At 36.5% G+C, this 144,179-nt stretch overlaps 4 protein-coding genes across 9 annotated transcripts; 2 read left to right on the top strand and 2 right to left on the bottom strand.

Annotated features, from left to right (window-relative positions):
- Positions 1-5,858: 5,858 nt before the first annotated feature.
- Positions 5,859-7,258, bottom strand: LOC131144825 (SKP1-like protein 1B). The gene is made up of 2 exons (XM_058093710.1): positions 6,386-7,258; positions 5,859-6,249 (listed from the first exon to the last, which is right to left on the bottom strand). Exons 1-2 carry the CDS (start codon positions 6,677-6,679, stop codon positions 6,076-6,078), a joined length of 468 nt encoding a protein of 155 aa, XP_057949693.1. The 5' UTR covers positions 6,680-7,258; the 3' UTR covers positions 5,859-6,075.
- A 40,085-nt stretch (positions 7,259-47,343) lies between these two features.
- LOC131144807 (protein POLLEN DEFECTIVE IN GUIDANCE 1) lies at positions 47,344-80,456 on the top strand. Of its 4 annotated transcripts, XR_009133914.1 has the most exons (13): positions 47,344-48,314; positions 48,799-48,894; positions 51,952-52,103; positions 52,487-52,590; positions 62,152-62,240; positions 63,396-63,469; positions 65,325-65,475; positions 65,570-65,737; positions 70,084-70,181; positions 70,305-70,427; positions 78,894-78,959; positions 79,470-79,907; positions 80,095-80,456. XR_009133914.1 is itself a non-coding variant. In XM_058093680.1 (12 exons), the coding sequence occupies exons 2-12, from the start codon at positions 48,876-48,878 to the stop codon at positions 79,674-79,676; spliced, it is 1,251 nt and encodes a 416-aa protein (XP_057949663.1). In that variant the 5' UTR covers positions 47,344-48,314; positions 48,799-48,875; the 3' UTR covers positions 79,677-80,065. The 4 variants fall into 4 exon arrangements, 2 of the variants coding, with proteins under 2 accessions (XP_057949663.1, XP_057949662.1); XR_009133912.1 differs by having other exon boundaries at positions 47,344-48,894; XM_058093680.1 differs by lacking the exon at positions 80,095-80,456 and having other exon boundaries at positions 79,470-80,065.
- Positions 80,457-84,821: 4,365 nt separating this feature from the next.
- Positions 84,822-87,501, top strand: LOC131144824 (leucine-rich repeat protein 1-like). The gene is made up of 7 exons (XM_058093709.1): positions 84,822-84,947; positions 85,022-85,154; positions 85,232-85,303; positions 86,628-86,771; positions 86,868-86,939; positions 87,209-87,280; positions 87,417-87,501. Exons 1-7 carry the CDS (start codon positions 84,869-84,871, stop codon positions 87,499-87,501), a joined length of 657 nt encoding a protein of 218 aa, XP_057949692.1. The 5' UTR covers positions 84,822-84,868.
- A 1,168-nt stretch (positions 87,502-88,669) lies between these two features.
- Positions 88,670-108,256, bottom strand: LOC131144801 (uncharacterized protein At2g33490-like). Of its 3 annotated transcripts, XR_009133911.1 has the most exons (11): positions 107,960-108,246; positions 106,427-106,499; positions 103,440-103,514; positions 102,417-102,478; positions 102,260-102,328; positions 94,548-94,576; positions 94,232-94,439; positions 93,826-94,065; positions 90,450-91,410; positions 89,215-89,318; positions 88,670-88,938 (listed from the first exon to the last, which is right to left on the bottom strand). XR_009133911.1 is itself a non-coding variant. In XM_058093671.1 (10 exons), the coding sequence occupies exons 1-10, from the start codon at positions 108,083-108,085 to the stop codon at positions 89,308-89,310; spliced, it is 1,854 nt and encodes a 617-aa protein (XP_057949654.1). In that variant the 5' UTR covers positions 108,086-108,256; the 3' UTR covers positions 88,670-89,307. The 3 variants fall into 3 exon arrangements, 2 of the variants coding, with proteins under 2 accessions (XP_057949654.1, XP_057949653.1); XM_058093671.1 differs by having other exon boundaries at positions 88,670-89,318; positions 107,960-108,256; XM_058093670.1 differs by lacking the exons at positions 88,670-88,938; positions 89,215-89,318 and having other exon boundaries at positions 90,284-91,410; positions 107,960-108,256.
- Positions 108,257-144,179: the final 35,923 nt, after the last annotated feature.

The raw sequence follows: 144,179 nt of genomic DNA, 5'->3' as shown, positions 1-144,179 counted from the left end.
TAACTTACAAAAACTACCCCGCCCTGGAGCTATCTAAGCTCGGTCACCTGGATAACCTGAAAAGATTTAGCATATAACGGGGTGAGACAACTCTCAGTGAGGAAGAAATAATTTATAATAGTGTGTGGTTGAAGTGTTTATAATACAATTTAAAATATCCATCTCAAGTGTACACACAGTCCACAAGTAACCCAAGTTTCATGCCCATAATCACACAATAGTCAACGTCATTATCATTCATTCACATAATCATAACCATTAGTATTTTATTGTTAATCTCAGAGAATAGGGAAATCTACCTGCCTATACAAGTAGGTTCTCTCTGTTCTAGTGCTAACACCAGGGCACTCACCTTTCTCAGTAAGTCCTCGGGTTATGTATCCAGGTAAAGCTACCGAAAATAGGGAAGATCACCCACCCATACAAGTGGCTTTCCTCTACTCTGGTACCCACAATTAATTACCAACGTACTCGCCTTTCTCAGCAAGCCCTCGGGTGGAGTAATCTACTTTACCCAAAATACTTAATTAATTAAAAGTTGTACACTGCTAACACAATCACTTCATGAAATTTCACAAATACACCCACATCATAATTAATCCACACAAGATCCATACAACACATATGTCCACACAGGATTGGTCCACATAGGACTAATCAAACCATAACATAAATGTCCACACAGGATTGGTCCACACAAGACTAATCAAGCACAGTATAAATGTCCACACAGGACTGCTCAACTACAACATCAACGTCCACACAGGATTGGTCCACACAGGACTAATCAAGCACAGTATAAATGTCCACACGGGACTCCTCAAACCACACAAATTACAAAACAAACAGCCCGTTCATGATAAATAGGTAAACAACCTCCTCATTCCACTGTCAATGTTTACCTCCCAGTATAAATGTCCATATAATGACCTCCTCATACCACTGCCAACATTATATGACGGTTATATTAGGTACGATATAAAGACCTCCTCATACCACTGCCAACGTTATACCGTCATTTATATAAATCACACTACAGATCAATCACAAACCTGACCAATAAACCATGTCCACGCAAATACCACAGTATACTCGATCATCCAGTATTTTCAACCAAACAATGTTCACAATCCAATCAGTGTATTCAACCAGACAAGAATTTCAGTCAAATGACATTCACAATCTCAACAATTTCCTCATTCCACTAAGCTCAACAATCATTTAATTATCAAAATGGTTTCAACCACACAATTTTTCCCAATTTAATACTTATATAATTAAAACAGTATTTTCAATATCAGTTTGGTTTAGAAAATTATGCCTATATATATAGGATTTTTACCCAAAATTAATCATTTTAATAATTACTAAAAACTATTATAAAATATTTTCCCTTACCTAATTCCTGAAAAGCCTCCTAAAATAACCAGTCCTGCACCCGCAAGATTCACCGTTCAATGCCCTGAAAACCACATCTCCTAGAACTAAACTTCAATATTTCTTCGTATATAATATTTCCTACAACTAGGGTAAAGCCAAACTTTACATAGAAAGCTTTACCTTAAATTTGGGATGAATTCCTAACTAGTCCCACCGACGATCTACTCCAGCAGATTTGTAGAGAACTTTTTCAGGAGTGTCATGGTGGCCTCAGATTGTCGAACCGGCGGAAATCCGGCCCGAAATCGAAGAAAGAAGGTGGTAGTGCCGAATTTTAGTGAGAGAGAGAGAGAGAGAAAGAAAACATGCAGAGAATTCCCGTAGAAATGAAAGAAATCCACTATTTATTCGCAAGGACTCGTCGACAAGTCCTAGTGTACAGTTTGTCGACGAGACAGCCAACTCTTCGACGAATTTCAGTCATGCGAAAAACACCTCTCGATACTTCCTCGTTGACGAGACACGTACCCTCGTTGACGAGTTAAGAAGAACATTCGTCGACAAAACCAGTCTATTCATTGACGAATGATTGCTGCCACCTTTCAAATTTATTCCTTCTTCCCCTTCCATCTTCCTTATTATTTTAAATTGTTTAAAATTTCCCGGGTTGTTACAAGCGGGACCTCCATCACTTCTTTAGTGAATGGTAGCTCCAAGGATCTTAGAAAGGCTTCCTCGTAGAAGGGGTTGGTCTGGCCTTCTTTCATCATCTTCTCAATTTGGTGTATCTTTTTTGTCACGACCTGCTCATTTTTCACATATATTTTTTTTTTATAACGTCATCACATCCTAAAATCAATACTACATATCCTATAATCCAGTTCAGCAGGTCATCATCCACCAAGACCCGTGGGTACCAGGGATATAACAAAACATACAGCAGAAGCCTACGCAGCAGAAAGTATAAAATCATATACATCTCATCATAATGTGCATAACACATACCAGAGTACTGCAAACACTATCTCTCAGTATATACATCCCAAAAAATGAATCTAGGGACAATTCTCACAAAAATCCAACTGTCCCTACCAAAAACTGACCCTTCCAAAAAAGGGCTAATAATCCACACTGTGTCAATGGGACTTTTCCTACTCTCCTATCCGGGACTCCTGAAAAATTATAAAGTTTAGAGGTGAGACACCTCTCAGTAAGGGAAATAAACTAATACTAGTGTGTGGCAACATGAATATCATACATAACATATTCAGTACTGTTTATCAATTCTAGGAAAATATAAGTATATCAAACATGGCAGAACATACTACATTCTCATAACCATTTCTCATCTCATATAATAATAATAATAACATAAAACAATCCTGGTAGGTTAGCTGGCTATTGTCATGTATTACCTTTACATAACTGGGTTGTGTGGTACAAAGGCGGGACCTGACAATGGTTGGCCGACCACTGCCAAGTCAATAGTCTAGTTTGTAGGTCCGATGGGTCTACCCAGACTGGTCAGTACACCAGGGGTGATAACAGCACACTTCTTGAAAATAACCACATCGACCATCCAATCTCACACCACTCCGTACAGCGGCATTAACACAGATATCATGATCACGAGGAACATGAACACATAGCAACGGTACTGTGCAAGTGCTAGCCTAAACCAAGCCAACCAAGTTCTGATATCATATACATATACTAAAGTTGTGATACATAAATATCTCATATCATTCATTTTCTCATCATTCATATCATTTGCATATATATACATGTATCATGAAAATCATCGGCCCGTACGCCGGTATTACACATTTTAGCACAGCTCGTACGCTAGCAAATCACATCACATAGCACATCCCATACGTTGGCAAATCTCACCCATATAGCACGGCTCGTACGCCGGCAAATCACATCACATAGAATGACCCATACGCCGGCAAATTACAGTCACATAGCACAGCCCGTATGCCGGTAAATTACATAAAAATATCGGCCCGTACGCCCGTTTTCCATCATAAAAATCCATATCATCCATATTCCCAGAAAACAGTATATCACAACATTTTTACTCATGCCACACAACAGATTTTCCACATATTCAACATACGATCATTTTCATAGTATTTTGCAAATATAAAACATATATATGTAAACATATACGTTTTCCATAAATCAAATGATAAGTATATATATAAGCATTTTCTCAAAAAAAGAAACTAACTTAGTTTATCCCCTTACCTGATTCCTCAACAGCCCCTAAGAACTCTTCCCTACACCTGTAGGGTTTCTAACTCAATATCTTGAAAATGAAATTCACCAGAACTAAAGTTCAGTATTTTCGTTCGTATAACATTTTCTATAACTATCACTAAGTCAAATTAGGCTTAAAAGCCTTACCTCAACTTATGGAGGATTCCCAACGTTCCAATCAACACCCCTGGAAACGAAAACTCTCAGTATTAAACTTTAATATTATAACGCCTACAACACTTCTCTCAACTATCACAAATTCAAAAATTGAGTAAAAAGTCTTGCCCTGGATTTGGAATGGAATCCAATTTCATTTCCCTGACAATCCGCCCCGGAAGATTTGTAAAGAACTCCACCAAGATCGTTGTAGTAGCTTCGGATCGTTGATCCGACGACTGGTGGGGCCGAAAACGAAGAGAGAAGGGAGAGAGAGTTGTAGAGAGAGAGAGAGAGAGAGAGAGAGAGAGAGAGAGAGGAAAGAGAGAGAGATTTCTTAAAAATGAAGAAATTCCTGGATTTTCGTATATATAAAACAGGGGATTTCGTCGACGAGCCCATTCTTCATTGATGAGTTCTTCACAAATTTCATTAACGAGACCCTGTATTCGTCGACGAAATTCAGGTTGCCTTATAACCCCTATCGGTATTTTCTCATCGACGAAGCTCTGTGTTCATTGACGAATTCTCTTAAGCCTTCGTCGACGAACCCCCTGTATTCATCGACGAAGTCCTGCTGAGCCCTTTTTCCGTTTTCCCTCCCAAAGTTCAATGTCATCGACAAAGTCGACGACCTCCTTCTGTTTCCGAGTTCCATATCCCTTTTCTTTTATTATTTAACTACCATTTTATTCGAGTCGTTACATTTTTAATCTTTTCCTCTAACTCCGACGATCTTTGCTCATTGACTCCTATGCTATTTGCATTTTCCACCTTCTTAGTGTGATTAATTTTTTCATGACTCTCCTTTAGTTCCTCTGCTTTCTTAAGTGGGTTAGGGCTAACCTATTGTTGGTAGGGGACATGTTCTTCATGACTCTTTTGCTGCAAGAGTAGGTTGAACATATTCACCATCTTCTTTTGGAAGGCAAGAAATTCCTTTCTAGTGACTCCTAAATGTTCTGCGGGTGTGGAGTGGATGGACTAAGGTGATTTTTTTCCAGCAACAGGGCTAGAGTTAGAGCCGTGAGTGGTTGACATTATTTGAATGTCGGAGGTCGAGTGTAAGATGAGTACCTCTCATAAGCAAGTTCCCACAAACGGCGCCAACTGTTGTGGGATAAAATTGGTGATGACTAGTGACGTCACTCTTCGACTTTCGATGACCTGAAAATGATGGAAACATAGCAGGCTTGGAGGACGTGGGGTGTACTCCGGAGGATCACTCTAATGCCTAAGGGAACGCTTCAAAGAAGTTGAATGCAACAGTATCTTGGCTTGTTTGCATCACCCTTATTTATAGTGGCAAGGTTTTACCCTTGGAGTGATTTGTCATTATGACGCGAGGGCGTGGATCACTCCGGAGGTTTAAAGCGCCAGCGTGCATCACTCTAGGCGTTTAAGGAGCCAGTGTGGATCTCTTCCTCAATTATTGGATTAGAGCTAATTGCTCTTATTAGAGAATTTAACTTAGTTAGTGATTGCTGGATTTTGACTTCCTTTTATAAGTTGATATATTTAGAAGTCATATTAAATTGTAATTGTTGGATGAATGATTGTCTAATCATTTAAAATGAGAGAAATTTTTAATAGCAGTACAAGAAAGTTGATTATAGAGATATTTCAAAATATGTAAACTCATTTAGTGTAATTGTAAGATATTTTTTTCAGAAAGCACATAATGAAAAATTAACATTTTTTTTTCTTTTGTTTTCATTAATACTTTTATTTTTTAAAATTAATAATATAATAATTTAAAATTAAGAATGAATAATTGCGCTTAATTTTAAATAAAAATAATTAGTTAATTTAAAGTTTATTATGCATAAGAACTTCAACCCTCACTCTAGCTAGTGGTCGGCCTCGATGGCAACAACAATAACATATTGAGTAGAATAATTTTCTTGATTACAAATTGAACTAAATTTCAAGCCATAATAAATGAACAGCAATTTTAAAATTACTCCAAATTTTAAAACCCATTAAGAAAGAGAATTAAATTGAACAGCAATTTATATATTTATATACTTAAATAATAAATAAAGAGCTAAAGAAGGTTTAAAAAAAATAATGATAAATAAATCCACTTAAATGAATTTCTCAGCAAAAACAATTTTATAAAGTTTTACCGATCACCAAATATCTAAATCGTAATATGCTACCTACACAAAAATTTTCTCCAAAAAAAAAAAATTGGCTACTAATAAAATTACTGCCCTAATATCAGCCACTATGAAATTATTAAACTATGCCGTCGCGTGTTCAAAATTTCATTCACTCGAGTGCCCACTGGTTCTCCTGCCGAACCTCCTCCTCTTCCTCCGGCGTGAAATCTTTCTCAATATTAAATATCTTCCTTATCTCCTCCGGCTTCTTCCCCTTTATCATATCCGCCACCGCTCGGCACGTCAGTTCCAGCAGCCCCTTTACATCCAAGTAATTCGCAGCCTAACAAAAAACACAAATTAACAAGAAGAAAAAAATCTCAGATTAGGATTTCTAATTTTTAATAACAAAGGAACAATCTTTACGCAACAGAAGAACATTTTGAATCTCGAGAAAGATGATAATTAGAGATACTGACCATGATGAGATCGTATAGGGCGTTTTGATCGACTTTCAAGAAGTCGGCATCCCAGGACTCCAGAGCGCCGGCGGCGGAACCAGCGACGGATGTGCTTGCGGAAGCATCGGCGTCAGCGTGCCTCTTGCAGTACTGAAGGACCTTGGAGAGGGTGGCGCCGGTGACGTTGGGGATGGGGATGATGTCGCCGGCGCAGCCGTCTTCCATCATGAGCTTGATCACCCCCGCTTGCGTCGCCGCCGCCTCCCCTGCCTCGAATATTTGACCGTCGGAGGTCTTCAAGGCTATCGTCATTGTCCGCCGAAGAATGAATGAACTGGTCGAACCTTGAAGAGTTAAGCAGGGAGGAAAAGCTTGAAGGAATTAGGCTGATACACGGACAAGGAGGGAAGGAGTGGGGAACTTATAAAAGGAGCCGGCCCCTCCACGTGCCCAGCACTTCCATATTATGACACGAGTCACGAGGTATGTAGCGTCCAGTTGAATGACTCTCTCCCGCCGAAAACGGCGTTAATACTATCTGTTATGTTTGTGTGAAGAAAAAAATAATAATTAAAAAAGAATATTTTAGAAACGAACTCACAAAATGATGTCCATGTGCTGCGACGGGATTAAGGTCGCCGTCATTGTCGCTGCTAAGAGCACAGATGTTCTAGTGCTTCGCCTGCCACTGCATCAAATCGTTGACCGATGGCATCCCCTCCCTCAACAACATGTTAATAGCGGAGCTTCCTCGCATATGCCGGGTCCAAAAGTTTTTCAACGCCCTCTCCAATTTTCGGGATCTCAGGCGAAGAACAGAGAAAGAGGGGAGATACGTGAGAGTGCAGCAGCAAAGAACACAACGGGAGTTTTTTTCTTTTCTAAAACATTATTTTTAATTTTTTTTTTCACACAAACATAGCAGACAACATTGACTGGGCCACACATACCACGTGTCATCATTTAAAATGCTGGGCGCTGCTACACGTGTAGGGGCCGATCCCTCTTATAATTTCCCGAAGTGGGGCGGCAATTTCCTTCCCGTCGTGATTCTGATATTTGAGTTTCCTTTGTGTTTTTAGTCTCCAGTTTGATTTACAATTTCACCTAGGGGCAATAAATAAATAAAATAAAATATTTATTTTCATACAGTCATTTAATTTTTATTTTTTTTTTATTTTTTTCCCAGCATTATAAATTATTTAACTTTTTATATTTCCTAATTGTTGATATAAATATGATTTTTAATGAAAAAATATATTTTAAAAAATAATGTGAAATCTAGATTTAGCAAAAATGCAAGAGGAAAATTTAAAAAATAAAATAATGATGTCACCGTATGATCACCTCTTTTTTGAAAATTGTAGCTCTATCAATTTTTATCAAAAACTAGAGAAAAATCCTAATATAATCTTATTTTTAAAAATTATTATTTTTTAAATAGTAATTGAGCCAATGAGTCTTTATATATCTTTTAAAGATTTTAAAAGAATATCATTTTCTTATCTATATCTCTAAAATAAAAAAAGTAAATAAAATTCTTTTTTTTTTGCCCTTTTGGATAACAAATTCTAGTGGATAAGGATCTTACTATGTTAAAAAATACGAAGGAATTAAATATCATATTTCAAAATTAAGGTTGAGTTTGGGAAATGAATTTCACATCTTAAATTTGAACTTTGATAATTATGAACAAATTTCAATACAATCTTATATTACATTTTATCCAATTTCAATATAAATCAAATCTAAAATCTTTCCAAAGATAAAAACCAAAAAATAAAAAGATATCAAGGAATCAATAAAAAAGTAGGTAATATCTATTAATTAACGTAAAGAGTTAGCACACCAATCTTTATTCTCTAGTAACATATTTATAGTCAAAGTGTAACCCTCGATCCAAATAAATATCCATTAGCAGGGAAATCAATAAGAAGATATCCTAAATGTCTATAAAAAAAAAAAATCTTCTATGGAATGTAAGACATTTACCTCATTTTCGCTTACTCATTTACTATTGTGATAATATAATTCTTCCAGATTCCTCCACTTATCATTAGAGTGATCCCTTGGATTACACTTGTCCTTAAAGTTGATTTTCTCTCATTCTTAGTAGTGATCAAACTCGTGATTAATTTAAATCATCCAGAACAAATTTTGGTAGTAACAGCTGGCATCATGTATGGGAACTTGGAAAGATTTCTTTCTAAAACTCAATCATGGCTAAAATCATGCAATTCCAAATTTGAACACGTTGTTGGGGATCAATTGCCTCAATCGGTTCTCCCCCCACTAGACAATTCACCGTAAATTGTACCTTTAGACGAATTTCTAGCATTTCAAATAAGGGCGAAACACATGTTTAGCATGATCTTATACTAGGTAGGGAAAAAGATTTTGTAGAACTTGACCCAAGCTATTTAAGTAGAAACGACATCTAAGGGTGGCACCATATGAAGCTGCCTTGAAAAATTCAAATCCAATAAAAGAAAGTAAAAGAAGCTAACAATGTAAGCATTAACAAGCAACAGTCCCAAAAATTTGAAGAAAAACTCAATAAAATTGACCAATTGGAGAAGCTGATAAAAAAAGTTTGCAACCAACCCTCAATAAGGGAAACTCAAGTAGGTCTTCTAATCCCCCCTTTACCGAGGGAATCAGTTTAAAAGTTGCAAATGCTACCTTCTGCTCATCCGTACATGGAAGCACCACCAACATCTCCTTGATATCCTGGACCCAATTCTCAACTACAGTCGGGTCATCTCCTCCAACAAAGGATGGGGGCTTCATACGCGTAAACTGCTCAATCAAACAGCCACGCTCCCTAGAACTCCTGGCCATATCAGCCATCACCTTCTGAGTGACATTGCGCAGAACAGCATCTGTGTCTCCTCCACCCATGCTGGAAGGACCTGCTCCATCCCTCCCAGCGTTCGTACCGCTACTTCCTGGATCCATCCTGAAAACAAGAAACACACTTAAGCATCTTAGCCCCTATAAGGACCTATCCTATACCAACTCACAGTTAACTATCTTCCCTGTCTCTACCCAATATTTAGTTCTGTCACCTAGACACACGACCCGACAATAGTTTACTATGGTTTTCCTGAAATCGTCACCCCAGGAAAAACACAAAAACCACTACGATAATCCTGTACCCAGACACAGAACAAACCTCAAATCCTTTTTCCCTATACTCTGGTATTGCTTCTGCTGCACTCTAAAGTCTACAGAACTAAGCAAACCTAGGCTCTGATACCAAACTGTAACGACCTGCTTAATTAATTGATTTTTTTTTCCGTAATAGAAATTAACATGCTCTGATACCAAACTGTAACGACCTGCTTAATTAATTGATTTTTTTTTCTATAATAGAAATTAACATACTCTGATACCATCGTGTTAACCAAAGCAGCGAGAAGCAGAATCATATAAACATAATCTAAACCATTACATTCAATACCAGAGTTCTGAAATATTTTGTAATATATACAACATAACTATATCCCCAAAAATGCCCTCAACTAGCTAGGGTTACACAAAATCATTCCCAAAAGTGATACTCACTCTCTGATGGGGCACTATAGACGCCCTCTATTTGCGAGCCTGATCTGCTCGCCTACCCGGATCACCTGAAAAATATTTCAACACCGGGATGAGCCAACGCTCAGTAAGAGAAAATATGCTATTACTAGTGTGTGGCAAATGAGCTACTACATATCATGAAATCTGTTTCACGTAAACATGAATAACTGAGTACAAAAGTACAATACAAATAATAAAACACACCACCCCTTTTCCCTATTGCTTAACATATCAGTATTATAGTTATAATTCAAAATACTTCTAGTGTATATAGTAAGATCCCTATTTTTGTAAATCAATACATAAGTAGTAGTAACTGAAACTGTTCCTTATGACTATTTGTGTCATGACATGCCCCTCATGACGAGGTTGTGCGGCCCGTAGGCTGGATTTACCCTAACTGGCCAACCAGGAATAAATCACTGAACTCCGTTAGTCGACCTGCCCTCCTCAACCCATATCTGGATGGGGAGCCTAACCTCTTCAAGGGCCTAGGTGGTCGACCGTACCACGTATATCTGAATAGGTGGTTGCACTCATAAAGTAACATAGTATCTATAGCAACGGTACCATGCTCTGTAGCTGCAAGTCCAATAGGGTCTGATATCGTATAATATATTTCTATATACATGTCTATCTGATTTACCATGATTCTGAAGTACTGAAATAACCATGATACTGCATAACATACTGAAATCTGAATAATCATAACATGGAACTGCATATTCGTAATACTGGAATTCGTGTTATCATGGTACTGAAATTCACAAGATCATGGTACTGAAATATTGTAAAATCATGGTATTGAAATTCATATAATCATGGTACTGAAATGCGTATAATCATAATACTGAAATTCATAAAATCATGAAACTAAATTCATAAATATATCCCCGTACCATATACATAATCATAAGCCACACCATACTAAAATACATAATTTTCGTAAATAAATAAACTACATGATATTCAGAACTTTCATAGCATAGCATATTTCTCTTACCTTATCTCTGAAAAATCCCTACTGTACTCTAGCCTGATACCTGCAGGACCTCCTACAAAACACTCTGAAACCAATATTTGTCAGAACTAAACATTAGTATTTTTCTATCTGTATCATTTCGTATAACTACCCCAAGGCCAAAAGGAGACTAAAAGGCCTTATCCTGAATTTGGGATGATTTCTAACTCTGATTTCCTGATGATCCGCTCTGATAGATGTGTAGAGAACTCCGCCAGGAGGGTCGTGGTAGCTTCGGATCGTCAATCCGACGACTGGTGGGGCCGAAAATGAAGAGAGAAGGGAGAGAGAGTTGTAGAAGAGAGAGAGCGGGAAGAGAAATGAAATTATCCCGATTTTTCCTCCTTATATACTGCCAGATTCGTCGACGACATGCGTCACCTCGTCAACGAGTCCTTCACAAAATTTGTCGACGAAGCCCTGTATTCGGCGACAAAATTTAGATCGCCCCAGACCCTCTCTTGGTATTTTCTCGTCGACGAAGCCCTGCGTTCGTTGACGAAATTTTGAAGACCTTTGTCGACGAAACCCTGTGTTCGTCGATGACATTTGGCGAATTTCTAAAATTTTGATTATTTAATATTATCTCCAAAATGCAATGTCGTTAACGAATGCTCCTACGACCTCCTTTTGTTTCTGTATCTATTTTCTCTCCCTCTTATTATTAAAAAGCTATTATTCTTCGGGTCACTACATTCTCCCCTCCTTATAAAATTTCGTCCTCGAAATTTAATATCTGAATTTCTATCTATACTTCCATCATTCTGTAAATAAAAAGGGGCTACTTATTTTATTACCTGCCCTCACTTATGGCGGAGGAATACTGTGGTTACATGGGTGGTTCTGGGAGAATACAACCATAAAAGAAAATCTCTCCCAAAACAAAATACTATCTACTTACCATAATCAATACATGTACCTGTAAAAGAAACTCATCTAACTACCATACTTTATCTAAGTACCTCTATACCTCTTGGAATAACTGTGGGTATCTCTATCTAATCTGCTCCTCAAGCTCCCAATAAGCTTCCTCTATGCCGTGATTCCTCCACAAAACTTTAACTAACTGTATCTCTTTAGTACATAAAATCTGAACCTTTCTGTCTAAAATCTGTATTGGAGCTTCTTCATATGCCAATGAATCCTTAAGCTCTATCTCTGCATAGCTAATGACGTGGGATGGGTCTGGGACGTATTTTCGTAACATGGCAACATGAAACACGTCATGAATACGAGCCAAAGCTAGCGGCAAAGCTAGCTTGTAGGCAACTGACCCTATTCTCTCATGTATCTCAAAAAGGCCAATATACCTAGGGCTCAACTTGCCCTTCTTCCCAAACCTCATAACTCCTTTCAGAGGAGCTATCTTCAGAAAAACATGATCACCTACTCCAAATTCCAGTTCCCGGCGGCGAGTACCCGCATAACTTTTCTGCCGACTCTGCGCTGCACTGATCCTGTCACTAATAAATCGGACTTTATCACATGCCTCCTGAATTATCTCTGGACCCAAGACTCGCCTTTCGCCCACTTCATCCCAGAAAATAGGAGATTTACATCTCCTACCATATAATGCCTCATAGGGTGCCATGCCGATGCTAGCCTGATAACTATTATTATAAGCAAATTCAACTAGCGACAAGAACTAAATCCAGCTACCTCCAAAGTCTAGCACACAAGCACGAAGCATATCTTCTAATGCCTGGATGGTTATCTCAATCTGACCATCGGTCTGAGGGTGGAAAGTTGTGCTAAATGCTAGCTGAGTCCCTAGTGCCTCCTACAAACTCCTCCAGAACCGTGATGTAAACTGTGGATCATGGTCCGAGACTATAGATACCGGCACTCCATGGGACTGAACAATCTCTTGTATATATATCTCTGCTAACTTGCTCATAGGGTAGCTGACCTTAATAGGCAGAAAATGACCTGTCTTCATCAATCTATCAACTATCACCCATATGGCATTCCGACCATGCAACGCTAGCCGCAGCCTAGTAACAAAATCCATGGACACGTAGTCCCACTTCCACTTAGGGATGAAAAGTGGCTGCAATTGACCAGCCAACCTCTGGTGCTTAGCCTTAACCTGCTGGCACGTCAAACACTGCTGCACAAACTCTGCTATCTCCCTCTTCATGCCACTCCACCAGAAAGAATCTCACAAATCCCTATACATTTTCATACTGCCAGGATGAACAGTGTATAGGGATCTGTGTGCCTCCTATAAAATCGTCCTCCTGAGGCCATCATCTGCAGGCACACACAATCTGGTGCGAAATCTCAAAGCCCCATCATCAGAAATATTGAACTCCTCCCCCTGACCATCCTGAACTCTGGCTATCACCTCCACTAACTCTGGATCATCTCTCTGAGAAACTTTAATCTTCTCATATAACATGGGATGTACCACCAAACTAGCAATAAGTGCCTGAGGATCATCCTCCACTAGCTCCAAACTGAGTCTCTCTAAGTCCATCTGAATCTAATGCTGAACTACTACCGCTAACTGTGCTGTGTCTCCCGATTTATGACTCAGTGCATCGGCTACCACATTTGCTTTACCTAGGTGGTAACTAATGGTGCAGTCGTAATCCTTGATGAGTTCCAACCACCTCCTCTGTCGCATGTTCAGCTCCTTCTGCGTAAATATGTATTTCAAGCTCTTATGATCAGAAAATATTTCACACCTCTCACCATATAAATAATGCCTCTAGATCTTCAATGCATGTACCACCGCAGCCAATTTTAGATCGTGAGTAGGATAGTTCTTCTCATATTTCTTCAACTGTCGGGACGCATATGCTACCACCCTACCATGCTGCATCAGCACACAACCGAGTCCTTTCAAGGATGCGTCACTGTAGATAACATAACCATCGCCACCCGATGGAATTATAAGAACTGGTGCAGTGATGAGCCGCTGCTTTAATTCTTGGAAGCTCTGCTCGCACTCTTCATCCCACACAAATCTGGCATTTTTCCTAGTCAACCGTGTGAGAGGACCTGACAAGGCTGAAAACCTCTCAACAAAGCGACGGTAATAACCTGCCAGTCCTAAGAAACTCCTGACTTCCTGCACATTTCTCGGCCTAGCCCAATTTACCACTGCGTCAATCTTGCTAGGATCTACTGCAATACCGTCCCTTGAGATCACATGGCCTAAAAATGCCACCTTTTCTAGTCAGAATTCACATTTGCTAAACTTAGCATAAAGCTTCTCCTCCCTGAGAGTCTGCAATACTTGCCTTAAATGCACCTCATGATCCTTAAAACTCCTCAAGTACACCAGTATATCATCAATGAAAACTACTACAAACTGATCTAGATACTGGTGGAAAACTCTATTCATCAAATCCATAAACACGGTTAGGGCATTCGTCAAACCAAATGGCATAACGAGAAATTCATAGTGCTCGTACCTGGTCCTGAAGGCTGTCTTCGTGATGTCCTCCGCTTTTACTCTCCCTTGATGATACCCAGATTTGAGGTCAATCTTGGAGTATACCCGTGTACCCTAGAGCTGATCAAACAAATCGTTTATACAGGGTAGAGGATATTTATTCTTGATAGTAACTTTATTTATCTCCTTGTAATCAATGCATATCCTCATGGACCCGTCTTTCTTCTTTACAAACAACACTGGAGCTCCCCATGGCGATACACTGGGTTGTATAAACCCCTTGTTCAACAAATCCTGCAATTGCTCCTTTAATTCTCCCAATTCAGTTGGAGCCATATGATACGGGACCTTAGAAATCGGCGCAGTCCCTAGAGGTAAATCTATAGGAAAATCTACCTCGCGCACCGAAGGCAACCTTAATAGCTCCTCTGGAAAAACATCTAAGAATTCCCGTACCACTGGGGTGCTGTCAATCTTCAATTCATTTTCAGATGCTTCTTTCACAAATGCTATAAATCCCTGACCTCCTTCTAGGAGTAATCTGTGCGCCTGCACGGCGGACACCAGCTGTGTTGGAGCACGTACCCGTGAACCAATGAATCTGAATTCCTGCTCTCCAGGTGGTCTGAAAACTACTTCTTTCTGAAAGCAATCAATGCTGGCGTGATTGGCAGCCAACCAGTCCATACCCAGTATTATATCGAAACCACATATATCAAATACAATAAGATCTGCTGGCAGCACTTTCCCCTGAATTTCTATTGGATAGCCTATAAGTACCCTCTAACATCTGATCACTGACCCTGATGGTGTAGCTACCGACAGTGCTATATCTAATGACTAGGTTTCACTCTCAGATAATTTAACATAAGATGCAGAAATGAAAGAATGAGTAGCGCCCGAGTCAAAAAGAACAATAATTGGGTATGATAAAACGGTAAATGTACCTGTCACCACATCCATAGCAGCCTCTGCATCACCTTGCGTCAGGGCATATACTCGTGCTGGGGCCACATTCCTTTGCTGGCCACCCCGAGGGGCCTGATGTCCTCCCCTATTTGCCTGGTGTCCTCCCTGATAAGGCTTGGGTACTGGGACCTGGTCCTGTTGACCTGGGCAATCACGCATCACGTGACCTGGTCTTCCACAATGATAACATACACCCTTGCCTGCCCAGCTCACCCAAATGATGTCTCCCACATGTCTGACACACCGGGTAAATCTGTGCACCTTGGTTCCCATGAGGTCTTGCCATCTGCCTCTGGTCACCCCTATTGCGACCACCTCTCCATGGACCCCTACTGGAGCCAGCCTGAAAACCCTGAGGCGCAGGCCTCTTCCTCTGACTCTGAGCTATTACACCCCTCTGAATGCCACTCTCAATAATCACAGCTCTGTCTACAACTTCTTTGAATGTCTGAGCCCTGAAACCTATCACCTGCTCAAACAGATTTTGCCTCAACCCTTCTTTAAACTTTCTAGCCTTCTTCTCTTCATCAGGCGCTAGATGTGGAGCAAAATGTGACAACTCGACAAACCGAGTCACGTACTGAGATACAGTCATCTGCCCCTGTACCAGATGCAAAAACTCTGCTGCCTTCGCACTCCGAACAATAGCAGGAAAATACCGCTCGAAGAACATATCCTTGAATCGATCCCACGTCACTGGAACTGGAACCAAACTCTACTCCTCTATCAGACGCGCTGCTCTCCACCAGCGCTTCGCCTCCCCTGTCAGTTTAAAAGTTGCAAATGCTACCTTCTGCTCATCCGTACACGGAAGCACCACCAACATCTCCTTGATATCCTGGACCCAATTCTCAACTACAGTCGGGTCATCTCCTCCAACAAAGGATGGGGGCTTCATACGCGTAAACTGCTCAATCAAACAGCCACGCTCCCTAGAACTCCTGGCCATATCAGCCATCACCTGCTGAGTGACATTGCGCAGAACAGCATCTGTGTCTCCTCCACCCATGCTGGAAGGACCTGCTCCATCCCTACCGCTACTTCCTGGATCCATCCTGAAAACAAGAAACACACTTAAGCATCTTAGCCCCTATAAGGACCTATCCTATACCAACTCACAGTTAACTATCTTCCCTGTCTCTACCCAATATTTAGTTCTGTCACCTAGACACACGACCCGACAATAGTTTACTATGGTTTTCCTGAAATCGTCACCCCAGGAAAAACACAAAAACCACTACGATAATCCTGTACCCAGACACAGAACAAACCTCAAATCCTTTTTCCCTATACTCTGGTATTGCTTCTGCTGCACTCTAAAGTCTACAGAACTAAGCAAACCTAGGCTCTGATACCAAACTGTAACGACCTGCTTAATTAATTGATTTTTTTTTCCGTAATAGAAATTAACATGCTCTGATACCAAACTGTAACGACCTGCTTAATTAATTGATTTTTTTTTCTATAATAGAAATTAACATACTCTGATACCATCGTGTTAACCAAAGCAGCGAGAAGCAGAATCATATAAACATAATCTAAACCATTACATTCAATACCAGAGTTCTGAAATATTTTGTAATATATACAACATAACTATATCCCCAAAAATGCCCTCAACTAGCTAGGGTTACACAAAATCATTCCCAAAAGTGATACTCACTCTCTGATGGGGCACTATAGACGCCCTCTATTTGCGAGCCTGATCTGCTCGCCTACCCGGATCACCTGAAAAATATTTCAACACCGGGATGAGCCAACGCTCAGTAAGAGAAAATATGCTATTACTAGTGTGTGGCAAATGAGCTACTACATATCATGAAATCTGTTTCACGTAAACATGAATAACTGAGTACAAAAGTACAGTACAAATAATAAAACACACCACCCCTTTTCCCTATTGCTTAACATATCAGTATTATAGTTATAATTCAAAATACTTCTAGTGTATATAGTAAGATCCCTATTTTTGTAAATCAATACATAAGTAGTAGTAACTGAAACTGTTCCTTATGACTATCTGTGTCATGACATGCCCCTCATGACGAGGTTGTGCGGCCCGTAGGCTGGATTTACCCTAACTGGCCAACTAGGAATAAATCACTGAACTCCATTAGTCGACCTGCCCTCCTCAACCCATATCTGGATGGGGAGCCTAACCTCTTCAAGGGCCTAGGTGGTCGATCGTACCACGTATATCTGAATAGGTGGTTGCACTCATAAAGTAACATAGTATCTGTAGCAACGGTACCATGCTCTATAGCTGCAAGTCCAACAGGGTCTAATATCGTATAATATATTTCTATATATATGTCTATCTGATTTACCATGATTTTGAAGTACTGAAATAACCATAATACTGCATAACGTACTGAAATCTGAATAACCATAACATGGAACTACATATTCGTAATACTGGAATTCGTGTTATCATGGTACTGAAATTCACAAGATCATGGTACTGAAATATCGTAAAATCATGGTATTGAAATTCGTATAATCATGGTACTGAAATGCGTATAATCATAATACTGAAATTCATAAAATCATGAAACTAAATTCATAAACATATTCCCGTATCATATACATAATCATAAGGCACACCATACTAAAATACATAATTTTTGTAAATAAATAAACTGCATGATATTCAGAACTTTCCTAGCATAGCATATTTCCCTTACCTTATCTCTGAAAAGCCAATAATGTACTCTAGCCTGATACCCGCAGGGCCTCCTATAAAATACCCTGAAACCAATATTTGTCAAAACTAAACATCAGTATTTTTCTGCCTGTATCATTTCCTATAACTACCACAAGGCCAAAAGGAGACTAAAAGGCCTTACCCTGAATTTGGGATGATATCCAATTCTGATTTCCCGACGATTTGCTCCGATAGATGAGTAGAGAACTCCGCTAGGTCGTGGTAGCTTCAGATCGTCGATCCGGCGACTGGTGGGGCCGAAAATGAAGAGAGAAGGGAGAGAGAGTCGTAGGAGAAAGAGAGAGAGGAGAGAGAGAGCGGCGAGAAAAATGAAATTTTCCCAGTTTTTCCTCCTTATATACTGCCGGATTCGTCGACGAGATATGTCACCTCGTTGACGAGTCCTTCACAAAATTCGTTGACGAAGCCCTGTATTCGTCGACGAAATTCAGATCGCCCCAGACCCTCTCTCAGTATTTTCTCATCGACGAAGCCCTGTGTTCATCAACGAAATTCTGAAGACTTTCGTCAACGAAACTTGGCGAATTTCTAAAATTTTGATTATTTAATGTTATCTCTAAACTGCAATGTCGTCGACGAACGCTCCTATGGCCTCCTTCTGTTTCTGTATCTATTTTCTCTCCATCTTATTATTAAAAAGCTATTATTCTTTGGGTCACTACAACTTCTGCTTTATGTTTTGATATATCCCTGGTGCCTACGGGCCCAGGTGGATTGTGACCTGTTGAGCTGGAATATGGGATATGTGATATTGATATTATATAAAAAAAAAATATGTGGAAAAATGAGCAGGTCGTGACACCGAGGCCTTATCAAGTAGTTTTGAAAAATTCTGGACCTGAAACCCAACTACCAGCTCATAGATTCTGCGCCATCAGACCTTTTTCAAATTTTCTGACCTTCTTTACTTCATTCGGGATCAGAAACAAAGCAAAACGCGACAATTCAACAAACTTGGCCGCATATTCGTCGACCGTCATATTCTCCTGTGTCAAATTGGTGAACTCTTCAATCTTTTCCTTTCTGACAGATGAAGGAAAATACCTGTCAAAGAACAGCTCCTTGAATTTCTCCTAGGTAAAGGCTATCTTTACGGCCCTCTGATGTTCTAGCAGCTTCACAGAACACCATCGGCGCTTTGCCTCTCCTGTCATTCTGAATGTAGCAAATCGGACTTTTTACTCGTCCGTGCAATCAAGTACCTCCAATATCTCTTTTGTCTACTGAACCCAGTTCTCTGCAATCACTGGATCAAGTCCCCCCTCAAAAGTAGGAGGGTTCAACCTCATAAATTCCTTGATGCTACTGCCCTTATCTGCAGGTGGACAGTTATGTTCTTTAGGTTCCTTTTTCATCTCTGCCCTAACCTGACGAACTATACCCCACAACACCTTGGAGGTATCAATGTCCTCTTCTTCACTAGAAGTCAATGAATCCCCTCTTCCTTTAGCTTCTACATTCTCATCTCCATAATCCATCCTAAAAATAGGGCAGAGAAGTGATAAGAATTTCATATCATAACTTCAAAAAACATAATCATTAAATTAAATCCAATAAAATCCAAAATCCCCACATAAGAACCAATCTCATGGCTAGGAAACATCACCGTCAATGGATTTACCGTGGTTTTCTGAAACCGTCGACTGAACCGCCAAGGGATTTCTGCCTTCAAGCTATAAGATAAAATCCTATACTTCCCTACACCATACCTACTTCTCAATGCCGAACCTACCGATCTCCTCTTTTTTATCATAACTCATTCCTATACTCTAGTATAAATCCTTTTCTAAATTCTCAAAATCCCAAAACCATTGCTCTGATACCATAATGTAATGTCCCCCTTTCGGGCGTTGTCACTTTCCCTTAGGGGCCTTGCGCCCGTGGCAACAACGGGTACCTATTAGAGTACTCACTAAGATTGAGGCGATACATATTGGCGTCCCTCGATTCAGCAAGCCCCCGGGCGGAGAGTCTTACTTCGCCACAATCATTCATAAGCGAGAGTTCCCGAGGATCCGGGGTAACTACCCCTTTGCTTTGATGCCATAATGTAACGCCCCAACCCCCTAAGTGGGCCCAGAGTGCTACTAATCAATTCATTTACCTAATAATACACATTATAATATCATTTATGCAGCTGAAAACATAACTAAAATCTTTCAACAAATACAACACCATAGTTTTCTACATCCATCTACGTTCTAACATACAACATACATCCACCTGTATTCACATAAATACATATCTCCAAAACAAAGTCCCCAAATTTCAGTATGTTTCACAACCATCTATCACTCAGAAGACATAAACATAATACATAAAATATTTACATTCCCAAAACATCACAATTATACCCTTTTCCTCAAAGGTGCTATAATAGCTTGAGCTCTCTAAGCTCGATCTCGTGGAAGTCCTGAAAGAGATTAGTTCATATTCGAGTGAGACACATCTCAATAAGGGAAGAAACAATATATTAAAACAGTGTGTGGCCAACATAAGTTTATATATGACATATTATTTAACATTTGAAAATCGTTAACATAATTTCTGAAATCATTCCCTGAACCTAATCAAACACATGCAAATGTTTAACCCACGAGATTACCCGAGGATAGGGGTGATTACCCGCCCATACAAGTAGCACCCCTCTGCTATGATATTTAGGCAACCCAAAGGTTGCAGTTAAAGCATACCAGGGCACTCACCTTACTCAGTAAGCCCTCAAGTGATAAATTGATCTCGTACTCACACAGTTCATACAAAAGTTTATCGGCAAAGGCCCTAAGGATAGGGAAATCTACCCGCCCATACAAATAGGTTCCCTCTGCCTTAATACGTTATGCGGCTACTGCCACATCTGTGACTACTAGTGCACTCGCTTTACTCAACAAACCCTCAAGCGAAAGGTACGCCTCGCCCAATTGTAATATGTTCTACGTACATACATACTTCTAATATCATAATACATCATTCTTTCTATCATTATTCAATCATACACATCTGTTCATATTTATGGCTTAACATTGCATTGCATTTCACTTTAAGTGACTCTTTTCCATTTTACATTGTCCACATTTCACATTTCATTCCCATTTTATTCATTTCATTTTTCATTTCATTTCATTTCATCACAAGCATCTTTCAGCCGTTTTACCTAACATTTTTCAACTGTCATACATTTATCTAGCCACTTTCAACTGTTTTATCCAACATATGTCAGCCGTTACACATTTACCCAGCCACTTTTAGCTGTTTTACCCAGCATATTTCAACTGTTACACATTTACCCAGCCACTTTTAACTGTTTTACCCAGCATATTTCAATTGTTACACATTTACCTAGCCACTTTTAGTTGTTTTACCCAGCATATTTCAGCTGTTTACATGATTGTATTAACACACACAAGCAACATAGTCCATGTCATGTTTTATTCACAATGCATTACTTACTTAACCTGCATCTGACACATTTAACATATATTTCCACACAACATTCTATTTACTCATGCCACACAATTTTAGTAATAAAATTCATACACTGCTTGTAAAATAAGTCAACCAACATTTAATGTTTATATACTAAAAATACCTTTCATTTCTTACATAAACACTCTAAAAATATTTTTCCACTTTCATCAGTTCATTTTCACATATACATATATAATAAACAGCCCTAAACTCAAAAAAAATATAATTTAAACAGTTGACATTTTATCCATACTAAAACATATACACGTACATATAATATAGTTTATTTTTCCATTAAATTCATAAAAATTCTGATTTAATATATATTTTTTCCCTTACCTGAATTCTCGAATTACACCAACAGGGACTCCAAAAAAATACCTACGGTGCTCACTCAGATCCTGAATCAAAAATTCTAGTTCCATGTAATTAATCTTTAATAAAATATTATTTTAATATTTTATAGGCCCATAAATTTTAAATAAATAAATATATCCTTAAATATAGCTAAATTACTAATTTTTCCAAATTAATTAATTCATTTCCACAAAATACTACCCATCTAACCTTCCTTAGACTCCACACACCTCAAATTAACATTTAAACTAATATTTAACCCTCCCACTTAATTTTCTAAATTATGTCTATGGGACCCAAAATTACACCTGCGACGCTCACCCGAACCCTGAATCAAAAACCCTAATTCATATAAATTATTCATAAATTAAATACTATTTAAATATTTTCTAGGGTCATAATTTTCAATTAACAGTTATACCCGAAAATTTCACTAATTTGCCAAATTTCACAAATCTCACTCTCGCTTTGGAGTAGAGCCTAGAAAATTTCAATTGCAAAATTACCTACGTCAAAATGACGACAACGATGACTAGAACCACGTGGTGGTACCTGATCGTCGATTTAACCGCATATTAATAGCGAAATTGAGAAAAAATTATCTTTTCCCATGAGCAGTGCCTAAGTTGTTCCCACGACCAATCTGCTCCAGTAAAAATGTTGACAGCGGAATCAGGAATCCAACGACACCTTCCGTTTCCTGATCCGCTGCAAATTTGCCGAGAAATTGAGAGAATGAGAGAGACGAAGATGAAGTGGTTGGCGCTGCGCAGGAACTTGCAGAGAGGGGGGGGGGGCGCAGCTCTGCTTCTTCTTTCTTCTTCTCATCTTCTTTTACTTTATATATATATATAAATATTACTTTAACTTATATATATTTCTTATTTTAAATAGTTTTTTTTAAATCCAATGCAATAATATTTAATTTAACAACTAGTTATTTAATTATTTAATTTATCTTAATTTAATTTCTTCAATTTTATCTTTTTTAATTAAACTTTTTTTTTCACGCCATTTCTTTTATTTATTTGTTTGTTATTTTATCCATTTTATCTTTATTATTTCAATCATTTTAATTTTTCGGGGCTTTACAATTGAAATACGTGAAACGCGATATTTACTATTTAGGGGTGAGACACCTCTCAGTAAGGGAAATAAACTAATACTAGTGTGTGACATAATGAGTATTCTGTATTGTACATATACCATACATAACATATTCAATAACTGTTTTGTCAAATATGGAAAAATATATATATATATATATATATATATATATATATATATATATATAAATGATGGCAGAACATATTGCATTTTCATGAACATATCTTATCTCATATAATAATAATAACATAAAACATTTCTAGTAGGTTAGCAGGTTGTTGTCATGTATTACTCTCACATGACTGGGTTGTGTGGCCCGAAGGCGGGACCTGACAATGGTTGGCCGACCACTGCCAAGTCAATCATACAATCTGTAAGTCCAATGGGTCTGCCTAACCTGGTTCGTACACCAGGGGTGATCACACACACTTCTTAATAACCACATCGACCATCCAATCTCACACCACTCCGTACAGCGGCGTTAACACAAATATCATGATCATGAAGACCATGGGCACATAGCAACCATATCGTGCAAGTGTTAGCCTAGACCAAGCCAACCAGGCTCTGATACCATATAGCATATACTGAAACTATGATACATGGATATTTCATATCATAAATTTTCACTTAATCATATCATTTCGCATATATACGTATATTATGAAAATCATCGGCCCGTATGCCGGTATTACACATTTTATCATAGCACGGCCCGTATACCGGCAAATCACATCATAGCATGGCCCGTATGCCGGCAAGCATATCATAGCACAGCCCGTGCGTTGGCAAATCACATCATAGCACTGCTCGTATGCCGGCAAACATATCATAGCACAGCCCGTACGCTGGCAAATCACATCATATATAAAAATCTCGGCCCGTACGCCAGTTTTCCCATTATAAAAATCCATATCACCATCCCATTCCAGAAAACAGTAATTCATAACATTTTATACTCATGCCACACTGAACAGATTTTCCATATTCAACATATCATCATTTTAACAATAATTTCCCAAATAAAATCATATATATATATATATATATGCACATATTTACTTTTCCCGAAACCAGATCTTATAGCAGTATACATATTTTCAACAAATATTAGCTTAGTTTATCCCCTTACCTGACTACTGAGAAAGCTCCCAAAATGATCTAGTCTAACTCCCGTAGGATTTCCTAACCAATACCCTAAAAATGAAAACTCTCAGTATTAAACTTCAGTATTTTCATGCGTACATCATTTTCTACAACTACCATAAGAACAAATTTGTCTTAAAAAGCCTTACCCCAACTTAGAGATGATTTCCTACTTCGTTTCACTAATGATCCGCTCCGACAGACTTGCAGAGAACTTCGCCAGGAGCGTCATGGTGACTTCGGATCTTCGATCCGGTGACTATCAGGGCTGGAATCGAAGAGAGAAGGGAGAGAGAGATGTAAAGAGAGATGTAGAGAGAGAGTGGAGAGAGAGAGGGGCGCTAAAAGTGATAAAAATCCCGAATTTCCACTATTTATAGGGCTAGATTTGTCGACGAGACACGTCACTTCGTCGACGAATCCTTCAGTAAATTCGTCGACGAAGCCTTGTGTTCGTCGACGAAATTTAGAGCAGCCCAAACTGCTTCGCGGTATTTTCTCATTGATGAAGCCCTGTGTTCGTCAACGAAATCCTTAAAGCCTTCGTCAACAAAACCCTATGTTCGTCAACGAAGCTTGGCAGCTTACCTTCTGTTCTTGTTTCCATTTTCCTTCCTATTTATTATCTAAATTCCACCTTTTATTTGGGTCGTTACGTTCTCCTCTCCTTATAAAATTTCGTCCTCGAAATTTACTGTTCACGTAACTCGTCATCCCTTAATAAGAAAAAGGAATCTACTTATCTTATTACTTACCCTCACTTATGACGGAGGAATATCGTGGTTACATTCCGAGTTATAAGATATTACATATACAAAAGAAAACCATTCTCTCAAAACTAAAATACTACACTAGTTATACCATTACATGTACCAGCAAAAGAAAACTACCTACCTACTTACATTTTATTCAATCAAACTTCTTGAAATAAATGCGGATACCTCTGCTTCATCTACTCCACGGACTCCCAAGAAGCTTCTTCTACCGCATGATTCCTCCACAAAACTTTTACCTGATGAATCTTCTTGTTACGTAACTCCTGCACTTTCCTATCTAGAATATGTACTGGTACCTCCTCATATACTAGTGAATCACCAAACTCCAATTCATCATAACTGATGACATGAGAAGGGTCTGGGACGTATTTCCTCAACATCGTAACATGGAATACATCGTGGATCGTGGATCACACAGGTGGCAAAGCTAGCCTGTAGGCTACCAGTCCCACTTTATCTAAAATTTCAAATGGACCGATAAACCTAGGACTAAGTTTACCCTTCTTTCCAAATCGCATAACCCCTTTCATCGGAACTATCTTCAAAAATACGTGATCACCCACGTCAAACTCTAAATTCCTGCGGTGATGGTCGGCATAACTCTTTTATCGGCTTTGAGCTGCACTGATCCTGTCTTTGATATGCTGAACCTTATCACGCGCTTGCTGTACTAGTTCTGGCCCCACAACTCGCCGCTCACCCATTTCATCCCAAAACAAAGGAAATCGACATCTCCTACCGTATAAAGCCTCAAATGGTGCCATGCCAATGCTGGACTGGTAACTATTATTATATGCGAACTCTACCAGCGACATAAACTAAGTCCAACTACCCCCAAAGTCTAATACGCATGCACGGAGCATATCCTCTAGTATCTGTATCATCATCTTAGTCTGCCCGTCTAACTACGGATGGAATGTCGTACTAAACGATAACTGAGACCCCAGAGTCTTCTGCGAACTCTTCAAAAAATGTGATGTAAAACACGGGTCTCTATCTGACACAATCGATACTGGCACTCCATGAGAATGAACTATCTCCTGAATGTAGATCTCTGATAAACGGCTGAGGGGATAATTGATCTTGATAGGTATAAAGTGGGCGGTCTTAGTCAAACGATCAACAATCACCTAGATGGCATTCTAGCCATGTAATGTCGTCAGTAGTCCTGACACGAAGTCCATAGATTAGACCTGGAAAAATGGATAAAAATCCGTTAATCCGACCCGCATCCGATCCGTTTTAACCGAGTTATCATCAACCACTTGCTAAATGAGTCGAATATGATTTTTAATTTTCATATCCGCCTCCTTAGTAGGTCGGGTCGATTTTATCCGACGGATATCCGCCAAACCGTTTAAAATTTCATAACTAATTAACCTATAAAAGCTTTAGGCCTCAAGCCCAGCAGCCCATAAAAGCAGTGCCCACTAGCCACTGCCCACACGGCCCACGCTCACCACATATTGACACACACGGAGAAGCGGCAGAAGCCCACACCACACGGCCACAAGCAGCCCTTGCGGCCTGCCCCCCTCTTAAGTCTCAAATCCTCACCTGATTAGGGTTTCATTTTCATCCTTTCCAGCTACGCAGCCACATCCCAGTGATCGGTGATCCCATGACGTCGAGTCGACGGTGATTCCCATTGCCGTCGCTAACTGCTACCCACAGCCATGGCCACGACTCACGAGCCACCATTCCCTCGTGGCCTCACCGACGCCCAGTCTACCTTTGCGGCTTACAGTTTCGCCCAGTCATCTTCGTCTCTTGCCAGCCACTCGGTCTCGGCCCTGCCCCTCGCCCAGTCTTCCTTTGCACTTGCAGGCCTCGCCCAGTCATCCCCTTTGCGGCTTGCAGGTTCTTAGCATTTTTTATTAAAAGTTATGGTACTAGAGATTAATATCTTTCTTGATATGATCCAATAAAAAAAAATTTTTTAATTCTTTGATGCACTCACTAATAAATGCACAAATATGTATGAATTGCATTTATACGTCATATAGGCAATTATCAATTAGTGACCTCTAGATGGAAAAATATACTTATTTGAATTTTAGCAGGTAAGGGTGAAATAAAAAACAAGTGCCTTATAAGAGTTTTTGAGATCAAGTTAATGAGTTAAAAATCATGTTTTCTTTTCTTTCTTAAAAACAAATCCAAGTTAAAATGTGTTAATAATAAACCCCAAGGGTTGAATAAGTGAATATAATTTTAGATGTCAATAGTTTTTGGGAGCATATATTTCTAGGTTTGAATTTGAATTTGTGTTGATTTGCAAGAAATTTAATACAATTTTGCATTATATTTTGTCTAAGTTTACACAAATTCATATGTAAGACCCGAAACTCATAGTCTTAAACGTAAGATAAATTCTTGGGAATTTAATTGGCACATTTTTTTAAAGATTTATTAAAGCCTAATCTTTTCTTTTTAAAAAAAAAAAATTGATTGTTGGATAGTTGACATATATCTACGAAGATTTGAGTTTGTTAGAAACTTAATTTATATATTTATGAAAGGGCAAGCTTACCAACTTTGATTAATTGACATCTAAAGGTAATTTTGTCCAAAAATTTTTGTACCATGTGCATGGTTAATTTCATTAAAAGTTTAGCATTATTTCTTAACTGAAAAGTTTTAGTGTCAACTAAAACATTTAATCCCATTTCATAATTTTTTGCAGTGCATTACAAGGATTTGGGAAAAAAATGTCTCAGTCAATAGCGAATTCAATTGATCAAAATGATGAAATGAGTGAAGAAGAAGTTCAGTTGCCAGATTCATCAAATACAGAACCTACAAAAGAAACAACTCCACAGGTAAAAAGAGCTAGGAAAAAAACATCTAGTATTTGGACAGATTTTAAGTTGATTGAAAGTGGAGATAAACAATATGCCCAATGTAAGTATTGTCCTAAGAAATATTTCTACCATAGTAAGAACTCTGGGACATCAAACTTACATTGTCATACAAAAAAATGCATGGGAAAGAAAAATAATGATCTGAAACAAATGCTAATGAGTCAAGGTGATGGAAAGTTGTCTCTGCATACACGAAAACTTGATCAAGTTGTACAACGTAGGAAGTTGGCAATGGCAATTGTGAGACACAATTTGCCATTTTCTTTTGTTGAGTATGAAGGAATTCATGAATGGGCTTTAGAATTAAATCCAAAGACAAAATTTGTGACACGAAATACTTCAAAAGCTGATGTTATGAGGGTTTTTTTCAAGGAAAAAGAGCACATTCGTAAGCTTTTATTGAATAATTCTAGTAGAATTTCTCTTACTTCGGACTTATGGACTTCGTTAAATACTGATGGCTATTTATGTTTAACTGCACATTTTGTGGATAAAAATTGAGAGCTTCAGAAGAAAGTATTGAGTTTTTCAAGCATGCCTCCTCCACACACTAGTCTAGCACTTAGTAACAAAGTCATGGACTTATTGGTGAATTGGGGTATAGACAAGAAGTTATTTTCCATAACATTGGACAATGCTACATCCAATGATTGTTTTGTAGAGTATTTGAAGTCTAATCTGAACTTGAAAAATGCTTTGGTAAGGGAAGGAAAATTTTTTCATGTTCGCTGTTGCACTCACATATTGAATCTCATTGTCCAAGATGGCCTAAAATTATCTCATTTCGCTGTGGACAAAATACGAGATTATGTCAAATATGTGAAGCATTCACAACATCAAAAGTTTAGATTTCATGAATGTTGTGAAAAGGTGAGAGTGCCACGTGTGAGAGGATTTCGCCAAGATTGTCCTACTAGGTGGAATTCTACTTATATGATGCTTGAAAGTGCTTTATACTATAGAGATGCTATTTGCCAATTCAGGTTTAGTGAGGAGAATTTCAAGTTTTGCCCAAACGATGATGAATGGAAGGAAATTGAGAAAATTGCTAGTTTCTTGAAGGTTTTTTATGACTTGACAAATCTTTTTTCAGGGACGTCTTATCCAACTACAAATTTATACTTTCAAGGAATATGGAAGGTACAAGTAACTTTACTTAATGCGCCATTGGGTGATGATGTCTTTTTAAGGAATGTGGCTACTCAAATGTAAGGGAAATTTGACAAGTACTGGTCAGATTATAGTAAAATTTTGGCAATGGCTGTTATTTTGGATCCTCGTTTCAAGACACAATTTGTATCTTTTTGTTTAAAAGAAGTGCAACCAATGTCTTGGAAAGATCGAGTAAACGACATTCAGCGTGAGATGCATTCACTTTTTGATGAGTATGTGAAGCACCACTCCCCTTCAACTTCTAAGAAAATGCCTTCCTTTGAAGCAACTATTAGTCATGATCGTGGTCATATGACACCTATTGCAACATCAGTTGATATGACACTAAAAGTAAGATTTTTTTTAAGTACAAATTTTATTTTACTTTTATTATACATCTATAGAATTTTTATATTTCTATTGTTATATACTTGTTTTTAGGGTTTTAAAGCTTTTGCTAAAGAAGATGAAGAAGCTCCAATGTCAGAACTAGAAATGTTTTTTAGAGAGAGGATTGTAGATTGTGATAAAGAATTGGATATTTTGGACTTTTGGAGGAGTCATGAATATAGGTATCCAATTCTTTCTCGAATGGCAAGAGATATCTTATCAATTCCAATATCAACTGTTGCATCGGAATCAGCATTTAGTATTGGAGGAAAAGTGATAAATATGTCACGTAGTTCTCTTACGCCTGATAATGCTGAAACTATCATTTTAACTAGTGATTGGTTGTATAGTCGAGGAGGTATGCTTATTTAATTATATTATAATTACTATGTATTATGCAATATTTATTTATTTATTTATATTTTGAATTTTGAATGTAGTTGAAGATTTTGTAGATAAGGAAGAACTTACTGAAGATATTGCTCAAGCTGAAAGAGTAGGTCGTACCTCATCTAGTGTATCATCTTACTCTATTTGACTTTATTTGAATATTACTACACTAGCACAGGCTGTGCAGCTAGTGCTTCTATTTATCTTTGAAAATTATGTAGTCAATAAATTATTGTTTGTTTGTTGTTTTAACTTGTAGTGTTGAATAAATTATTTGTAAATTTTTTTTCCCAGTTTGATAACTTGTAACTTTTGAGATGCTAATTAATAAGTTCAATTTATGTTATTCGATTTATAACTTAAATTATATTTTGAATTCTTTCATGATAGGCACACGAGGAGAAGAAGATGAAAGCTTTGATGTCACAAATGAAAGCATTTCAATTAATTCAAGGCATTCAAATGATTTTGAAGTTATTTGAAGGATGGATTGAGATTTTTTTTTAGTTTGTTGATTGTTTTATTTTAGGAGATTCACACGATTTGACAATAGTTGTATTTAAAGAAACTCACATGCTGTAAGAACAATTATAATGTTTAGATTTTAGACTCACACGAGTCACACAGTTTGAGTTTTTATTTTGAGTTGGATTGAGATTAATTTATTATGTTTTATTGCTTATAGTTTTATTTGCATGAATTAGGAGTTGTTAATTAGTATAAATGATTGAAGGATTGATATAGTTACTAAAAAAGTTAATACACAAACTAATTGCAAGTTATCATGTACAATTTAAATGATTATAACAAAAATAAATTATTAATAAAATTATATTTGAGAATGGCGGATTATCCGCCAATCCGCCATGAATTATCCAACCCGAAACCGCCTAATCTGCCACTTAAACGAGTCGAATATGGATTATGATTTTTTCACCCGATAATCCGCCTTATCTGTCACGGATAAACCGACCCGATTCGCTTTGCCAGGTCTACCATGGATATATGATCCTACTTCCACTCTGGGATAAATAACGGCTGCAACTGCCCGGCAGGCCTCTGGTGCTCAGCCTTTACCTGCTGGCACGTCAAACAATGGGCTACATATTCGACAATCTCACTCTTCATGCCACTCCACCAATATGACCCTCGCAGATCTCTGTACATCTTCGTACTATCGGGATGAACTGTATACAAAGATCTATGAGCTTCCTCTAAAATAGTCCTCCTGATCTCAGTATCAGTAGGAACACATAATCTGGAACGGAATCGCAAAGCTTCGTCATCTGCAATATTGAACTCCTCTCCCTGTCCACTTTGTATTCTGTCTATCACCTCTGCTAATTCTGGATCTTCCTTTTGAGTGGCTTTAATTCTTTCTTGCAGAGTAGGTTGTACTGCTAGGCTGACAATACACACTGGAAGATCACTCTCTACCAACTCTATGCCAAGTCTCTCTAGATCCATCATGATCGGATACTGAATCTCCATAGCTGCTAACACTGATACCCCAGACTTCCTGCTCAGTGCATCAGCTACCACGTTTGCTTTCCCGGGGTGGTAACTGATGGTACAATCAAAATCTTTAATCAACTCCAACCACCTTCTCTGCCTCATATTCAGTTCTTTCTGCGTGAAGAAATACTTTAAACTCTTGTGGTCGGAGAAAATCTCACACTATTCGCCCACAAGTAATGCCTCCAAATTTTCAATGCGTGTACCACTGTAGCCAATTCAAGATCATGTGTTGGGTAGTTCTTTTTATTTTCTTTTAACTGCCTGGACACATACGCCACTACCCTATTATGCTGCATCAACACACAGCCAAGTCCTTTCAAGGACGCATCACTGTAAATGACATACCCCTCACCCCCAAACGGGATGATCAATACAGGCGTTGTGACTAACCTCTACTTCAGCTCCTGAAAACTCTACTCACAGCTATCATCCCACTCAAACCTGACATTCTTCCTTGTTAGTCGTGTTAAAGGTCCTAACAAAGCTGAGAATCCCTCAACAAAATGACGATAATAGCCAGCTAGCCCCAAGAAACTCCTGATCTCCTGGACATTTCTCTGTCTAGCCCAATTCACTACCGCCTTAATCTTGCTAGGATCCACAGAAATACCATCTCCAGATATAACATGCCCCAAAAACACGACCTTCTCCAGCCAAAATTCACATTTACTAAACTTGGCGTACAACTTCTTTTCCCGAAGTGTCTGCAAAACCTGCTTCAGGTGCGTCTCATCTCGAATAAACCAGTACATCATCAATAAACACAACAACAAACTGGTCTAGGTATTGGTGAAAGACTCTGTTTATCAAGTCCATAAATACCGCAGGAGCATTCGTCAAACCAAACGGCATAACAAGAAACTCGTAATACCCGTACCTGGTCCTGAAGGCCGTCTTCGAGATGTCTTCTACTTTCACTTTTACCTGATGATAGCCGGATCTGAAGTCAATCTTCGAATACACCCGTGTACTCTGGAGCTAATTAAACAAATCGTCGATACGGGGTAGAGGATACTTGTTATTGATTGTCACTTTATTAATCTCCCTACAGTCTATATACATCCTCATGGTCCCGTCCTTCTTCTTCACAAATAGAACAGGAGCTCCCCACGAAGATACACTGGGTTGTATGAAGCTCTTATCAAGTAGGTCTTGCAACTAATTCTTCAATTCTGCCAATTCTACGGGCGCCATCCGATATGGTACTTTAGAAATCGGCGCTGTACCTGGAAGTAGATCAATAGGGAAATCTACCTCACGATCGGGTGGCAAGCCTGGTAACTCATCGGGGAAAACATCAGTAAACTCCTTTACTACAGGCGTGCTAGAAAGTTTCAATTCACTCTCTGACATCTCCTTCACAACTGCCACAAATCCCTGACAACCACTCAACAGTAATCTCCTGGCCTGAATAGCCGAAACTAGTTGAGGCGAGGATTGCACTCGCGACCCTATGAACTTGAATTCTGCTTCCCCCGGAGATCTAAATATCACTTCTCGCGCTCGGCAATCTATGCTGGCAAAATTAGCTGCTAGCCAATCCATGCCAAATATAACATCAAACCTGTGCATGTCTAACACTATCAGATTAACAAACAAAGTCTTTCCTTAAATATCAACTGGACAACCTCAGAGCACCCTACTACACCTCACTACCGACCTAGTTGGTGTAGATACCAACAATTCAATATCTAGTGATTGTGTTTCAGTCCCACATAATTTAACACATCTCGAAGACACGAACGAGTGTGTAGCTCCTGAATCAAATAATGCAATAACTTTAAAAGAAAACATAGTAACCATACCTGTCACCACGTCACCTGTCGTCTCAATCTCACCCGGCGTCAGAGTAAACACCTTGGCTGGAGTTGTATTTCTCTACTGGCCCCCACGTGGCGCTTGATAACCTCCCCGGTATGGTCTGAAAGCTGGAACTGTGTCTGGTGGGGTAGGGCAGTCCTGCACCATATGCCCCAATTTACTGTAGTGATAGCACAGCACACCACCATCTGGTGGAATAGGACAGTCTCGCACCATGTGCCCTGATCTAACGCAGCGATAGCACATCACACCACCAGCTCGACACTCCCCCCAGTGCCTCCTACCACAAGTCTGGCAGACTGGAGGACCCTACCCTTCCTGCACCTCGCGTCCTCCCGTCTCCTGTTTCTGTCCTCTGCCATGATTACCTCTCCTCCACTGGCCCAGTCTAAGACCCTGTTGGTAGCCGGTAGATGCAGATCCCTTCTTCTGTCCCTGCTCCTCTGCATCAAGACGCTCACCAATCTCTGCCAAGGCCGCCCTGTCGACTAATTTAGCAAAGTCCTGGATCCATAGCACTACCACCTGCTTGAATATGCTTCGTCTCAAACCTATCTCAAATTGCCTGACTTTCTTCACCTTATCAGGAACAATGTATGGGGCGAAACGAGAGAGCTCAATGAAACGTGCTGCATACTGCTGGACCGATAGCTGTCCCTACTTCAGACTCAGGAACTCTTATACTTTAGCCTCCCTAACAGTAGCTGAAAAATATCTATCGAAGAACAATTCTTTAAACCGGTCCCATGTCATGGCTATCGGAGTCACCCTCTACTGCTCCAACAGTCTCATCACAATCCACCACCTCTTGCCCTCTCCTGTCAGTCTATAGGTGGCAAAGAGGACTTTTTGTTCCTCTATACACTGCAACACGGACAAGACCTTCTCGGTCTCTTGCGTCCAATTCTCAGCGGCTGCAGGATCAACTCCACCCAAGAATGTCGGATAATTCATCTTCGTAAACTTCTTTATAGTGCACCTATAACCTGCAGATAGACCACTCTACTCCCTCGAGCTCCTAGCGATCTCAGCCATGACCTGCTGAGCCACGCTACGCAATACCGCATCAAAGTCGGTCCCAGCTGCACCTGATGGTCCTGCTCCATCACTGCCACTCGCATAGGCACTATTTCCTTCTGGATCCATTCTGAAAACAACAACCACATTTTAGGAATTCTATCCTCATAATTTACCCACCTATCCTCACCACTTATTTCAACATTTCTAGCTCATTTCTAATCCCCAGTCCTACATTTTAAGAACTTAATCCGACAATAGCTTACTATGGTTTTTCTGAAATCGTCATCCTAGGAAAAACACAGAAACTACCATGGAAGTCCTGCCACTAGACTGTAGAACAACCTTAAATCATTTCTTAGACTCTAGTTGTCACAACCCCCTCATTTTTCACATATTTTTTTTATATATATAAAATTAATCATTATACATTCTAGCTCAGCAGGTCACAATCCACCTGTACCCGTGGGTACCAAGGATACATCAGAAAATTCAACGGAAGCCTACGCAGCAGGAAACATGCAATCATATACATCATATATCGTATATCACAATAACCATAGTTACTACAATCATTATATTTCTGTATATACAAACCCAAAAAGGTAATTTAGGGACAATCCCCACAAAAACCCAACTATCCCTACCAAAAACTTACCCTTCAAAAAGGGCAACAACTGTTCTAGATCAGCAGGGCTTTTCTCGCTTTCCTATCAGGGGCTCCTGAAAAAGTTTTAAAATTTAGGGGTGAGACACCTCTCAGTAAGGGAAATAAACTAATACCAGTGTGTGGCAATATGAGTATATCGTGTTCTACATATACCACACATAACATATCTAGTAATAGTTTATCAAATCTGGGAAAACATATATATATCAAAACATGGCAGAACATACTGCATTTTTATAACATATCTCATCTCATACAATAATAATATCATAAAAACATTCCTGGTAGGTTAGCTAGCTGTTGTCATGTATTACCCCCATATGACTGGGTTGTGTGACCCGAAGGTGGGACCAGACAATGGTTGGTCGACCACTACCAAGTCAAATATCTAGTCTATAAGTTTGATGGGTCTGCCAGACCTGGTCCGTACACCAGGGGCGATCACAGCACACTTCTTTAATAACCACATCGACCATCCAATCTCACACCACTTCGTACAGCGGCGTTAACACAAATATCATGATCACGAAGACCATGGACACATAGCAACGGTACCATGCAAGTGCTAGCTTAGACTAAGCCAACCAGGTTCTGATATCATATAATATATATTGAAACTGTGATACATGGATATCTCATATCATTAATTTTCACATCAATCATATCATTTTGCATATTTACGTGTATCATAAAAATCATCGGCCCGTACGCCAGTATTACACATTTTTCATAGCTCGGCCCGTACACCAACAATTCACATAGCACAACCCGTACGCTAGCAAAACACATAGCTCGGCCCATACGCCGGGAAATCACATAGCACAGGCCGTATGCTGGAAAATCACATAGCACATCCCGTACGCTGATAAATCACATCCACATAGCACGACCCATACGCCGACAAACATATCCACATAGCACGGCCCGTACGCCTACAAATCACAGGTATATAAAAATATCTCAGCCCGTACGCTGATTTTCTATCATAAAAACCTATATTATAATCACATTCCAAGAAAACAGTTTCTCATACATTTTATACTCATGCCACACTAGCGGATTTTCACATATTCATCATATGATCATTTTCACAGTATTTTTCAAATATAAATCATAATAATACATATAATTATTTTTCCTAAAACCCGATGTTATATATATATATATATATATATACATGCATTTTCTCAAAACAAAACTAGCTTAATTTATCCCCTTACTTGATTCCTGAAAAGCCCCTAAGAAAATCTTCCCCACACCCACAAGGTTCTTAACTCAACACCCCTGAAAATGAAAACTCTCAGTATTAAAGTTCAGTATTTCTAACTGTATAACACTTTTCTCAACTATCACAAATCCAAATATTGAGTAAAAAGTCTTACCCTGGATTTGGGATGGTCTCCAACTAACTTCCACCGACGATCTGTTCCAGAAAATTTGGAGAGAACTTCCCCAGGAGCATCGTGGTGACTTCGGATTTTCGATCCGAAGAGGAGAGAGATAAAAGAGAGTTAGCTTCTTTGGACAGCTTAAAATTTGGATTTTCGTATTTATAGAACAGGGGATTTCGTCGACGAGCCTATCCTTCGTCGACGAATTCTTATTAATTTCGTCAACGGAATTCAGTCCTTCGTCGACAAAATTCAGGCGGCTCATACCCCCCTCTTGGTATTTCTTCGTAAACGAAATTCAGTCTTCGTAGACGAATTTTCTTAAGCCTTCGTTGACGAATCCCTTATATGCGTCGACGAAGCCCTATCGATCCCCTTTCCGTTATTCCTTCCAAAGTTCAATGTCATCAACGAACACTTCGTCGACTGCTTTCTTCTGTTTTCGATTTCTATTTCCCCTTTTTTTATTATTTAAATACCATTTTTATTCGGGTCGTTACACTAGTATCATTTCCGCTGCATTCTAGAGTCTATAGAACCTAGCAACCTAGAATCTGATACCAAACTGTCACGACCTGCTTATTTTCCACATATTTTTTTTATACATAATAATAAAATCAACATCATACATTCCAGCTCAGCATATCACAATCCACCTGGACCCGTGGTTCCCAGGGATACGACAAAACACAAAACGGAAGTCTAGGCAACAGAAAATATACAATCATATACATACCATCATGTCATATATCACAATACCAGAGTTACTACAATTACTGTATCTCAGTATATACATCCCAAAAATCAGATCTAGGGACATTCCCCACAAAATCTAACTGTCCCTACAAAAACTTATCCTTTAAAAAAGGCAGATAAACAGCACTATATCAGCAGGGCTTTTCCCGCTCTCCTATCTGGGGCTCCTGAAAAGTTTATAAGATTTAGGGGTGAGACACCTCTCAACAAGGGAAATAAACTAATACTAGTATGTGGCATCATGAGTATTCTGTGTTGTACATATACCATACATAACATATTCAATAACTGTTTAGTCAAATATGGGACAACATATATATATATATATATATATATATATATATATATCAAATCATGGCAGAACATATTGCATTTTCATAAACATATCATATCTCATATAATAATAATAACATAAAACATTCCTGGTAGGTTAGCTGACTGTTGTCATGTATTACCCCCATATGACTGGGTTGTGTGGCCCGAAGGCGGGACCTGACAATGGTTGGCGACCACTGCCAAGTCAATCATACAGTCTGTAAGTCCGATGGGTCTGTCTGACCTGGTTTATACACCAGGGGCGATAACACACACTTCTTAATAACCACATCGACCATCCAATCTCACACCACTCCGTACAGCAGCGTTAACACAAATATCATGATCACGAAGACAATGGACACATAGCAATGGTACCGTGCAAGTGCTAGCCTAGATCAAGCCAACCAGGTTCTGATACCATATATCATATACTGAAGTTGTGATACATGGATATTTCATAACATAAATTTTCACTTAATCATATCATTTTGCATATATACGTATATCATGAAAATCATCGGCCCGTATGCCGATATTACACATTTTATCATAGCACGACCCGTATACCGGCAAACCATATCATAGCACGGCTCGTACGCCGGTAAGCATATTATAGCACAGCCCGTGTGTTGGCAAATCACATCATAGCACTGCTCGTATGCCGGCAAACATATCATAGCACAGCCCGTACGCTGGCAAATCACATCATATATAAAAATCTCGGCCCATACGCCAGTTTTCCCATTATAAAAATCCATATCACCATCCCATTCCAGAAAACAGTAATTCATAACATTTTATACTCATGCCACACTGAACAGATTTTTCATATTCAACATATCGTCATTTTAACAATAATTTTCCAAATAAAATCATATATACATATGCACATATTTACTTTTCCCGAAACCAGATCTTATAGTAGTATACATATTTTCAACAAATATTAGTTTAGTTTATCCCCTTACTTGGTTACTGAGAAAGCCCCCAAAATGATCTAGTCTAACTCCCGTAGGATTTCTTGACCAATACCCTAAAAATGAAAACTCTCAGTATTAAACTTCAGTATTTTCATGTGTACATCATTTTCTACAACTACCATAAGATCAAATTTGGCTTAAAAGTCTTACCTCAACTTAGGGATGATTTCCTACTTCGTTTCTCCAACGATCCGCTCTGGCAGACTTGCAGAGAACTTCGCCTGGAGCGTCGTGGTGATTTCGGATCGTCGATCCGGCGACTATCGGGGCTGGAATTGAAAAGAGAAGGGAGAGAGAGACGTAAAGAGAGAGAGAGGGGCGCTGAAAGTGATAAAAATCCTGATTTTTCACTATTTATAGGGTCAGATTCATCGACGAGACACGTCACTTCGTCGACCAATCTTTCAGTAAATTCATTGACGAAGCCCTGTGTTCATCGACGAAATTCAGAGCAACCCAAACCGCCTCTCAGTATTTTCTCGTCGACCAAACCCTATGTTCGACGACGAAACTTGGCAGCTTTGCTTCTGTTCCTGTTTCCATTTTCCTCCCTCTTTATTTTCTAAGTTCCACCTTTTATTTGGGTCGTTACACTTTTAGTCCGTTTTTGGCCTTATGTCAGTTATAGGAAATGATACAGGCAGAAAAATACTGATATTTTGTTCTGGCATATGTTGGTTTCAGGGTGTTGTGTAGGAGGCCTTGCGGGTGTTAGGCTAGTATTCCATAGGGGCTTTCCAATAGTCAAGTAAGGAAAATATGTTATCTTAGGTCTTTTTTTTTTTAAATATTATACACTTTATTAAATGATGAAAATTATGTATTACAGTATCGTGTGGCTTGTGAATATGAATATAGTACGAAAATATGTTTTACGATATTTCAGTACCATGATTTCATGAACCTCAATACCATGATAATATGAATATCAGTATTATGATAATGCAGTTTCAGTACTATGATTATGCAGATGTCAGTGTTATGATTATACAGTTCTCAGTATTACTTATGAACTACATTTACAGTTTATGCAGCATCATGGTTATTTCAGTATTTCAGAATCATGGTAAATTAGATAGATATATATATAGAAATATATTATATGGTATCAGACCCTGTTGGACTATGCAGCTACAGAGCACGGTACCGTTACTACAAATATTATGTTACTTTATGAGTGCAACCACCTATTTAGATAATACATGGTAAGGTTGATCACCTAGGCCCTTGAAAAGGTTAGGCTCCCCATCCAGATATGGGTTGAGGTGGGCAAATTGACCGATGGAGTATAGTGATTTATTCCTGGTTGGCCAGCCAGGGTAAATCTCGCCTACGGGCCGCACAACCCTGTTATGAGGGGGTAAGTCATGACACACAGATATCCATTGGGAACAGTTTCAGTTATTATTACGTATGTATAGATTTGCAGAAACAGGGAACATACTTACTTATACTAGAAGTATTTTGAATAATATTCTCCAATACTGACATGTTAAACATTAGGGACAGGGGTGGTGGATTTTATCACGTATACTTTATTTATATATTCAGTTATACATGTTCATTTGAAAATATATTTTCATGATATAGTAGCTCATTTGCTACACACTAGTAATAGCATATTTCTTCTTACTGAGCGTTGGCTCATCCCAGTATTGATTCATTTTTTAGGTGATCCAGGTAGGCTTGCAGATCAGGCTCGCAGATAGAGGGGCTTCGGTAGAGCCCTATCAGAGAGTGAGTATGTTTTGTGAGTGTTTTTGAATATCCCGTCATGTTAGGGGTATTTTTGGGAACAGTGATATGTGTACATTTTGAAAACAGTTAGTACTCTGGTATTGGTATTGTATAGTATGGTATTGTATATATTTACATATGGATGTGTTTATTCAGTTTCTACTTCTTGCTGCTTAGGTTTATGGTTGGGTTACCCCAGTATGGTATCAGAGCATGTAGATTATCATAGTATAAAAAAAAAAATTCATTTATTAAGTAGCTCGTTACAAATACCGCATAATGATTGCGGGTATGTGGTAGTGAACTCTGATGGATGGTTGTGGAAACCCTAATGATGGGTTGTGATATTGAACACGGTACCGTTGCTAGTGGTGTAGTGCAACCACACGGACTCTTGGAGCGTGTGGCGTGACAGTCGACTGAACTGTTTTGTAAAGTTGTTGTGCCCCCTGAGTCCAGATCAGGACTATAGGTTGGCCAGTCGTACTACAGACGCGAGATATGTGATATGATATTTTGATCTAACTAGGTCGGCCAACTGTGATTAGATCCAGCCTTCGGACCGCACAACCTTGACCATGAGGGGAAGCATGACATGTAAAGAAAGATCCTCAAGATAGTCATAAGTTACAAACGCGATGTTGTTACTAGGTACCAAGGATACTCATGAGCTGGATAGTGAAATGGAAATGGAAATGGAAAGTGAAAGAATGATAAAATTGGCTAAAATTTGAAATGGAAGAAATAATGGTAATTGAGAAATAGATAATGATAAATTGGGAAATGGATCCGTGTAAGTTAATAACATAAATAATTGAGGCGAAGTGAATCTCTCCACTTGAGGGCTTACTGAGTAAGGTGAGTGCCCTAATAGGTATCTAATATGGTCATACCTGACTGCATAATATGTTAGGGCAGAGGGAAGCTACCTGTATTGGCGGGTAATCTTCCCTTATTTTAGGAACTGCGCGGGTTGGAAATCATTGAATTTGAGAAATGATTTTAAAGCTTATAAAAGCTTGTGTTGTATATCTATATAATTATGATAATATGTTTTTTAGTGTATTTTTCTCAAATGAAATGTTGATTTGAAAAGTAAAGTGTGTTATAACTAAATTTATATGACCACACACTGTAAATAATTTATTCCTACTTACTGAGATGTGTCTCACCCAAATTATTTAAATTTTTCATGGAACAGGGATAGATCAAGTGATAGAGCTTCGGGATCATAAAGAGTTGGGACCCTGACACACAATGTGAGTTTTGGACTAGGGAGGTGTAATTCCCCTAAAGTTGAGTTATTTTTGGGTATGTGATAGGTATGTACATATATGTATGTTGATACTCTGGGTATTGTATTTTAGTTGATAAGTATATACTATCTTCTGCTATTAGGTTATATAAATAAAATGACTTTTTACCCGGTATCCAATGTGGGTCGGGTTGTATGAATGGTAGTAGGGTTGTTGACGTGACTGATTTGTGAATGTTGTGGATGATGAGTGAATATTTATTTTTTATTGTTTAAAAAAAATTTGCACGAAAATCGGGGCGTCACAGCTCTCACCTAAACTCATATTTTTTGAAAATCATTTTGAGAGTAAATCTTTGAGTTTCTCTCATTTATTTGGTTGATAAATACTTTTGGAGAAAATGTTTTCTAGAATTTAAATCTTTATGTGCTTTTCATATACATCTTGTTCATAGATTGAAAATATTATTTTGAGTAAAACATTTTTACTCCCTGAGCATTATTTCATGTCATTGGAGTGTGTATTTTTTATGAGCTTAAGTGTGTACATTTCTGCTTGTATTTAGAAGCATCGTATTATGTACAAAAATGGTTTTTATTGTACTGGTTGGGTTCAGCTCATTAATTGAACTCGAGAGTCTTAGGCCCGTAAGTGAGACCGGTTCGGTTCAGCCTGAAAATTGAACTAGGGAGTCTTAGCCTTGTAAGTGAGACTAGTTCCGCTCAGCCTAGAAATTGAGCTGAAGTTTTCCTCGCCTTGTAAGGAGAGGATGTAAACGACTTATGTTTCATTCGGTTAAGTAAGCAGATTTAGTGGAATCCTTGGGGGGTATGCTCAAGGCGAGGACGTAGGCTGGTTTGGCCAAACCTCAATAACAAACCTTGTGTTTCTCTCTCCCTATCTCATTTAAATTACTACACTTTAAATTCAGTATGTGTTAACTTTTTGAGTTTGATCCCTATTTTGATGCTGACAAAGCACCAGTATCTTATGTGTGCATTTAGTGTGTGAACAAGTTTTCATTTCAACACGAATATAAGATACCAAAAAATGGATGCCAGTAAGAACATAAAGCTCACACTCTCCTAACATTTTCCATGAAGATTTAAGAGTAAAGAAGATAAAGACGACATTTTTTTTTACTTCTATATGCATTTATTTTTATATTTGGTCTGTAATAATGCATTCATCTTGCATGATATGTTTTAAATGCTCAGATGACCATAAACTGATATGTTTTAAATATTTGGTCGATCGACGCCAAATTTTTTAGGGCATATGCTCACAAGACTTAGACTCACTTTAGGACTTCCTATACTTCATAAAAATATGCCCTATAGTTTTAACATCAATCATCGTATAATTAGAAACAACACTATAAAGAGAAAAAGACCGAAAATGCCCAAATTGGCATGTTCGGTCGACCAAACTCAATTACACTAAGATCTTCGGTCAACCAAACTCCCACCGGGTCAACAAGTTGACCTCTCGGTCGACCGACCATATATATGCAGGCAATACCTGGTTAACCGAACCTCCTCTGGTCAATAAGTTGACCTCCCGATTGACGGACCAAAATTATATAGGCAATGCCCTGGTCGATCGAACCCCCACATGGGAAATGTTAACCGCCCAGTCAACCGTACATCGTAGTTCAAATTGACCCAGTCGACCAAACCGCTCGGAATTGAAAAATCGCCCTTGAAACCTTCAAGTCCGATCGACCATCCTTCTAGTTCAAATTTCTCCCGATTGACCGAACCTAGCCACTTGGTTAACCGAACATTAAGTTCGGTCGACTGGTGCTCTCGGGTTAGCGGGAATTACCGAGGTTAAAACGTAGTTAAAATTTATTAACCTCAGTTAAACTTTTTAAAAAATGACTAATATGTTCCTAACGGTCAGATTTTCTAAAAAATCTATAAATACCCCCTCCATAACTCAGATTAGTAACTTTAATTAACTCCAAAACTCTCTTTAATCATTTGTTAATCAAAATTCTCTCAAATCATTTTTATTGCAAAAAATCATTTCATTGGGGTAAATGTTTTAAACAAAACTCTCTAACTTTCTTTCCATTTACTTATTTCAAAATCATTTTGGAAGAGAGCATATTCAGTTTGAGCATTTATTTTTATATATACGTGCTTACACTCTCACATATTATTCATCTTTGAAAATCATTTTCTTGAGAGTATAACTTTAGTTTTTTTAAAGATTATTTCTTTGATAAACATTTTTAGGAGAAAATTATTTATTGCACAAATATTTCCTTGAACATAAACTTCAGATTCTCCAAATACCTTTATTTGAAAAAATCTTTGTTGGAGAACATAATAATCATTTTTATATCCACGTATTTTATTTGTGCAAATTATTTAGATAAACACCCTTACTCCCTGAGTATTATTTCATATCATTAGAGTGTTTATTTTTATGAGTTTAATGTGTAAATCTTTGTTTGTATTTAGAAGCTTTTTCATGTGTACAAAAATATTTTTATTGAAATGGTTGGGTTCAGCCCGGAGTTGAACTGGGGAGTCTCAGCCCCATAAGTGAGACCGGTTGGGTTCAGCCTGAAAATTGAACTAGAGAGTCTCAGCCCCGTAAGTGAGACTAGTTCGATTCAGCCTAGTAATTGAGTTGGGGTTTTCCTCGCTCCGTAAGGAGAGGATGTAAAAAGCTTATGTTCCACCCATTTAAGTGAGTAGGATTAGTGGAATCCTTTAGGGATATGCCCAAGGCGGGGACGTAGGCGGTATTGGCTGAACCTCACTAACAAATCTGTGTGTCATTTTCTCTCTCTATCTTATTTAAATTCCTACACTTAAATTTCAATATGTGTATGAATGTTTGTTTAATGTCATAATTATTTGCATACATGTATTTGATTTAAATAAGATATATTGCGCACGTGTATGTTTACGCTCACTGTTAAAATTGTTTTATATACACACGTGTACATTGAATGGGACATGATTTGTGGTGAATTGGCGTAAATGTTTAATTTAGTCTAAAAGTTTTTAAAACCCAATTCACCCCCTGTAGTTATCTAAAAAAAAAATGAAAATGAAAATGAATTTTTTAAAAATAAAATTAATTTAAATTAATTAAAAATAAATTAAAAAATTAAATTAAATTAATTAAATAATGATTATGAAATAAATTATATAATAAAATATATTAATATAATATTTTATATTATAAAGTAAGATAAGTATACAAGTTCTCAGGAAATCTTCTTGAGAACATAACTGAAGCTGAAGCTGCGCAGTCCTCACGTCCCCTCTGTCGTCTCTCTCCCACTCTCCTCAATCTCGTCTCCAATATTCGGCCGATCGAAAATCCAAAGATATCGTTGGGTTTCTATCACCGCCACCGACAATCCTATTGGAGCGGATTTGTCGTAGGAGTGGCGTAGGCATTTCTCCTAGGGTAAGGCCAATTTTCACTCTTACCTTAGTTTTTCTTAAACCATAAGCCCAATTAACGAATATAAATTACCAGGAGATTCGTGGGGAGATTCTCTACAATCTAGCTAGAGCGGATTTTCGAATTGGAACTCTGGGGCACCAATCATAAATCGGGGTAAGTTTAATAATTTAGGTTTTTATTAGACTATTTAAGGTATTCAGAACCTAGGGAAATTTTAAGGAAAGTTACTTGGGGGATTGTGACGAATAATTTATTCAGAACCATATATATATATTTTATTTATTTAATAATTTGAAGGTTATTTTGAAAACCAACCGTTCGAAAAAGATTTTACAAACTTAAGATATATGGTATGGTATTTTGAATAGAAACGAATGGTGGAAACCTTGGTTGTTTATATCGTCATATTTAAATGTTAAAACCATGTGACCGATGATTATTTGGTAGGATTTATTGTTTAACTGGATTTGAGATTGTTTGCAAAATACTGGAATTGTTTGTGAAATATTAGAAATGTTGTGAAAAATATTGGAACTGCTTGTGAATAATGCTGGAATTTGGTATGACGGCCGAGGGTCGAGTTTTAATTAACAACTATACACCGGATTGTATTTTGTGGTCGGGGGCCATATTTTTTGAATAATAGGAAATATATGTGAATTGATGTTTTAAATGGTATTTGCTATTATCTAAATTGCATGATATGCTTTAGAAACCCTAAGGACCAATGTATTATGAGTACGGTACCGTTGCTAGAGATTTGTTATGTGGCCGTATGCGCCCACACCTGTACTGAGAGGTGTAGAGCGGCCTTGTCCGACTTGCCTACGTGAGGTGAATGCATCCCCTGGGTGAGGACAATCAGACTAGCAGTTGGAGTTGCATATACCCACGGAGTATGTTAGTGGAGAGTATAGATGACTACTGTTTGGGTGGATCCCCCAAGACATTGGTCCACCTTTTGGGTCGCACAACCCGTGCCATGGGGGAAGTAAATGACGCGTTTGTCACAAAAAGTGTCTTATATGCATATTTGTTAATTTATGTGAATACGAATAATTAATAAGATAATTTCAAGGGCTTGCTAAGAAAGGTGAGTGCCCTAGTAGTAATAATGATATTAGAGCAGAGGAAAACTACTTGTATGAGCGAGTAATCTTTCCTATCATCGGCTAATCATGCATATGAGTGTAAAATAATAATGTTTTCATAAATGTGTTTATTTACTTAGTGAACTAGTTATTTTTTGTACACCAAACGCATGCTGGTCATACACTGACATTAACTTAGTTTTCCCTTACTGAGTTGTGCCTCACCCCTGCTTAACAAACTATTTTTTCAGGAAATCCTAGAAATTGGGTCTAGGTGATTTATATGTGTGCGTGTGTTGTGTGAACATATATTGTTTAATATACTTATGTATAAGCATGTATGATATTTATATGTGAGTGTGCGCATTAGCATGTTTAGTATGTATATATAGATATATTTATGTTGGTAAACGTATGTGGACAGGCAGAAATGTTCATATGTAAATCTATTTCTAACTAATGATAAAATAAAGGGAAGAATGCTATTGTATAATGTTTTTTCCTCCTTATTTATAGGTATGTTAGGAGTTTGAATGTTCAAGATTCGTATGTTTTTTGAGAAAGGCTAGCGCTTCAATCAACACAATTAGGTTGAACGAACCATGTCTTGTTCACTTAGTGTTAGTTTTTTTTTTTCTCAAATTTAAAAGGTCGACGATAAAGTCCTAAATTTCTAAAACTTATGCATCTCACTATTATGTTATTCCACATCGGTTGTAGAAGGGGTTGGTGATCAGTTATTAAGTGTGAGGAAAAACCTCACCCCCTTGAGTTAGCTTTTGGGGTTGAGAAGACCTAAGACCACCTAATACTAGTATTAGAACTTGGTTCACCAACTTTCTCCCTAGTGTGTCATGCCGGGGAAAACCCTAATGGTTGCCTTACTGGGAGAGACCCCGATGTGTGAGGGGGAGATTGTTGGGTTATCCCACATCGGTTGTGGAAGGGACTGGTGGTTAGTTATTAAGTATGGTGAAAGTCCCACTCCTTGAGTTAACTTAGACCACCTAGCACTTTAACAACCGATATGGGATAACCCAACAATCTCCCCATCACTTGTGAGTTTCAACTACTCCCCCACATTTACTATTGTTACCACATTTTCAACTTCAAACTTCCTTTTTCAAATTTACTCTTTTCACCCATCATTTTCAAATGCCGGTAATACAAGCACGATTTTCTCTTTTAAACCTTTGGTTTTCCATGTTAGTAATACAAGCCCAAAGCTTTTAAAATCAACTATTTTTTTGTCTTCACTTATCATTTATCCCCATCACCATCATTGCATTTTCATTAAACTTTGGTTTTCCAAGTTAGTAATACAAGCCCAAAGTTTTCAAAATCAACTATTTTTTCATCTTCACTTATCATTTATCCCCATCACCATCATCGCATTTTCATTAAACTTAGGATGTTGAGGTTAGTACCTTTTAGAACAATACTCTTAACTTTTCTGATAACTATTCTACGAACAAATGCCATTACGAGTGTTGAATTGACTAATTACCTTTGTTATGCACAAATATACACCTGAACTCTAAATCTTATTTTTGCATATCTTTTTTAAAATTTTTCTTGTATTTACAAAAACAATAAAGTAGCAACTTCGTGTTTTAACTATTTTGAACTTTTTTTTTTTCAACTCTTTCATTCCCTGATAGTGATCTCCAATCCATCAATTTAAACTGGATTTGGATTTAATACATAAGGATCCATTTATAAATGTACCAACCCGAACCTAATAAATAAATGGGTTAAGTGGGTTCGGGTACTCTAGGTGACCCGTTTAACTTATTTTATATATATATATATATATATATATATATGCACAAAAATCAATAAAATGAGTCCAATAACCCCAAATCCCCGATTCTCCCCATCTCCCTAAACCTCACTGCCTCAGCCGGTCAGCCCTCAGGACCCTCACCGCCTCACGCACCGGCACGGCCTCACAGGTGAGTCAGGTGACCGGGAAGTGGCGCTGCGGCAGTCGGAAGCTTCGCTCCCTGCTACGGTGCAGACTAGAAGCAGGCACGCCCGTTGCGTGCCGTCCGAAGAACTGAAGAAGCAGCCGTCGCAGGCACGCAGCACGCAGGCACGCCCGTTGCAGCCTCGCCCTCGCAGCTTCACAGCCTCGCCGGCAGCCCACGCCACTCTCCACGGCTCCACGCAGCCACGCCCCATGCCAGATCTGAGATGAGATCCGAGTCCTGACTGGGCCGACTCCAATCCCCCTACGGCAGGGCTGAGGGCACCCACTCCAGTTCCAGATCTGAGTTCTAATTTTGTATTATTTTTTTAATTGTTTTTTGAACTCAAAGTCTTCTCCTTAAATGTTTAAATTTTTTTAAATAAATAAATAAATTATATTTTAAACTAGTGACCGTTTATGATCCGTTTATTAAACGGACGGGTCTGAGTCTGCCACCCATTAATAAACGGGTTAATTCGAATCCGAACCCGTCTTGTCCGAACTCGGCCGGTTAACTCAAAACCAATGCTGATACATGTTTCGGTTGAGAAAATCAGATCTGCTGTAAACGCGGATTAGGGCTCGCATCTCAGGGAGGTTTACGTCTCGCATCTGGCAATCTCGGTTTTCAGGTGTTTATAATGGACACTGGCGTGTCTGCAGTTTCTGGAACAATCTGATCGTGGTCTTTCGTTTAAATAATTTTCTTGCTTGCAAGTAGTTAATGGCGTGTGGGGCTGATAGAGTCTATGTTGTTGTTTAAGATGAATTTTGGTCTGAGAAAGAGAGAGAGCTTGGGTGGTTGCACACCAACATTCAAAGCGAAACTTGCATTTTCAAATTGTTTTTTTTAATATTTAGTTTATTGTTGTACATAATCTTAAGTTTTTTGCATCATTTTCTTTTTTTTGGCCAATATTGATCTGCTTCAGTACTCCTTTCGTTTGCGATAGATGGTTGAGGGCAATGCATTGTTTGACTCTGCGTATGACATTATTGCGGCAATTATGCCCATATTTCCTCTTATGCTATGTAGTTTTGCAATTTGCAACACTACAACTTTATGGCTTCCCTTCTTATACTAGATTGTTATGAACCAAGCTTCTCACTTTGCAGTATATTACCAATTCAAAACAAAGGAGCGGAGTCCATGTTGTACTCATCGTAATATCAGTTGCAGAGGCAATAGCACAATGGTGGCAAAAAATTCAGGTGAAATTTCTAACTAGAATGTATTTGTTTCAGATCAAAAAGTTTGTTGGATTTTTTTAGTTTGCTGGTTGGTCCTTGTTTCAATAATGACGCAACAGATTCTGCAAATGTCACCAAATTTCTCTTTGTTGCTGAATTTTATGCTGTTGGATCATTTATTTTCTGAAATCTATGCGCTGTTTTCAGATAATTTGTTGCTGTAATTTTACATTAGCTGCTATTTTCTGCTAATTTGATGCTGTTGGCTGAATTGTTGGTTGTTGCCATATGTTTTGCTGAAATATTTGTGCGGTTGGATAATATGCATGTTTTGCTTTAACCACTGACCATTTTTAGGTCCACTAAATTATAAAAGAAGTGAAGGCTCATAGTTGACATGGAAAATCAAGCAACTAATAAACAGTGACCATTATCTTTTGGGCTACTCTGGAGGATACCATCACATACAGAATTTGAGTGGTTGTCTCCACTCCCTATCTGGCTATAGCAAAGCGTATTGCTTTTCAAGCTACTTGTATTTGTATATATTTTTGGTGATGGTGGAGGAAATTATCTCATGCAATTATGTTCTTTAGTAGAAAATCTGGAATGAAAATGATTGTGCTAAAGGAATATGGATGGATGATACATAAAGAAGAGATGCAGCCCATTTTGATAACAATATAAGTAAATATAACCTACATAATTGCATGGACCAAAGGGAGTAGCCCCAGTGCATAAAGCTCCCGCATATATGAGATTAGGGGAAGGGGTGGACCTCGAGGGGTCTATAGTATGCAATCGTACTTGCATTTTTGCAAGAGGCTGTTTATACGCCTTGAACTCATGATGTCCAAGTCACATGGTGACAACTCTACCGTTGCACCAAAGCTCCCCTTCAATTGCATGAATGGACACGAAAAAAATTGAAAAGTGAACAAGTTATTGGGATTCTCATGATAGATGACTTTCTGCCAGTGAAAGGATCCCTGTTCATTGAATTCAAATTAACAAACTCCCAGACTTTCCATTTTTTTATTTTGTATTGTGTAGCAGTACTGCGAACACAGTCTTGTTCTTTGTTGTCCCAAGGATCTCCAGTGAACTGCAGTAGTTTGTGTTCCTCAATAAACTAACAAACATTTTGCATTATCCAATCGTAGGTCAATCTCTAATTTCCAGCTTTTTGTCCTAACTAAGGAATGCAAATAGGAGATCTTTGGGCAAAATGATTTCAGCAAAATTATATTTGACAATTTTGTGATTAGAAGTTCTTCCCTCCCCCCCCCCCCTCTTTATTTTTTGTTGTTTTCCTCTAGGGGGAGTTGGGGCTGGGGGAGGGTTTGTCTTTAAGAGTCCTAAAGCAAGATCAGCCCCTTCTAACTGTCCTAGTCTTCCATAAGCTTTTTTAGGCAGCATGTCATCGTCATATTTGTTCTCCATGTGAGTATCGGTGCTAAGCTTTCAAACCTCCATTTCATCATTGAAATAAAATGTATCCAAGTTGATTTTCTACCTTGCACACCATCCAAATGGAGTTTGAATTGGCATTTTAAAACTCTTGAAGAAGAAGCCTAATATTTTTGTGCTTGGAATGCATAAAGAATTATTTGAAAGCGTGCTTCATTGTAGATAGAGTAGAAATTGATGATGCAGAGAACCTCTAATGCATAGAATGAAGCATTGATTTGCTAAAATGTTAGTCTATTGTTTTGTTTTTTAATTTTAAAATGAGTTCTTCCGATGAGATAGCAGTTAGATTGATGTTGTTTTTATCATGGAGGTAATAAGGGGCCTTTGAGTGAACGGAGTAGGTTTGTTGTAAGGCTGTGCAAAGCCTAATCAACTAAATCACTTTGGTTTCAGTTCAATTTTTGGAACCAAATTTGGTTTGGTTCGGTTTCAGTTTTGTTGGTAAAAAAACCGAACCAATTAAAATATATGCAGAAAACCAGTAAAAAATCTAATTAGAAGGATTATGGGACCAAATTTTGTTCGGATGAGTTTCAATTTTGGTGGTAAAAAAATCTAACTGATTGAAAATCAAAATTTTTGCAAAGAAAGCAGTGAAAAAAATCTAATTAGCAAGGATTATACATGACTAATTTTCATACTAATTCTAGCATGTATACTTTTATAATTTTATCAATTCTCATATTGATAGCATCTTAAGTTGTAATTGTTGTACTAACAGGAAAATTTTGAAAGACAAAATGATGAACAACGTAGAATTGTTTGATTTCACTGCCAATTTGACTAGTTCAGTTCATTCAGGTGGTCGGTTTCCACGGTGTTTGAATTGGTTCGGTTTTATTTCCTACTAGACAGAAAAATTTTGGTTCTGTACTTTCACCCTGAGCCGATCAAACTAACTGCATAACCCTCCCTCTTTGTTTGTATGTGAAAATACTCTGTGAAACTCTCAGGAAACCTCAAATTTGGTTGGATTTGCAAGAATTGATTAGTGAATTAAGTATGTCTGCTTTATTGTCACTAAAAAGCAAATGACACTGCAATATTTTTATTAATCCATAACATTGAAGAGTCAAGGAATGACTATTCTGAAATTTCATTGTCATTACAAAGAAAATGACACTGTACAAATTTTTATTAATCCATAATATTGAAAAGACGAGGAATGACTATCCCCAAATTTCACCATGTAATTTCTAATCCTATCCAATTCCATGTTGGATGGAATGACACAAACTTTTGCATGTGGGTCTTTTTCCTAAATTAATATAGCCCTACAGAATTTTTATTGCGTTCCCGTCTTTCTAACAAGAATTTGTATGGTCGTTCCATGTGTCCCTACACAAGTGACTTGAGAAGCACAAGTCTTATGTTCTAACCTCTTAAAGAACTCATCTTCTCAACATGAATTCTAAGGACTTATTTATGTGATGTTAAAAATACAAAATATTCTAACCATAAGATTGATCTTGTGGGCATAAATATAACAGTTTGTCAAGTAAGTTCTAGTTCATCCCTGTTTTATAGGTTGTACATAGAAAATGTCAAATTTCTCCTTGGTTTTATTTGACCCTGCGTTCTTATTGGGTTATATCTTGTTGTCAGATCTCTCTTATGTGGAGAAGTCACCAGTAAAATACTTTATGGAAGAGATTTATGGTGGAAATTCATTGCGAGGCACGACAACTCTTGGCGACGAGAAAGAACGGGAGAGAGTATATGATACCATCTTCCGCTTGCCATGGAGATGTGAACTGGTAATCTTGGCTTTCCTTTTGTGGTCTTCGTATAAATGTGAAATTCCTATATTTGGAGGTTGTGCATAATTGACTTTAAGCTACTTTTCCAAATAATGCATGAATTCTTCATTATTCTTGGGTTTAGTTGCTATTTGTGCTTCATTAGGTTGTTTATTGGAGCTATCATGGTGTTCATTGTGATTTGAGTTTCCCATACATTGTATTTATTTGAATAGTGCAAGGAGAGTTGTCCATATTGCTATAATTTTTTGTCAAATATTTTAAATTATTGGCTGCCTAGGATCCTTTTTTGTGGTCAAGTAGTATATAGATATAAATTAATTTATCACAGTCTTATTACTGTATGTTAGAGGGACTCAAAGATTACAATATTGATGCAGCTTATAGATGTTGGCTTCCTTGTCTGCTTGGATTCATTTCTGTCATTGTTAACTATAATGCCAGCTAGGATTCTGATGACCCTTTGGAGATTTGTAAACACAAGGTTAGTTTCTTCTTTATTAAAGGTCCTTTTTAAAAAAAAAAAAAAATTCAATTTTGTTGGTTGGCTAACCTTAAAACATTTGCGTTTTCACATCATGTTTTAGGGAGTCTATTTTAGCCATTTATTCATGCATGTCTTTAACTTATTTAGATGTAATTTTTTTGATAAGGTACTGACTATATAAAAGTAGAGAAAGCGTGTATCATTTTGTGGACAAAAAGCATTCCTAAAACTGATTAAGTTCAAATTATAGCATCATTTAAGTAAGTAATAAACATGACTTGTCAAAAATATAAAATCATAGATTTAGAAGTTTTTTAGATGAAAAAAGTCAGATTTATATGTAATTGTGAATAAGTCACTAACTGGTGATAAAATCCTTAGTTAATGAATCAAAATTTACAGATGTTTAACTAATTATGCATAAAGAATTCTGTATCAAAATTATGAATTATATTCATAGGTCCAACTTCAGGTGGTCAGCTGTGATGCATCCACTCACTGGCAGATGTGCTGGTGGGTTTTCTTATTGTTCCCCTCCTGTGTTTGCATATAAATTAAATAATATTTTAGTATTCTATGAATTAAAAACATAATTCACAAGTATGCAATACAAATAATTAATGTTATTCCTATAAAATTTCATATTCAAAATCAAATTCTTTATAAAAAAGGTTAACGTTTACTTTTCAAATATTGAAAATTCCACAAGCAACAGGTGTGCATCTTATAAAAATTGAATATCTAAAAAATCTCTATAAAAATACAATTTAATATAAATGTTGTTTTGTTAAAAAAGATATTCTTTTAGAGAATGTTATTTTTGACATTTAAAAAAAAAAAATTATACATGTCTCTCACATAACAACTTATTATGCCTATACATGTCTTTTAAAACATTGTATCTATGTACCTATATTCTAATAGCTTAATATATTTATAAATCTTTTGTTATAATAGCTTGATACGTAATTTGTTAAATTATTTCACTTCGATGATAATTTTCTTGTACATCATATTTGTTAAAATTTTAAATTTAAGAACAAGATGATGTATCAGTTAATATATTAGAAGTATTAAATATTAAATCAAAATAAGATAATTATAAAAAACTATTATTAATTTGTTTAAAATGCATGTAGACTAGGGCAATATAACTATATTGCTAGGTTATAAGAAAAAGAATTTAAAATTTTCTATAAGTATATCACATCTATGCCCTTCTTGTATTTTTAGCACATACTCTCTTTGGACTCTTCTCTAACATGCATTTGGCACTTCATTAACATAATCCCAAATTTGAAAATATATTTTGAATACATGACACTTCTTTGTCTCTGGACATTTCCTAGACACTCCTTTAGTGCTTGTTTTAATTATGTTTAAGACATATGATGATGTATAACTCTGCCTGTGATGCACTTAATGTCCTAATTTTATCACACACAGTCGGTCCCAAGCCCAGGTAAAGGAGTAGGGTTGCGTTAGGTAGCTGACAGCCAGCGTAAAATTTATTAGATCACTATGATATGAATCCTTACCGAATATTTGTTGGGGTGTCTCCTACGAGCGACGCTTTGCACTTGTACCGCCTAGGTGTAGCAAAAAATGGGCGAGGGTGGGCTAGGTTGTCGCCCTGAAGCGACGTGCCGTGTCGGCACCCAGGCACGGTGTCAAATATGCGAGGGTTCCTGCATCATTCTAGACGTGGGTAGGTATGTTAGTTGAGGAAATTAGGATTAGATTGACAACTTGGAATATAGGGACACTTACGAGTAAAAGTATGGAAATATTGGATTCAATGATCAGAAGAAGAATTAATATAATTTGCGTTAAAGAAACTAAGTGGGTGGGGGAGAAAGTTAGAGAAATTGATAAATCAGGATTCAAACTTCGGTACACTGGAAAATAAAAATATAAGAATGGAGTAGGAATTATTATGGACAAAAACTTAAAAGATAGTATTGTTGATGTAAATAGAGTAGGGGATAGAATTATAAAAATCAAGATGGTATTAGGACAAGAGGTAATAAATATCATTAGTGCTTATGCTCCTCAAGTTAGCTTAGGAAAAAATCTTAAGAGACAAATTTGGGAAGATATGGATAGTATTATACAAGGCATACTAGGAATTGAAAATATTTATAGGAGGAGATCTGAATGGACACGTTGGAAGGAATAATAAAGATTGTGAGAGGATACATAGAGGATATGGATATGGAGACAAAAATGAGCCTGGGAAGATGATCTTAGACTTTGCCATGTCATATGATTTTAGTATAATGAATACTTTCTTGAAGAAGAAAGAAGAACACTTAAATAACTTTTAAAAGTGGACAAAATAGAAGTCAAATGGATTTTTTTTTTAACTAGGAAAGTATATTGTTTATCGTGCAAGGATTGTAAAGTTATTCCAGGTGAAAGCCTAACCACACAACATAGAGTATTAGTGTAAGATATATGTATTAAAAAATGGAAGAAAAGAGATAAAATAAATCAGTGTAAGAGAACTGGGTGTTGGAACGTAAAAGGAAAAAATATAATAAAATTTAAAGATAAAATGATCAAAGATGGGGATTGGACTATAGAGGATGAGATAGATACAAATACTCTTTGGAGTAGATTAGCTACCTCTACTAAAAAGATAGCAAAAGAGATTTTAGGTGAATCCAGGGGAAGATTCTCGAATAACAAAGAAAGTTGGTGGTGGGATAAAGATGCATAAAAGGCCATGAAGACAAAAAGAATTTGGTATAAAACGTAGCAAAAATGTAAAAATAGGGATAACTTTGAAATGTATAAGGAGGCAAGAAAATATGCAAAAAAGGTCGTTAGTGAAGCTAAATACAGATCATTTAATAGTTTGTATGATAGATTAGATACAAAAAAAGTGAAAGATATATATGTAAACTTGCTAAAGTTAGAGAAAGGAAGAGTAAGGACTTAGGAAATGTAAAATGTATAAAAAGTGAGGATGATATTGTCTTGGTTAAGGACGAAGATATTAAAGAAAGATGATGAAGTTACGTTAGTAAGTTGTTTAATGAAAACCAAATAGAAGGCTTAAACTTAGAATTGTCAAATGAGGAAAAGACTACAAATATGAGATTTATTCGCAAAATTAGAGTTAACAAAGTTAAGTTTGCACTAAAAAAGATGAAAAATGGGAAAGTTATGGGACCAAATAACATCTCAATTGAAGTTTGGAAATGCTTAGGTGATAACAGAATTATATGGTTAACTAATTTACTTAATACAATTATAAAAACTAAGAAAATGCCAAATGAATGGAGGAAAATCACTTTAATTATATAAAAAAATAAAGGAGATATTCAAAATTGTAATAACTATCATGGAATCAAACTTATGAGTGATATGATGAAACTATGGGAAAGGGTAGTTGAACAAAGATTAAGGTTAGAAACGAAGGTCTCAGAAAATCAATTTGGTTTTATGCCTGAGAGATCTACCACAGAAGCTATAAATCTTTTAAGAAGATTAATGGAAAAATTTAGGGAAAAGAAGAGGGATTTGCATATTATATTTATTGACCTTGAGAAAGCATATGATAGGATACCTAGGAAAGTTCTATGGTGGGTTTTAGAAAAAAAAAGTGTATGTAGTGTAGGTTATACTGATGTCCTTAAGGATATGTACGATGGAGTAATGACTAGTGTAAGGACTATAGATGGAGAAACTAAAGAATTTCCAATCACTATAGTTGTACATCAAGGATTTGCTTTGAGCCCTTATCTTTTTGCTTTAGTGATGGACCAATTGACTAAGAGTATTCAAAAGGAGGTTCCATGGTGTATGTTGTTTGTAGATGATATTGTAGTAGTTGATGAAATAAGGGATGGAATCGAGGTCGAGTTAGAATTATGCAGAGACGTTTTGGAATCTAGAAGCTTTAGGATAAGTAAAAATAAGACAAAATATATGAAATGTAATTTTAGTAATGATAGGAGCAATATTGGAGATAAAGTTAAACTTGATGATGAAGAAATAAATAGCACTTGTAGATTTCGATACCTTGGATCTATTATGCAAACTGAAGGAGAAATTGAAGATGATGTAATGCATAGAGTTAAAGCAGGTTGGGTAAAATGGAGAAGTGATTCAAGTGTGCTCTGTGATCATAGAATATGCTTAAAATTGAAAGGAAGTTTTATAGGATAGCTATAACACTAGCTATGTTATATGGATTGGAATGTTGGGTGACGAAGAAACATAATATCCAAAAAGTAAAAGTTGTTGAGATGAGAATGCTTAGGTGGTTGAGTGGTATTACATTGAAAGATAAATTGAGGAATGAACATATTCGCGGTAAGTTAGGTGTAGCACCTATAAAAGATAAGATAAGGGAGGGACGACTCAGATGGTATGGACACTTGTAATGTAGGTCACATAGTTCACCAGTGAGGAAGAGTGAGTTGGTTACTGTGGGGGGTAGTAGAAAGGGTAGGGGTAAACCTAAAATAACTTGGGAGGAGATAGTGAGTAAAGATTTAATATTTCTGAATCTGTCAAAAGAAATGGTTCATGATCCCATAAATTGGCGGAAAAGGATTCATATAGCTGACCCCACCTTGTGGGACTTAAGGCTTGGTTTTATTGTTGTTGTTGTTTTACGTATGATGATGTATCGTAATGTGAATAGAACATGATAATTACAAAAGAAAAATTAACTACAACTTTTAAAATAACTGGCATTTAACATTTTCAATGGAAGAAGTCATATGTTGAGAATTTTTGCAAAATTAATAAGAATGAAGAAGATGCAGTTATTTATTTTAATGTGGTGTCATATACATATTAGAGACTATAATATTGTACAAATTTTTAATTAGCATGTTCTTGCCTAGTCACATCCTTTATTTTAAGATATGTTGTGTTCTTGTATATGTTAGTGTTCCATATCAGTATCCATACCCATTTAACAATTGGAAAGAAAACAAAATTTCTTATAAATAATTTTAGTACTCGTACTTTTTAAACTCAATTATGATAACTTATTATCAATTTATTTTAAAAAACATCTAAAGTCTGTAATTTATTTAGATATATTGCTCGAGATTACTTGTAATCATGTGCAACACATGTTAATATTTACTTGGTGGCATATTTTTCTATATGTGCGAGTGTGTGTATATATATATATATATATCATATGGAAGCATGAACAATGTAAATCATTCGATGGACAAAATATACTGATCTTTTAAAAGTAAGATGACACATTTCTTAAAAAATTAATTTTAACTAACACTAGATAAAATTCTAACATAATATTAAAATTAGGTGTTTTGATAGGGAGTCATAATTGAGTATTAACTAATTAAAAAAATATTAGTTATATAGATTTTAGTTAACAGATCACAATTTACATAAATATTTATCTACTAATAAATATAGGAATAATTTTTTCTACTCATGGATTCCTTTATAGCACCTAGTATATAAATTAAAATTTATTTCAATATTTTATAAAATAAAAGCAAAATTCATAGACATGCGCTATTAGTACAAGGAGTTAATAAAAGGGGTTTCCTTGGGCCACATGGTTCCCTGCTTTATGAGGGTAGGGGGAGGGTCATCATAGTGTATGCAATCTTACCCCTGCTTTTATGTAGAGAGGTTGTTTTCTTTGACTTGAACCTGTGACCAACCAGTCATGAAGGATCAACCTTACTGTTGATCCTAGCGGAATGCACAATTCAATGCAAACAAATAAACCGACTGAATCGAACTGTTTCGATTCATTTCCAAACTTAATTCGGTTTGGTTTAGATTTCTATAACAAAAAAATATCGGTTTGGTTGTTGGTTTTTATATAAAATTTCGTTTTGGAATAAAAAACCGAACTTTTTCCCCAAATAGGCCATGTGGACGTAGTCTAGTTGTGCCCAGGGGCCAGAGCCCAAGTCTCTTCACTCTCTTGTACTGAATGTCCCACTGTCCCAGTGCCCTGACCCGGTGCCCCAGTCCAAGATTTCCATAGGCCATAGTGCCATTCGCCATTCGACAACTTCCCATTCGCATCACATTTGCATCAAGGAGAAGAGGACACGGGCTGCGTATGGTTTTGCAGCTTAGGGTTTTCAAATGAAAACCAGCAAGGAGAATGAGAACTGGATATAATCTTAAGAAATTTCAAATGAAAATGTGAAAAAAAGAGTCTGAAATACATGACGTAGTCTCAGTTTCACAAATTGGAGGACCGAGAGCGCAAATGTTTGTTCCCATGAATCGTGTGGTTTGTGAATCATGTGAATTGTGTTCCATGTTTCCTGCATCAAGGAGCTCTGAGCTCCTGCAAGGCTGCAACCTACTGTTCGTGGCATTGTGCGAATCATTTACGAGGCTGCAACCTGCATTTGGGAGCTCCTCCTCCTCCTCCTCCTCGTTTGTGAAGTAGTCTCAGATTCTTAGTCAAGACCTCCTTCAGCTCACTTCTAATGTTTTATTAATCTATTATTCTATTCTTCTATCAACAATATGCTTTCAACTTTTGAGTGTAAAATGGGGGTAGTGAGCAGAAAAATTGTCTTCTTCAAAATGCATGATAATGATGTGCAAACTTTGCACTGTCCATACTTGGGTTACAGGAAATTCGGCTTTTTTCCTTGGAAAATCGGTTTTGAGGAAGTTCGGTTACTTTAAGGAAGCTCAAGTTCAGTACTTTGGTTCGGTTGGATTCCAATACGTTCGAACCGAACCAAACCAATATGAACTTGTTGGTTTGGTTTCTGTTGTTCCACTGTTTCGGTTTATAATCCCACAAAACCCAAACGAGTTGGTTCTTGATTTTCACCTCTGAACTGATCGATTGCACGCCCCGTAGTTGATCCAAGGTCTGCTCTCACAACGAGTTAAATAGTATTCCTATAATAAAAAACATAAACATTATTTCAACATTTAGTAAATTAAAAGCCTAACTCATAAACTTGCTATCAATACAAAAAGTTAATAGTATTCCTATAATAAAAAATGAATTTTTACACAAAAATTAAATTTCATCGTACCTAGACAAATAAGTTATTAAGCTTGATTATCATATATTGAAAATTTCACAAGTTGCATGTGTATCATAAATTAAAAACTACAAAATCTCTACTAAAATACTCAAATGTTAAGAGGCTATTCATTTCTAGAAAATAGTTTATTTTCCATTTTCAATTTTCTAAAGAATTACAAAAAGTTGCTTTATTTTCCAATTTTTCAAAACATTCTTTATTGTCTTTAAGCTTTTCTATATGAAAGCTGTAAAATTAGAAGAGGTGGCATTCTTTGTAATTATTTGAATTTTGAAATGCTTCTGAAAATGGAAAATAAAAATTATTTCCTGCAAATGAATAAATGTTATGTTCAAAAAACATAATTTTTAACAATAGTCTTTTTATACGTTACACATGCATATCACGTAACAAACAACCTATTATGTTTACGCGTATCTTTTAAAATATTGTATCCATGCACCTATTCTAATAGTTTACTGTATTTATACATAATATCACATAATAACTTGATGGTAATTTTTTTTTTCAACTCAATACATAATGTTATATGTAACTTTTTTTTTTGCATACCTATTCTAATAGTTTAGCATATTTATACATAATAACTTAATTGCTTTTAATATTGATTTTTAAAATTTATATAAGCAATTTTGTGGTTTTTTGTATTACAAAGTATTATTATTTTTTAAAAATAATCTAGAATATATTATATATCTTCTATATATATTATTCAAAACTATTCATTTGCCATCACTTGCAATGCACATCACATATTTACTGGCATCAATTTTTTTGCTAGTATTAAAGGTGGCACCAAGGGTTTGCTGCCCAATTTCAACATCTTGATTAAACAGAATGTGGGAAGAGAAACAAGGAAGAGAGGTTGAGAAACATAGGCATGAATCTATGCAAGAAAGTAAACCCAAAAATTCCAATTTCAATTCCAAAATTGGAACAATTTGACTTATTAGATTTGTTATGCCACTGTTTCTTAATAGTGTCATAACTCATAACAATATTTTGTGTGTATGTTTGTTTTTTATAGTTAAAAAATATAAATTTATATAACAATTTTGAGGTTTTTTGCTCCTTAATTTATAAACATAACATAGACATCTATGCAAGGGGGTAAACCAAAATTCCAATTTCAATTCCAATAGAATCTTCTAATCAATTACGTAAATGGTTATTTAAAGACTTATTTTTCAATTAAAAAGAAGAGCTATAATGCTTGTGGTACTAGGAAACAAAAACTGAAAAATGTAATAATACTAGGGTACTACTGACCTATTGGAGAAAATTGTAGAATCTACTAATATATGACCTTAATAATAAATTATCAAAAAATACCATGAAAATAGTGAAATAAAATTATGCAAAATTTCAAAAAGGCATCAAAAGTTCCCATGGCTTCTGAATTTGAATCTTTGACATTTTCTCGTATTCCAATAGATGAATTGATTGGCTTCCAATTAATCCTGTTGTATGCTTGGACCATATTTGTTAGGTGGCTATGCCATTAATGCAGTGGTCTAACTGGAGAGGCTGATCAAAGTATGATATTGGTGATGGTGCCGATATGGTTCCCAAGCAGTAATTTATAGTTTGATACCCAAGAATCCCTTTTATATTTCTATAACCCTTTGATTGCTTTCTGGTTGGCTGGCCCTAAAACTATACATGTGGTGTGAGATAGACATCAGAGCAATCCATATCCTGAGGTTGCATAGGATTGAATGGCGGTGTTTGGAATGGTTGAAACTGGCTACACCTCCCAATAAAGAACTTTCTGTGCCTTGTGGTTGCAGCATCAGTTTCTAAGGATTCTTGAGACTCAAGTAATTTTCCAAACACAAGGGGGAAAAACCTGAAACCTGTCTTGGTCATAAATGAGTACGATACAAAAAAGTTCCAATGAGCTGATGGATTACATTTTCACTCTTGATATTTTAATGTCAGTCGTTGACTATGCATTTTGCATGCATATAAAAACAGGACAAAATCATGTCACCATCACTCTGAGCAATATAATATTTTTTTGGGTCCCCACAATGCATTTTTTTTTTTTATGTAAAAATTCTTGTAAATTGATTTTTGCAACGACTTTGTAGTCTGATGTGTCTCTTCTAACACCCGACGTATTATATTATTATTATTTTTAAAAGCTAATTAAATTCCTGTCCTTGGCATGACTTTATGAAAAATTTTGCTTTGTCCTCTACTTCCATATATATATATATATATATATATATATGTATATCAAGGCCTCAAGGGAGTAATTTATTACCACTCTGGGTGCTGGGACTTGTGACCCAAGCCGTCTTACATGTTTTGTGTTTGTCTGTCTTCTGGTTGTCACTTGAGCATGTATAGGATACTGGCATCTGATTGGCAGTTAATATTTTCTTTGATTATGTTCTCTCCCTCTGTTGGTAATTAATTTTTAGGTAACTTGTAATATTTGTGAAATAACAATGATTATTATTTTTTATTTTTTAGTAACGTGTAATGTTTGCTGAATAACCTAACCATATCTCTGCAGGCAGTTCATGAGGCCTTCAGCGGTGGAGCTGTGTGATTTTGGCTGTTTTGTGGTGCTGGTATGTGGAGTCACACTATTAGAGCAAACAGGTGTAGTAAGGATATTTTCATTGTTGGTTTGTTAAAGTATTTTCCTTCTTGTGCTGCCTTATGACGGGATTTCTGTTTGCTAATGTCTTGGTCTGTTATAGATGCATAAATGCATGCATGAATGCATGTTCACATATGCACACACATAAGCACACACGTACACGAGGGCCGGCCTTGGCCCAGTGGTAACGATGTTGCAAATGTGAAGGTCACAGGTGCAGTTTAAGACACAGTCTCTAGAAATGTGGAGGTAAGGCTGTGATCATGCTGTCCCCAGACACTGATTTGGCATGGGAGCCTTTTGCATTAGGCATTGCATTATATATATGGCATTTTTTATTCCCTTATCAGTGCATTGTTATGCCCTATGGTTTCTAGTGTACCATCGCAATATTGAAGGGCCAATATAGAAATATTTCATCTAATCTTAAAAATGCTCTTCATTTTGATTACATTTTTCTCTTCTTCCCTTTCACACCCATGGAAAATCAATCTGAAAGGCTTCTAAACTGTTCAAGACCTCTTCTTCCTAGACAACTGCAATCTTATCAATTATTTCCTAACCTCTTAACCATGAGGTAGAAGCATTATCGAAGTTTCATCCACAATGTTGTCCTGTAGGACACCTGAAAAATCCTTCTTCAATAAAATACCTCCAGTTGTTCGACCTCAATGTCCTGAGCTGTAGAAAGGATCATCATCAATGTCATTGAGTGTCTTGTGTAGAATATATGAACTCAATTTTCCTTAAAAATGTTGCTCTAATTCAGCCTCTCACTTTTGAGGTGGGGGAATTGACATGTTAGCTGGTGTTGAAGATGCCTTTTCTCTGCTTTCTTCTGAGCAGCAAGCTGATAGGCATGGCCAGAATTTCACTATGCTGGCAAAACTATGCTATGTGTTGCCAAATTTCAAGTATATATATATATATATACATATATATATAACATAGGCATGCACATGAACTTTTCTTGTTTTGTTCTCCTTTTTCTTGAGGATTGCTTGTGCGTTTTTTGGTTGTATCATCCTTTTCCTCGCTTAGTATATCTTCTTTAAAAAAGAATGATATGTGGTCATTAAATTGGTAGCAAATTTATTGTATACTAATGAGTTCTTATGTTTTATTCTCTCTCATTTTTTTTTTCCTTGCCATAGATATCAGCCTAATATATCACATGATTCGTGGTCAAGGAACTATCAAACTCTATGTGGTTTACAATGTCTTGGAGGTGAGAAGAAAACCATATGACCCTGTGATATTGTGTAAACTTAGAAACTTTCTTAATGACTGACATAATTTCTAGGCCAGCAACTTTGATGTTAGAACCAAGTCAAATTTTCAAAATGCTGTCTTACAAAAAAGAAAAATATCCAAAGCGCAGCCCTTTCTTCTTCCCTTGATAAAACCAATGTCTTAAATTTTGATTTTGATGGAAATTTTGAGGATTCAAAAACACAGAAATTTCGATGGAAAATTCGATATCAATGTCAATTCCAATTTCTATTTAAAAAAACGATGAAGATTAGCAGTGAAGCATGGAATCCTTTTATGGAACTTTTGAAACAACTAATAGGCAAAATAATGCAAGATTCAAAGCTGAATAATATTATAACAAAGTACATCAAGGACAGGCATGTGGTTTAGAAGTTGCAATTACTGTAATATGATAATCAGATTAAACATATTTAGTTAATATGATTGAAATTTATCAAATGAGTTAAATATTACTTATCATGCGAGTAAAGACAATTTAGACGCAAATGGTCAAATAAAATATTGTAGCTAATATTTAAGTTTAATTTTTCATACAATTTCACATCTGAAAATTATTCGTATCATTTTTCATAATAATCTTTAGTTTCAACAGAAAAAGGAGATAAATTAAGAGAGAAATTTCAATCCGGGTTTTGAAACTCAAATTTGAATTTCAAAGAAATTTCATTCTATATTTAAAATTTTGACAAATTTTGATGAAAATTTAAGATTTACATAAATTTTGGGTGATTTGTGGAAATTTTGCCAAAAAAATTGCAAAATAATAATTGATAGCCATTTCAATTTTGATGGTGGTAGAAAGTGGAACTAATGATGGAAATGGGAATTTGAGACCATGCATAAACTCAATTCCATGCTTGTGCTGATATTTAGTATTTATATAGCATCCCATTGAAGGGGAGCTTAGGCACAACGGTAAGGTTGTAGCCAGGTGACCTGGAGGTCACGGGTTCGAGGCGTGGAAACAGCCTATTGCAAAAATGCAAGGTAAGGCTGCGTACTATAGACCCATTGTGGTCCGTCCCTTCCCCGGACCCCGCATACGCGGGAGCTTTGTGCACCGGGCTGCCCTGTTTATAGCATCCCATTCATCATATCCAAAAGCCATGGTCTGGGTTTGTCTGGGCTAACTATTGAGGATGGTCTAGGCACAGTGGTCTGACTAGGCAAGTTTCTTTAACATGTTTACTTATTGTGCTGGGCCTGAGCCCTAGTATTATGAATTGAAACTCCTCATATTTTAAAAACCAAATAAACCCAGCAATTTCTATACAGAGACAAAATCAATTTGGCTTTCTTGTAGGCACGATTTCTGTAGCATAATCGCAATCTTGTGATTGATGGGCTGATAAACTGTCATTACCTTTTATAGAACCTAGTTCACCAATGATGAACATGTGTGGCTTATTTATTTATTTTGGTTTTTATGCATGGGATGAGATTGTTCTAAAATCCTCTCAACTTTGTTGCCAGAAATATATATATATATATATATATGTATGTATGTATGTATATATTATTGTTATGGCTGAAAATTTTATATGAACTCATCCTTGCACCTTGGTTACAGATATTTGATACACTCTTCCAAAGTTTTGGTGGAGATGAACCTATTTCACCGATGATGAACTTGTGTAGCTTGTTTATTTATTTTGGTTCTTATCCATGGGATGGGATTGTTCTAATATCCTCTCAACTTTGTTGCCAGAAATATGTGTATATATATATATATATATATATGTATGTATGTATATATTATTGTTATAGCTGAAAATTTATATGAACTGATCCTTGCACCTTCGTTACAGATATTTGATAAACTCTTCCAAAGTTTTGGTGGAGATGTATTGCAGACTCTATTCAATTCTGCAGGGGGATTTGCAAATTCTTCACAAGAAAGTGCAGCATTTTATTTATGGAGATTCCTTTCAGATCAAGCATTAGCTGTGGCTACCTCAAATATCCTTTTTGTGCTGATGATCTATTTCATTATCAGTGCTGCAGACACTACGCATTTTCCCATTTCATATTTTTTTTCCTTAACTTTCCGTACTTGTTCATTCATTCATCCTATTAGCTCAGGCAATCACTTTATCAACATGTATAGTTGCTCACAATAATGCTTTGTTGGCTCTACTGGTTTCTAATAATTTTTCCGAGATAAAAAGCAATGTCTTCAAACGCTTTAATAAGGACAATATCCACATGCTTGTATATTATGGTGAGTTGGCTTCTTTGTGCTCTCTTTATTAACAGAAATTGCCTCTCTTCCCCATATTTTCTCCCTTGAATTGAAAAGACTCTTGATGATGTTCTTCTCATCGTTTCTTATCTATTAGATGCCATGAAAAAAAAATTGAATATTTTAGGAATTACTAAATTTTTAATATATGTCCTCTTAGTCTGGATAAAGCAGCTGGTTGGCATGCTCTGAATAAGCCAGCAACTATCAGTGAATATCTTATGCTTTATAATATTTATGTTCTCCACTTCTCATTTGTTTATCCTGGTGATGCAGCTTGACAACTGAGCTGGCTGTCATTAGAGGAGCTGGCTAACAAGCCACATTGTTTTCTTTCAGGAAATTTATGAAGTTCCAATTATTATTATTATTATTTTATTTTATTAGGGTACTAATCCTTTAGGATGTTTCCAGATAGGAATTTATTCCTGGGCAATAAGTCAATGAGCTTTCTGTGTTGATGAACTTTGAGGACTAAAAAATCTAGAGTTCCTTCTTCTACATTGAATGCTTTGCTAGCATTACGTGATTGACTGAGCTGAGTCTTGTAAGAAAATACCTTAGGTTTCTAGCTCTAATGCTTTAGAAATGCGGAGGCTTTGCCAGTTCTATCTACCAGTCAAATATTGCTGAGAAGTTCGTCTGTTTTGACAATGGTGCTTTTTGGAACAGTAATTTTGCAAAGGTGTTGCTAGTGTTTGAAAATTTTCTTGTGGAAGATGATGTATATTTGTTGTGAAGTGCTTTTTAATTATTTTTTTGTCTTCTGTATATGATGAAGTGACACCATAAATTTACCATAAGCTTCACTGAAAAATATGTAGCACTGGGGCACCAATTTGGTTCTTTTTTTGGCTTGTCTCTATTTTTCATGTTAAGAGATAGGCTGGTTATGTATTCCCATGAATGGTAATCATAGATGTAATACTTATAGCTAACTAATGTGTTTTATGTTCGTGCACCTCAGCACCTAGGTGTTTTTCCAAGGGGAGTTGTTGCGATTTATTCCCATCAAGGAGCTTCTTATAGAAAGTTTTAACAGTGAAAACATAATTTTTGTCCAAATCACATTTTGGTTCATTGGGGATGATTTGGTAACAAAATATGTGGAGAATTCTGTAAAAGTTTGAGAGTGCATAAAGTTCCCAATCTGACATGTCCCTAGTAAAAGGAATATTTCAGAAAATTTCCTGATCAATGATTTGGAGATATAATTGATAAGGTTATTTTTGTCACAATTTTTTCTTAACTAATAGGGTGGATGTTTATCATGTAAGGGTTGTAAAGTTATCCCCGGTGAAAGCTTAGCTACACAACATAGAGTTTTTGTGTTAGATATATGCATTAAAAAATGAAAGAGAAAGAATAATATAAATGAGTGCTGGAGAACTAGTGGAACCAAAAGGGAGAAAATATAATAAAATTTAAAGATAAAATGATCAAAGATGGTGATTGGACAATAGAGGATGGTGTAGACACAAACACTATTTGGTGTAGGATAACTAACTCTGTTAAAAAGATAGCAAAAGAGATTTTAGGTGAAATCAAAAGGAAGGTTCTCAAATAATAAAGAATGTTGGTGGTGGGATCAAGATGTCCAAAAGCTGTAAAGACAAAAAGAATTTGGTATAAAGCATGGCAATGTAGAAACATGGAAAACTTTGTAAAGTATAAAAAGGTGAGAAAAGATGCAGAAAAGGCCGTTAGTGAAGTTAAACATAAATTATGTAATAATTTATATACTAGATTAGATACAATAGAAGGTGAAATAGACTTTTGAACTTGCTACAACTAGAGGAGGAAAGAGCAATGACTTAGGTAATGTAATGTATAAAAAAGTGAGGATGATATTGTCTTGGTTAAGGAAGTAGGCATAAAAGAAAGATGATGAGGCTACTTTAGTAAGCTATTTAATGAAAAACAAGTAGAAGGCTTAAACTTAGAATTAACAAATGAGAAAAAAGGCTAAAAATATGAGATTTATTTGCAAAATTAAAACTTAGAATTGACAAATGAGGAAAAGGCTGACAAAATAAGATTTATTTGCAAAACTAGAGTTAATAAAGTAGAGTTTGCATTAAAAAGATGAGAAGTGGAAAAGTTATAGGACTGGATAATATCCCAATTGAACTTTGGAAATGTCTAGGTAATGGAATTATATAGTTAACTAATTTATAAAACACAATTATAAAAATTAAGAAAATGTCAGATGAATAGAGGAAAAACACTTTAATACCTATATACAAAAATAAAGGAGATATTCAAATTTGTAATAACTATCGTGGAATTAAACTTGTGGGTCATACAATCAAACTGTGGGAAGGGTAGTTGAATAAAGATTAAGGTTAGAAACGAGAGTCTTAGAAAATCAATTTAGTATTATGCCTTGGAGATCTACTATAAAAGCTATATAATTTTTAAGAAGATTAATGGAAAATTTCAAAGAAAGGAATAGAGACTTGCATATAGTTTTTATTGATAGGGTACTTATGAAAGTTGTATGTTAGGTTTTAGAAAAAAAAAAAAAAAGGGTTTGCATGGTAGGTATATTGATGTCATTAAGGTCATGTATGATGGAGTAGTGATGAGTGTTAGGACTACAAGCGGAGAGGCTAGGGAATTGTAAGTCACAATAGATGTGCATCAAAGATTTGCTTTGAGCCCTTATCTTTTTGCTCTAATGATGGATGAACGTACTAGTAGTATCCAAAATGAGGTTCTATGGTGTATGTTATTTGCAGATGATATTGTCTTGATTGATGAAACTAGTGTTGGAGTAGCCTCTAAAGTGGAGAGAAGCTTTAGAATCTAGAGGTTTTAGGATAAGTAGAATCAAGACAGAATATATGAAATGTAATTTCAATCATAATAGGAGGAATATTAGAGAAAATGTTAAACTTGATAGTCCAGAATTCAATAAAAATTGTAGATTTCAATATCTTAGATCTATTATACAAGCTAAAGAAGAAATTGAAAAAGATGTAATGCATAGAGTTAAAGTAGGTTGGGTAAAATGGAAATTCTTTGAGCGTGTTACGTGATTGTAGAATGCCTTTAAAATTAAAAGGGAATTTCTATAGGATGGCTGTATGACCAATTATGCTCTTTGGATCATAGTGTTGAGTAGAAGCAACATATCCAAAAAGTAGAAGTTGCGGAGATGAGAATACTAAGGTGGATGAGTGGTATAACATTGAAAGATAAATTAAGAAACAAAACATATTTGCAATAAGTTAGGCATAGCTTTTGTAGAAGACAAGAGAGGGATGACTCAAGATGGTTTAGGCACTTGCTACATAGGCTAAATAGTACGCTAATGAGGAGGAATGAGCTAGTTACTGTGAGGGGTAGTAGAAGTAATAGGGGTAGATCTAAAATAATTTGAAATGAGGTAGTGAATAGGGATTTAATAGCCATGCATTTGTCAGAGGAATTGCCTATGATCATGTAAAATGGCAGAAAATTATTCATGTAGCCGATCCCATCTAGTAGAACTTAAGGCTTAGTTTGTTGTTGTATCTAATTGAAGTGCATTACAGCGTGTTCAATACAACTGAAAATTGTTAGTTATTTATTACGTTATTATGTTATATACATGCTGGCACATGGATATGTTATTTGAAAAATACGATGGTATGTAATTTTAACTTTGACTCAGTGGCTTAGTCATTTGAAGGGTTTTGAACTTACCCATATGCCATCATGCATGCTCCGTGTTACCTCAATCTGTCAATGATAGTTCATAGCTTGTCCGCATTAGTGATAGCTTTGGAAAGAGCTTTTTGAGTTGCGCAGCTTGCGCTACCATTTTCAGGCTTCAGATGATGGCCTCAGGAATTCAAATGTTAAAAAGATGATCATAAGACTCATAAAAACAAAAAATAAAAAATTAAATTAAATAAAATAAAAATGAAAAAAACACATCATAGTCCTACTTCAGTGATGGGATATTTTACTTTTCATCAACTACAGATGAGCATACTGCAGCTTTAGAGATTGTGTTTTAGGTGTTTGGATGAATCACATTGGCATTTTATGCTTACTTCAGTGGCATGACATAAATGCTTATCTAAAACTATACTTAAAATTGAGTTAAGACTGTTGTTCACCTTATGCAAGAAATTGGAAAGAGCAAAATATACATGTGCTCATTGGCACATTTTTTTTTATACGAAGTGCTCATAGACATATTATTTAAATGCACACTAAATTTCCATTATTTTTTGTTATGCAACTTTTGCTTTGAATTGCTCTAATTACCTCGTCATTTATTTTTGTCGCCTCTTTTGATCTCATTATTTCTGTTATGCTATTGTTGCTATCAGATTCAGTGGAGCGGTTTCATATATCAGCATTTCTCTTATTCGTTTTAGCTCAAAATATTCTGGAGGCTGAGGGTCCCTGGTTTAAAAGTTTCTTTCTTGTAAGTTCATTTGAAAATCTTTGAGGACAGATTTGCTTTTGGAGTGGGGAAAAATTGAGACATTAAGCTACTGTTTCTCTTGCTCAAATTGGGTTGCTTATATGTTTTATGCGGATACTGCAGAATGCTCTCCTGGTGTACATCTGTGAAATGGCTATTGATATCATTAAACATTCATTCCTTGCCAAATTCAACAACATAAAGCCCATTACATACTCGGAGTTTCTGGAGGACCTTTGCAAGCAGGTATATTCTTCTCCATGTGTGTTATACTATTATGTCTACTACTGGTATTTATCACTGGGCCTTACCCTCTTGTTTGAATGTAGTTCTGCTGATCCATTCACTTGAAAAGCTTTTGTTTTCTCATTCTCTTATTTCTGTTATAATCATTTTCTAAATGTAAGTGAATTGACACTAGTAAATGGAAGGTACTCAAGAAATGTGTTCCAACTGTTTTCCTCAAGCAGTTATCTTATGCTTATCAAATTTATTTACCTAAAAATAATTGGGAAATGGCCAAAAGAAAATAGTGAGCAGAAAACCTTCTGCATGTATTCTAGTAGGAATGGCAATAGGGTGGGTTTCGTAGTTACATCTAGGGACTCCTTGCTCTTGTCAATGCACAACCTAGAGGCTTAAATGGCCAAGGTCGTGCCTCACGTGTGAGGCTTTAATTGGATTCTGACCTTGCGCTTTGATTTTCAATCAACATATCTGGATTCAATGTTTCATATGCTATCCAAATATGATCCAAGATATTTGACTATTTAATTTTATTTGACTGTGATTTCACTGCAAATAATAATTTACTTATCGAACATTCATTATTCACCCATAGTCTAAGATTAATGCAGTTGCTAATAAGGTAGATAATCATTCTTCTAAAATTGGCATCTAGCCCTGTTTCCCTTTTAATAATTTTGTGCATTAAGTTCAGTAGTTTTGTTTTGTTTTGTTTTGTTTTTCCATTAGGTAAACTCCTGTTTCTAAATATAATTTAATGCATTTTGGTACTCACATGGTGTATGCTCTCAATTGATTGATCACTTATTCTCTACCCTCTTGCTTTTCAAGCTAGAATGCATACTGGCTTTAGTACTAAGGTTACGTTTGGTTTGCAGAATGCCTATTCTGACGAATAGATTAGTTTTAGTAGGTTAGTTACAATTAGTTATACAAGAAATTATGTTGTCACTATAAAACAAATAATAATGTGAAATAGTTTAGAGTCCATAATAAGGAATAGACGAGGAATAACTCTTCTCAAATTTCATCATGGGGATTTCTAATTAGGAATATACAAGGAATAACTATTCTCTTGATTCCCAAAATTTAAACTATACTCCATCTTATTCCAAGGAATAGCTATTTTGCCGAACTAAACAAGCCGTAAGGGTGGGGTGGGCATGTCCAAGCTACCTCTTTTCAGTACTATTGCTATCACACAAATGATATATACGGCCCTTTAATACTAGTAGAGGATTGAGCAACTACCCTTCTTGTATTAAAATCCCGATCACATAAATGTTAGTGGATTTCAGCAATAAAATTAATAAATTTTATGCATCTCTGCTGTTCTGTATAAAGATCCCTCTTGTAGGGCAAATAGATGTTAATAGCTTGACATATTCCTATGTTGGAATGCATGCAATTTCAAAGAAACATTTGACTGTGTTGGTCTTACAAATAAGTGATTAAGCTTTGAGGATTACTTTTATAATGTCTTTGTTCTCCTTGATAAATGTGTGAAACGAATCACATAGTTTAGGCTTCTGTTTCGTCATCTTTCTTGTGATCCTCTCTCTTTCTTCCCACCCAACACCCCCACCCCCCCTAGTTGAAACTTGCAACATGGTATTGGAGCATCGATTTCTTAATTAGCATTTCTTCTCCTCCTCCTCCTCCTCCTCCTCCTCCTCCTCTCTCAATATATATAATTGCTGAAGAAATATATTAAGGAAGAGGACAGAAAAAATTACTCTCTAGGTGAAAACAAGAGATCCTCTTGGCAAGGAAAATAAACAACAAACAACAACAAACCAAGCCTTTAGTCACACTAGGTGGGGTTGACTACATGAATATTTTTTTGCCAATTTACATAGTCATGGGAAATTTCTTCTGACAATTTAAGGGCTATTAAATCCTTTCTATCTTATTCCAAATTATTTTAGGTTTATCACTACCCCTTTTTACTGCCACTAACTAGCTCACTCCTTCTAACCAGTGCATTATTTGGCCCTTTATGATACTATACAATTTGTGCGACTAGACGTGCATACAATATGCATGGGGTTAGCCGTTTCAATGGGATCTTTTATCCTAGTCGGGGAAGAAATTACCAAACTATTGTAGGTGCTTCATCTAACCCCTCCCTTATCTTGTGCTATGCCTAACTTACCACAAATATATTCATTCCTTAATTTATCTTTTAATATTATACCACTTAGCGTTCTCATTTTGACAACTTTTATTTTAGGATATGTTGTTTCTTAGTTGTTTGACATTCTAATCTATATAGCATAGCTGGTCTTATAGCCGTGCTATAAAACTCACATTTTAATTTTAAGGGTATTCTATGATCATAAACATATTCAAAGAACTTCACCATTTTACCCACTCTACATTAACTCTGTGTAACGTCTTCTCTAATTTCTCCTTCAATTTGCATAATGTATCAAAAGTATTAAAAACTAATAATGCCATTAATTTCTTGACCATCAAGTTTAATCTTTTCTCCAATATTTCTCTTACCATGAATGAATTTGCATTTCATATATTTTGTGTTATTTCTAATTATCTTAAAACTTCTAGATTCTAAAGCTCCTATCCATAATTCTAACTTAGATGGTACTCCATAGCTAGTTTCATCAATCAATATAATATCATTTGCAAACAAAAACCTCATTTTGGATTCTCCGAGTAAGTTCATGCCTTACTAGTGCAAAAAGGTAAGGGCTTAAAGCAAATCCTTAATGTATTCTTATTAAAATTGGAAATTCCCTACACTCTCGTAGTCCTAATACTAGTCATTACTCTATCATACATATCTTTAATGACATTAGTATAACTATTACATAATCCCTTTTCTTTTCTTCTAAAACCCACAAACTTCTCTAGGTACACTATTGTAGGCTTTTTCTAAATTAATAAAAACCATATGAAAGTCCCCCTCTTCTTTTCCCTAAACTTTTTCCATTAATTTTCGTAAAAGATATATAGCTTTTGTAGTCAATCTTCCAAACATAAAATCAAATTGATTTTTAGAGACTTGTTTCTAAAATGACTCACAACTTTAATTCTATGATTGTTATTACAATTTTGAATATCTCAATTTTGATTCTCTCCTTTATTTTTGTATATAGGTATTGAAGTGTGTTAAGATTTTGATTAAAATGAATGGCCTAACTTGAAGATAGGTCTCTCCCTATTCTAATGACAATAATACCCTTACTAACTCTCACTAATTAACATACTAACACACTTAATAATAATAACACTAGAAGACATAAATAACCTCTAACAAAGTGCCTTTCCTCTACTCTTCTAACATTTTCCAAGTTTTATAATTGTGTTGAATAAATTAGGGCCTATTTGATATCGTTGCTATTTTCTGGTTTTGTTTCTCCACAATGAAAAAATAGATTATAAAAAGGCGTTTGTTTCTATTGTCAGTTTTCTGTTTTTGTTGCTGGTTTTTAGTTATTTGCCAAAAAACTAAAAACTAGATTTATGGTTTCCAGTTGTTTTGGCAACTTGTTGCTAGAAATTTAATATTTAAAAATTATTTTTTATATTAAATTATTCATTTTATACACTTTTAAATTAAAATCAAAATTAATTGATCATATAAATGTAAATATAATTAGAATAAAAATATACATAAATTTTAAAAAATAATAATAAAGCCAATTACAAAATACTTTTACTATTTTTCATTTGTCATGTCTAATAAAATTTTTATTGTAAAGTAAATTTTTAAAGTAAAACAATTAAGTAAAATAATTGTAATAAATTTTTTTTTATTATAGTAATTTTTTAATGTGTATTATTTGTAATTTTATTATTTTAGTCATGTTTTTATAATATTTTGATTTAAAGATGAAAATGAGCATTTTTTTGAATTAAGTTTTTAATTTTATTAGTTTTATAAATGTTAACCAAACAGTTGCTGGTTTCTAGTTTTTAGTTTCTGTTTTTGGTTTTTGGTTTTCATTTTTGGTTTTTGTTTCTTTAATTTTTGACAGTGATGCCAAACACCATTATCATGTAGACATTTCCAAACTTCAATTGGAATGTCATCTAGGCCTATAGTTTTTCCGTTTCTCATTTTTTTTATTTTCAAATTCAAATATTGTGAAGAAATCTCAAATTTTTATCTTTTTCCTTATTTGTCGAAGTCTTAGTTAAAGCCTTATACTTGGTTTTCATTATTTAGCTTATTAAAGTAACTTTGCATCTTTCTTTTATGTCTTCTTCTTTAACTAAGACACTATGATGTAGGACGAGAAGCGGCTATTTGGATGGATCATTTCGACCCAATTAGGAGGCTTATGTCAAAGAATAGGGTGAATGGTTTATTGGGTTGGAAACCCAAATGTGCTTAGTTATTTAGTTGTTTAGTATATGTGTGTAGTTGCTTATATTATATTTACGTTGGGGGCTTATTTGTAGTAATTGTGTATTTTAGGGGTATGTTTGTAATGTAATGTAGTTTTAGGGTATGTGCGTAATTTCATATGTTTAGAGGCTTTCTAAATAGTGTGTGAAAGCTATGATGTAGGCAATTGTTGATAAATTTGAATTGAATTGAATGTGAGTCCCCGTCTCCCCCCCCCCCCCCCCCCCCCCGGGGGGCTGGTATCTCCTCTCTCCTCCCTTCCCCTTCAGCTCTTCTAATTTCTCCATGGTTGCAGAACCTTGATGCTGCCCCTGCATCGTTTGGTATCAGAGCCCAACCCCTATCTTCTTCTTCTTTCTTCTCTGTTTCTGATCTCTTTTTCTGTCCATAATTCCCTGCTGCCCAGTAGCAGTCTGCCCTCTTCTTCTTGTCTGTTTCTCTTCTCCTTCTCTTCTTCTTCTTCTTCTTCTTCTTCTCTTAATTCTCTCCCATAATTTTCTCAACTCTCTGATTTCTAAATTATGTTGCTGTCTCTTCTACTTGCAGCAGTCTCTGTCCAACAATTAATCTCTCTGTTTCTTACATCTTCTTCTTCTTTTCTTCTTCTTCATCTTCCAATCTCTCCATTAATTTCTTCTTCTCTGTTACTCTCTCATCTCATCATTTCCTTTCTGAAATTTCAGTTATTAAAAAAAAAAAAAATCGAAAGCATTAATGCAGTTCAGAACTTTTCAGAAAATTCCATCCATGTCCCCATTTCTTCAAACATCACTTTCCAGCCACCATCCTGCAACACCACCCATACCATCAAACACAGAACCCCCCAAAACCTTTTCCCTCAAAGTTTCATCACCAACTGACCAGCTGTGAAGCCCCACGCACCACCTAAAGTTCCTCAGCTGCCGCCCCCTTCAAAATCTCATTGCTGGAGAAGTGCTTGAAGTGTAATCTGTGATCGTAGAATGCCCTTAAAAATGAAAGAGAAGTTTTATAGGACATCTATAATACCAACTATGCTATATGGATCGGAATGTTGGGCGACGAAGAAACATAATATCCAAAAAGTAAAAGTTGCCAAGATGAGAATGTTTAGATGGATGAGTAGTATAACATTGAAAGATAAATTAAGGAATGAACGTATTCGCGGTAAGTTAGGTGTAGCTCCTATAGAAGATAAGATAAAGGAGGGATGACTTAAAATGGTATGGAACTTGCAACGTAGGCCACATAAGTGCACCAGTGAGGAAGAGTGAGTTAGTTACTTTGGGGGACAGTAGAAGGGGTAGGGGTAGACTCAAAATAACTTGGGAGGAGATAGTGAGTAAGGATTTAATATTCTGGAATCTATCAAAAGAATGGGTCCATGATCGCATAAATTGGCAGAAAAAGATTCATATAGCCGACCCCACCTAGTGGGACCTAAGGCTTGGTTTTTTTGTTGTTGTTTTTAGGGGTATGTGTGTAATTTCATATATTTAAAGGCTTTCTTATAAATAGTGTGTGAAAGCCATGATGTAGGCAATTGTTGATAAATTTGAATTGAATTGAACGTGAGTTTCCCACCTGGTATCTTCTCTCTCCTCCATATCCTTTCCTTCATCTCTTCTAATTTCTCCATGACTGCAGAACCTTGACGCTGCCCCTACATCACACTATCATCCTCAACTTTTTTATATACTTTACACTACGTAACTCGTTGATCTATGTCTCTCTAGCTCTTAACAAATTTAGATATGTCTCTTTCCCCTTCTTTTGAATCTGTTATAGCTTATAAGTTATTATATGCTCTATGTTTAGCTTCAATAACAACCTTTTTTGCATCTTTTTTTGCTTCTTTATACTTTTCAAAGTTTTCTATGTTTTTATATTTTGCCATGTTTTATACCAAATTTTTTTTTTGTCTTTATGAATTTTTTAGCTTCTTGATCCCACTCCCAACTTTCTTTACTAATCAAGAATCTTCTTCTAGATTCACTTAAAATCTCTTTTGTTGCCTCCAAAGAGTGTTTGCATCAACATCGTCCCCTAGACAATCACCCTCTTTGATAATTTTATCTTTAAATTTTATTATATTATCTTTCTTTAGGTTCCACCTCCTAGTTATTTTGCATTGATTTATGTTACCCTTTTTCTTCCTTTTTTGATACATATATGATATATCCAACACTGGAACTCATATATTGTGTTGTTAACTTTCACTTGGGATAACTTTACAATCTAACGATTTACCCTCCTAGTTAAGAAAAAAATTATTTGGCTTTTATTTTGTCTACTCTTGAAGGTTATTAAGTATTCTTCTCTCTTCTTAAAGCATGTATTCACTGTAATACGATCATATGACATGACAAAGTCTAAAATCGGATTCATTTTTGTCTCCATATTCATGTCCTCTATGTATCCTCTCATAACCTTTATTGTCCTTTCGAATTTGTCCATTCATATATGCTCCTATGAATATTTTCTCAGTCTAATACATCCATTCAAATATGCTCCTATCCATAGTATCCCTTGTATGATACTATCCATATTTTCTCAAAATTGTCTCTTACATTTTTTTACTAAGCCTATTTGAGGAGCATAAGCACTAGTGATGTTTGCTCTCTCTTAGCCTAAAACCATCTTGATTTTTATGATGATGTCCTCTACACTTTTAATTCTTACCCTCATTCTTATGTTTTTTTCTTTTTTAGTGTACCAAATCCTAAATCCTAGTTTTTCAATTTTTCTAGCTTTCTCCCCTATCCACTTAATTTTCAATTTCTGTAGCTTTCTTCCTTGAATAGTATTCATATCTTCCCAAAATTGTCTTTTAAGATATTTTGCTTAGCCTATTTGAGGAGTATAAGCACTAATGACATATATTATCTCTTGACTTGAGACCTTGATTTTTATGATTTTATCCCCTATTCTTGATATCTACAATACTATCTTTCAAGTCTTTGTCCGTAAGATTCCTGCCCATTCTTATGTTTTCCTTTTCCACTAGCATACCAAAGTTTAAATCCTTATTTTTCTTTTAATTTTGTAAGTATCCCTATATTCCATGTTGCTAATCTAGCCTAGACTCTTGAACTAGCTTTTTTACACACCCACGTCTAGAATCATGTGGGAACCTACATGCATATTTGATACTGTACTCGGGTGCCAACATGGCGCATCATTTCAGGGTAACGATCTAGCCCACTCTTACCATTTTTTGCTACACATGGGTGGTATAAGTGCAACACGTTGCTTGTTGGTGACATCCCAATGCATAATCAGTTGGAATTCAAGTCATAGAGACTTGACAAGTTTTACGCTGTCTTTCAACTATCAAACCCTGCCCTCTTCCTTTACCCAGACTTGGGACCGACTGTGTGAGAAAGGAATCAGGACATTGAGTGCATCATAGGCAGAGTTATGATGGGAAAAAAATACTGCTATATAGTGCTGCGAAAGTAGGAAAAAAATTCTGTACAATTAAGTACAAGAGTGCCCACAAAATATTTAAAATGCCAAATGTGATGAATTTGCTTTGTGGGCCTGGAAGCTCAGATTCCATCATTGCATCGCAAATTCAGCTTCTAGTTTTGCAAGAGGGTTTGAAGAAGGAAGCAGCGCTGCCTCATCTGAATCCTACCATATTTTGATAGTGACCAACTTTGGGTACATTTTCATTTTATGAGCGAAGCAATAAATTTTTATTTTTTATTTTTATAAATGACCATAACATCAAGGAGAGTAAAATACTGTCATCCAAAGTTCTAAAATTTGAATGTGAATGTGTGGGAAGAAGGTAGGCTTCAACTTTGATATTATTGCCAGCTTGGATGATGTATTTTTTTCGTTGTCCTAGATATTTCCGCATTGTGGCATTTTGGGACTATCAATCTTCTTGAGATCTTGAAGTTGACATCTTTAAATACTTAATTTTGATGGATGTGGAGGTATGAATACTCTCAAATTGCTAAGTGAAATTGACAATGATTTGAGTTGGAGGCTGTGTTACCAGATTATGGTTTTATTCAGGATTCCTTGAACATTTAAGTAAGAATATATTTTATTCTGGATGTTCGTACATTTAAGAAGGCTAATTTCTGTTTCCCTGACAGACGCTGAATATACAAGAGGATGACAAGAAAAACCTCACTTTTGTTCCTTTGGCACCAGCTTGTGTGGTAAGCCATAACTACTACTTGCCATTATTATTATTATTATTATTGTTGTTGTTGTTGTTGTTGTTGTTGTAGACTATAGTCATAGGCTGCTGACATAGACACCCATTTTCTGTGTTAGATCCAGCCTAAATGAAGTCACCAAAAAAAAAAAAAGGATGAGGGCAGGTTTTGAATCAACGATAAGGTTGTTCTCCTTTGTGACTGGTCATGGTCACAAGTTCAAGTCCTAGGAAGCAGCTTTAATGTGAAAAGTCAAAATACCTTTACCCTATGTATGGGGGAGGTTTTGGATTTAGAATATTAGGATTTGAAAAATATGTTATACAAAATTGTATTAAATTTTGTTCAAATTCAAATCCAAGACCCAAAATCAATGCTCCCAAGTGCAGCATCAATGTGTAAAATAAAGTAGTATTATACTATAGAAAGGACTTTTCTTGCAGTTACAAAGGGGGTTGCTGTTATAAAAATAAGTTAAATATTCATAATCTTTTTCCCATATTTTATCAGGTCATTCGAGTGCTGACTCCAATATATGGTTCTCGTCTCCCTTATGGTCCTCTCCCATGGAGGCTATTCTGGATTTGCATATTGTCTACTGTTACTTTTGTCATGCTTGCTAGCCTAAAGGTGATGATAGGCATGGGCCTAAGAAAACATGCCTCTTGGTATATCGATAGGTGCCAAAAGAGAAGACACCATCTCCACACCGACTAAAATTTTGAACAAGAAGAATATATACGCATACAACTATCAAACTCCCAATCTTGAATTATTGGAACAATAGCCCAAAGTGGTTGGTGCATTAAGAAGTTCCATCTCACAAGTGCTTTTGTGGTTCCTTCCCACTTTTGCCGGGCTCGTCAGTTTCAGAACAGCCTGCATACAAAGAAGGTTTCAGGGTGAAATTTGCTTATGATTCCCGAACAATGCTCTCTTTGTACAAAGGTTAGTTTTTATAAAATTCCCTGCCATATACTTGTAATGTAGTTTGCTTTTCATCAGTTTTGTGCACGAAAAAAAAAGGGAAATTATGACTGAGGAAACAAATTTTGAGACTACTTGATTAAAATTAAATTATAACAGCTATGTTGGTTGATGATAAACCTTTTTAAATTTAAATTTTCTACTTTAGGTTTATTCCCTTCAGGAATGGAATGAGGAGACCACCAAAGAACAACCAGAATACCTACAAAGAAAATTTATTTATAGTTTCGCTTTCTATTCTGTTTTCAACCATGTTAAACATAATGTTGAATTTCTTGGATAGGGAATCAGAATGTATTTGTTTTCTTAAATTGGAGAAAGGAAATTTGGGATAGCTTTGAGTCCCATAGTAGTAGGTTGGAATCATGATTAATGGCATGGAAAACAAAATATTACATTAGGGATGGACCAAAGGATTTTGTTTGGGAAATGAAAAGGAAAAGAGAGTTAGTACTTTTCATTATACTATCTTTTTCTATCAAATTCTATAAAAATAAAAATTTGTTTGAATTTGATCCCAAATTAAAAAAACTAAATGTTAATGATGTGCGAAATAAAATTTCTTCATTTGTTTTGGTGTGCGTGTTTGTATTCTTTCTCCCTTCAAAATCAAACATGAGAAAGGCCAATATCTTTCTATTTTCTTTAATAATTTTCATGCTTCAACAACTAGGGCAGAGCAGCTTCTTTAATATTTCTAGAGATAGCATTAACGTATAGGTCAACATATTGGATTGATTGGGAAACAATATGTAATTTTAGATAAAAACTTAAAAGCAGATCAACTTTAAGGTTTTAGGGGTCTTTATGTATTAACCCTTCGCTGAATTGACGTTGATGTATTCAGTGACAAGTTGACAGTACAGTGTTTCTCATTCTCGTTAAAGGAATTGGGTGGAATTGCAAATATTCATCGACTTGACAGCTTTATGAATGGAATCTGTGGTTTTCTTTTTTCCTAAAGTCTTCCTTTTTGCTTGTTCTACAGCTCAAAAGGTTACAGAAATAATTTTAGCTTTAATTTTAATCTTTAAAATAATTTAAAAAAAAATATTATTTATAAGAAATTTTAAAAAGGTTTTTTTAATTGCGTTTCAATTTTTTTTACAAATATATTTCAACCCTAATTTCATATATTCCCTTCATAAGAATTAAACCCCCGTTCTCAAATGAATCACTAATCCCAATTTTCATTCTAAAACATATAATTAATAGAAGTAAAAAAAATTTCAAATTTTATTATTTAATTTTTTCATTCTCTCCATTTAAATTTTCATTTCACTCCATTTCTATTAAATTATATTTCTTAAACTACATATGCAGTAAGATGTGACTAATTCAAGTATATAAATAACTTTCAAACATTTACGAAAATTTCCATACAATTTATATATATCATATTAAAGCTGTGTTTTTGGACTATAAAATTCCAATATTAAATTTAAACAAAAATCAAATAAAAAAACTACACAGTAACATTGTATTCAAATATAAACAAATTTAAAGTGAAGGGAAGGTTTGAAATGCCCTAGATGCGGTAGGGCGTGATGATTTGAATCTAGGTTAAAGCTTTTTAAGGAGTGGGATCCAGATATGGAATTTTTGAGAGGAGAGGAATCAAGTCAATGGTCAATGGGCACAGCTGCCCGCTCAATGCTCCCTGACAGAAATTCGTGTGTTAGTGATTGTGCACTCGATGGTGATCCCATCCTCGCGGAAAGCTTTTGTCTTTGAAGAAGAAGAAGCAGAAGAAGAATGGAAGATTTTTATTGTTAATATTATTATTTAAACAGCTTCTCACCCTTTTCCACTTTCTGATTTTATGTCTGTGTGCGCATTTGTCCAGTGGGCAGATGGGGTGGCTTTAACAGCTTAGTCAAGTGTCACTTCTTTTAAGGCATTTTTTTTTTTTTAGAAAGAAGGTCATCATGATGACACCATTGACTCGTTCATGTTCATACCCACAACCCCCACAACATGCTCTATGCTTATCCAATCAAATTCTCTCCCGCCCAACAAAGCATTTATGTATGTAAGCTAAGAAATGAATATGTGCACGATGATTTAAGTGTAATTTTCTTTTTAATAAAGACGAAATAAGAAATGGGCGACTCAAAGTTGTTTGGATTAGTAGAGTATACTGGTTATTGCATAAGATAAAAGGAGAGGTAGAGATAGACTTGAAATAACTTAGAATGTGACAAGAAAAATAAATATTTAATAGTCCTAAATTTGTTAAAACCACTTCATCACGATCCAGTAAAAGGGATTTGAATAACCGAATCCATTTAGTGAGAATAAATACATAATTTGTTGTTTTCTTCTGTTTATGGGTATGTGTGTATTTGTGTGTGCATCTGCATGTAAGTTTTAACTTAATAAAAGGTAAATCTTTTAAAAATTAAAAATTTTGAAATATCAGTTTGTGGATTTGGTAATTCGACCTCCTTGATCCATCTAAGAATCCATAATGGTGTCATGTTAATTGCATGTGCTCATGTAAAATAGAATAAATAAAAATTTTTTTATTTTCTTAACTATAAAAAGCACAAATAATATATATTCTATACGTATTTTGAATGAAAATAAAATATTAAAAATATTTTTTTGAGCAAAATTTATGTGCAAATCATTGAATTTGGTCTAATTCTTATGAATTTAATCAATATTAGTCATTAGTTACTATCACATTACTAAAATCTCAATTGATAAAATATATATATATATATATATATATATATATATATATATATATAAAATTTAAAGAGATAATTCGCAATAAATTTTTTTTTTGGTGCCAAAAATTCAAATGATAAAGGGTACTTTTTGGCTAGCGTCGTATGAGGTCAAAACTTAGGATGAATGGAGTCCCAACATTTGCGCCAAACATCAAAAGACGAGTCCCTCACATGCCACATGCCAAGAGCGTAATGGGCCTGCAAGTCCAAATGGGCCCCATATCTCCCCTTGAATAGCCCTCGCTCCGTCCATCCGTGAAAAACCTATAATGCACTCCGGCCCACCTTTTGGCCCACTTGAGTCACCCATGGCCCATCCATCAAATGTCCATTTTGCACACGATCAAAATTAGCTAATATAGGTTAAATGATGCCGTGGGATAAGATAATTGGGTCCTCGGTTTGACCATGCATGATTTTCATATGAATGGTCAAAAAAGTGAGAAAAATGCTTCTCTTGCCCAGAAGAGTTATGCAAGGGCGTGGGGCTAAGTTGGGCCCAAGTCCAGTGGACCTTGAGGCCCAGCCCAGAATTTGAGCCCAAAGTCACTCCGTTCATATTTTATTTTGGTCTATAAGCGGGTTTTGTGGCAAAAGTAATCTGGAAGATAATATGTTGCTGATTTATTGCAGTAACATTTTAATAATCAAAGTTAATTTTTTTTAAAAATAAATCATTCATTTTATTCATAATTTTTAATTAAAATAAAAATAATAATAAAATGAATTTAAATATAATTAAATTGAAAAATTCCCATTAAATTTTCATAAAAAAAATAAAAAGTGATAAAAGCCATTTACAAAAAAATATTTTTATTATATTCCAATTTCATAGCCAATAAGATTATTCTTGTAAAAGTGAATTTAAAATATAATAACAACTAAAATAAATATAATAAATTTATTTTTATTGTGGCATTTTAAATTTATATTACTTTGTACTCTTGTTATTTTAATCATATTTTGAATTGTTATTTGATTGAAGGACAAAATGAGCATTTGTCTAATCAAGATATAAATTTATTTTAATTTAGAAAAACTAATTAAACATGTTGCTGATATTTGATTTTTAGTTTATATTTTTCATTTTGAGTTTTTTGTTTTTGATTTTTTGATTTTTCGGATAATAATACCAAAGGACTTGTAAATGACTTTTAGTTGATAATACTATTATCCTAATTAATGTGACCCCCACTTATAAAATCCAATTCAAGTAGTTTGAAAGAGATTTATATTGTGTCAATTGTGACATTGATTACATTTTGAGATTTCAAGTGATTATGATTCTTCTTTTTTTTTTTTTCTTTTTTAACGAAAACCTCAATTTTATTGATAATACTCACTTATGATAGAGGAATACCGTGATTACAAATAGGACATGAAATTTACAAATAAACTATCGAAACTATCCCAAGCATCAAAATCAATACAAGCCTATCAAAATCCATACCATTATCCAACTAAAACAATTTAAACATGTCTATGTAACGAAATATTTTTTCTTACATAATAAGTTTATGAATTAAAGTGTGAGGAACGAAACGAATAAAACCAAGTTATATGAAAAATTGATAATTACAAGATATAATAATGAGATTAATTTAATTGATACATATCTTGTGCAAGTATCTTTTTGCAACAATATATTCTTGTTTATAATGTTTTGGCTCCTTGCACGCAGTTTAAAAAATTTAGGGTTGGTTTGTGGACCATCACTCCTTTCCAAGTATATATATATATATGCTCTATCCTACACATGTTTTTCAAAAAGAACAAAGGAAAAAGAAAAAGAAGAAAAAAGGAACAGATAAAGTTAGATTGCATTAGTTTGACATAATTGACCAGCTTGGTAGCTAGCTACGTTAATTGTCTGTGTGGATAACCATTAAACATTACTTAATTAATTCATTACTTAAGCATGCTACAATGCACATTACACAACACAATGAGCAGTCCTATACGTACATAAGTAGCTTTTTTTCCCTTCTCAATTTTAAATCTTCTGACCTCTGCCCTCTATAAATTCCTTTGCCTCCCTCCTTCGAAACAAACAGCGCGCACACACACACACACACACACGCCTCTCTCTCTCTCTCTCTCTCTCTCTCTCTCTCTCTCTCTCTCTCTCTCTCTCTCTTTGAAGTATATATTCATCAGCTGCTAATTAGGGAGGTTTGGGCATTAATGGCGACCTGGGTTTCGTTTTCTGTCGTCGTCCTCCTAGCATTAATCTCCTCACGACCCGCGAACGCAAACCTAGAAGGCACTCGTCTCTCTCTCTCTCTCTCTCTCTCTCTCTCTCTCTCTCTCTCTAATATACATAATATGGAAATGCAGGAGATGCGCTGTACGCACTGAGAAGGGCAGTGAAGGACCCGGGGAATGTTCTGCAGAGCTGGGATCCGACGTTGGTGGATCCTTGTACTTGGTTTCATGTCACCTGCGACCGTGATAATCGGGTCACCCGACTGTAAGTACTGAAGACTTGTTTGGCTTCACGGAATACCCATTCTAGGAAATAATTTAGGATACGCGTTGTATGTGCAGAGACCTTGGAAATGCGAAGCTGTCGGGCAGGCTAGTTCCCCACTTGGGAAAGCTTGAGCGTCTTCAATATCTGTGAGTTCAAATTTTATTTCCCACCCAATATTTATTTATTTGCATCCAAGTTCATCTCATAAATTTATAATCCCCACGTTCGAGAGTTGATTACTTTATATCTCTGTTTGAAATTTCATTATATTTTTTTTCTCCTATTTTAATTTTCAGTTAATGCTAGTAAGTATGTAAATTAATTTAATCAATCAAATATAACTAATCTTTTTTTTAAAAAAATAATAATAATAACAAAAGCAAAAGTTCATGAAATGTAAAATAAAAATAAAATTTTGCTCTTTGATTTATTATATAATTTTGAAATTTTTTGGTAATTTGGTATAGTAGTAAAACATAGTGAATACGAAGATTAGCTAAAAAGAACAGTTTGATAATATAATAAAAAGCAAAAGATTCTAACTTTTTCTGAGATTTGATAAAAAAGATAATGATCTCTTCTAAGATTTCGAAAATTTTAAAAATCTTTGTTAAGATTTTAAAAATCTTAGAATGTCTACCTTGATTTTTCAAGGAGACCCAAACTTTTTCTTGTATTTTACAAAAAAGATAAGTTTATTTATTTATTTATTTTTATGAGATGTCTGCCTTTCTAACAAAGTATGGCATTTTTGAAACCTCAAGGCTTAAGGGGAGGTCTTTGTCTTTTTCCCAAACTTTAAGGAAGGTGAATGTAGTAATAAAAATTTTAATCAAAATTATTTTACTTAATTGTTATATTTTCAAATCTATTCTTTTATTATTATAAGAATAGTCATATTGTTGTGAAATCATGCCCTAAGTTTATGTGTGTACACGCACACAATAAATACGAAAAAATTGAGAAAATTAAAAGATAAAAAAATAACCACGAATTTACATGGTTTGATAATGCACCTATGTCTATAGAGTTCTTGCACACTTTTCACTATTAATAAATGAAAACCGCCTTATGATTTTAACTCTCGACTACAATAATTATATCGCACTTCTATATAAAATTCCAAAATACCCTCATGATAATAAAATTATGTTGCACTCTAACTCAAAATTATAGCGTGGGAAGGGAGGGATTTGTCATACCTTACTACGCTTAATTAAGTAGACAGGAAGGTTTCGTACATAGAGACTTAGAGGTTTGAGCTCTCTCATTTGTAATAATTTTCAAGTGGATAATTCCTCTTTTTATCTATAAAGTTTGGTTGAAAATTGGTAAAAATACTTTTTGTATAATTCTCGAGAGAGATATCATTGTATTTAACATTTTTAAATAAAAATAAAATTACATGGCAATATTCTGGTGCTTTAAAAATTTTAATTGGGATTGAAATAGATGGGCTTTTTTATGCAGGGAATTGTACATGAACGACTTGGTTGGGCCGATACCGGAAGAACTTGGTGGGCTTAAAAGCCTCATAAGCTTGGACTTGTACCAAAATAACCTCAGTGGGCCCATTCCTTCCTCCCTCTCCTCCCTCTCCCATCTCAAATTTCTGTAAGCAATCACCCTCTCACTCTTCATAATTTTGTTATCTAATGATTTTTGTATTATTGGTATTATTAACAATTAGTAATAATATTATTATTGTAGGCGATTGAACAAAAACAGGCTGACAGGTAGAATACCCAGGGAACTTACCAAGCTTGAAAACCTCAAGATGCTGTGAGTATTCCATCTTAATTATTTTCCACTCTTTTCAGTCACCTTTCTTATTACATGTTTGGAAGCTTGAAGTTGTAATTTTTTAAATTGTATTAAAATATTATGCAAAATTTCATCTACATCGATTCACATAAATTAAAATTTCAAAAGTAAAATTCATACTTCTTCTAATAATTTCCTCTTTTATTCCTCTCTATATAAATGCATGCCTTTCAAAAATAAATAAAAATAATTAAAACTGCGTTCTGTGCGCATATGCATGCATGCAGAGATGTGTCCAACAACGATTTATGCGGCACAATTCCAACCTCTGGTTCCTTCTCGAAGTTTTCAGAAAGAAGGTACGTGCTGAGATCATCAGTACTTATCATATATATAGAACAATGATTTATTTTTTTAAATTTCCTATATTTAATTATTAATTAATTAATGGAGCAATAATTAGGTTGGTTGCATGGCTTGAATTAATGAATGCAGTTTTATGAACAACTCGAGACAGGATGGACCGGAACTGATGGGGTTTGTGAGATACGACATGAGAAGAGATCGAGGCTGCCATTGATGCATGCATGCACCTCCCTCACTCCCCCTCCCCCCCCCCCCCCCCCCCCCCCCCAAAAAAAAAAATTAATGTCTTCAATTTCAAATTTAATCTTCTGTCCTATATATATATATATATATATATATATAGAGAGAGAGAGAGAGAGAGAGAGAGAGAGAGAGGTGAAAGATCTTTGTATTCTCCGCACGAGTGTGATTTCGAATTACTCTTATTTTGACAAATGAATATAGTTATTGAGTTTTTTTTTTTTTTCTCAGTTATGTTTTTCATATTATGTATTTCAAGAAAAGAGAGGTTTGCGACCCTCTCTCATGCTGTTAGTGGATGTACTCCGGGCCATGCGCCACTCAATTTTTCTCATGTGTGTTTGTATATGCATGGGAAGGGCATTAATTAGTTGTACTAATTAATATTTAGTGGTTAGATTAGTTATTGTATAGTTTAAAAGGAGAAATATGTGTACTATAGACTACACTTATGGAGATTCTCTTCTCCATATATATATATATATATATGTTTGGGGCTTGTACTGATCATGTTTCTCTCAATAAAGGTTTAGCCATTTGAATATTTTCTTTTTCTTGTTTGATGAGTTTAAATGCACATCATTTGCTTGTACCTTGAGCTGATTCCAACTTATGATTTTATTTTACTAAAAATTTACAACTTGCATTTTACTCCAGACATTCCCATATGGCATGAAATAAGAGATGAGGGTATCTCATGTAACCTTATTATTTAAAATTTGTCATTAATAATTTTTCAGGAACTCCCGTGATGTGGAATTCATTGAACATATTACTATGCTAGGGCTTTCGAAATTTCCTTTGCTACATATATATGCTGTGGGACATGGTGCTTGAAACTCCTGGGGAAACATTGCTAAGCGTATAGCTGAATGCATGAGTGCCGCATGGCCTTGCCTTCATTGATTCCACTCCTTTCTCTGTTCTGGTTTTTAAGCCCTCTATTGCACCCCCAATGCCCCTCAAGAACAACAACAATAAGAATTTAAAACTTAATTTGGATGACCATGACAGACATTGGGTGGATCGTGGATGGACTGTAATTTTGTGCGTGTTTGTGTGTGTATGAGAGAGAGAGAGAGAGAGAGTGGAGAATTGAGCTGGGCTCCTCTGCTCCCTCCTTTTTTAGCTGTCATGCGTCCTAGACATCGAAATGGATTTGAATTGAAGTGCATGGTGAAGAAATTGTACATATGCTGGAAGCATGAAAAAATTAAATTCATGATAGGCAACCCCTAATTTTAACTTTAAAAACACAGTATTATTAGAAAAGCAAGCAAACATTCTACACAACCAAAAAACCACCAGCAGCAGCAGCAGCAGCAGCAAGCATTAATTAAGTCGCACTGTTGAGATGAACTGCATTCAAGGCTCAAGCAAGCAACACAATACGTTGCTATAAATCCTTCACCTATAGAATTGAACATAGGAATAATCAAAGATTCTAAGTTTTAAAAGGCAGGAAAAGAACTAAAAAAATAATTTTTTAAAAATATAAAAATTAAAAGACAGACTGAAAATTGATTGATAATTTCTCGGAAAGATTACAAAATTCCTCAAATGATGGATTGCGCACATTATTTACTGCACTTATGGTGCGTGCTCGTCATCATAAATAACTCAGGAGGATAAAGTCAATATGATGGCATAAAAATAATTGAGGATGACTTTATATACAGATCCGCACCTGTACACAATTAGGGAAATCAAATCTTGTCCTACAAGTAATAAGATTTGGTTCCCAGTATGTAAGGGAAAAATTATCCAAAAGTGCGTCGAATCAGTTTTCATCTGCATCCAGTGAAAATAGCAGCATTTAGAAACAGAAACACTACAGAATTTTTTTTAAAAAAATTCTCAAAAAATAAGGAAAGAAAAACAACCACACAGGACTCCTAGACCAATTTTGTGGTATTTAGTGAACACGGGTAATACTTATCAATGCCTCATTATATCATTTCTATCCAGTAAAACAACCAAACATTTAAGATTGACCATATCCTATTGGCCTGATATGTGAGTCAACATGAATGTCGTCACATCTCTACATTAACACTGGGTGCCAGGTAAAGCACATAACAAAATCTAGATTCAGGGACAACGAGTTTATATACACGAGTGTTTAAGTTTTCAATTTGCAGTCACATATTTTTTTCCTGCCACTGCATAGAGGAATTAGGAAATAACCTTAATAATGGAGGAAATTAGCGAAAGGTGGATTTATCTTAGTAGCTAATATGCTAAATTGATGTTAGATGATAGAGCATATACATGTCACAGAAAGATTTGGAGTTTCATCAAAATCATAGCATCTCCTATCAGAACTACTCATGTGATCATCTGCTAAAATTGTTCTCTAGAAGCTAGTAGGTTGCAATTAATTGAGTCTTGAATACTTGATTCAAACCGGTCAGACATGTTTGATGGAAATCCAGGTGGTGGGATTTGTGTGTCTATGCTGGTGGCAAAGGGCTTAAGCCTCTGCAGAACTCTTTCATGTCTTGTTTCTAATCCAGTGTATCCTTCTTTCGCCTCTAGTCAGAAAGTGATCACTAAAAATGGATGTACAGGACTACAGGAGATTGGGTCCCTGAGAACCAACTATTTTTTTTTTTTTCATCTGCCTTTACTATGTTGTACTCTAGTCTACCTTTTGTTGTGTCCTAACGACAGTTTACCTTGGAATCACCATAACAGTTACCAATGCAATCAGTTCAAATTCAAGAAGTCTGATTTTGCATGATTTTGCTGCATCTGTCAAAAGCCTCATATTTTGGTTTGATTTTTGGATGCTGCAATTCTGAGGTGAAAACCATAACTCATTTTTTGAATTCTAGAACAATCTCTAGCAACTCTAAAACAAAGAGTTCTTTGAAACCAAAAAAAAGGGGGGGGGGGGGTAAAGTTTAAATTTTTGATTACCTTTAATTTGACAAGCAGAAATGACAGTCACAGAGGCAGTTGATGCTAGCTGGATATTTGATAAGGAAAGTGGTGTCAAAGGAGGCGAAGCAATGTCTTCAGCCCCTGCTAAATTCTGAGAACCTATCAACTGCTGGGGCACCTGCAACACTGTCATTCTTTGACTACCAGAGGGTATGGAGAAACAACGAGGGAGGATCTGAGGAGGTGTTGGCAGTGGTGATGCTGCATTTGACACCACAAATTCATTTGCAGTAGAAAGCACTTGATGCCTGTGGACCAATGGAGCAGAATGACCAACAAAACCTGAAGATCTTTCAGACTTGTTAAAATTGGCAGGAGGCCTAGGAAGCTCATGAAGCTCACTTATTCTTGGTGACGACACAAAAGAAGGGGAGGCAGGGTTCCGCAAAATAGGTCCAGAAAACAGTTGGTGTTGTTCAATTGAGCCCAGTGGACTATCAGCAGGTGAAAAAGACTTGGTTGACCTCATCAATGGACCAGAAAAAGCTTGTCGTTTGAATTTTTCAGAATAAGAAGTCACACATGGATTGAGCTGTGGTAATGAGAACCCATCAACTGAAGGAGGTGGTAGTTGAGTAGATGGAATATTATTGTTGCTCTCTCTGAGTATTGATGATGCATTTGCAATCGGTGATCCTGACAATTTCTTTTCTCCAAAAATCTTCTCGAGTTTCTTTGGTTCCAAGGGGGACGAGTGCGACAAATTGTGTCCACTTTTTCGAGGCACAGAATTACCAGACCCTGAAGGAACTGAATTCTTTGGATCAATTGGTGTCGGTAGCACGTATGTGTGAAATTTCCTCGATGATGACCGCATTTGTCCCATCCTTTCAGCAAGATCCAATTTCTTCTCAGCAATAAGTGGGGCTGATTGGCTGCCTACCTTAAGTTCTTTACTAAATAAAAAAACATCACCTTGGCTTTTAACTAACTTTTCCTGCAAATATATAGGTAAAAAGAGGCACATAAATCTCAGGACCTGAATATTGTTGGTCTCATTGAAAGAACAGAATATTATCAATTGGACAACACCACAAAAAAAGAGGAAGAAAAATCTGATGCAAGTTTTATATATATATATATATATATATATCCTATTTCCATCAATTTCTCCAGGTGTTTAAATTGGTACAGATAACAAAATAGTGTAAATCAAATCATTGTTAAATGTCATATTGTTAAAAATAATATATCAAATCAAAGTTAGTCTATCAGAAATAAAATTTATCTTGGGCAATTAATATGAAGTCCAAGACTCTAAATCAAACCAAACCTTTTCCATCACCAAATTTATCAACTTATATTCGAGTTGCAGCACAATTCTCTTGAAATGTGAGACTCAAATTTATAATATAACAAATCAAACTAACCTAAAGTATGAGTAACTATCCTCAGTTGATCATGGTTCAAGTAAATATTTAACCTCAATCTCATAAAACAAACAAAATAAAAAATAAAAAAATGAAGACCTTCAAACATATTAGACGAAATTAGAACCATATAAAAATTATTTTTGTTTGCATTTATACTATTAATGAAGAAAAGCATTATCGAATATTATTATAATAGGATTTTAGAAATTGCAATTTACTTTGTCATAAACAAACTCTACAAACAATGACAACTTTCTAAGGCATGCTATAAAGCAAACTTGAACTAGATCTTGAAAACCTAAATATAGTTATAACTTGTATCATTTAATCTTCATAGGCATATCTTCTGAAGCTTTGAAGACATTCCCAACACCTGAACTTCAATACAAATTTCTTTCCTCATCTTCATCTATGTTATATATAGAAGTACATATATGAAATCATTTTGCAGATAAAAAATAATTTTTAAAATATGAAAAAATATTCTACAAAAATTTAAGTTTAACTAGTATTATATAAATTACATTTAAAATATTTCTTATAGACGGATTAGAATTTGACCCTGAATTTTTTTTGTTACATGGCTTTGATTTACTAATATCTTCATTTGCCCACTCATGTGGCAACACATGTGTGCAAAAATGACAAGTATTCAGTACACACACATGCATAATCCCGTGCAGCCCGACAGCACGTGGAGAGATAAACAATCTTACCTCCCACATTTTGACCCGCACGTGCAGCCCAACAGCACGTGGAGAGATAAACAAATGATAAATAACACCACAGAATAAACGTGGGCGACAAGACTAGAACCCACGACCTCCTGGTAACCAGAGCTCTGAAACCATGTCAAAGTATTCTGTGAATGGTCGAATGGTTTGGCCTTGAGTTCTGTATATTATATAGACTTTACAAGAATGCTATACATGGAAACCAAATAAGTTCCCGTATGATTCTAGCCCTCTACATGTAAACTATAATCTGACAAAAATATGTGCTAATAGTACTAAATAATGAATGGAGAATTAAGGAAATAATTGTGGGCTGAAAGAAGGAAAGAAGTAATTGTTGTTCCGTTGACACATAAGGCGTGGGGGCAAGGCTCACTTGAGCAACTTTTGGAGAATTGAGCTTACTCCCATGAGGAAGGTAGTTTCTGTTCAAGGGGGAGCAACTGAAACTCACAAGTAAGGGGGAGATTGTTGAGAAATTCCACTTGTGAGTTTGTCCCACATTGGAAAAAATAGAGTGGATAATGGGTGCTTACATACATGGTTGGGCCAAAGACCCAATAAGCGTAAGCTTTTGGATCAAATTGGTGCTGACCCATATGCATCAAGCCGACCCATGAAGACTCCCCCAATGCTAACAAATAGCCCATCAACCCCAACCACCCCCCACCCCGAACTTTTGGCATATAAGAGCATGGCATAAGATTCTCGGTTTCATTATATTACTTATTTAGTATAAAAGCACTTTCACTATAACATGCATGGTGATGCAGGCATCAATCCGACATCTAGGAGCTTTCTTTAAGAAGTAATCTAGCAGCATGACAACCCATCATTTTTATATTGACTGATCAACCAAGATCAAAACCCAAATAAATAGGCCAGTATAATAATTGAAAAGGTTTAAATAAATGTTACCTCGATGTGTGAAATTTCCTCGATAATTGAAAACGTTTAAATAAATGCTACCTGTATGTGGAACATTCTGGTACAAGGAACGGGAGTGCAATGGTGGTATGGCACAAGCTCTAAAATGTGGAATGTTAGGGGTATACTTTTATATATATATATTGGTGACAAAAGTGTAGTGTCACACGTATATTTTGGAAAAAGTTCATTGAGGTGTTTCTAATGAGAAGACATTTTCTATGGTGGAATAGATTAATAATGATAGAAATAGACTTACGATTCCCCAATAAAAAAGTTCTATTATGTGAAAGACATTGAATTAAAATAACTCCTTACCTCCCTCAAGTTTCTTGATGCCGAAACATTTTGTCCTTGGTCAATCAGTCCATAATTGAAACTCAATTCCCCATCATCAAGTGCATCATAGCTATCTTCGTCATCATTGCTGTCATCACCATCTTCCCCGTCATCTTCAAGTCCAGTGAAATTATAATCAATATGCTCCCGTTCAGTGACCATTCTTACATGCGGCTCAACTGCCTCAAGAGACTTGAGTCCCTTCCTGAAGAAACACAACTGCACTCAAGCATGAAAGTAAACATATAAACAACAATATAATACCAAAAAAATCTTCATACAGCTTTCAAGCGTGAAAGCAGGCATATAAACAACCACATAAGGTGAAAAATAATCTTCAGACAGTAGATTGAAGAAGAATATGATGACAATGATGATTGGAAACCTGAGCAGCATGGTGCCTAGCAGCCTGCGTAAGAAGACTACGAGATTGTCCCTCCTTTAGTGATTTCAAACGAAAAACAAACAAGGTTGCTTCCTCATCATATTCATCTTGAGCTGCTTGTAGCTGCTCTGAAAAAAACATCTCTCCTTTTGCACATCTTGACCTCCCTCTGTCTCTGTGCCTTGTAACCATGTCTTCATACACATTTCTGAACATTGTGCATTCAACATGAGGGCATATTAATTTCATGTAGTGGTAACGACTGTAATAATAAAAATAATTAATGAATAAATTAACAGAAAAGAAATATTTTAACCTTTTTTCATCACATTGCCGCTTCATCTCCTGCATCCAAATAAATAAGTCTTATAAGCTTTTTACGGCAGTATAATGCTTGCCTGTTACTGAACTACATGCTTAGACAGCTATATAATACATGAATAAAATGTTCACAAAGATCTGATAACATCCAAAATCCCCCTGAAAAATATGCATGTTGTGAAATGTGATAGATGCTCATGTTTTAGCAAGAAATTATAAAAAAAAAAAATGTAACGATTAAAGCTATGAAGGAAAAATGAACTAAACAAAGTACAAAGTTGTTACTTCCTTGGCCTTGACAACTCTCTATTAAATTTAAAAAGCATCAGAAGCAGTTTTAGGCACATGAATGGGAATTAAAATATTTTAAGAGCAGAAGTATAAAGGTGATATTTCCTCAGCCTTGAAAACTCTATTAAATTTAAAAAGTATAAGAAGCAGTTTAATACATTTAAATGGGAATTAAAATATTCTTAAGAGCAGAAGAATTGCCTGAACATTCCTGGCTTTTCTTGCCCTTCTAAAATCCTTTTAAGGTTCTCACAATGGAGGGACAACCCTCAACACAGAAAGGAAGGGATATGCACAGACAATGCCTTCTCTAGTAATGAACTAAGCTTGTTTGTGTCTATAGGGGCCTATTTGAATCTCTCTTAACAAGAACCCAACAAAATGTTCAGACCATTAGGTGGAATTTTTGGTTATTAAATTCATTTAAACAAGAGTTAGCATATAACCTATTGGTATTTTGTGTAAAGGTGTTTCAAAATCCTTTACTACTCTCTTCTGACGGTCGTTTAAATTATTTATTAATTTTATTAACAGTTATAAAAATGGTTATGACCATTTATTGACAGTAATTATTAAACATTTTTTACTATTTGTATGTGCGTACATTAAGCAAGTCGTGTTGTTACTATCTCTTGATAGATGAGTGTATGCCAATCTGAAGGATTGTTTTATCGTATGGGTAGACACCAATGGGCCTTCTGCACCATATTGGAGGGGCAAAATCTTCCCTAAGGATAGCCTACACACGCCTCAACTGATAAGTTTTCTCAATTTTATTTATCGCATCATATTTTCATATTCATTTTTCCAACAATCTTAGGGAAGAATTATCATTATTTTTTTCCCTGATTGTCATGGATGGCAGTTCTCACTACCAGACATACAAAATTGAGACATGTGTTGACTACTTTGTTGTTATTTCAACCTACAAATCATAGCCTGTGTCATCATTTTCATTTGATCTAGTTTTCATTTCTTGATAATTTAAAGACAGGACTTAGGATGAGAATATTGTTATTATTTTCTTACTTGCTTAACAACTAGGAAGTAAGATAAATGGCTATATTGATCGGGATTTCAATTTCAGTATTTATTAATTCCAAAGTTAAAAGTTCTTAGGATTTGAAAGCTTAATGCATACAACTTTCTTGGAGACTGCTGTAAATTTTTGCAAACATAATATTGTAGACGATCAATGTATATTTAAGCACATGAAATGTGTGTGTGTGTGTATATATATATATGTACATCTTGAGGTAAAGATTTAGAAGTTCCAAAATGCTATGGTTTCCTTATTAATTACAAAGTGTTCTATCTAAAAATTTTTTTAATATAGTCCATTCAGTGGTTTCTTTCTTGTGATCGTTTATGTGTCAAGATTAACCAAGTCATGCTGTTAAAATCTTCTGATTGGTGAGTGCATGCCAGTCGGAAGGGTTGTTATATCTTGAGGGTAGATACCAACAAGCCTTGGCATCGTATTGGAGGGGTGAAATCTTCCCTAAGGAAAGTGCTACACATGCATCAACTGATACGTTTTCTCAATTTTATTTATTGCATCCTATTTTCAGATTCATTTTTCCAACATAACCAACTCACAGCCTCATCATGTTTGCTCTTTTTTGGGCCCAGCAGGAGACACTAAGGGAGTGAGTTGGATGGTTGTGATCACTACTAGCTCTTCAATTACCACGAGCTTTTTTTTCTTCATATTCTTTTCTTTTGGTGGGTGATTATTTTTTTTAATCCCTGTCAACTTTCCCTTTGCTAGACACTTTGTCCCAATTACTATTCTCAACAGAAACACATGGTCAAATGGTTGCCAAGTTGCCAAGTCATTAAAAGAAAAAAATGCCACTGTGACTAGCTATCCAACCTCAAGGAGTTTGATGCCTGCCACATATCTGGTTAGAAACAGCAGCTTCTTGGCCCATTTTGGAGTCCTTGTACTAAGGCACCCTGGACATAATTTGAATGCCTCTGTTTTGCAACTTCCCTCAATCCCAACAAAGGCTTCCTTGCATCATAATGCTATACCTGCATTTCTGTGATTAAGTTAAATCACCGAGCATCTTCTAGGCTGAGGAAATGGACCAGTCCCATCATATAAACCAATCTGACCAAGAGAAATTATTGAACTTGGAAGTGTGCTCTAAGTCTCTAGCAGCTATTCTTAGTGTTTTAAACAACTGCATACAACTACATCATGTAAATGTAATCAACTGAAGAGAATTTTTTACATAATTTTAATTTCTTCTGTCCCCACGGGCTAACTTTGGCATTCCTTGTTGAGCACTTCGTTTTTCAACTGTGTTCCACAATTGAAGCACAGCATTCATCAATTTCAGCATAAAAAATAGCACTTTTCAATCTTTAGGGACAGTTTTCACTTGAATAATTTTCTAAGCCAACATCACAATCCAAATAATCTTCTGGATGCATTTTACAACAGAAATTTGCAACTTTGACCTTGATTGAGTTGATTACTCCATTTAAATCAAGTGCAAAAACTAAAATCTCCTTCTACCACCTCATATCACTTGATCAGAAAGTCAAGCATCACAGGAAGTTTCCCCCACCCCAAAGAAAGGAATATATATATATATATATATATATATATTCATATATTCATCCCCAGTAGCCTGGCAGTTTCCTTATGATACATGTGGTAAGAGAAGGGTTCAGACTCACATTTGTGAGTCTCTATTTGTGCTAACGAATGTTCCTGTTCTGAAGGGCTTGCACATACTGAGCCATCTCTACTTGCTATTTTTTATTTCCTTTTCCACCATGACTTTCTCCATACCCAGCAATCATGAGTCCAAGACTCATTCACTATAATACTAGTTGATTCAGAAGTAACTCGAATAATGAAGTTATGGAGTTTGTAACCCCAATAAAGACCACAAATCTCAAGAGTTTGTAAGCTCAATATGGCTTTTACTAAGCTATAGAAACCGAAATGTCGTGGGATGACCCCTCCAAAGCTCCAGCCACACATTAGCATACTTGATATTATGCTTGTTAAAAGAAAAATAATAAGACCTCTTGACATATGTAACAACTCAAGCAAAGACAATTGATGTAATTTTTTGGCTTAGGCCAGCTTTTTCTACACCTCAAATAGAATTTCTCCGATATATCTCTTTCTTAGTATTCACTCCCCCCCCCCCCCCAAGCTTATGTCCCTATCTTAAAAGCTTTTATACCCAAACCTCCATTTATTTAAAATATCACATGATCTGACAGCTTAAAAATTGTTAGAACAATAGTAATCTCAATAAAAGGTCTCAAAAGACATAAAATCCCTAAAATAAGTAAATTGCAATAGTAATATGGAGAATAATTTTTTCCCTCCTTTTAAGACTCTTAGCTCCTACAACAATTCCTAAGATACTATCATGTTAATTTTGATTTCCTCCTCTACTCTTTTTTTTTTTTTGGTTGGGGGGTGTCGTACTCATTATTAGCTTCCCCTTTAATACAAGAATCCTTGTTGTTTTTCCTTTTTTTTCTTTTTTGGAAGGAGGTATAATTACTATCAGCTATCCTTTTGATATGCATAAATTCAAATGCAAGGAATGTTTGCCATCCTCCTATCACTTGTAATAGATTATGCTCTCTCATTGCTAATCAGTATATAAACAACCTGCCCTTCAACTCATAACACACTTGACAATAAGTAAGATAACCACGACAATGCAAGAGAGCATTAAGGAGAACCTTGTCATAAAACTAATTGCCCAAAACCTCATGAAGTTGGTTGAAGAGGGCAAAGCACATCATTTCTAGTTAGAAGATAGCTTATTGTTAAAACATAATAATTGGCTCTTTGCTCCTGGAAGACACTGTTGCATTTGCTGGAGTATCATGACATCATAAGGATGGCACCGAAAATTGGAATTACTAAAGTAGAGGTATTACAAGCTAAACATGAAGATGAGGTGGTTGAATAAACTTTGACTTGTCTCACATTCCAGCAACACAAGGTCACATAAAAAGACTGTAGGGTTGTTGGAGCCTCTTCAAGTACCAACAAGATTGTGGGGGAGTGTCTCACTTGACTCCATAACCAACCTTCCCAAAGTCGTGGACATGGGGTTTATACATTGACAGATGTTCAAACTACTATACTCCGATATCAACACCCTGAAGTACTGCTCTGCATAGAAGATAGCATAACACTTTTTCGACCACATTGTGAAGTATTGGGATGTTCCTAAGATATCACCAATTACCAAGACACAAGATTCAAGAAACTTCTAGTTTTGTCAGAATCCTTGGCCAATAGCTTGACATCTCCTCGAGTTATCACCTGCAGATTAATGGTCATACAAAGAGACTCAACATGCTACCAGAGGAGTACTTACACCAGTTCATCATCACCACCCAAAAGAATTGGGCGCAAGCCGCGCAACTACACGATGTGGCTCAATTCGGCTTCAATGTTCGAAAGATCTCAACAACCAAAAGAGTCCTTTTGAGCTTGTTACATATAGCAATTATTGGATGAGTTGTATTCACCTATTCCTAAGAAAACTAACAAGCATGCAAAGAAGTGGGCACATCAAGGGACAAAACAATTGCACTTTGTAAATGCATAAAATTACCACTTTGTCCTAGATTGTCGAACTGATCAATATCAAACGTGCAAGTACATATTAATTAAATTAATTAATAATTATATCATGTTTGCATTCTTGCAAAAGGTCAATATCATTGGCTTGCGCCGTGATTGGCCATAGAGACACATGGTGAGGTCTCTATAAATCTCAGTCTTGGGATGTTCTAGAGAGTTTTGGCTTGCTGGGTTTGAGTTAGGATTTGCTAAGTGGGTTCCTACACCTTGGCCATTTCTTAGGTTGCTCACGCGTCTGCACGCCATTCATGACACGTGTCTCTTTTCTTTCTTCTCATTCGAACCATGTGTCATTGCCAAATTTGCTCAAATATTATATCTTTTTCATTAATTGAGAAACATGTCAATTTAATATTGGAAGATGACACCTTGCAACATTTTCTCTCCTCTATAAACACCCCCTAATTATTCTTCATGAGGAAAGGTTCTTTTTTGGAGACTTGAACCATCAAGCTTTTTCCCACTCTCTCTCACCCTCCACTTTGGATTCCCACTAGTTCAGAGAATCCCTACAACCATTAGAATACCTTCACCCGCCACAGTCCAAGCTTGAACGTCTCAGGATTGCTCAACTCTCCTCTCTAGGCCCTCTCTAGAGCATCCATTACTTGTGAACAACAAAACTCCCTTCTCTTACATTTTGGCCAAAAACAAAAACAAAATGTGAGCGCCCCCACAAGCAAACATGCACAACCCACAGACTTCTCCCTATGTGTGCAACTTCTATGAGAGTCCTAGACCTCTCCACATGCACAAAACTCATTTAGGACTTTTAAATCCCCCAACATGCATGATTCTCACAAAATTCTCAAACCTCCCCGCATTCGCGCAACTCCCATGGGACTCCTAAATCTCTCCGCATGCGCAATGCCCATGAGACTCTTAGATCTCTTGGCGCACATGCAACACCTGTGGAATCCCAAACCTCTCCATGCGTGTGCAACTCCAGTGGAACTTATAGATCTCTTTGCACGCACAACAATCGTGGGAGTCCCAGACCTCTCCTTCCGCACACAACTCATGTGGAACTCCTAATCCCTACGTGCAAGCAACACCTGAAGGATTCTTAGATCTCTCCAGGTGTGTGCGCATGTGCAACTCCCATTAGATCTCTCCATGCGTGTGCGACACCTACAAGAATCTCATACCTCCTGGCACAAGCACAACTCTTGCAGGACTCATAGATCTCTCTGCGTGCACAAGACACCCCCGTGAGTCCTAGACTTCCCCTTGTGCACACAAATCCCGCAGAACCTCCAAACCTCCCCATGCACACATAACTCTGCATAACTCTTAAATCTCTTGGAACACATGCAACACCTGCAGGAATCCCAAACCTCCCCTCGCGCACACGACTCTTGCAGAATTAGTAGACTTTCCTCCATGCACAACTAGCATGAGCGACTTTCATGACACTCCTAGACCTCCCCACGCGCGCACAACACCCGTGGGAGTCCCAGACCTTCCTGCACACGCGACTCCTGCAAGACTCTCAGACCTACTTGCACGCACGACTCTGTGGAACTTACAGACCCCCCCCCCCCACGCACACACACACACACACACACAACCCACATAAGACTCACCTCTAAAAAAGAAAAACAATATATTTTCAAAGTATATTTTTTTACCTTGGTTTGGAATTTAATGGTAATCAATTTTCTATATGTTCCTCACTCCTTTCGCTCGACTTTCCTGCACTCTTATCTCCTTCAAAGTGAAATTCTTGGGGGGGAGGGGGGGGGAGAGAAAGTGTGGGAAACCTCGCCTGCAAAGACTTGGATTGGGATTTATATTCCTACTAGAAATATGATTCCTCACCTCATTTTATAAAATCCTAAGACCTCATCATCTCTTTTTCTTTTCTTTTTTTTTAAATTCAAACTTTATCCCACTTTTACTTTAAAAAAAATAACTTTACATTATTTACATAATCGCATTTAACAAATTTCAATACATAATCGCAAAAGATGTTGCCTCTAGAAAAGCTATTGAAGCTTCCCTGTAAAGTGATATACCACTTGACCTATAAGCTTGAGCTGTTAGGTTGTGGGTCAAAAATGTATATCAAGCCTTAACACTCCCTACATGTGCAGCTCAACAGCACTTGGAGAGATAAACAATGTTTACAAGGAATAAGATAATTCTTAACAAATAATAAACTAGGGCAACAAGACTAGAACCCAGGAGCTCATGGCAACCAGTTCTAATACCATGTTACAATACCACTTTACCTAAAATCTTAAGCTAAGGTAGGCTGTTAGGTGTGGTCCCACAATGCATATCAAGCCGTAACACTGGAATCACTTTTGCATCTGGTTTGCTGCTGGGTACATTATACCTTCAAACAGACCCAACTGCCACCCGATGCTATGTTATACCAACCGCTGTAAGCCTATTAAGACTTTCTGCCAGTTTATCTCTGCTCACTTCCATTTATCACAAATTTCAAAGTGATGTTAAGACTTAAAAGTAATGCTAACTAGGTTGCCACTTAATCATTAAAGAATAAGCCTTCGCCCACACTTGGTTCCCATTTCTTTTCTCAGACCAGGAAAAATAGATCATAGCAGAATGTGCAGCAGGTGTCTAGAACTACTAGTGAAACCATTAACTAACCCCTCAAGAAAGTTATTTACTGCATAAATCAATCATGATTATAGACCAGAGAGAGAGATGCACAGCTACATATTCAAAATCTAGTATGAGAATTAGAAAAGTAACAGAAAATTCACTTGCAGATGCCGAATTATGTTAAAGAATCAATATGAACAAACCTCTACTGTTCGAAGCTCATTGAGAAGCGATTCTGATGGGATTGTGATAGTCTGCACAATATGGGATCTCTGGAAAATGCAAAGCAATAACTCACTAGCGGGCCAAAATCCAGGTAAGATCTGAAACCATGTACAAGATCAAACAATAAGAACTCACATAACTATCAATAAGTCTTTGGAGTTGAAATTGCACTTTTCCCAGCATTAGCAAAACTTTACCTGCAAAAGACCAAAAATAACTAATGCCTTTATTTGTTGATTTGAGGATTGAGTGAAACAGTTACAAACAATGCGTTACCAAGGCACAAACATAACTAGTGTGTGCAAGTGGGAGTTTACCTCAGACATGATATATTATGACAACAAGAACAACAAACAGCTTTCTTTAATGAATTTATTTTTCTATCAAAGGGAAAAAATAAAAAAGGAACTACAAACAGCTTTGTAATCGTAGGATACTGAGCCAAATAAAAGATGAGACACAAAATAGGAACAATAAGTAGCCCAACTGAGGCACCGTGTGTGAGTAAAAATAGTAAAATCCATCATCTTAGAAGTTTGACAGATTTGGGACAACTACAGGGAGATTTAGTGGCAAAGAGAGATTCTTTCATGCAGAAACACAGGAGTAGAGGCTATAGAAGGTGCTACTGGGCACTGGATGAATCCTATCCAAGTTTTCAGGAAAATTCTTTACAGATCAGAATTCATAACCAAAACAGAAAGGGAAAATTCTGTACTGCCTATTCATGATTAGTGCCAACATAAATATAAGTAGATTAAATGTGCCTAGGGAAATGACCATTCTTGATTGCAGCTGTTTCTAACTTCTGTTTCTAACTTCTGTGTCAGAAAACCTTATTAGTACATATGGACTTAGGAAATGTGTCAAATGACACACTTTGACTTGACAAATAGCGATACCCAGATAACAACAGCTAGTAAGTATCATAGTGACTAACAATATTAACTATGCTTCACTGGTGCAGCAGCACTAAATCACCGGCACCCCAAAAACAGATAATATAAGTAACATATGCATCTTTCAGACATGCATGCAATGCAAACTAAAAACTGGGGAAAATGAGAAGAGAAAAGGCCAAACATAGAAAAGATAATATTAAATTATTATAGAGCACACAGAAAATGAGAATACATTGTAAAAACAAATTTCACTTACCACTTTCTTCATCATCATTCAATGCAGTTTTCTCAAGAAGACAAGTACCCATTTCCCGCAATGACTCTGAGAATTCTGAAAATAGATGGAACACAATCTGATGCCACATAACAGGAGCCTTCATAACGAAAGATTGGGAAAAAAAAATGACATTTAAACCACTACAACTCAGATTTCAAGAAATTACAAAGTGCTAGGGTTGACGTGAACCAGACATGCGATCACTATACATCTTGATGCTGTTGTATTTTCCAATATAACTTATTGTCTAAATATTCTTTTCTTTTTTGTTGTTCTTTTTTTTTTTTTTTTTTTTTGTGGAATTTTAACGCTAGAAACATCTCATATCTCAGTCTGCACTTGAATGCATAAAATCCACTATATTCAATGAAGAAGAATGGAACCATGCTACATGAATTCAACACTGATAAGCATGCAGGCCCTGCAGTATTAACAACCTTGATGTGCACTGATAATTTGCAATAGGCTCTGATGCATTGCCAACTTTTTAAAACACAGTACCAATGGACAGCGAACTTCACAATTTAATTTTATTCTTTCATACGCAACAGTTTCTAATGGCTTAGCAAACAAGTATCAATAGTCAGCATTAGAATCAGATTCACACTGAGCATTAATGAAATAGTAATAAAACCAAATAAAAAATTTCAACAAGCCTCGACTTCAGGGGAACAATATATGAGCAGATTTTCAACAGTCTCCTGTTTTTTATTGGACTTTTTTTCTCAAAAATCTTTATCTTCCCGTTATGTTTGTACTTGGTAAAAGCATCTTTTTTATTGGGGGAAGCTGATTATCTCAAGGGAGTCAACATAGTTAACATGTCAGTTTCAACTAAAATTTCCTAAGCTTCTTAAGCTATTTAACTGGTAAAAAGGTTAAGGCTTCTCAAAAATTCAATTCCCAGTGATGCAATCAGGGAAAAGAAGCAATCATTAATTTTTCTAGCCTAAGTTCACCTCTTGCCCCAATTTCTTGCACACACACTACCCTAATTCAGTTTCCTAGTTTTCCCTACTTGTCCAACAGTGTCACCTTCGTTTGGAAGGTGTTGCAGACCTATCCATTGTGATAGGAGGGTTTTAAGATTCCAAAAGAGCTGGAAGGTTTCATGGCTAGGATTTAATGGATTAGGTTGCAACATTTGGGCACAAGAAGATGAAGATGTGTCATCCAGAAAGCAGAAATAGTGGCCCTCTCGTTAAGCTAAAATATTAAGAAAAACATTTTAAAATGTTTAGGGTGTCTTTTGGTATCATTTCCATTTTCTATTTTCTGTTTACATTTCTGTAAAGTGAAAAAACAGATTATAAAAGCATGTTTGTTTGTGTTTCCAGTTTTCTCGGTTTTCAGCTGTTTTGGAAATAGTTGAATGTGGTTTTCAATAGTTTGGCTCTTGCTAGAATGCTTTAATATCCAGAATTAAATTTTTTGGACTAAATCATTCACTTTATATGTAATTTTTAATTAAAAATAAAATTAAATGATCATGTGTATTTAAAATATAATTAAAATAAAAATATCCATAAATTTTCAAAAAATAAAAAATAATAAAAACCATTTAAAAAATATTTTTACTATTTTTCAATTATCGTGTACAATAAGATTATTCTTGTAAAGTGAATTCTGAAATATAAAAACTAAGAAAAATGATTTCAATAATTTTTATTTTATTATAATATTTTTAATTTGCATTATTTTGTAATTTTATTATTTTATCATATTTTATAATGGCCATTTGACTTAAGGACAAAAATAAGCATTTGTTCAATTAATTTTTTTAATTTTTTTTAGTTTTAGAAATATTTAATTGCAATCAGGTTACTGGTTTTCGGCTTCCAGTTTCTGTTTCTGAGGTTTAATTTTTGTTTTGGTTTTTTCATTTTCATAATATTTGACAATGATACCAAACGGCCCCTTGGTTATGAATATGATTTCCTCAATATCTCTAAGAAAAAGGGTAGCCCATTGCACAAAGCTCCTGCATATGCAAGGTCCAAGGAAGGGGCAGACCACGATAGGTCTATAATATGCAGCCTTTACAAGATGCTGTTTCCACGCCTCAAATCCATGACCTCCAAGTCACACGGCAACAACTTTACTGTAGCACCTAAGCTCTTATTTTTCCTCAATATCTCTGATAATGGAAACCCGATGTACTAGTAAGTAGTAATTCATACAAAGAAAACAAATTCAGTGTTTAAATGATGGTAATATCACCAAGAGAAAATTTAGAACACAAGACAGAATACCAGGACATATTTGATTACTACACTGACAGTATACTGCTAAGTGCTAACACCGTCATTGATGAAGGTATTTTTCACCTTCCTCCTCCTATTTATAATGTACCCAGTATTAGCACAACAAAAACTGCGAGTGACATCTAATATGATGTAGTATACACATCACATCATCAAGGCAATCAGTGATTCAGCCGGTTATTGCCCAGCCACTCTCATGTGCAATAAAAAACAAGAGGAGGAATCAATCTCAGATAGGATATAAAGAATTCACATCGACACAAAGCTTGTTAGATTCTCAAACACATTGCTGATTACCAAAGAAATAAAAACCATAACACAGATGGTGCACATAATTGTTGCCCTTTGATGCTATATGCAAGTAAAGTGTGAACAGTGAGCACAGATATGATGATTAGAAATCTAGAATAGACTCTCAAGCACATGATTAGCAACTAAAATGATAAAAAAAAAAAAAAACACAACGGACACTTCTGCAGCACACAATGCTCGTATTTTTACGCTAATTGCATATGAAGGTAAATACAAGATTAATTCGGAGCTGAGACAAAACAATAAATACAAATTTATAGTGTTTCGGAAATTTAAAAATTAGCCTTCCTCCAGACAAGAAAGCAAAGGTCAATTTTTAGCACATGTCTTTTGGTAGTTGATATTAAGAGAGAATAACATTCTAAATGAAATATTAAATCAGTCTAGTACCATATGCACAGTTTACTGTTGCTGCAGCAGCGGAAAGTAGGCTATCATAGCAGCCTCTCATGTCATACATGTCCTGCAAAAAAAAATTTGGCGTTCAAACAGACACAGGAGACACAAACAAGAAAGAATGGGGTCAAAAACTCTTAAGAAATGAGCATACTATTTTGAAAAAGATAAAGTTTCATAACAGATAATAATATAGTTAAAAATAAGAGGATTTATAAATATCTAACTCTAAACCTGATCATCTGCAGTTTAACCAAAAGCAAACAAGATAATTTTCTTTGCTTCCACCAAAAAGGAAAAAGGCACGTTTTCACAACTTAGGAAAACAGGCAAACAGTAAGTAACTGAGAAGTTTCACATAATCATATTTAGGGAGCAAGTCCAAGGCTACAAGTTTTAGGTGTATAGTATTTCTGCTTTTGTTTCAGAAGCCACTTTATTTTTTTAATGATAAAAATAAGAGCAAATAAATGCCACTCACTATTTTTATTATAAAATAAATATTGATCTTCTTTTTAGTAATTTTCTTGACATACTGACAGTCTGTATGGCGTAGATTCCATTGACAACTCCTCTAAAACAATAAAAACGATGAATGCTTGTTCATTTTCCAAGATGTATAAAGAAATGAGAGTGTTCAAGCTAAAGCTAAAAAGACATCAACCCAATACTGCCATACAAACCCAACATGCACTAGAAGTTGAGCTCACTAGCATCTTCAACAAGATTTTAAACTGGTGCATTTGGGAATCTATTCATTTGTGCTGTTTATGATTCTGTTTCCACTTCTCAAAAATCTGGCCATATAGGAAGGTGTGGTTTAATCCCAGTATGTGAACTCGTTTTTCCTAGACATCACAACAATATGTCAACTATTTTGACGATGAAAACAATCGTGTTAAAGAAAAATCTAAACGTGAAATCAGAAGCAAACCAAACTAATTCATTTCCAAGCACACCAGTGCACTATAAAGAAAGAAGCTGAATCATGATTAAGCCGCAATCATAAACAGAAGTAACAAGATAGCACAATATTTGTCAAAAACGATAAGAAAATTATTACTTAAAAAAAAAAAAGTATCTCGAAAGCAGATGCACGAACACAAAACATAGAACAGTTAGCATCAACTACCACAGCTTCAATTAAAGAACCTATTAGCTTCAATCACAGGTATCCGATTAGAATAACGATCAGAAGTCGGAAAATCTAACAACTACATTCATTTAAAATTGTTCAATACCTAACTAGAGCTGTGAAATTAACAAAAACATTAATCGATTTGAAAAGCCTTCGGTACTTGGAGATTTAAATTAAAAAAAAGAAAAAGGTACGCAGGAAAATTTGAGCACCGTGGGCGAAGAAAACACCAAAATTCCGATAAATCATAAGGAAAAGAAAATAGAAAGGAAGAAAACTCCGAATCTCAGGGACGCGAAACCTGCAGCCTCAAAATCTACACAGAAATGCAATTCGAAGGACATGCAAAAAAAAAATAGAGAGAGGGAGAGCAAGAAAAATGGAGGAACCTGCGAAGCCTCCGCAAGCTCGTCGCATTGAGCTTGACCCGAAGGATGTACGTCTTGCCTGTACTTGGAGTCGTCGTGCCTGTGGTGAAGTGCGAACCCTCGCAGCTTTTTCAGAGAAGTCCTCATGGCCCTGCCTTGATTTCTATCCAGCGAATGCCAGATGCAGGCAGAGAGAGAATCGAAGGTACTTTCTCCAGCGAAGATGAAGAAGAAAAAAAGAAGAAGAACTAAACGACCTGGAAATGGTTCGCGCTCTGGGCCTCCGTTGGAGGACGCTTCCCTCTCTAAATCGTACGTCAAAGCGGGTTGAAGACGAGGGAAAGAGGCAAAAGTGGGGGAGGAAGGGGGCTGGGGCCCGCATCCACATTAAAATAACCAATTAGATATTGCGAGTACCATGACGAAATAAACTGGTCATTCTCTTTTTTCTTTTTTTTATCCATAAAATTTCAATCATGTTGCTACGGCTACGTTGGTGAATAAATATATATTTTTTATAAATAATAATTATTATTTTAAAGTGGTGTTTGGTACTTCAATTAAAATAATAAAAAAAATTTCAATAAATTTTACATTCTATTTTACCTTACACACACACATATTTAATTCAATGTCTCATGTTTCAAAATAACATAACCCTAAATTCTACATATCATTGTTATCTAATAATTTAGTAACTAAATTTTTAATTTTATAATTCACAAAAATTATAACTTTTCATTATTTTCACAATTCTTGTTGTCATTTAAATAATTAAATAAGAATATGTGTTAGTCTAATAAATACATCCATATTATTAATTAAGAAAATATATGTTATTAAGCAGGAGAAAATGAATCAACCTTCAACTTATATATCATTTTCCATATTCTTGCTAAAATACTTTAATTTGCACAAATTATCTTTTAATTGCGACATTATAAATCATGCACAAATAATTTTAATGTTTAACATTTTAAGAAATAGAAATTCAGGATACCAAAAAAATTAAGAAAAGACAATGTTTTTCTTAGTTTTTTTCTTCTAAAATGTCATTAATTTTATTAGATATCTTACAATTACAGTATTTACAAATCATGAATATATATATATAAGTATTTAATAAATTTATTTTGATTTTTAGATATTTTTTTTTAAAAAAATTATAACTTATCCTCATCTTCTCGACTTCCAATATTCCATAAGAAATAGTAAGTATGGGACGCATTTTAGGCACAGTAATAATTTAAAATAATTAAATAAAAATTTAAACTACTCAAATAAATATAAAATAATAATATTGTCAAGCAAAAAATTATAGAATAATATTGAATAATATAATTTTTTATACGGCTGTTTATCCTAAAATCACAAATTCTTTTCTTTTTTGTTAATCCATATATATAGTTATTTAAATCACACAGTTTTTTGACCAGTGAATTTTTTGTAAAATAGTTCTTTGAAAAAAATACTTTTATCACTATTTAAAAAAGAAACTTATTTACGACTCATTGGAAATGATGAACAAAAACTTATTTAGGTTGTAAAAATAATTTAAAAAAATTAAATATGGTAAAAAAAATATGTAAAAAAAAAGAAACAAATGTAATATTCTTTTTAAAATATATTTTTTTTATATTTTAACAAATTTAAAATTTTCTAGAAAACAAAAATTAAATTTTAAAAAATTTAAATTAATTAACAAATGTATTGTATCTAACTTTTTTATTTGAAAAAAAAAACAAAAAAAAAAACCCAATAAAAGTGATAGACCTAAATGTTTTGCATCTCTTCTAGTATCTTAAAAGCTTAATTGGTCATTTCTTATTTTGTTCTTCAATCATAGTGATCATTAAAATTAGAGTAAAAGATTATTTTGTAATTTATATTATTTTTTTCCTCTAAAATCAGATAGCCAATATATTTAAATAACTCGTATTCTAACCCAAAAAAAAAATGTGATACATATGTATGATGTTTGTATTGATTGATGAACCCAAGTCAAAGGAGGAATGTATGTATTTTAGATTGGGACAGGGAGGGCCATTCCAAATTGAAGAATTTGGATATAATTTTTTAAATAATTTTAAATTAAAAGGATAATAAGAAATAATGAAAGTCAACCATTTTGAACATTATTATGAAAATTAAAAATAAAAATGATTCTACTGTTCACTGAAATTTTCTTGAAATATCAAAGGAAGATTTTCTTTTAATTTTCCATGGTCAGCCGTACATTAAAAAAACTAGAAGAAGTCAAATCCGTGGCAAGCACTAATCTCTCTTCCTTTTATTTAAAAATAAATAAACAAAACAAAAATTTCTAAATCCAAGATTGAAAATTTTGGTATAAGTAAATAATACAGTATAAATCGGATACCATGCTCTCGTTTACTTTTGTGAAAAGGGTCAAGGATGGAGAATTTTTTATCCAGACACTTAAATGAAAAGTAATAAATTAATAAGTAGAAATATTACCATTTTGCATAGCTCATGCTTTATGGGCCTTCCAATAGATTAAAAAAAGAAATCATGTTTTGTAACTATGAATTTACTTAACATGTTTAAAATCGATTAATTCGGAAATGGTTACCCTTCCACATTTTCATTAATTAATTAATCAAGGCGACAAGAATAGGAAAAGGTTAGCTTCAAGCTTCAACTAATTATTATGAAGATTTAAAAAATGCTTGAAAGAAGTGATTCTTCTTAATTTAGAGCTCACTCCTTAAAAGATATTGCGATGATACTTGGACTCGTACACTAAAAAATATATTTTTGTATAAATCCACATTTTCATTATTTAATCCAGGTGACAAGAAAAGGAGAAAACCAGCTTCAAGCTCCACCTGGATCATTATGAGGGCTTGAGAAAGATTTGAAAAAATGATTCTAATTAATTTGGAGCCCAAACAATATAAAAATATCGTGTTAGCTATTGGACCCATACAGATAAGAAGTATACATAAGGGCGAAACCACATTTTCATTAATTAATCGATAGAAAAAAATGTGGAAAGAACAGTTCTTCTTAATCTAGAGCCGAAACATTATAAAATACCGCGTTAGCACTTGGACCCATACTACTAAAAAGTAAAGATATGTGCAAACCCACATTTTCATTAATTAATTGAGACGATAAGAACAAGAGAAAGCCAACTCCAAGCTTTAGCTAGGTCATTATAAAGATTCGATAAAGACTTAAAAAGAACGGTTCTTTGTAATTTGGAGCCCACACATTATAAAATATCGCGATAATACTTGGACTTGTATACTAAAAAATATATTTTCATATAAAATCACATTTTCATTATTTAATCGAGATGACAAGAATAGGAGAAGACCAACTCCAAGCTCTAGCTGGATCATTATGAGGGCTTGAGAAAGATTTGAAAAAATGACTCTTCTGAATTTGGAGCCCAATCAATATAAAAATATCGTGTCAGCTACTGGAATCATACAGATAAAAAGTATACTTTAGGGCGAAACCACATTTTCATTAATTAATCGATAAAACAAGGACATGAGAATACCAACTCTAGGCACCAATTGGATCATTATGAAGATTCGAGAAAGACGTGGAAAGAACGAATCATCTTAATCTAGAGCCCACACATTATAAAATACCATGTTAGCACTTGGACCCATACGACTAAAAAGTGAAGATAGGTGCAAACCCACATTTTCATTAATTAATTGAGACGATAAGAACAAGAGAAGGCCAGCTCCATGCTCTAGTTAGGTCATTATAGAGATTCGAAAAAGACTTTAAAAAAAACGGTTCTTTTTAATTTGGAGCCCATACATTATAAAATATCGCTTATACATGGACTCACACACTTAAAAATATATTTTCGTATAAACCCACATTTTCATTATTTAATTGAGATGACAAGAATAGGAGTCGACCAACTCCAAGCTCCAGTTGGATCATTATGAGGGTTTGAGAAAGTTTCGAAAAAATGACTCTTATTAATTTGGAGCCCAATCAATATAAAAATATCGTATTAGCTATTGGACCCATACAAATAAAAAGTAAACTTTAGAGCGAAACCACATTTTCATTAATTAATCGATAGGACAAGGACTGAGAATACCAACTCTAGGCTCCAACTGGATCATTATGAAGATTCGAGAAAGACGTGGAAAGAACGGTTCTTCTTAATCTAGAGCCCACACATTATAAAATACCGCGTTAGCACTTGGAACCATATGACTAAAAAGTAAAGATAGGTGCAAACCCACATTTTCATTAATTAATTGAGACGATAAGAACAAGAGAAGGCCAGCATCCAAGCTCTAGCTAGGTCATTATAAAAATTCGAGAAAGACTTAAAAAGAACGGTTCTTTTTAATTTGGAGCCCACACATTATAAAATATCGCGATAATACTTGGACTCGTACACTAAAAAATATATTTTCGTATAAACCCACATTTTCATTATTTAATCGAGATGACAAGAATAGGAGAAGACCTGGGATCATTATGAGGGCTTGAGAAAGATTAGAAAAAATGACTCTAATTAATTTGGAGCCCAATCAATATTATATTGTGTTAGCTATTGGACCCAAACAGATAAAAAGTATACTTTAGGGCGAAACCACATTTTCATTCATTAATTGATAGGACAAGGACTGAGAATACCAACTCTAGGCTCTAACTGGATCATTGTGAAGATTCGAGAAAGACGTGGAAAGAACGGTTCTTCTTGATCTAGAGCCCACACATTATAAAATACCATGTTAGCACTTGGACCCATACGACTAAAAAGTAAACATAGGCGCAAACCCACATTTTCTTTAATTAATTGAGACCACAAGAATAGGAAAAGGCTAGCTTCAAGCTTCAACTAAATTATTATGAAAATTTAAGAAATGCTTGAAAGAAATTATTCTTCTTAATTTAGAACTCACTCATTAAAAGATGTCGTGATAATACTTCGACTCGTACACTAAAAAATATATTTTTGTATAAACCCACATTTTCATTATTTAATTGAGGTGACAATGATAGGAGAAGACCAACTCCAAGCTCTAGCTGGATCATTATGAGGGTTTGAGAAAGATTTGAAAAAATGACTTTTCTTAATTGGGAGCCTAATCAATATTAGAATATCGTGTTAGCTATTGGATCCATACAGATTAAAAGTAAACTTTAGGGCAAAACCACATTTTCATTAATTAATCGATAGGACAAGGACTAAGAATACCAACTCTAGGCTCCAATTGGATCATTATGAAGATTCAAGAAAGACGTGGAAAGAACGGTTCTTCTTAATCTAGAGCCCACACATTATAAAATACCATGTTAGCACTTGGAACCATACGACTAAAAAGTAAAGATAGGTGCAAACCCACATTTTCATTAATTAATTGAGACGATAAGAACAAGAGAAGGCCAGCTCCAGACTCTAGCTAGGTCATTATAAAGATTCAAGAAATACTTAAAAAAAATGGTTCTTTTTAATTTAGAGCCCACACATCATAAAATATTGCAATAATACTTGGACTCGTACACTAAAAAATATATTTTTGTATAAACCCACATTTTCATTATTTAATCGAGATGGCAAGAATAGGAGAATACCAACTCCAAGCTCCAGCTGGATCATTATGAGGGCTTGAGAAAGATTTGAAAAAATGACTCTTATTAATTTGGAGCCCAATCAATATAAAAATATCGTGTTAGCTATTGGACCCATAGAGACAAAATGTATACTTTAGGGTGAAACCACATTTTCATTAATTAATCGATAGGACAAGGACTGAGAATACCAACTCTCGACTTCAATTGGATAATTATGAAGATTCGAGAAAGACGTGGAAAGAACGGTTCTTCTTAATCTAGAGCCCACACATTATAAAATACCGCGTTATCACTTGGACCCATACTACTAAAAAGTAAAGATAGGTGCAAACCAACATTTTCATTAATTAATTGAGACGATGAGAACAAGAGAAGGCCAGCTCTAGGCTCTAACTAGGTCATTATAAAGATTCGAGAAAGACTTAAAAAGAACGATTCTTTGTAATTTGGAGCCCACACATTATAAAATATCGCGATAATACTTGGACTCGTACACTAAAAAATATATTTTTGTATAAACCCACATTTTCATTATTTAATCGAGATGACAAGAATAGGAGAAGACCAACTCCAAGCTCCAGCTGGATCATTATGAGGGCTTGAGAAAGATTTGAAACAATGACTCTTATTAATTTGGAGCCCAATCAATATAAAAATATCGTGTTAGCTATTGGACCCATAGAGACAAAATGTATACTTTAGGGTGAAACCACATTTTCATTAATTAATCGATAGGACAAGGACTGAGAATACCAACTCTCGACTTCAATTGGATAATTATGAAGATTCGAGAAAGACGTGGAAAGAACGGTTCTTCTTAATCTAGAGCCCACACATTATAAAATACCGCGTTAGCACTTGGACCCATACTACTAAAAAGTAAAGATAGGTGCAAACCAACATTTTCATTAATTAATTGAGACAATGAGAACAAGAGAAGGCCAGCTCTAGGCTCCAGCTAGGTCATTATAAAGATTCGAGAAAGACTTGAAAAGAACAGTTCTTTTTAATTTGGAGCCAACTCATTTTAGAAAACCATGTTGACTTTTATATCAATACAAATAAAAGGTATACCTTAGAGCGAACCCAATGATGTAGGTTGTGAGTATCACAACACTTCAATAGGTCCAAACATTAATATAACATTCAATGACTAGTGGGTTCCGACTCATACGTGAATAGGGTTCTCAATCTCGCTACACATCTTTTTGTTTTCTTATTATTTTTAAAATTTTGAATACATTTTGGAGGGGGGGGGGGTGGGAGACAAGTCTCACAAGAAGCAATGAAGCTTCAATATATTTGTTAAATTTGGAGAAAGACATTTTTCTATTATTCAACATTCAACATTACAAGGGTGTATTTACATACATGAGTCAAGGAATAATATCCCAAATTACTCCTAAATATCTGCTCTATAATGATTACACAATGATTGGAAAATGGAAAGTGTAGATATTTCTATAATACTCCCGCTCAAGTTGGAGCATGGAGATCCGTAATGCCTAACTTGCGTGATAAGTGTTGGAAATATTCACAACCCAAAGCTTTGGTCAAGATATCAGCAAGCTGACTGTGGGTAGGAATATGCTTATTGAAGAAGAGGCTGACCCGTAACTTTTCATGAATAATATGACAATCGATTACTATATGTTTTGTACATTCATGGAAAACAGAATTTTGGGAAATGTGAAGAGCCGCTTGGTTGTCACAATATAAGAGCATAAGCTGGGAATGCGGTACACCAAGATCATTTAAAAGAGTTTTGAGCCACGTAAGTTCACAAGCAATGGAAGCAAGTGCCCTGTACTCATCTTTGGCGGAGGAGCGAGACATTGTAGTTTGTTTCTTAGTGCACTAGGAAATTGGACTAGTATCCAACTGAATGAAAAAACCAGTGGTGGAGCGGCGAGTGAGGGGACTACTAGTCAAATTCGAATCAGAATAGGTTGAAACTTGAAGAGTGTTCGCAGTAGGAAAAAATAAGTCTTGGCATGGAGATGCCTTAATGTATCAAAAAACACGTACAACAACATCATAATGTGGTTGTCTGGGCTAGTGCATAAATTGATTAAGAATGTTGATTGGAAATACAATGTCGAGACGAGTGATGGTGAGATATATCAAACGTCTAACAAGTCACCGAAATGAGCTTGGATCGGAGAGAAGATCACCATCAGTATTATTGAGCTTGAGATTTTGTTCCATGGGAAAGTTGGCAGGACGAGCACTAAGATGACCGCTATCGGTGAGGATTTCAAGAGCATATTTTCGTTGATTAAGAAATATGCCAGTAGGAGAGTGAACAACTCTCAGCCCAAGGAAATATTTTAGTTTGCCAAAACCTTTAGTTTGAATTTTTGAGCAAGCATGGCTTTGAAAGTGCTATTATTGGAGGGATCATTGTTTGTCATGAGAATGTCATCAACATAAACAAGTATGAGAGTAAAAGACTGACACCGAGAGCAAGTGAAAAGAGAGTGATCGGCCTGAGATTGAGTGAACCCCTCATCAAGTAAAACAAAATATAATTTAAAGAACCAACTGTGAAAGGTTTGCTTAAGGCCGTAAAAGGATTTCTAAAGACGACAAACACGAGTCTCCCCTTATTTGCAATAACCTGGTGGAGGGGTCATATAAACCTCCTCATCGAGGTCACCATAGAGAAAAACGTTGTTGACGTCCAATTGAAGGAGATTCCAATTCCGAGCTATAGCCACTACAAGAACACACCTAACAGTAACATATTTAGCAACATGAGCAAAAGTGTCATGATAATTCAATCCTTCTACGTGAGTGTAGCCCTTGACCACCAAGCGAGCTTTGTGTCGCTCTATGGATCTATCGGCCTAAATTTTTGTTTTAAACACCCATTTACAGCCAATTGGTTTTTTTCCAGGTCGAAGGTGTTGAAAAACCCATGTATGATTGACTTCTAATGCTTGGATTTTAGAAGCCATGGCATCACGCCAATGCAGGTGTAGCACAGCTTAAGAATATGAGGTGGGTTCGGGATGTTGGGACATAAAAGAAAGAAAAGTCAAATGTTGATTAGAAAAACAATGATAAGATAAAAAAAGAGGAAAGACAATGAACCGTACCTGAGGAAGATCTTGAAACTTGTAAAGCTGTGGAAGAATTTGGTAAAATAGGACAAATATAATCATCCAAGTAAGAGGGATGTGTGACAGCTCGTTTAGGCCATGAAGAGATGGGTGGAGGGGGTGGCGGGGAAGGGGAGGAGGGTGAGGGTGTCGGTGAGGATACCAAGGGAGAATGAGGGAGAGGTGAAGGGTTAGGGGTAGGTGTGGTTGACTGGGTAGGTAAAGTGTAGGAAGGGTGTATATTAGGAATAGGAAGGGGAAGGACAGGAGAAGATGTAGGAGTTGGAGGTATGAGATGATAGGGAAAAACATTTTATTCAAAAGTGACATCACGGGAGATGATTTTTTTTTTTTCAAGATCATATACACGATAAGCATTATGATGAGTAAGATAACCAAAGAAAACACCTCGAAGAGCATGAGGATAGAATTTATCGCGATGTTGACAAGCGGTTTTGGCATAGCACAAGCACCCAAACACTCGTAAGTGTGTATACAATGGTGGTTTCTGAAAAAAATAAGTTCATAAGGAGACTTATAATTAAGGCTGGGTGAAGGAGTGCGATTAATTAAATAGGTGGCTGTGAGAATGCATTCGCCCCAAAAAGATATGGGAAGATTAGCTTGAAAATGTAAACATCGAGCAACATTAAGAAGATGGTGATGTTTACACTTGGCAACACTATTCTGTTGAAGTGTATCCACACATGTGCGCTCGTGAAAAATGTCTTGATCATGGAAAAAAGTTTGAAGCAGAGTGGATAGAAATTATCTACCATTATCAGTGTGTACGTGCTTAATAGTGCAATTGAAATGATTTTGAACCATGGCGCAAAAAATTTTAAGGCAAGTGAAAGTATCAAATTTCATGCACATAAGATAGACCCATGTAGCACGGGAGTAGTCATCCACGATGGTTAAAAAATAATGTGCACCAGAAAGTGAAGTTATAGGATAACCACCCCATCTATTATAATAAATTCAATTAAAAAAAAATGTGCTCTTAGTTGTAGTAAATGAAAAAGATAAACAAGTGTGTTTTGCTCTAGCACAAACATCACAAGACAAATGAGAACAAGAAATATTTAAAGTTTTCGGAATACATGAAATAGAAGGGTGACCAAGATGTTGATGCCAAAGAGTAGTGTCATAAACACGTTGAGAATGGAAAACTGAGGTGGAGGGAGGTGTATAATGGTAAAGTCCATCCCGTACTTCACATATTCCAATCAGCTTCCTCGTTGATAGGTCCTAAAAAAGACAAAAGGTAGGAAAAAATATAGCAACACAATTGAGATCAATGGTAAGTTTGCTGATGGACAATAAATTAAATTTAAATGAAGGCACATAAAGAACATTAGAAAGAGAGAAATTAGGAGAAAAACGCATAGTACCGGTATAAGTTACAAGAACAATGTCACCATTTGGAAGCTTAATAGGGCATGGCGGATTAAGAAGTTTAATATTATCAAGAGAAGACAAATTGGAAGTCATATGATCGGATGCACCTGAATCAACAATCCATTCAGTATTATAAAAATAAATAGAATGACAAAAGGCAAGGTTACCAGCAAAATTGGCAGAGTTGGTGTTCAAGGGCGATAAAAGATCCAAGAGTTGACGGTATTGTTCGCTGATGAGACCAGAGATAGCAATCCCATAAGAAGTTAAAGAACCTGTGACAATATTTCTAGCCATTGAAGAACCAGATGTGATGTTGGTCGTAATGTCATATCAGTTCAGATGAATCAAACTGCTAAATCGGGTCAAATTCGATCTCTATGACGGCCAAAAAAAATATAAATCTTTGAGTTGATAATCTCGCCGTAAAAATTGAAAATCAAATGTAGCAATTTGTCTAATCAGAGAAGTCAAAGGTGCCGTCGGAGTGCCGCGTGGGAGCCTTTTCAGGTGGAGATGTGGAGAAACAGAGAGGCTGTGAGCTTGAGGATCTGCCGCGAAAAAACTATCCGAAGACAAGAATGATGTCGGAGTCGGAGCAACAAGTAGAGATGCCACTGGAGAAGGCAACCCTTGTAGTGACCCGAAGAATAATAGCATTTTAAGTATTAAAAAGGGAGAGAAAATAGAAACAGAAACAGAAGGAGGCCTCCGCGTTCGTCGACGACATTGCAATTTGGAGAAATATTAAATAATCATAATTTCAGAATTTTGCCAGGGTCTCGTTGACGAAGGTCTTCAGAATTTCGTCAACGAACACAAGGCTTCATCGACGAGAAAATACCGAGAGACGGTTCGGGGTGCTCTGAATTTCGTTGATGAACACAGGGTCTCGTTGACGAATTTTGTGAAGGGCTCGTCGATGAACCTGGCCTTATTAAAGGCGGGAAACCGAGATATTTCTCATTCTCTCTCGCCGCTCTCTCTCTCCTACAACTCTCTCTCCCTTCTCTCTTCATTTTCGGCCCCACTAGTTGCCGGATCGACGATCTGAAACTACCACGACGCTCCTAGCGGAGTTCTCTACGCATCTACTAGAGCGGATCGTCGGGGAATCGGAGTTAAAAATCATCCCAAATTCAGGATAAGGCCTTTTAGTCTCCTTTTGGCCTTGTGGTAGTTATAGGAAATGATACAGGCTGAAAAATATTGATGTTTAGTTCTGACAAATATTGGTTTCAGGATATTTTGTAGGAGGCCCTGCGGGTATCAGGCTAGAGTACAGTAAGGGCTTTTCAGAGATAAGGTAAGGGATATATGCTATGTTAGGAAATTTCTAAATATTATGCAGTGTATTTATTTATGAAAATTATGTGTTACAATATGGTGTGGATTGAGTATATGTATGTAATATGGGAGTATGTTTTATGAACTGTAGTTTCATGATTTTATGTATTTCAGTACTATGATTATGTGAATTACAGTACCATGATTTTACGGATTTTATTACCATGATTATACGAATTACGGATACAGTATTATGATTATGTAATTCCAGTACTATGATTTATAGAATTTAAAGCATGTCATGTTTTCTATCACTATAACATATAGAGTATACAGACAGAGCATTTACAGAGTATATATATAGACAGTTATACAGAGGTAGCACCGAGATGCTACAGTTACAGTATTTACAGTACAGAAAGAAAGTGTTATGGTAATTTTGAAAACATGATGAAAACAATGAAAGAGTATATATGAATATGTATATAGTATCAGAACCTGTTGGACCATACAGTTTACAGAGCATGGTACCGTAGCTACATGCAGGATACAGTTTACAGAGTGCAACTGCCTATTCAGATAATAGGCTGTAGGTCGATCGTATAGTGCCCTTGACGTGGACAGGCTCCCCATCAGATATGGGTAGAGGTGGGCAGATCGACCGAGGGAGTATAGTGATTTACCTGGTCGGCCAGCCAGTGTAGATCCCGCCTACGGGCCGCACAACCCTGTCATGAAGGGTTAAATCATGACATACAAATATCCACAGGGGAAGTTTTACAATTATTATTATGTATATTATGATTTACAGAGACCAGGGAGTTACTTATATATGTTAGAAGTATTTTGAATAGTAACTTAAATGCAGATGTGTTAAATGACATGAAAATGGTAATGAATATTATGATTTGTACTGTATTTATAGATCCAGTTATATATGATTATATGAAAATGGATTTTTATGATATGATGACTCATTTGCCACACACTAGTAATAGCATATATCGCCTTACTGAGCGTTGGCTCATCCCAGTTGATTTAACATTTTTCAGGTGATCCAGGTAGGCGAGCAGATCAGGCTCGCAGGTAGAGGGGCGTCTGTAGTGCCCTGACAGCAAAGTGAGTACAGTGGAGGGTTTTTGTTTTTGCCCTAACTAGCTGAGGGCAATTTTGGGGATTTAGTAACTCATGTACATATTCTTTTGGGTAATATGATAGCACTCTGGTATTGTACAGTATGGTATATCATTATGTATGAAAATGTTTATTGTATTATGCTTCTTGCTACTTAGGATAATATTATGGTATCAGAGTATGATAATTATTACAGTGGAAAAAAAAATCATGTTAATTAAACAGGTCGTTACAACCCTAGATTGCTGCAAGCACCAAAGACGACGATGGCTGAAACACTGCCTTAAAAATACAAGTAACACCGAATTGTGATGGTTGGATTGCCGAAAAAACCAGAGCACGAACAAAGATCATCAGAGACGATGAGAGGAGCTGGAGATACTGGAGAGATGCTGGAAGAGAGAGGAACAAGAGAACTGCTGCTGCTGCTCTTTGATAGAGAAGACAACCCGAAGGCAGTAGCCTAAAAAAAAAAAAAGAGTTTAGCATGTCGAAAAATTAGGGAAGGTTGGGATGTCGCTGGAGGAACGAGAGAACTGCTGGTGCTGCTCTTCGCCGGAGAAGACAACCAGGGTCCAGGGATGGAGGAGTGCTGGAGAACCTGTAATTGAGAGATAAGAGAGAGCTAGAGGCCGGAGAGATGGAAGGAGAACATAGAGCAGTTCACAAGACTGAGATATTCCCAGACGAAGAAAACAACGCAATAGCACACCAAAGCAGAGACGTCGGAGAAGAGAGAAGCACCAAAGAGATAAGGTGTAATGACCTGCTAAATAATTGAGATTTTTTTTTCTTTATAATAATGAATACTATGAAATTTTACTGCTCTGATACCTTCACATTTAAAACTAACCATCTACCTAAGCAGCAGGAAGCTAAAATCATATAACCACAACCATATATATATATATATGTACAATACCAGAGTGCTAGAATATTCCCAAAATACACATATACAACTGAACTAGAGCTACACAAAAATACTCCTTTCCTCAAAACACTCACCCTACTAACAAGGCAGCACAATAGCTCCCTCTATCTGCGAGCCTGATCTGCTTGCCTAACTGGATCACCTGAAAAATATTAATTCGACGGGATGAGACGACGCTTAGTAAGACGAAACATGCTATTGCTAGTGTGTGGCAAGTGAGCGCTACATACTAGTAAAATCTTACTTAGAAAATACCATAAATAACAAAGCCGAGTCAAACCTATAAACCTGTTGTAATATAAACCATACCTATGTTGCTTAACATAAACTGATTTTCCTATAAATATATATTTATAATACTGCTAATATCTATAGGTATGACTATTTTCTGAAAATATGATCATACACATATATAATAACTAAAAAGATTCCCTGAATGGATAACTGAAAGTCATGATTTAACCCCTCATGACAGGGTTGTGCGGCCCAAAGGCGGGACCTAACCTGGCTAGTCGACCAGGATAAGTCAACTAAACTCTGATAGTCAGATCGGTCCCCTCAACCCATATCTGATGGGGAGCCTGTCCACAACATAGGCACAATCGACTTCTGAATACCACATACTATCTGAGTAATGGTTGCACTCTAAACTGAATATAGCTATGGTACCGTGCTCTACTGGCTAAATATGGTCCATCAGGGTCTGATACTATATATAAATAACTAATATTTCTAAAATACTGCTTTTACCATGATTTTGTAACAACTGAAATAACCATAACATTATATACACTAATCTGAATAAACTATAATAACTGAATATCTGAGGTATCTACATAACTGAATAACTGAAATATCTGATTAACTATGATAACTGAATGTTATGGTTTTGAAATTGGTATATCAAAATATTATGAGAATGCTGTGAAATACAGGTTTCTGTACGTATACTATAAATCATGGTATTCTGAAAATTATATAAACCATGTATCGATATAATATTAAACTCATGCCACGCAGCTAAATATCAATATTATCAGGTTCTGAAAACTGTAATATATGGTCTGAATAATAATTTGCTAAAAACATATGATTTGTACTTAATCATAATAAAATTATCTTGCATAGCATATTTCCCTTACTTGATTCCTGTTAAAATCCCTTACTGTGAAGGGTCTTACACCTGTGGGGTTCCCCACTCAACACCCTAAAAGCAACATTTTCCAGAACAAAATATCACTATTTCTTCGATTACTACATTTCCTACAACTGTTGGAAAGCCAAATATTGCACAAAAGACCTTACCCTAAATTTGGGATGAAATTCAACTTCGTCTCACCAACGATCCGCTCTGACAAACTTGGAGAGAACTTTCCCAAAAGCGTCGTGGTGACCTCAGTGTAGTGACCCAAAGAATTATAGCATTCTAGTAATAATAAGAGGGAGAGAAATAGAACCAGAAACAGAAGGAGGCCGTAGATTAAAAAAACATAAATTCAGGAAATTGCCCAGCTTTGTCGACGAACACAGGGTCTCGTCGACGAAGGTCTTCAGAATTTTATCGACGAACACAGGGCTTTGTTGACGAGAAAATACCGAGAGACGGTTTGGGTTGCTCTGAATTTCGTGGACGAACATAATGCCTCGTCGACGAAGTTTGTGAAGGGCTCGTCGACGAACATAGGGTCTCGTCGACGAACTTGGCCCTATAAGTAGTGGAAACCCAGGATATTTCTCATTTTTCTCGCCGCTCTCTCTCTCCTATGACTCCCTCTTCCTTCTCTCTTTGATTCTGACCCCACCAATCACCGGATTGACTATCCGAAGCTACCACGACGCTCCTGGCGGAGTTCTCTGCCAGACTGCTGGAGCGGATCGTCCGGAAATCGAAGTTGGATTTCATCCCAAATTTAGGGTAAGGACTTTTATCCAGTTTTTGACTTCCTGACAGTTATAGGAAATGATGTAAGTAGAAAAATATTGATGTTATGTTCTGGCATATGTTGGTTTCGGGGTGTTTTGTAGAAGGCCCTGCGGGTGTTAGGCTTTTATTCCCTAGGGGTTTTCCAAAGTTAAGGTAAGGGAAATATGTTATGCTAGGAAATTTCTAAATATTATACAATTTATTTATTTACGAAAATTATGTATTTTAGTATGGTGTGGCTTGTGATTATGTATATGGAACAGGGATATGTTTTACGAATTTAGTTTCCTGATTTTATGAATTTTAGTATTATGGTTATACGAACTTCAGTATCATGATTTTATGGATTTCAGTACCATGATTTTACGATATTTCAGTACCATGATTTTATGAATCTCAGTACCATGATCATACGAATTCCAGTATTACGAATATGCAGTTCCATGTTATGATTATTCAGATTTCAGTACGTTATGCAGCATCATGGTTATTTCAGTATTTCAGAATCATGGTAAATCAGTTAGTTATGTATAGAAATATATTATATGATATCAGACCCTGTTGGACTTGCAGCTACAGAGCACGGTACTATTGTTACAGATACTATGTTACTTTACGAGTGCAACCACCTATTCAGATATACATGGTAAAGTCGACCACCTAGGCCCTTGAAGAGGTTAGGCTCCCCATCCAGATATGGATTGACGTGGGCAGGTTGACTGACGGAGTTCAGTGATTTATTCCTGATTGGCCAGCCAGGGTAAATCCAGCCTACGAGCCACACAACCTCGTCATGAGGGGCATGTCATGACACAGATAGCCATAGGGACCAATTTCAGTTACTATTACATACATATGGATTTACAGATTCAGGGACCCTACTTATGTACACTAGAAGTATCTTGAATTATAACTTATAATACTGTTATGTTAAGCAACATGGAAAGGGGATGTATTTTCTTATTTACACTATACTTAACATATCTAGTTATACATGTTTATATGAAATCAGATTTAGCATAATATTGTTAGCTCATTTGCCACACACTAGTAATAGCATATTTCTTCTTACTGAGCGTTGGCTCATCCTAGTGTTGAAACATTTTTCAAGTGATTCAGGTAGGCGAGCAGATCAGGCTCGCAAATAGAGGGGCGTCTGTAGTGCCCTGTCAGTAAAGTGAGTAGCATTTTTGGGAGCATTTTTGTATAGCCCTCACCCGTTGAGGTCATTTTGGGAACAGTGATATATGTATATTTTGAGATTACATACTGGCACTCTAGTATTGCACATAGACGTATATGGATGTGTTTATTCAGTTCTGCTTCTTGCTGCTTAGGTTTATGGATAGGCTTATCTCAGTAGGGTATCAGAGCATGTAAATTATCATAGTTTATAAAAAAAAAAACCCCGTTTAATTAAGCAAGTCGTTACACTCAGATTGTCAATCTAGTGACTAACGGGGCTAAAATCGAAGAGAGAGGAAGGAGGAAACATAGAGGAGAGAGAGAGAGAGAGAGAGAGAGAGAGTGTGTGTGTGTTTCCACTGAATTTTCTGTGAAAAAAAACTGAGTTTAACACTATTTATACCTTGAGCTTCGTCGACGAGTCATGTCATCTCGTCGACGAGGTCAAGAAGGAGGTTTGTTGATGAATGCTATTTCCTCTTTGACGAAATTCAGAACTTGTAAAAAAGCAGTCTCTCGGTATCTTCTCGTCAACGAAACGTGCCCTCATTGACGAGATCCTTATGTACCCTCGTCGACGAATCCCTTGTGTTCGTCGACGAGGCCCTGAATAATTTCCTTGGGTTATTACATTCTCCCATCCTTATAAAAATTTCGTCCCCGAAATTTACTATTCCATATGAATCCTTGTCCTTTAAGATAAACGGTCTCCTTATTTTATTACCTGTCCTCACTTATGGCGAAGGAATACCGTGGTTACATAGGCAGTTCTAGGAGATTACAACTATAAAATAAAATTCCCCCAAAACCAAAATACTACCTATTCTATACTCTACATTACAATTACACTATACTAAACAAAATAAAATTATAACTATTTTAACTTACACATCCCTGTTATAACTCATTGAATAAATGGGGGTATTTCTGTCTAATCTCATCTTCAAGCTCCCAAGAAGATTCTTCTATCGCGTGATTCCTCCACAGGACTTTCACTAATGGTATCTTTTTACTGCACAATTCCTGTTCTTTTCTATCTAAAATATGTATTGGAGCTTCCTCATATGCTAGAGCATCACTGAGTTCCAATTCTATGTAGCTAATGATATGGGAAGGATCTGGGACGTGCTTCCTTAACAAAGAGACATGAAATACGTCATGAATCCTGAATAGAGATGGTGGTAAACCTAATCGATAAGTAATTGACCCAATCTTCTCGAGTATCTCAAATGGGTCAATAGACCTAGGGCTCAACTTACCCTTCTTCCCAAACCTCATGATTTCCTTCAATGGTGCTATCTTCAGAAATACATGGTCGCCCACTTCAAATTTCAATTCCCGACGGAGAGTATGCGTGTAGCTTTTTTGCCGACTCTGTGCTGCACTGATTCTATCTCGAATAAGTCAAACTTTATTGTTCGCCTGCTGTACCTTTTCTGCTCCCAAAATCTGCCTCTCTCCTAACTCACTCCAATATAAAGGAGAACGACACCTTCTATCATAAAGTGCTTCATAAGGTGTCATGCCTATACTAGCCTGATAGCTGTTGTTGTAGGCAAACTCTACTAGTGACAAATACTGGGTCCAGCTACCCCCAAAATCCAACACACACACTCGCAGCATATCTTTGAGTACCTGGATCTTTCTCTTTGTCTAACCATCTGTCTGAGGATGAAAAGTGGTGTTGAATGCCAAATGAGTCCCCAAAGCCTCCTGCAAACTCTTCCAGAATTGTGACGTAAAATGTGGATCATGGTCTAAGACTATGAATACTTGCACTCCATGGGGTCGAACAATCTCCTGTATATAAATTTCTGCTAGTATGTTCATAGGATAGCTAACTTTAATGGGCAGAAAATGAGCCTTCTTTGTCAGTCTGTCAACAATCACCCAAATGGCATTCTGACCATGCGGTGCCGGCGGTAGTCCCGTAACAAAATCTATGGATACGTGGTCCCACTTCCATTTAGGAATGAAAAGTGGCTGCAACTGTCCTGCCAGTCTCTAGTGCTCAGCCTTAACCTGCTGGCACGTCAAACACTACTGTACAAATTCTGCAATCTCCCTCTTCATGCCACTCCATCAAAAATACTTCCATAGATCCCTATACAATTTTTGTACTGTCAGGATGAACGGTGTATAGATATCTTTGAGCCTCTTCTAGAATTGTTCTCCTAATGATATCATATACAAGCACGCACAATCTAGTGTGAAATGTAACGACCCGAAGAATAATGATATTTAAATAATAAAAGAAAGGAAAATGGAAATAGGAATAAAAGTAGGCAGTCGACTTCGTCGATGAACGCTTCGCGTTCGTCGACGACATTACAATTTGGATGGCATAATTTCGAGAAATTTTTCAGCTCCTCGTCGACGAACATAGGGGATTCATCGACGAGGGTATAAGAGGAGCTCATCAACGAGGACAGGATTCGTCGACGAGAAGATACCGAGAGAGAATTTGTGGAAACCTGAAATTCGTCGATGAACTTTCTGTAAGACTCATCAACGAGGTGACATCGACGAATCCCGCATTATAAATAGGGTTAAACGTGATTTTCACTTCATTTTCCTATGCCAAATCTCTTTCTCTTTCTCTCTCTCTCTCCCTCTCCTCACACGATTTCTCTTCCTTCTCTCTTCGATTTCGGGCCGAATTTTCGTCAATTCGAGGATCTAAAGCCACCATGACGCTCCTGGTAAAGTTCTCTGCAAATCTGCCGGAGCAGATCATGGGTGGGACTAAGGTGGAAACCATCCCAAATTCAGGGTAAGGTTTTCTACTCAATATTTAGATTTTTTACAGTTGAAGAAAGCGTAGTATGCGTAGGAATACTGAACTTTAGTTATGAGAAATTCCGTTTTCAAGGTGTTGAACGGGGAACCCTGCGGGTGCAGGACAGATTTTCTGAGGGGCTTTTCAGGAATCAGGTAAGGGGATAAACTAAGCTAATATTTTATGAAAATATGTATATTGTTATAGTATTTGATTTCAAGAAATAAATATATTTATATATGATTTACATTTGGTAAAATACTGTTGAAAATGATGGTATGTTGAATATGCGAAAAACATGTTAGTGTGGCATGAGTAAAAAAATTGTTATGAAATACTGTTTTCTGAGAATGTGAATACGATACAGATTTTTATAATGAAATACCAGCGTACGGGCCGATATTTTGATATATTTTTCGGCATACGAGCTGAGCTATGTGTATGATTTGTCGGCGTACGGGTCGAGCTATGTATATGATTTTCTAGCATACGGACTGAGTTATGGATATGTTTGTTGGTGTATGGGCCGAGCTATGGAAATTTTTTGCCAGCGTACGGGCTGTGCTATGGATATGATTTGTCGGCGTATGGGTCGAGCTATGGTAAAATGTGAAATACCGGCGTACGGGCCGATGATTTTCATGATATACGTATATATGCAAAATGATATGATTGATCTGATAATTAATGATATGAGATATCCATATATCACAATTTCAGTATATGTTATATGATATTAGAACCTGGTTGGCTTGGTCTAGGCTAGCACTTGCGCGGTACCGTTACTATGTGTTCATGGTCATCATGATCATGATATTTGTGTTAACGTCGCTGTACGGAGTGGTTTGAGATTAGATGGTCGATGTGGTTTTAAGAAGTGTGTGAGCACCCCTGGTGCACGGACCAAGTCAGGCAGACCCATCAGACTTACAAACTGTACTTTTGACTTGGTAGTGGTTGGCCAACCATTATCAGGTCCCGCCTTCGAGCCACACAACCTAGTCATGTGGGGGTAATACATGACAACAGTCACCTAACCTACTAGGAATGTTTTTGTATTATTATTATTATTATTATATGAGATGATATATGTTTATGAAAATGCAGTATGTTCTGTCATGTTTTGATGATATATATGTTTTCCCATATCTAACATAACAGTTTACTGAATATGTTTTGTATGGTATATGTATAACACGAAATACTCATGTTGCCACACACTAGTATTAGTTTATTTCCCTTATTGAGAGGTGTCTCACCCCAAAATTTTATAAATTTTTCAGGAGCCTCTAATAGGAGAGCGGGAAAAGCCCTATTGTGTTGTTTATCTGCCCTCTTTGAAGGGTAAGTTTTAGTAGAGACAGTTGGATTTTGTGGGAAATGTTCTTAGATCTTGTTTTTGGGATGTATATACTGAAATACAGTGGATATAGTGACTCTGGTATTTATGGTAATGTGATAAATGTTTTCGTATTTATAATATTGTGATTGTATGTTTCCTATTGCTTAGGCTTCCGTTATGTGTGTTGAAGTATCCCTGGTACCCACGGGTCTAGGTGGATTATGATCTGTTGAGCTGAGATTTGTGATATTAATTTTATTATATATAAAAAATGTGAAAATTAAGCAGGACGTCACAGTGTGGTATCAAAGCCTAGGTTGCTAAGTCTGTAGACTTTAGAATGCAACGGAAACAATACTAGAGTTTAGGAAATGATTTGAGGTTTTGTTCTACAGTCTAGAGGCAGGACTTCCATGGTAGTTTCTGTGTTTTTCCTGGGGTGACGATTTCAGGAAAACCATAGTAAACTATTGTCGGGTTGTGTTCCTAGAATGTAGGACTGGGGATTAGAAATAATTTAGAAATGTTAAGATAAGTGGTGAGGATAGGTGGGTAAATTATGAGGATAGGATTACTGAGTTGCAACTGCTATTTTTTAGGATGGATATAGGAGGAAATAATGCCCATGCGAGTGGCAGTGATGGAGCAGGACCATCAGGTGCAGCTGCGACCGACTCTGACGCGGTATTACGAAGTGTGGCTCAGCAGGTTATGGCTGAGATCGCTAGGAGCTCGAGGGAGCAGAGTGGTCCATCTGCAGGCCATGGGTGCACTATAGAAAAGTTTACGAAGATGAATCCTCCGACATTCTCAGGTGGAGTTGATCCTGCAGCCGCTGAGAATTGGATGTAGGAGACCGAGAAAGTCTTGGTTGTGTTGCAGTGTACTGAGGAATAGAGGGTTCTTTTTGCCACCTATAGACTGACAGGAAAGGCCGAGAGGTGGTGGACTGCGGTAAAACTATTGGAGCAACAGAGGGTGACTCAGATAGCCATGACATGGGACCGGTTTAAAGAATTGTTCTTCGATAGATATTTTCTAGCTACTGTCAGGGAGGCTAAAGTAGAAGAGTTCCTGAGTCTGAAGCAGGGACAACTATCCGTCCAGCAATATGCGGCGCGTTTCATCGAGCTCTCTCGTTTCGCCCTGTACATTGTTCCTGATGAAGTGAAGAAGGCGAGGCAGTTTGAGAGAGGCTTGAGGCGGAGTATATTCAATCAGGTGGTGATGCTGCGAATCCAAGACTTTGTTAAGTTAGTCGACAGGGCAGCCTTGGAAGAGATTGGTGAGTGTCTCGATGCAGAGGAGCAGGGACAGAGGAAGAGATCTGCATCTACGGGCTACCAACAGCGTCATAAGCCAGGTCAGTGGAGGAGAGGAAATCATGACAGAGGGCGGAGGCAGGAGACAGGAAGATGCGAGGTGCAGTCAGGGCAGGGTTCTTCAGTCTGTCAGACTTGTGGTAAGAGGCACTGGGGAGAGTGTCGAGCAGGTGGTGTGGTATGCTATCGTTGTGGTAGATCGGGGCATATGGTGCGAGACTGCCCTATCCCACCAGATGCAGTTCCAACTCCCAGACCATACCAAGGAGGTTATCAGGCGCTATGTGGGGGCCAGCAGAGGAATACAGTTTCAGCCAGGGTGTTTATTCTGACGTCGAGTGAGGCTAAGATGACAGGTGACGTGGTGACAGGTATGGTTATTATGTTTTTTTTTAAAGTTATTGCATTGTTTGATTCAGGAGCTACACACTCGTTCGTGTCTTCGGGGTGTGTTAAATTATGTGGGGCTGAAACACAATCATTAGATGTTGAATTGTTGGTATCTACACCAACTGGGTCAGAAGTGAGGTGTAGTAGGGTGCTCCGAGGTTGTCAAGTTGATATTCAAGGAAAGACTTTGTCTGCTGATCTGATAGTGCTAGACATGCACAAATTTGATGTTATATTTGGCATGAAATGGCTAGCAGCTAATTTTGTCAGCATAGATTGTCGAGCATGAGAAGTATTATTCAAATCTCTAGGGGAAGTAGAATTCAAGTTCGTAGGGTCGCGAGTGCAATCCCCGCCTTAGCTAGTTTCAGTTATTTAGGTCAGAAGACTACTGCTGAGTGGTTGTCAGGGGGTTGTGGCTGTTGTGAAGGAGATGTCAAAGAATGAATTGAAATTTGCTAGCACGCCTGTAGTAAAGGAATTTACAGATGTTTTCCCATATAAGTTACTAGGCTTGCCACCCGATCGTGAGGTAGATTTCTCTATTGATCTACTTCCAGGTACAGCGCCAATTTCTAAAGTACCGTACCGAATGGTGCTCGCAGAGTTGGCAGAATTGAAGAATCTGTTGTAAGATCTGCTTAATAAGGGCTTCATACGACCCAGTGTATCTCCGTGGGGAGCTCCGGTTTTATTTGTGAAGAAGAAAGACAAGACTATGAGGATGTGTATAGACTATAGGGAGATTAATAAAGTGACAATCAAGAACAAGTATCCTCTACCCCGTATCAACGATTTGTTGACCAGCTCCAGGGTACATGGGTGTATTCAAAGATTGACCTAAGATTCGGCTACCATCAGGTAAAAGTGAAAGCAGAAGACGTCTCGAAGACAACCTTCAAGACTAGGTACAGGCATTACGAGTTTCTTGTTATGCCGTTTGGTTTGACGAATGCTCCTACGGTATTTATGGACTTGATGAACAGAGTCTTCCACGAATACCTAGACCAGTTTGTTGTTGTTTTTATTGATGATGTACTGGTCTATTCAAGGAGCTATGAGGAGCATGAGACGCACTTGAGGTGGGTTTTGCAGACACTTCGGGAAAAGAAGTTGTACACCAAGTTCAATAAATGTGAATTCTAGCTTGAGAAGGTTGTGTTCTTGGGGCATGTTGTATCTGGAGACGGTATTTCTGTGGATCCTAACAAGATTGAGGCGATAGTGAATTGGGTTAAACCGAGAAATGTCCAGGAGATCAGGAGTTTCTTGGGGCTAGCTAGCTATTACTGCCGTTTCGTTGAGGGATTCTCAGCTTTGTCAGGACCTTTGAAACGACTAACGAGGAAGAATGTCAGATTTGAGTGGGACGACAGCTGTGAGCAGAGTTTTCAAGAACTGAAGCAAAGATTAGTCAAAGTGTCACGCCCCGAACCCCAAAATGGGACCCAGGAGTGAGAAAGTAACCTAACTTGTCTCTGTATCATACAAATCATCCACAGATACAGTACAAAGGATGAGGGTCCAACCCTGTGGGGTTCCCAGGCATCCTTAACACATTCAATCACAATCATGTACGCAACGGAAAAAGTATTTCTATATCAACATACACAGTACCATACCAGATTCTATACATAAGCCAAACACAGCTCTATCAAAACGTACAACGGGTGCCCAAATACAACCCAAAATGGCAACCTAACAAAACTACAGTCCTAGCACTTACCCAAGCGCTAACGCAGTACACCGGCCACTATGCTCCCTACGCTAGGACGTTAGTTCTAGTTACTCGAAGGACCTATAAAAATGTACGTACAGTAGGGGCGAGACACCTCTCAGTAAGGAAGAACACAGGTTATATTGGTGTGTGGTATTTGAATATTATCATGACACAACATACGTGCAGTTGAATGGAATCCAGTACTAGTTCACACAGTGCGCTTACGCACATATACGGCGGCTATTTATACGCAGCCCCATCACAATACGCACACATGATCAGTAACCCGGTGTCATCACACCCATCAGCCCCGAAGCCGGTCCACGACAATCCAGCATTGGCCCGTAGCCATCCGCGAAGCACGGCGCCACCTGCACATGGCTAGGCCTTGACTCCCATGGCATCGTACCGGCGCTAACCGGTGGATCCACACCCTTCGGCCTGATTTGCTGGAATAGGCTCACACCCTCAGATATAGAGCCAGACACTCTTGCCTATGTGGCAGGCGATAAATACAAGCCCTCGAATATAGAGCCGGACACTCTCAGTACTTGGACTCACTTTGGAATCGCGGTCCCATCAACAATTTAATACATCACACAAACATGCATGCTCATATAACCAAAAAAACCACACTCATTTGGTAATTTAAATCATGGTTTTCCAAACAAATATAGTTTAAACAAAGTCAAGGCACGGCCATCCCAATCAAGCAGTATAAATCACACATATACTCGGTTTTCAACAAAACTCGGGATTCAGCCCGTCGCCCCCTTTTTTCCCAAAACTGCAATAGTGAAAAACTCATAGTTTTCCCCGTTAGATCCCCCCAAATGAGTATACAAAACACACACAGGACCGTGGACCACAGTTCCACCGAGTCTGATTTCAAAAATAATCAATACAACACAGTTTCCCCTTACCTTAACCCCGTATAACAAAACCCGAACTCCAAGCTCCTAAACAGGGAACCAAGTTCCAAAACCTACAAATCACAATACAGAATTTACTCACAAGACCATCCTCTACAAAACTACCAGATTAGAAATGAAAACCGAGCCTTACCTCGATTTTTTGCCAAAACCCGAAAACCTCCGAAACGAGATTCTGATCCATAGAAGTTGTAGAGAATCCTTCCACAATCCTTGTGGTAACTTCCGTTTCCCGATTCCATCAACGATCGGCGAAGAAATCTAGAGAGAAGGAGAGAGTTTAGAGAGAGAGAGAGAGAGAGAGATATTAAATTTGCTTAATGAAGAAGAAATGAAATTTCCCTTTTATAACCCTTGACTCGGCCCAATTTCGTTGACAAAATGGTGTCTTCGTCAACGAAATATCAGGAATTTCGTCGACGAAATGGTGCCTTCGTTGACGAACCCTGATATTCCAACTTCCGCCTCTCAACTTCTCTTCGTCGACGAACCTCTGAATTTCATCGATGAAAAGCCTTCTACCTTCATCGACGAATTCTGGCTTCGTCGACGAAATCTGCCATTTCTCGCGGTTCGGGTTCTTACACACAACACCAATATTGGTTATCCCATCAGGGGGTGAGGGGTATGTCATTTACAGTGATGCGTCCTTGAAAGGACTTGGCAGTGTATTGATGCAACATGGCAAGGTAGTGGCGTATGTGTCCAGGCAGTTGAAAGAATATGAAAAGAACTACCCTACACATGATCTTGAATTGGCTGCAGTGGTACACGCATTGAAAATTTGGAGGCATTACTTGTACGACGAGCAGTGTGAGATTTTCTCCGACCACAAGAGTTTAAAGTATTTCTTCACGTAGAAGGAACTGAATATGAGGCAGAGAAGGTGGTTAGAGTTAATTAAGGATTTTGATTATACCATTAGTTATCACTTGGAGAAAGCAAACATGGTAGCTGATGCATTGTGCAGGAAGTCCAGGGAATCAACGTTGGCGAATATGGAGATCCAGTATCCAATTATAATGGATCTGGAGAGATTCGGTAGTGAATTAGTTGAGAGTGTTTCTCAGGCTCACATTGCAAGTTTAATGGTGCAGCCTATTCTGCAGAAGAGAATTAAAGCCGCCTAGAAGGAAGGTCCAAAATTAGCAGAGGTAATAGACAGAGTACAGAGTGGTAAGGGGGAGGAATTCAGTATTGCAGATGATGAAACTTTACGGTTCCGTTCCAGATTATGTGTTTCTACCGATATTGAAATCAGGAAGACTATTTTAGAGGAGGCTCACAGATCTTTGTATACAGTTCATCCCAGTAGTACGAAGATGTACAGGGATCTGCGAGAGTCGTACTAGTGGAGTGGTATGAAGAGAGAGATTGTCGAGTACGTAGCGCAGTGTCTAACATGCCAGCCGGTAAAGGCTGAGCACCAGAGGCCGGCAGGGCAATTGCAGCCGTTATTTATCCTAGAGTGGAAATGGGATCATATATCTATAGACTTCGTGTCAGGACTGCCGACGACATTACATAGCTAGAATGTCATCTAGATGATTATAGACTGTTTGACTAAGACAGCCCACTTTATACCTATCAAGATCAACTACTCCTTCAACCGTTTAACGAAGATCTACATTCAGGAGATAGTTCGTTCTTATGGGGTTCCAGTATCGATTGTGTTAGATTGAGACCCGCATTTTACGTCATATTTTTTGAAGAGTTTGCAAGAAGCACTAGGGTTTCAATTGTCATTTAGCACGACATTCCATCCTCAATCAGATGGGCAGACTAAGAGGATGATACAGACATTAGAGGATATGCTCCGTGCGTGTGTATTGGATTTTGGGGATAGTTGGACTCAGTTCATGTCACTAGTAGAGTTTGCGTATAATAACAGTTATCAAACCAGCATTGGCATGGCACCGTTTGAGGCTTTATACGGTAGGATATGTCGTTCTCCTTTATTTTGGGATGAAGTGGGTGAGCGACGAGTAGTGGGGCCAGAGCTTGTACAGCAAGCGCGTGATAAGGTTCAGCTTATCAAAGACAGGATCAGTGTAGCTCAGAGCCGACAGAAAAGTTATGCTGATAATCGCCGCAGGAATCTAGAATTTGATGTGGGTAATCATGTGTTTTTGAAGATAGCTCCGATAAAAGGGGTTATGCGATTTGGGAAGAAGGGTAAACTTAGTCCTAGGTTTATCGATCCATTTGAGCTTCTAGATAAAGTGGGACCGGTAGCTTACAGACTAGCTTTGCCACCTGTGTTGTCCAGGATCCACAACGTATTCCATGTTGCTATGTTGAGGAAATACATCCTAGATTCTTCTCATATCATCAGTTATGATGAATTAGAGCTTAGTGATTCACTGGTGTATGAGGAGGTACCCATACAAATTCTGGATAGGAAAGTACAAGAGCTATGTATCAAGAAGATTCCTCAAGTAAAAGTTTTGTGGAAGAATCATGCAATTGAAAAAGCTTATTGGGAATCTGAGGAACAGATGAAACAGAAGTATCCGCATCTATTCCAAGGAGTCTAAATAGGTAAAATGTAAGTAGTCAGATATTATTTCTTTTGCAGACACATGTAATGGTTTAATTAGTGTAGCATTTTAGTTTTGGGAGAATTTTTCTTTTTTTTATGTGTAATCTCCCAAGACTCGGAATGTAACCACGGTATTCCTCCGCCATAAGTGAGGGTAAGTAATAAAATAAGTAGACTCTTTTCTTGTTAAGGGATGACGAATTACGTGAATAGTAAATTTTGAGGACGAAATTTTATAAGGAGGGGAGAATGTAACGACCGAAAGAATAATGGTATTTAAATAATAAAAGAAAGGGAAATGGAAACAGGAATAAAAGGAGGCAGTCGACTTGTTCGCCGATGACATTGCAATTTGGATGGCATAATTCCGAGGAATTTTTCAGCTCCTCGTCGATGAACACAAGGGATTTGTCAACAAGGGTATAGGAGGAGCTCGTCGACGAACACAGGGGATTCATCGACGAGGGTATAAGAGGAGCTCGTCTACGAGGACATGATTCGTCAATGAGAAGATATCGAGAGAGAATTTGTGGAAACCTGAAATTCGTCAACGAGGGTTGAAGTTCGTCGACGAACTTTCTACAAGACTCGTCAACGAGGTGACTCGTCGACGAATCCCATAGTATAAATAGGGTTAAATGTGATTTTCACTTCATTTTCCTGTGCCGAATCTCTCTCTCTCTCTCTCTCTCTCCTCACATGGTTTCTCTTTCTTCTCTCTTCGATTTTGGGCCGAATTTCTGCAGGTTCGAAGATTTGAAGCCACCATGATGCTCCTGGTAAAGTTTTCTGCAAATCTGCCGGAGCGGATCGTCGGTGGGACTGAGGTGGAAACCATCCCAAATCCAGGGTAAGACTTTCTACTCAATATTTGGATTTTTGATAGTTGAAGAAAGCGTAGTACACGTAGGAATACTGAACTTTAGTTCTGGAAAATTTCGTTTTCAGGGTGTTGAACAGGGAACCCTGCGGGTGCGGGACAGATTTTCTCAAGAGCTTTTCAGCAATCAGGTAAGGGGATAAATTAAGCTAGTATTTTATGAAAATATGTATATTGTTATAGCATTTGATTTCAGGAAATAAATATATTTATATATGATTTACATTTGGTAAAATACTGTTGAAAATGATGGTATGTTGAATATGCGAAAAACCTGTTAGTGTGGCATGAGTAAAAAAATTGTTATGAAATACTGTTTTCTAGGAATGTGATTATGATACGGATTTTTATAATGAAATACTGGCATACGGGATGAGATTTCGATATATTTGTCGGCATACGGGCCGAGCTATGTGTATGATTTGTCGGCGTACGGGCCGAGCTATGTGTATGATTTGCTAGCGTACGGGTTGAGTTGTGGATATGTTTGTCGGCGTATAGGCCGAGCTATGGAAATGATTTGCCAGCGTACGGGCTGTGCTATGGATATGATTTGTTGGCGTACGGGCCGATGATTTTCATAGTATACGTATATATGTAAAATGATATGATTGATCTGATAATTAATGATATGAGATATCCATGTATCATAATTTCAGTATATGTTATATGATATCAGAATCTGGTTGGCTTGGTCTAGGCTAGCACTTGCATGGTACCGTTGCTATGTGTCCATGGTCATCATGATCATGATATTTGTGTTAATGCCACTTTACGGAATGGTGTGAGATTGGATGGTCGATGTGGTTTTAAGAAGTGTGTGAACGCCCCTGGTGTACAGCCTAGGTTAGGCATACCCATCAGACTTACAGACTGTACTTTTGACTTGGTAGTGGTTGGCCAACTATTGTCAGGTCCCGCCTTCGAGCCACACAACCCAGTCATGTGGGGGTAATACATGACAACAGTCAGCTAACCTACCAGGAATGTTTTTGTATTATGATTATTATATGAAATGATATATGTTTATGAAAATGCAGTATGTTCTGTCATGTTTTGATGATATATATGTTTTCCCAGATCTAACATAACAATTTACTGAATATGTTTTGTATGGTATATGTATAACACGAAATACTCATGTTGTCACATACTAGTATTAACTTATTTCCCTTATTGAGAGGTGTCTCACCCCAAAATTTTATAAACTTTTTAGGAGCTCCTGATAGGAGAGCGAGAAAAGCCCTACTGTGTTGTTTATCTGCCCTCTTTGAAGGGTAAGTTTTAGTAGAGACAGTTGGATTTTGTGGGAAATGTCCCTAGATCTTGTTTTTGGGATGTATATACTGAAATACAGTGGATATAGTGACTCTGGTATTTATGGTAATGTGATGGATGCTTTTGTATTTATAATATTGTGATTGTATGTTTCCTACTACTTAGGCTTCTGTTATGTGTGCTGAAGTATCCCTGGTACCCACGGGTCCAAGTGGATTGTGATTTGCTGAGCTGGGATTTGTGATATTAATTTTATTATATAAAAAAAATTTGAAAATTAAGCAGGACGTCACACGAAATCTCAAAGCTCCATCATCAGAAATGCTGAATTCCTCTCCTTGATCATCCTGTATTTTGGCTATCACTTCTGCTAATTCTGGATCATCTCCCTAAGCAGCTTTAATCCTTTCATATAGTGTAGGTTGTACAACCAGGCTAGAAATAAACGCCTGAGGATCATCTTCCACTAACTCCACGCCGAGCCTTTCCAAGTCCATCTAAATCGAGTGCTGAATTGCTACTGCTAATTGCACTGTATCCTCTGATTTACGACTCAATGCATCAGCACCACATTTGCTTTACCTGGGTGGTAACTGATGGTGCAATTGTAATCATTAATGAGTTCTAACCACCTCCTTTTCCGCATATTCAACTCTTTTTGTGTAAAGAAATACTTTAGACTCTTATGATCAGAAAATATCTCACATCGCTCACCATATAGGTAATGTCTCCAGATCTTCAATGCGCGCACCACTGCAGCCAATTCCAGATCGTGAGTAGGGTAGTTATTTTCGTATTCTTTCAACTGCCTGGATGCATACGCTACCACCCTACCATGCTGCATTAGTACACAATCGAGCCCCTTGAAAGACGCGTCACTATAAATTACATAACCATTACCTCCTAATGAAATCGTCAGTACTAGTGCTATGACGAGCCGCTGCTTTAATTCCTGAAAACTATGTTCGCATTCTTCATCCCACACAAATTTGGCATTTTTCCTAGTCAAACATGTGAGAGGTCCTGATAAGGTTGAAAACCCCTCAACAAATCAACAATAATAACTTGCCAGTCCCAAGAAACTTCTAACTTCTTGCACGTTCTTCGGCCTGACCCAATTTACCACCGCATCAATCTTGTTAGGATCCACTGAAATACCATCTCCTGAGATCACATGGCTCAAAAACGCAACCTTCTCAAGCCAGAACTCACACTTGCTAAACTTGGCATAGAGTTTTCTATCCCTGAGCGTCCGTAGTACCTAACTCAAATGCATCTCATGATCCTCAAAACTCCTTGAGTATACCAATATATCATCAATAAAAATCACCCCAAACTAATCTAGATACTGGTGAAAGACTCTATTCATCAAGTCCATGAACACTGCTAGGGCATTCGTCAGACCAAAAGGCATAACGACGAATTCATAGTGCCCATAACTAGTCCTAAAGGCTGTCTTTGCGACGTCCTCTTCTTTTACCCTCACTTGATAATAACCTGATCTAAGGTCGATCTTGGAGTACACCCGAGTACCGTGGAGCTGGTCAAACAGATCGTCTATACAGGGCAGAGGATATTTATTCTTAATAGTGACCTTGTTTATTTCTCTGTAATCAATACACATCCTCATAGTTCTGTCTTTTTTCTTTATGAATAACACTGGAGCTCCCCACGGTGATACACTGGGTCGTATAAATCTCCTATCTAGCAAGTCTTGTAACTGATCCTTCAATTCTTCTAATTCAGCTGGAACCATTCGGTAAGGAATCTTAGAGATTGGCGCCATCCCTGGAGGTAAATCTATAGCAAAATCTATTTTGCGTTCGAGAGGCAACCCTAGTAGCTCTTTTGGAAAAATATTTAGAAATTCTCGTACTACTGGTGTACTATCAAGCTTCAATTCATTTTCTGTCACTTCTTTTACAAAATCTACAAACCTTAGACCTCCGTCCAAGAGCAATCTGCACGCCTGCATGGCTGTCACAAGCTGCGATGGAGCCTGTACACGTGAACCAATAAACCTGAATTCCTACTCACCAGGGGGTCTGAAAATTACTTCTTTCTGATGACAATCAATACTGGTGTGATTTATCGCTAACCAATCCATACCCAGTATTACATAAAACCCACACATATCCAACACGATCAGATTAGCTGGTAGCATTCTCCCCTGTATTTCTATAGGATAGCCTTTAAGTATCCTTTGACATCTTATGACTGACCCTGACGGTGTAGCTATTGATAATTCTATATCTAACGACTAGGTCTCACTTCTAGATAATTTGACATAGGATGCAAAGACAAAGGAATGAGTAGCACCTGAATCAAATAAAACAACAACTGGATATGATAAAATAGGAAAAGTACCTATCACCACATCCGCGGCCGTCTCAGCATCACCCGGCGTCAAAGCATAAACCCTTGCCGGGCTACATTCCTCTACTGGCCTCCTCGAGCCACCTGATATCCTCCCCGATAGGGCCTGGGAGCTGAAACCTGGTTTGGCAGTCCTGGGCATGCACGTGCCATGTGGCCAGGTCTCCCACAACGGTAGCAAACATCTGTCCCTACCTAACACTCTCCCAAATGACGTCTCTTGCACGTCTGACATACTAGGAAAGTCTGCATACCCTAGTTCTCACGAGGTCTTGTCATATGTCTCTGATCTCCCCTATCACAACCTCCTCTCCACGGGCCCCTACTGGAACTATCCTGAAAACCCTAAGGCGCAGGCCTCTTCCTCTGACTCTGAGTTGCTATACCTTTCTGTATACCACTCTCAAAAATCGTAACTCTGTCTACCACCTCTGCAAATGTCTGAGTCCTGAAACCAATCACCTGCTTAAACAAGTTCTGCCTCAGACCCTCTTCAAACTTTCTCACCTTTTTCTCTTCATTTGGTGTTAGATGTGGGGCAAATTGCGACAACTCAATAAATCGAGCTGCATACTGAGATACGGTCATCTGCCCCTGTACTAGATGCATAAACTCTACTACCTTCACGCCCTGAACGATAGTAGGGAAATATCGCTCTAAGAACAGCTCTTTGAATCGGTCCCACATCATTGGCACTGGAACCGGTCTCTGCTCCTCAGTCAGTCGTGCTGATCTCCACCAGCGCTTTGCCTCTCCTGTCAGTTTAAATGCCGCAAATACTACCTTCTGTTCATCCGTACATGGAAGCACAGTCAGCGTCTCCTCAATGTCCTTGACCCAATTTTCAGCTATAATCGGGTCATCACCTCCAGCGAAAGATGGGGGCTTCATCCGCGTAAAATGCTCGATCGTGCAGCTACACTCCCCTGAGCTTCATGGCCATCTCAGCCATCACTTGCTGAGTGACGCTGCGCAGTATGACATCAGTATCTCTACTCCTATGCTGGAAGGTCCTGGCCTATCTTCCCCAGCATTCGTACCACTGTTTCCTGGATCCATCCTGAAAAAACAAGGAACACACTTTAAGAATCTTATCTTCTATACAAACCTAATCTATCCCATTCAACTTGAATCCCTTATTCATAATTAACTATCTTCGCTGATCTTAATTCAAAATCCAACTCTGCAACCTAGACACACGACCCAACGATAATTTACTATGGTTTTCTTGAAATCGTCACCCTAAGAAAAACACAGAAACCACCACAAAAATCCTGTACCCAGACTACAGAACAAACCTTAAGTTATTTCCTATCCTCTAGTATTGCTTCCGCTGCTCTCTAAAGTTACAGAACCTAGCAACCTGACTCTAATACCAAACTATAACGACCTGCTAAATAATTGAGATTTTTCTTTCTTTATAAGAATGAATACTGTGAAATTCCACTACTTTGATACCTTCACATTTAAAACTAACCATCCACCTAAGCAGCAGGAAGCTAAAATCATATAACCACAACCACATATATATGTACAATACCAGAGTGCTAGAATATTCCCAAAATACACATATACAACTGAACTAGAGCTACACAAAAATACTCCTTTCCTCAAAACACTCACCCTACTAACAGGGAAGCACCGTAGCTCCCTCTATCTGCGAACCTGATCTGCGAGCCTAACTGGATCACCTGAAAAATATTAATTCAACGGGATGAGACGACACTCAGTACGATGAAACATGCTATTACTAGTGTGTGACAAGTGAGCTACATGCTAGTAAAATCTAACTTAGAAAATACCATAAATAACGAAGCCGAGTCAAACCTGTAAACCTGTTGCAATATAAACCATACCTATATTGCTTAACATAAACTGATTTTCGTGTATATATATATATATATATATACTGCTAATATTTATAGGTATGACTATATATATATACTGCTAATATCTATAGGTATGACTATTTTTTAAAAATCTGATCATACACATATATAATAACTGAAAAGATTCCATGAATGGATAACTGAAAGTCATGATTTAACCCCTCATGACAGGGTTGTGCGACCCGAAGACAGGACCTAACCTGGCTAGTCGATCAGGGTAAGTCAACTGAACTCTAACAGTCAGATCGGCCCCCTCAACCCATATCTGATGGGGAGCCCGTCCACAACATAGGCACGATCAACTTTTGAATACCACATACTATCTAAGTAGTGGTTGCACTCTAAATTGAATATAGCTACGGCACCGTGCTTTACTGGCTGAATATGGTCCATCAGGGTCTGATACTAAATATAAATAACTGATATTTCTAAAATACTGCTTTTACCATGATTTTGTAACAAATGAAATAACCATAACATTATATAAACTGATCTGAATAAACTATAATAACTAAATATCTGAAGTATCTGCATAACTGAATAACTGAAATATCTGATTAACTGTGATAACTGAATGTTATGGTTCTGAAATTGGTATATCATAATATTCTGAGAATGCTGTGAAATACAGGTTTTTGTACGTATACTATAAATCATGGTATTTTGAAAATTATATAAACCCTGTACTGATATAATATTAAACTCATGCCACACAACTAAATATCAATATTATTAGGTTTTGAAAACTGTATATATGGTCTGAATGATAATTTGCTAAAAACATATGATTTGTACAGAATCATAATAAAATTGTCTAGCATAGCATATTTCCCTTACTTGATTTCTACTAAAATCTCTTACTGTGAAGGGTCCTACACCTACGAGGTTCTCCACTCAACACCCTGAAAGCAACATTTTTCAGAACAAAATATCACTATTTCTTTGACTACTACATTTCCTACAACTGCTGGAAAGTCAAATATTACACAAAAGACCTTACCCTAAATTTGGGATGTAATTTAACTTCGTCCCACCAACAATCTGCTCCAGAAAACTTGGAAAGAACTTTCCCAGGAGGGTTGTGGTGGTCTCAGATCATCGATTCGACGACTAACGGGGCCGAAATCGAAGAAAAAGGAAGGAGGAACCGTAGAGGAGAGAGAGAGAGATTGTTTCCGCTGAATTTTCTATGAAAAAAACCGAGTTTAACACTATTTATACCTTGAGCTTCGTCGACGAGCCACGTCATCTCGTCAACGAGGTCAAGAAAGAGGTTCATCGACGAATGTTATTTTCTCGTCAACGAAATTTAGAACTTAGAAAAAAATAGTCTCTCAATATCTTCTCATCGACGAAACGTGCCCTCGTCGACGAGATCCTCATGTACCCTCGTCGATGAATCCCTTGTGTTCGTCAACGAGGCCCTGAATAATTTCCTTGGGTTATTACATAGGGTGAACAACAAGCGGCGGTGAAGATGACTGCTGCTGAGAAACTACAAGACGACCGAGGAAAAAAAACAGAGAGCTAAGAGAACGATGTCGTAACGGAGAATGAACTGCAGGGGATACCGGAGAAACCCACTAGAATCCGAACGTCTTCTTCAAGTTGGTGTTGTAACATGCCAGAAGCCAGGGATGCGTTGGTGAGATCAAAGGATGCGACAGTCGTGTTTGGTCGCGCGACGCAGGAAGACGAGATGACTAACAGGTTTTCAATGCGGACGATTGTTATGCGAGCACGAATGGGTTCTCGAGGGGCTGGCGGTGGCAGTAGGTTGGGATGGGGAAGACAATGACAGAACCGGAGGCCGAGTGGAGGGAATACGATGGCAGAACCAGCGCCGATCGGCGGAAGCCTGTTGCGTGTGCCGTTCAGAAATAGTAGACGACGGAGGCAAGGAAGGTTAGGGGAAAAAAAACTATGTTTTGAACGTAATATGCTCCGATACCATGTTAAACTTGGAGAAAGACATTTTTTCTATTATTCAACATTCAACATTACAAGAGTGTATTTATATACATGAGTCAAGAAATAAGATTCCAAATTACTCTTGAATACCTGCTCTATAATAATTACACAATAATTAGAAAATGGAAAGTATTGATATTTCTCTAATAATATTGAATAAAAAAATAATAAAAAGGAAAAAGAAAAGGAAGAAAACATACGAAGAAGCATGATGTGACCGAGGTTGCGGACAGATTATTATGAATGCTGCAGTAGTGCTCTGCAGCTG

The sequence above is a fragment of the Malania oleifera genome, chromosome 12 (genome assembly GCF_029873635.1).
Source record: "Malania oleifera isolate guangnan ecotype guangnan chromosome 12, ASM2987363v1, whole genome shotgun sequence".
NCBI classification, from domain to species: Eukaryota; Viridiplantae; Streptophyta; class Magnoliopsida; order Santalales; family Ximeniaceae; genus Malania; species Malania oleifera.
The sequence above is the reverse complement of the archived record's forward strand: the minus strand, read 5'-3'. Positions and strand labels throughout refer to the sequence as shown.

Bases quoted from the DNA above. Each gene is read 5' to 3' on its own strand.
- LOC131144825 (XM_058093710.1), bottom strand. From the start codon at position 6,679: ATGACGATAGCCTTGAAGACCTCCGACGGTCAAATATTCGAGGCAGGG. The intron at 6,250-6,385 runs GTCAGTATCTCT...GTTTTTTGTTAG, and splicing joins CCCTATACGATCTCATCATG to GCTGCGAATTACTTGGATGT.
- LOC131144807 (XM_058093679.1), top strand. From the start codon at position 48,774: ATGAACCAAGCTTCTCACTTTGCAGTATATTACCAATTCAAAACAAAG. The intron at 62,241-63,395 runs GTGTAGTAAGGA...TCCTTGCCATAG, and splicing joins CACACTATTAGAGCAAACAG to ATATCAGCCTAATATATCAC. The intron at 70,182-70,304 runs GTAAGTTCATTT...CGGATACTGCAG, and splicing joins GGTTTAAAAGTTTCTTTCTT to AATGCTCTCCTGGTGTACAT.
- LOC131144824 (XM_058093709.1), top strand. From the start codon at position 84,869: ATGGCGACCTGGGTTTCGTTTTCTGTCGTCGTCCTCCTAGCATTAATC. The intron at 84,948-85,021 runs GCACTCGTCTCT...ATGGAAATGCAG, and splicing joins CGCGAACGCAAACCTAGAAG to GAGATGCGCTGTACGCACTG. The intron at 86,940-87,208 runs GTGAGTATTCCA...GCATGCATGCAG, and splicing joins CTTGAAAACCTCAAGATGCT to AGATGTGTCCAACAACGATT.
- LOC131144801 (XM_058093670.1), bottom strand. From the start codon at position 108,085: ATGAGGACTTCTCTGAAAAAGCTGCGAGGGTTCGCACTTCACCACAGG. The intron at 102,479-103,439 runs GTAAGTGAAATT...GGTCTTTTGCAG, and splicing joins GAATGATGATGAAGAAAGTG to GTAAAGTTTTGCTAATGCTG. The intron at 91,411-93,825 runs GTAAGGAGTTAT...ATATATTTGCAG, and splicing joins CATCAAGAAACTTGAGGGAG to GAAAAGTTAGTTAAAAGCCA.